This window comes from Aegilops tauschii, chromosome 6, assembly GCF_002575655.3.
Source record: "Aegilops tauschii subsp. strangulata cultivar AL8/78 chromosome 6, Aet v6.0, whole genome shotgun sequence".
Taxonomy (NCBI): Eukaryota; Viridiplantae; Streptophyta; class Magnoliopsida; order Poales; family Poaceae; genus Aegilops; species Aegilops tauschii.
Window position 1 is genome coordinate 9,189,565 of NC_053040.3, and position 131,637 is coordinate 9,321,201.

The following is a 131,637-nucleotide window of genomic DNA, read 5'->3' on the forward strand; positions in this document are numbered from 1 at the left end:
AGATGAAAATTACTAAGAAACACAATACTTGGACTATAATTATGATCAAAGCAAGAACCTGAATTATGTGCTAAGTTCTCTACTAAATGTAGTGAAATGACATAAGTAATTTCGTATGAGTAAATAATTTTCCACATCTACATAGTTGTTATGACATCAACAGAAATGAAAACTAAAACCAGAGATAGCCATCGTAGTAGCTTGCTACACTTGATGGCGAGAGATGGAGCTCCAATATCGACATAAGAACAAAATCAATTAAGATCATATAAACAAAAGATTCCCTTAATTAGATGATAGTATGAGACTTACACATAGCTAAATAACAATCCAAATTATCCATGTAGTTAAAAACGCCAACCACATGCAACCAACTAACCATATGAGGTATTCTCTTAGTGAGGTTCACACAGCGGAGATTCAGCTTGCTTCTATACAACACACATGGGAGAAACGAAATTCAGCTTGTACATATCAAGAACATTGGTTGACACACCTGTATTGTTGGTTTGCTCGCACCATTCCCCACCGGTGGTAGATCGCCGATTGTATCCTGACAGCTATGGGGTAAAATTAAAAAGGAGTCCCTCTAGCCATGTTCTTGGCATCTACATATCATTTGCCTCCTAGTAAGTATCCTGACAGCGGAGATTTGCAGCGACGACTCGATTAAGAATAGGATATGAGGTGTGGAGATCGAACAGCCGGGTCTTGTGGGCTTTTTGGCTACTTCGTCTGTTTAGAAGACGGAAGAGCAACCTTTCTTTATTATTCAACTAAAAAAGACCCTTTGATGCGGATGCAATTCTTCGGATACCACTGTACGTGCACACGCCGAGTAACTGATTTCTGGGCGTGGGACGAAGAGCCGCGTGGGGAATTCTCTGTCAGTTCGACATGTCGTATGTATGCTAGTCCGGACAAAGCTCAACCGTGAGGCCTGGCTAGAGGGCAGGGAAGGAACGTCTAATGTTGGTGTGGAGAGTACTGAATGCAAGTTGCAGGTCCCATCAAAGCTCCGGGTGTTCTTATGGCGATTGGCAGAGAGTTCCATTCCGTCGGGTGGCATCGGCGCAACATGGCTACGACACCGGCATGCAATATGTGCCGAGTACACGATTCCTGGAAGCATGCGTTACTAGACTGCCCCATGTCAAGGAGCACATGGGCGCTATCTTCTAAATCAATTTTGGACCAGCTGAGCGTCATTCAAATCGACAACGCCAAGGAGTGGATTTTTGCCATGGGGAAAGCATTAATTATCTTCAGATGATTTCGTCAGGTTAGTAACGACCCTAGCTATGGGCCATTTGGGGAGGCCGACGCAAGGCGATGTATGAAGATATTTACAAGAGCCCACAAGCCATCCATGGTTTTATTAATACCTATCCGGGAGAGCTCAAGGTTTTATCTCAGAAACATGAGTCGCTGCAGAAGGCTGAAACGAGACGTTCGAGTTGGATTGCACCTCCTGAACATCATATGAAGCTCAATGTAGATGCAGCGGTGGGAAATCGTGGCCGATATGGTGCTGTTGGAGGTATATGCAGAGGCATTGATGGAGTGTTCTTGGGTGCATCAGCCATTGTTTTCGCACGTCAGGGAGATCCATCATCAATTGAAGCCTTGGCAATCCGGGAAGGTCTGGCACTAGCCCAGGACCTGAACTTACAACAAATAAGTACATCTAGCTTCAGATTGCAAGGGAGTGGTACAGGAGGTTCACTCGGGAAGTGGATCAGTTTACGGTGCAATCATCAAGGAGATCAAGATGATGTTACCCTCTTTTATTTCTTGTAATATAATTCATGAACTTAGGAGCTCTAATGTAGAGGCTCACAATCTAGCGAAGCATGCTCTAAAGTTAGGACCGGGCTGACATGTTTGGTTAGGCCAGACGGTTGATATTCCTTTCTTTCCTGTAAACATTGTGACGGGTTAAATAAAGGCTTCACGAGATTGTCTAAAAAAACTAAAAAGGACCCTTTTCTTTATTTTGATTTTTGATTTTTTTATATACATGGCTTAAGAGACGAAAATGGCCCAAAAAATATCCATAAGGTATGGACCCTACACTTATCGGCTTTCGAAGTAGCGGCTTCAGGGCGGCAAACCCTGATCGCCTCGCAAGGCTCCCTGCAAGCCGATCGCGGAGGCTCTCGTCACTAATGGAGGCGGGGTGGAGGTCCACCCGCGTTGACCTCCATGCTGGAGCGAGCAGGCCAAAAAGTCAGCAAGCAGCGCGAACCGCGAAGCAAGTGGTGTTAGTTTATTGTGTCATAGTTTGTGCCAATTTAGTGGTTATTCTACAAATAGTATCAACGGTGCCTTCCTATAGAAATAAAAATGGCGTTCATCTATCATTAATTAGCGAATCGAGCATGTACCATCTGTAAGGGTTTTAAGTATCTACCTCCTTCAATTCAGTTCCTAGGAGGGTTAGACAGAAGAAAAATCAAGATCTTTTATTAAGCAAAAGGCAAAAGTTCTTTTCTTAAAATAAATAAATAAAGATCTTGCACGCACATTTGAGTGGGCCATTGTGCTAGTTGTTTCCTTAATACAGTACTCCCTCCGTTCCTTAATATATGCATAAAGGTTGCAAGTTTTGGTTTTGCGAAGAAGAATACATTGGTGTATTGATCAAGATAGTTCTATTGGATGTTGGTGCACCAATTGATAGAAATGAGAATATAGAGGACACGGTGTCCAAATTCTTCATGAGGAGGCAGAGAAGGAACAAGCTTCTAGGCAAGACAAGTTAGTAGATGTAACGCCCACGATGCGGCTATATCTCCCACGTGTCGAGGCACGACTTAGAGGCATAACCGCATTGTAGGTATTGTCGCAAGAAGGGTCATCTTCACACAATCCCATGTAATGAACAAGAATGGGATAACGAGAGTTGGCTTACAATCGCCACTTCACACAATACATAAATTAATTCATACATCATCCAAAATCCACACATAGACCGACTACGGTCAAATCCAAATGAAAATAAGATAACCCCAAATGCTAGATCCCCGATCGTCCCAACTGGGCTCCACTACTGATCATCAGGAAACAAAACATAGTAACGACCACGTTCCTCGTCGAACTCCCACTTGAGCTCGGTTGCGTCATCTGCACTGGTGTCGTCGGCACCTGCAACTGTTTTGGTAGAATCTATGAGTCACGAGGACTCAGCAATCTCACACCCGTGGGATCAAGACTATTTAAGCTTATAGGAAAGGATGGTGTAATGAGGTGGAGCTGCAGCAAGCACTAAGCATATATGGTGGCTAACATACGCAAAAGAGAGCGAGAAGAGAAGCAACGCAACGGTCGCGAAGCTAGAAATGATCAAGAAGTGATCCTGAAAACTACTTACGTTCATGCATAACTCAAACCGTGTTCACTTCCTGGACTCCGCCGAAAAGAGACCATCACGGCTACACACACGGTTGATGTATTTTAAATAAGTCAAGTGTCAAGTTCTCTACAACCGGACATTAACAAATTCCCATCTGCCACATAACCGCGGGCACGACTTTCGAAAGATAATACCCTGCAGGGGTGTCCCAACTTAGCCCATTATAAGCTCTCACGGTCAATGAAGGATAAACCTTCTCCCGGGAAGACCCGATCAGTCTCGGAATCCCGGTTTACAAGACATTTCGACAATGGTAAAACAAGACCAGCAAAGCCGCCTGTTGAGGATATCACTACTAGAGTTACCCACCCAGGAGGGGCCGGGTTACGTCATAATGATCATCACGTGAAGCCCAGTATCAGGCTTGGGGATGGCGGTTCAGTAATGGGCTTAAGGCCCGGAGGCGGCTTAAGGCCCGTAGTGATAAACCGCCGTTATGGCATGACTTGTAGTGTAAGGCAAGAATAGTTAAGAGTCCGAGCCGGACACTGTTATAAGCCGGCCGGGACTCTGAGAGCTGCTGGGCGTTAACCTCTCTATATAAAGGGATGACCCGGCGGCGGTTCAGGACGGGTAACATCAGATCGATAGCAAGGCATAGCTATTAAGCTCCCTGTCGTCGAAACCCTAAGGAATTCCACCTCAACTGGAGTAGGCTTTTACCTTCACCGTAAGGGGCCGAACCAGTATAATCCTCGTGTCCTTTGTCTCGTTTAACCCCTTTAAGCTTCCTAGTTGCGATGGCTCCACGACTAAGTCCTTGCAAGAGGACATCTGCCGTGACAATTCCACGACAGTTGGCGCCCACCGTGGGGCCAGCGCACGGTGGATTTGAGTTCTTGAAGGGCAGCTTCGAAGGGCTCAAGGGATACGCTGTGGGCCGGATGACCAAGAGTCGTCGCGGCAAGCTCTACATCGACGATGCAAGCTGGGGCCCCGACGCCGGCTCAATCGAGTACGGGTACCGGGTCCCCTTCGGCGGAATCCACGTTTTCATTGGCAAGATTGGCGAGCAGGGCCCTGAACGGGACCACTGCGCCGACCTCATCGAGACGGCTCAGCGTGCGAGACCCGCCCGGACTCTGCCTGCCCTGAAGCGTGCTTTCGTGGGATGCATCCATGGAGGACTCTCTGAAGGATCTGGATCTGGCGATGAGACGGCCACTCGCTCTGACGGCGAGTCGTCCACAGAGGAGACCAACTCGTTATATCAACTTCAAGATGGCAGGCTCAGGGGTTGTTCCGATGGCGACAGTATTCCGGACCCCTTTGAGCCGCCGAGCCTGGTTGGAATCTTCATGACCGGCGCACAACCTGTTCAAAACTCCGCCACTAGGGTAGGAGGCCCTGTGCACTCGCCGGCTCAGGTGCTGATGGATCTCACAGACAAGATGACGGCCCTGTTAACCGCTGCGGTCGCCCCAGCGAATCAAGCTCAACATGATGCGGAGGTGGCACAGTTAAAGCTGGATATAGCAAGAGCCAAGGAAGATCTGGGAGCGGAAGGGATCAGGATGGCTGCAGAGCGGGCGGCTCTCGACGCCCAGACTCAGCTGATTCAAGCGCAATCTTTCCGGCTCACGATGGATCAGAACACATCCAATGAGATCATGAGAAGGAGGCATCAGAAGGCTCAATCTCGACTCCCTCCGGTTTACGATCCTCGGAACCTCTTCAACATGCCTGGTGCAGGGCCCAGTAACCCGCCGGAGATCATGGCACCCGGGGCTGGAACGCCGATTCAGCCGCAAGTGATGGGGCCTCCCCGTGTGAGCACTACCCCGCCTCAGTACGTGCCAATACCACCGGGTCATTATGCCAACCCATTGGAAAACATGATCGCCGCAGCGGCACGACTGGCGGCTCTTCCAATCGAGGGCGACTCTCCAACGGCGGTCGAAACCCGCCGGGTCAGAGAACTTCTTCAGACGGCTCTGGCGCAACAGGAGGCATACTCGTATAGCCGGGACAAGATTCATTCAACCCCTCGTCCAAACCGGAGCCCAAGTTACAGCAGGCACATGGTTTCAGCGACCGGCTCAAGCAACGTCCGGCGCCGTGACTTGCCAGCTGGCCACGACCCGGCACATAATGAAGCCGTTAACGTGGTAGACCATGACAGAGCACGACAAGAGGCGGAGCAGGCGGCTCAGTTGACAGCTTACCAGCCCCTCCCGGCTTATCCGACGGCTTCTATCGACGCGGGCATACCTACGAGGACTGGAGGTGTCCCTTGTCTAGTGCCGGCTCTCCGTAATGAACGTCTGCCCAAAGATTTCAAAGCACCTAGGAAGGTACCTAATTACACGGCTGATTTACAACCCGGAGCATGGATCGAGAGCTACGAGATGGCTATGGAGTTACTGGAGGTCAGCGAAGCGGCAATGGCCAAATACTTCACCATGATGTTGGATGGGACTGCCCGCACTTGGTTGAAAGGACTGCCGCCTAACTCCATCGGGTCATGGGCCGAGCTAAAAGCCCGTTTCATCCAAAACTTCAAGGATACATGTAGGCAATCTATGTCAATTGTGGATTTGACTAACTGCTAGCAGCAAGAGGGCAAGTCTACAACCCATTGGGTTCGCCGGGTCAAGGAGATAATACATTCGTCTGATAAGATGGATGCCGGCTCTGCAGTCTTAATGTTGGAGCAAAATTGTCGTTTTGCACCCCTGAAGATGAAGCTCGGGCGGCTCAAGCGCGATTGCAATGATATGGGTACGCTGATGGCGTCTCTGGTCAAGTACGCCAACTCTGATAGTACCAAGGATCCCGCGTCAGATGATGAAAGGACAGGGAAGGGAAAACGGAATGGCAATGGCAAGGGCCCTCAGCATAACCCGGCGAACCAGGGAGGTAACAAGCGTAAGGCTGATGGCAGTGTGGAGTTTGTGGCCAACGCCAATGCGCAGGGTAACAACCACCGACGTAAGGGGAGACCACCTCCCCGAGCCGGCGGGTCAGGCCCGACGCTTGAGCAGTTGTTGAATGAGCCTTGTCCAAGGCATGGCTCGAGGGAGAAGCCGGCCACTCATCTATGGAAAGACTGCGCAATCATGAAAGCCTTCAAAAATTCCAACGCTTTTAATGGCAACAATGGGCAGGGCGGCGGCTCAGGAGCCGGCGGTTTTCATGGCCCGGGCGGCGGCTCAAATTCCAATTCTCAGAATTTTCAAGGGGGCTTTAATCAGCAATCTGGCCAGGGTAATCAGCAGCAGCAGGGGGGATACCAGACCAATCCAAAGCAGCTCAATGGTGGACAGTATCATGTGTTTACTACCAGTCTGTGCAGGCGATACCAGAAGCTTCATAAGAGGGCTGTAAATGCTGTTGAGCCGGCGGTTCCCCGTTATTTAAGATGGTCTGAGCAGCCTATTGTATGGAGTAGGGAAGATCACCCTCCCCGGGTTGATAATCCGGGTCACCTGGCCTTGATGGTGGCTCCTCAGGTTGGAGGGTACAAATTCACTAAAGTGCTCATGGACGGAGGCAGCGGCATCAACATCCTCTATTATGAGACCTTCCGTCGTATGGGATTAACTGATAAAAACCTCAGCCAGTCCAACACTGTTTTCCATGGGGTGGTGCCCGGTAAGTCGGCGTACCCAGTCGGTAAGATCGAGCTGGAAGTAGCCTTTGGAGATGAGTACAACTACAGGGCGGAAAAACTGACGTTTGAGGTGGTTAAAATAAGAAGCCCATACCATGCTCTATTTGGGCGGTCGGCTTACGCCAAGTTCATGGCGCGGCCGTGTTACGTGTATTTGCAGCTCAAGATGTCGGGTCACAATGGGACCATTACGGTTCATGGCAGCCGAAAGATAGCCTTGGAATGTGAGGAAGGTGACGCTGCTTACGCTGAATCTGTTTGTGCGACAGAGGAATTGAAGTTTTACAAGGATAATGTTGACCCGGCAGATATGACGTCTTTGAAAAAGCCAACCACGGAGCATGAGCCGGTAATGAAATTTAAGTCAGCTAATGAGACTAAACTTGTTGACTTTGTTCCGGGTGACTCATCTCAGCAGTTCAGCATCAGTGCCAATCTGGATCCGAAATAGGAAGGCGCGCTCATCGAGTTCATCCGTGAGAACAGGGACATCTTTGCATGGAAACCTTCTGACATGCCGGGTGTACCAAGAGAACTCGCTGAGCACACCCTTAATATTGATCCGAAATTTAAGCCGGTCAGGCAATTCCTCCGGCGGTTTAATGAGGAGAGGCGGAAAGCCATTGGTGAGGAGGTAGCCCGGCTCTTGGCGGCCGGGTTTATCGTTGAAGTTTTTCATCCAGAATGGTTAGCTAACCCGGTGCTCGTGCTCAAGAAGAACGGCACCTGGCGGATGTGCGTGGACTATACGGATTTAAACAAAGCTTGTCCGGCTGATCCTTTTGCTCTCCCCCGTATTGATCAAATTATTGATGCTACGGCGGGTTGTGAGCGTTTAAGTTTTTTGGATGCTTACTCTGGATACCATCAGATCAAAATGGCAGTTAAGGACCAGGAGAAGACGGCGTTCATCACTCCCTTTGGAGCCTTCTGTTATGTGTCTATGCCTTTTGGGCTCAAGAGTGTACAGGCGACTTACCAGCGTTGCGTGCAGAATTGTCTTCATAACCAGATTGGGCGCAACGTTCATGCCTATGTGGATGATGTCGTGGTTAAATCCAGAGAGAAGGAGACCTTGATAGATGATCTGAGAGAGACCTTTGATAATCTCCGGGTCTACAAGATGATGCTTAACCCGGCCAAGTGTGTTTTTGGTGTTCCCACAGGCAAGCTCTTGGGTTTTCTGGTTTCTCACAGAGGCATTGAAGCTAACCCAGAAAAGATCAAGGCAATCACCTCTCTGGCTAAGCCGGCGTGCATAAACGACGTCCAGCGTCTGGCGGGTCGCATCGCTGCTTTGAGCCGGTTTATAAGCCGGTTGGGTGAAAAGGCCATGCCACTGTACCAGATGATGAAGAAAACAAATGACTTTGTCTGGAATGATGCTGCTAATGCTGCTTTTGAGGATCTGAAAAGACAGCTAGCTGAGCCACCAGTCCTTGCTGCTCCTGTTGACAAGGAGCCTTTATTGCTGTATGTAGCTGCTAACACACGAGCCGTCAGTGTGGCTGTGGTGGTGAAGCGTAAGGAAGCGGGTAAGGAGTATCCGGTTCAGCGGACGGTTTACTACGTCAGCGAAGTAATCATTGAGTCCAAACAACGATATCCACATTGGCAGAAGCTTGTTTATGGGGTGTTCATGGCAAGCCGGAAGCTTAAGCATTATTTCCAAGGTCACCCTATCACTGTGGTTAGTTCTGCTCCCCTAGGAGATATTATCGAAAACAGAGAAGCCACAGGAAGAGTTGCTAAGTGGGCTATAGAACTTGGGCCTCATGGTCTAAAATACGTGCCACGCACTGCTATCTAATCTCAAGCATTGGTGGATTTCATCAACGATTGGACAGAGCTGCAGGTGCCTGAAGAGAAACCGGATAATACATACTGGACTATTCACTTCGACGGGTCCAGGCAATTGGAGGGCTCGGGGGCTGGAGTTGTGTTAGCTTCCCCTCGAGGTGACAAGTTTTGTTATGTGCTACGGTTGATGTTTCCCTGTACTAACAATGCAGCTGAGTACGAGGCCTTGCTCCATGGTCTTCGGATGGCTAAGGAGATGAGCTTAAGCCGGGTAAGGTGCTTTGGCGACTCAGATTTAGTGGCCCAACAAGTGTCAGGCAAGTGGGATTCCAAGGACCCCCTCATGGCGGCTTATCGCCGCGAAGTTGATGCCATTGCTGGACATTTTCAGGGTTACCAAGTAGAGCACATCGACCGCAGAAAGAACGAGGCGGCTGATGCATTAAGCCGGCTAGGCTCTCAGCGAAAGCCGGTGCCGCCTAATACTTTCTTGGACATTTTGCATAACCCTTCTGTTAAGTTGCCTACAGAGGAAGACTTGGCTGTTCCTGACCCAGAAGCACAGTTGGTGGCGGCTCTCCACGTTATCCCAGATTGGACAGTGCCATACTTGGCTTACATGACCCGGGGAGAATTGCCTGAGGATGAAACTTTGGCCAGACAAATAACCCGGCGGTCTAAATCAATGATAGTTATCAATGGCGAGCTGCATCATCGCAGTGTCACTGGAACTTTTCAGCGTTGTGTTTCCTCTGAGAAAGGTCAAGAAATTTTACGTGAGATTCACGAGGGGGATTGTGGCCATCATGCTGGCTCAAAATCCCTTGTGGCCAAGGCTTTTCGTCATGGTTTTTATTGGCTGACGGCTCATGCGGATGCAGAGGACTTGGTCACTAAATGTGACGGCTGTCAGAAGTTCTCAAGACGGGCTCACGTGCCGGCTCAAGAGTTGAGGATGATGTCGGGGATCGTAGCAGAATTTTAAAATTTCCTACGCATCACCAAGATCCATCTATGGAGTATACTAGCAACGAGGGGAAAGGAGTGCATCTACATACCCTTGTAGATCGCGAGCGGAAGCGTTCAAGTGAACGGGGTTGATGGAGTCGTACTCGCCGTAATCCAAATCACCGATGACCGAGTGCCGAACGGATGGCACCTCCGCGTTCAACACACGTACGGAGCAGCGACGTCTCCTCCTTCTTGATCCAGCAAGGGGGAAGGAGAGGTTGATGGAGATCCAGCAGCACGACGGCATGGTGGTGGATGTAGCGGGGATCCCGGCAGGGCTTCGCCAAGCGCAAGCGGGAGGGAGAGGTGTTGCAGGGGGGAGAGGGAGGCGCCAGGGGCTAGGGTACAGCAGCCCTCCCTCCCCCCTTTATATAGGCCCCCTGGGGGGGGCGGCCCTGGGATCCCATCTATGGGGGGGCGGCCAAGGGGGGGAAACTCCCCCCCCCCCCCCCAAGTCAGGTGGGGTGCCCCCCACCCCTAGGGTTTCCAACCCTAGGCGCAGGGGGAGGCCCATGGGGGGCGCACCAGCCCACTAGGGGCTGGTTCCCCTCCCACTTCAGCCCATGGGGCCCTCCGGGATAGGTGGCCCCACCCGGTGGACCCCCGGGACCCTTCCGGTGGTCCCGGTACAATACCGATAACCCCCGAAACTTTCCTGGTGGCCGAAACTGGACTTCCTATATATAATTCTTCACCTCCGGACCATTACGGAACTCCTCGTGATGTCCGGGATCTCATCCGGGACTCCGAACAACTTTCGGGCTTCCGCATACTAATATCTCTACAACCCTAGCGTCACCGAACCTTAAGTGTGTAGACCCTACGGGTTCGGGAGACATGCAGACATGACCGAGACGCCTCTCCGGTCAATAACCAACAGCGGGATCTGGATACCCATGTTGGCTCCCACATGTTCCACGATGATCTCATCAGATGAACCATGATGTCGAGGATTCAATCAATCCCGTATACAATTCCCTTTGTCAATCGGTACGTTACTTGCCCGAGATTCGATCGTCGGTATCCCAATACCTTGTTCAATCTCGTTACCGGCAAGTCTCTTTACTCGTACCGTAATGCATGATCCCGTGGCTAACTCCATAGTCACATTGAGCTCATTATGATGATGCATTACCGAGTGGGCCCAGAGATACCTCTCCGTCATACGGAGTGACAAATCCCAGTCTCGATCCGTGTCAACCCAACAGACACTTTCAGAGATACCCGTAGTGCACCTTTATAGTCACCCAGTTACGTTGTGACGTTTGGTACACCCAAAGCACTCCTACGGCATCCGGGAGTTACACGATCTCATGGTCTAAGGAAAAGATACTTGACATTGGAAAAGCTCTAGCAAACGAACTACATGATCTTTGAGCTATGCTTAGGATTGGGTCTTGTCCATCACATCATTCTCCTAATGATGTGATCCCGTTATCAATGACATCCAATGTCCATAGTCAGGAAACCATGACTATCTGTTGATCAACGAGCTAGTCAACTAGAGGCTTACTAGGGACATGTTGTGGTCTATGTATTCACACATGTATTACGATTTCCGGATAACACAATTATAGCATGAACAATAGACAATTATCATGAACGAGGAAATATAATAATAACCATTTATTATTGCCTCTAGGGCATATTTCCAACAGTCTCCCACTTGCACTAGAGTCAATAATCTAGTTACATTGTGATGAATCGAACACCCATAGAGTTCTGGTGCTAATCATGTTTTGCTCTAGGGAGAGGTTTAGTCAACGGATCTGCTACATTCAGGTCCGTATGTACTTTACAAATATCTATGTCTCCATTTTGAACACTTTCACGAATGGAGTTGAAGCGACGTTTGATATGCCTGGTCTTCCTGTGAAACCTGGGCTCCTTGTCAAGAGCAATAGCTCCAGTGTTGTCACAGAAGAGAGTCATCGGGCCCGACGCATTGGGAATCACCCCTAGGTCGGTAATGAACTCCTTCATCCAGATTGCTTCTTGCGCTGCCTCTGAGGCTGCCATGTACTCCGCTTCACATGTAGATCCTGCCACGACGCTTTGCTTGCAACTGCACCAGCTTACTGCCCCTCCCTTCAATATATACACGTATCCGGTTTGTGACTTCGAGTCATCCAGATCTATGTCGAAGCTAGCGTCGACGTAACCCTTTAGGACGAGCTCTTCGTCACCTCCATAAACGAGAAACATATCCTTAGTCCTCTTCAGGTACTTCAGGATATTCTTGACCGCTGTCCAGTGTTCCATGCCGGGATTACTTTGGTACCTTCCTACCAAACTGACGGCAAGGTTTACATCAGGTCTGGTACACAGCATGGCATACATAATAGACCCTATGGCCGAGGCATAGGGGATGACACTCATCTTTTCTCTATCTTCTGCCGTGGTCGGGCATTGAGCCGTGCTCAATTGCACACCTTGCAATACAGGCAAGAACCCCTTCTTGGACTGATCCATATTGAACTTCTTCAATATCTTGTCAAGGTACGTACTCTGTGAAAGACCAATGAGGCGTCTTGATCTATCTCTATAGATCTTGATGCCTAATATATAAGCAGCTTCTCCAAGGTCCTTCATTGAAAAACACTTATTCAAATAGGCCTTTATACTTTCCAAGAATTCTATATCATTTCCCATCAATAGTATGTCATCCACATATAATAAGAGAAATGCTACAGAGCTCCAACTCACTTTCTTGTAAACACAGGCTTCTCCATAAGTCTGTGTAAACCCAAACGCTTTGATCATCTCATCAAATCGAATGTTCCAACTCCGAGATGCTTGCACCAGCCCATAGATGGAGCGCTGGAGCTTGCATACCTCGTTAGCATTCTTAGGATCGACAAAACCTTCCGGCTGCATCATATACAATTCTTCCTTAAGAAAGCCATTAAGGAATGCCGTTTTGACGTCCATTTGCCATATCTCATAATCATAGAATGCGGCAATTGCTAACATGATTCGGACGGACTTCAGCTTCGCTACGGGTGAGAAAGTCTCATCGTAGTCAACCCCTTGAACTTGTCGATAACCCTTAGCGACAAGTCGAGCCTTATAGATGGTCACATTACCATCCGCGTCTGTCTTCTTCTTAAAGATCCATTTATTTTCTATGGCTCGCCGATCATCGGGCAAGTCAGTCAAAGTCCATACTTCGTTTTCATACATGGATCCTATCTCGGATTTCATGGCTTCTAGCCATTTGTCGGAATCCGGGCCCGCCATCGCTTCTTCATAGTTCGAAGGTTCACCGTTGTCTAACAACATGATTTCTAGGACAGGGTTGCCGTACCACTCTGGTGCGGAACGTGTCCTTGTGGACCTTCGAGGTTCAGCAGTAACTTGATCCGAAGCTTCATGATCATTATCATTAACTTCCTCCCCAGTCGGTGTAGGCACCACAGGAACATCTTCCCGCGCTGCGCTACTTTCCGGTTCGGAAGGGGTGACTATCACCTCATCAAGTTCCACTTTCCTCCCACTTATTTCTTTCGAGAGAAACTCTTTCTCCAGAAAGGACCCGTTCTTGGCAACAAAGATCTTGCCTTCAGATCTGAGGTAGAAGGTATACCCAATGGTTTCCTTAGGGTATCCTATGAAGACGCATTTTTCCGACTTGGGTTCGAGCTTTTCAGGTTGAAGTTTCTTGACATAAGCATCGCATCCCCAAACTTTTAGAAACGACAGCTTAGGTTTCTTCCCAGACCATAATTCATACGGTGTCGTCTCAACGGATTTCTACGGAGCCCTATTTAAAGTGAATGCGGCAGTCTCTAAAGCATAGCCCCAAAATGAGAGCGGTAGATTGGTAAGAGACATCATAGATCGCACCATATCCAATAGAGTGCGATTACGACGTTCGGACACACCATTTCGCTGAGGTGTTCCAGGCGGCGTGAGTTGTGAAACGATTCCACATTTCCTTAAGTGTGTGCCAAATTCGTGACTTAAATATTCCCCTCCACGATCTGATCGCAGGAACTTTATTTTCCTGTCACGTTGATTCTCAACCTCACTCTGAAATTCCTTGAACTTTTCAAAGGTTTCAGACTTGTGTTTCATTAGGTAGACATACCCATATCTACTTAAGTCATCAGTGAGAGTGAGAACATAATGATATCCTCCGCGAGCCTCAACACTCATTGGACCGCACACATCGGTATGTATGATTTCCAATAAATTGGTTGCTCGCTCCATTGTTCCGGAGAACGGAGTCTTGGTCATCTTACCCATGAGGCATGGTTCGCACGTGTCAAATGATTCGTAATCAAGAGACTCCAAAAGTCCATCTGCATGGAGCTTCTTCATGCGTTTGACACCAATGTGACCAAGGCGGCAGTGCCACAAGTATGTGGGACTATCGTTATCAACTTAACATCTTTTGGTATTCACACTATGAATATGTGTAACATCACGTTCGAGATTCATCAAGAATAAACCATTGACCAGCGGGGCATGACCATAAAACATATCTCTCATATAAATAGAACAACCATTATTCTCGGATTTAAATGAGTAGCCATCTCGAATTAAACGAGATCCAGATACAATGTTCATGCTCAAAGCTGGCACTAAATAACAATTATTGAGGTTTAAAACTAATCCCGTAGGTAAATGCAGAGGTAGCGTGCCGACGGCGATCACATCGACCTTGGAACCATTCCCGACGCGCATCGTCACCTCGTCCTTTGCCAGTCTCCGCTTATTCCACAGTTCCTGTTTTGAGTTACAAATATGAGCAACCGCACCGGTATCAAATACCCAGGAGCTACTACGAGTACTGGTAAGGTACACATCAATTACATGTATATCACATATACCTTTGGTGTTGCCGGCCTTCTTGTCCGCTAAGTATTTGGGGCAGTTCCGCTTCCAGTGACCACTTCCCTTGCAATAAAAGCACTCAGTCTCAGGCTTGGGTCCATTCTTCGACTTCTTCCCGGCAACTGGCTTACCGGGCGCGGCAACTCCCTTGCCGTCCTTCTTGAAGTTCTTCTTACCCTTGCCTTTCTTGAACTTAGTGGTTTTATTCACCATCAACACTTGATGTTCCTTTCTGATCTGCACCTCCGCTGATTTCAGCATTGAATATACCTCAGGAATGGTCTTTTCCATCTCCTGCATATTGAAGTTCATCACAAAGCTCTTGTAGCTCGGTGGAAGCGACTGAAGGATTCTGTCAATGACCGCGTCATCCGGGAGATTAACTCCCAGCTGAGACAAGCGGTTGTGTAACCCAGACATTCTGAGTATGTGCTCACTAACAGAACTATTTTCCTCCATTTTACAGCTGAAGAATTTGTCGGAGACTTCATATCTCTCAACCCGGGCATGAGCTTGGAAAACCATTTTCAGCTCTTCGAACATCTCATATGCTCCATGTTTCTCAAAACGCTTTTGGAGCCCCGGTTCTAAGCTGTAAAGCATGCCGCACTGAACGAGGGAGTAATCATTAGCACGTGATTGCCAGGCGTTCATAACGTCTTGGTTCTCTGGGATGGGTGCTTCACCTAGCGGTGCTTCTAGGACATAATCTTTCTTGGCAGCTATGAGGATGATCCTCAGGTTCCGGACCCAGTCCGTATAGTTGCTGCCATCATCTTTCAGCTTGGTTTTCTCTAGGAACGCGTTGAAGTTGAGGACAACGTGGGCCATTTGATCTACAAGACACATTGTAAAGATTTTAGACTAAATTCATTATAATTAAGTTCATCTAATCAAATTATTCAATGAACTCCCACTCAGATAGACATCCCTCTAGTCATCTAAGTGAAACATGTTCCGAGTTAACTAGGCCGTGTCCGATCATCACGTGAGACGGACTAGTCAAGATCGGTGAACATCTCCATGTTGATCGTATCTCCTATACGACTCATGCTCGACCTTTCGGTCTTCCGTGTTCCGAGGCCATGTCTGTACATGCTAGGCTCATCAAGTCAACCTAAGCGTATTGCGTGTGTTCCGAGGCCATGTCTGTACATGCTAGGCTCGTCAACACCCGTTGTATGCGAACGTTAGAATCTATCACACCCGATCATCACGTGGTGCTTCGAAACAACGAACCTTCGCAACGGTGCACAGTTAGGGGGAACACTTTCTTGAAATTATTATGGGATCATCTTACTTACTACCGTCGTTCTAAGCAAATAAGATGCAAAACATGATAAACATCACATGTAATCAAATAGTGACATGATATGGCCAATATCATTTTGCTCCTTTGATCTCCATCTTCGGGGCGCCATGATCATCTTCGTCACCGGCATGACACCATGATCTCCATCATCATGATCTCCATCATCGTGTCTTCATGAAGTTGTCACGCCAACGATTACTTCTACTTCTATGGCTAACGCGTTTAGAAATAAAGTAATTTACACGGCGTTATTCAATGACACGCAGGTCATACAAAAATAAAGACAACTCCTATGGCTCCTGCCGGTTGTCATACTCATCGACATGCAAGTTGTGATTCCTATTACAAGAATATGATCAATCTCATACATCACATATATCTCATTCATCACATCCTTTTGGCCATATCACATCACAAGGCACATGCTGCAAAAACAAGTTAGACGTCCTCTAATTGTCGTTGCAAGTTTTTACGTGGCTTCTATAGGTTTCTAGCAAGAACGTTTCTTACCTACGTAAAACCACAACGTGATATGCCAATTTCTATTTACCCTTCATAAGGACCCTTTTCATCGAATCCGTTCCGACTAAAGTGGGAGAGACAGACACCCGCTAGCCACCTTATGCAACTAGTGCATGTCAGTCGGTGGAACCTGTCTCACGTAAGCGTCCGTGTAAGGTCGATCCGGGCCGCTTCATCCCACAATACCGCCGAAACAAGATGTGGCAAGAAAAATTGACAACATCTACGCCCACAACTGCTTTGTGTTCTACTCGTGCATAGTAACTACGCATAGGCCTAGCTCATGATGCAACTGTTGGGGAACGTAGCAGAATTTTAAAATTTCCTACGCATCACCAAGATCCATCTATGGAGTATACTAGCAACGAGGGGAAAGGAGTGCATCTACATACCCTTGTAGATCGCGAGCGGAAGCGTTCAAGTGAACGGGGTTGATGGAGTCGTACTCGCCGTGATCCAAATCACCGATGACCGAGTGCCGAACGGACGACACCTCCGCGTTCAACACACGTACGGAGCAGCGACATCTCCTCCTTCTTGATCCAGCAAGGGGAAATAGAGGTTTATGGAGATCCAGCAGCACGACGGCGTGGTGGTGGATGTAGCGGGGATCCCGGCAGGGCTTCGCCAAGCGCAAGCGGGAGGGAGAGGTGTTGCATGGGGGAGAGGGAGGCGCCAGGGGCTAGGGTACAGCAGCCCTCCCTCCCCCCCTTTATATAGGCCCCCTGGGGGGGAGCGCCGGCCCTGGGATCCCATCTATGGGGGGGGCGGCCAAGGGGGGGAAACTTCCCCCCAAGTCAGGTGGGGTGCCCCCCACCCCCAGGGATTCCAACCCTAGGCGCAGGGGGAGGCCCATGGGGGGCGCACCAGCCCACTAGGGGCTGGTTCCCTCCCACTTCAGCCCATGGGGCCCTCCGGGATAGGTGGCCCCACCCGGTGGACCCCCGGGACCCTTCCGGTGGTCCCGGTACAATACCGATAACCGCCGAAACTTTCCCGGTGGCCGAAACTGGACTTCCTATATATAATTCTTCACCTCCGGACCATTCCGGAACTCCTCGTGACGTCCGGGATCTCATCCGGGACTCCGAACAACTTTCGGGCTTCCGCATACTAATATCTCTACAACCCTAGCGTCACCGAACCTTAAGTGTGTAGACCCTACGGGTTCGGGAGACATGCAGACATGACCGAGATGCCTCTCCGGTCAATAACCAACAGCGGGATCTGGATACCCATGTTGGCTCCCACATGTTCCACGATGATCTCATCAGATGAACCATGATGTCGAGGATTCAATCAATCCCGTATACAATTCCCTTTGTCAATCGGTACGTTACTTGCCTGAGATTCGATCGTCGGTATCCCAATACCTTGTTCAATCTCGTTACCGGCAAGTCTCTTTACTCGTACCGTAATGCATGATCCCGTGCCTAACTCCTTAGTCACATTGAGCTCATTATGATGATGCATTACCGAGTGGGCCCAGAGATACCTCTCCGTCATACGGAGTGACAAATCCCAGTCTCGATCCGTGTCAACCCAACAAACACTTTCAAAGATACCCGTAGTGCACCTTTATAGTCACCCAGTTACGTTGTGACGTTTGGTACACCCAAAGCACTCCTACGGCATCCGGGAGTTACACGATCTCATGGTCTAAGGAAAAGATACTTGACATTGGAAAAGCTCTAGCAAACGAACTACACGATCTTTGAGCTATGCTTAGGATTGGGTCTTGTCCATCACATCATTCTCCTAATGATGTGATCCCGTTATCAATGACATCCAATGTCCATAGTCAGGAAACCATGACTATCTGTTGATCAACGAGCTAGTCAACTAGAGGCTTACTAGGGGCACGTTGTGGTCTATGTATTCACACATGTATTACGATTTTCGGATAACACAATTATAGCATGAACAATAGACAATTATCATGAACAAGGAAATATAATAATAACTGTCGTGGAATTGTCACGGCAGATGTCCTCGAGCTAGGACTTAGTCGTGGAGCCATCGCAGCTAGGAAGCTTGAAGGGGTTAAACGGGACAAGGAACATGAGGGTTATACTGGTTCGGCCCCTTACGGTGAAGGTAAAAGCCTACGTCCAGTTGAGGTGGTATTGATTAGGGTTTCGATGACCGGGGAGCTTAACTGCTAGGCCTGGCTCTCGACGAGATCTTACTTGCCCCTAAACCGCCGCCGGGTCGTCCCTTTATATAGAGAGGCTGACGCCCAGCGGCTATCAGAGTCCCGGCCGGCTCATAAGAGTGTCCGGCTCGGACTCTCAACTATTCTTGCCTCACGCTACAAGTTCTACCATAATGACGGTTGTAACTACGGGCCTTAAGCCATCTCCGGGTCTTAAGCCCATCTTTGGCCCACCGTCTTCAAGCTTGGCGCCGGGCTTCAGGTGATGACCATTATGAGTAACCCGGCCCCTCCGGGCGGGTGACTCTAAGGTTTATATCCTCAACATTAGGCCCCAGATTGATTTGAGCCGGCTCATGTCAATCTTCAATCCTTTCGACAGAAAATCTCCGGCTTACAACTGTGTGAACGCCATCACCCGGCGTGACGTCATCTTCTGGATTCCGGGTAATCTGCCGCAACATCATCTTCCATTAAGCCCATTTTTTACTCCGCCATATCCGCAACGGATCTTATCTTTACTGCCATCCCGAAAATCGAGGCGTTTTTACGGTGAGATAACCGCGTCGTGGCCTCCTCGTTTCTCGCGCCCACTTATGAGCCTTGCCTTATAAATAGCCCGGCCCTCTGGTCACTCCTCGCCTCTATCTTCTTCCTCTCGCCACTGTGCTGCGCTCGGGCTCCACCGCCGGCGCCGCCGCGGGTCTCCGAGTCTTCCCCGCCTCTGGCCGCTGCATCAACCTGACGTGACCAGATAAACTGCGGCGACCTCCGCACCTTTCCAGCACCTGTAAGTCTTTGCTACCCCGTAGAACAGATCTGCAGTAGGGTTTCTTCCTGTTCTTCCCGTGTTCATCGCCGTTCCTCGCGAGTCCTCGGTAGATTTCATTTTCACCACTTCTCTTGATCTTAGACTGGATAGAACGGTTGCGGTAATTGTTTCACGCCCGTTTCCAATGTACATAGATCCCTTCTCATTGCATAAAGGCTCTGTTCGGACTTATGAACTTCCTCTGCGTCTGTTTTAGGTCTAGAAACTTTTCCCTTCAGGCGACCGTTTTGATCCAAATTAATTACTGCGATGTGTGAAACCTGTTTTCACCGCACTTAGGAAAAAATTGCATCTGCTGAATCATGGCGGCTTACATTTCCGGCTTAAAGAAGCTGCGCGCCGTAAAATTCTCCGGCTCAAAGAAACCACGCGCCGTGAAATCTTCCGGCTTATTTATGATGAAACTGTAGACAATTGAATTACTCTAAATACCTCCAGCGGCTTAGATAACCCGATGTACTTAGTTATATATCATTAGGCCCCTCCATAAGCCGCCACTTTAAACATTTGAACTGTAAATTTCCTCCGGCTTATATTTGAACCGGACATTTCCTGTTATCATAGGCTTCCGATTTTCACCATGCCTCCCAAAGCTCCCAAAGCACCCATCACGTGCAACTGGCTGAGGTCCAACGTCACTGAAGAAACCTTGGCGGATTTTGTGAAGACGGGCTACCTTCCCAAAAAGGATGTCATGTCCTACCGTGCCCCTGACCCGTCAGAGGAGAGACCGCAACCAAAGGATGGTGAAGTGGTAATATTTGCGGATCACATGAGCCGGGGCTTCGCACCGCCCGGCTCAAAATTCTTTAGAGACGTGCTGAGCTTCTTTGATCTGCGGCCACAAGACATAGGACCCAACTCTGTGTCAAATATATGCAACTTCCAAGTGTTCTGCAAAGTCTACCTTGGAGAAGAGCCCAGCCTTCTGCTCTTTAGAGAGCTATTCTATTTGAACCGCCAGACTGAGTGCGCCAACGGGCCGAGCCTGGAACTTGGTGGAATCTCCATCCAACGCCGGAGAGACTGCCTCTTTCCTTACGCTGAGCTGCCCAGCCATCCGAAGGACTGGAACCAGACGTGGTTTTACTGCCAGGACACGTCTCCGGCTGACGAGAGCCCTCTGCCCGGCTTTCGTGCCGTGCGTCTGGAACCAAACCACTCTCTGCCTGACAAATTAACTCAGGCGGAGCGTCAACCTCTGATCCCCACCATCAACAAGATCAAGGCTCTCCTAGGCAACGGCCTCAACGGTATTGATCTGGTCCGGGTTTGGATCTCCTGGCGGGTGATCCCCTTGAGCCGCCGCCCCGGCTTAATGTGTGACTACACGGGCCGGAAGGATGACCCCCTGCGACACAGCCGCAACGATCTTCCTGAAGATGTTGTTGAAGACATGACCAAGGCCCTCTTGAATGAGAGCTTGGCAGACTGCGGGAGGACCGGCTTAAGCCCCTTCTGCAAGACCAACCCGGCCCCTGCGGTAAGCCGCTGATCTAAACATCTTATTTCCCCTTAGATAGTTTTCATCTGAACCTTAAGAAGGCTTCATTGTATTTTTCAGGCTGATGATAAATTCTGGAAGGTCAAGTATGACCATGAGGCGGCCAAGAAGGCCAGGAAGGCTAAGAAAGCCGCCAAGAGAGCCACTCCCCGCAAGAAGGGAAGTAGGCCTACTGCTTCAGAGCTGATGCAACTAAGCGACAGCTCCGAGTCAGAGGTAACCCCTGAACCTGTAAGCTCTTGTTGTATTTCTTGTTTATTTATGTCCACTTTATCAACATTGTTCATCAACAGGATGACACCGGAGCAAGTAACCCGGTGATTGAAGAGGTAATGACACTTTCCTCCGACTCGGAGCCCTTGCCAAGGCTGAAAGTCCGAAGGGTAACCCGGAAAGTAAGATTTTCACATCCTTTAGCTTATCAAGATCCTCAATTTCTTTTGAAGCAACAGATTCATGAGAGCCGGCGGCACACCCGGACCAACAAGGATGCTGACCTCTCCTCCGGCTTACCTGAGACATCAAGGAAGCGCCGGACCGAGGTTATCTCCAACTTATATCCATTTCATCCTCTGGCGGGTGTTATACGTCAACCGCTCAACTCTTCTGACTCGAATTATCAGGAAACGTCACCTTCCTCTGGTGACTCGATGCAGTCGAATCTGCCGGCTTTCAAGACCGTACCCGGGTAATGATGATCATCCCTTGCCGTGCTTATCTTTACTCATACTTTTGTACTAACCTTTTGTCCTTTCAGTGCTCAAGCAAAGCTCAGTAAAAGAGCAAAGAAGAATAAGCCGGCGAAGGAGTCGGTCGTGACTGAACCAGAGGTTTCCGCTGAAAAGCCGCCAGCTGCCTCTGCTCCTGAAGCTGCCGCTCCCACCGACGAGCCAGCCATGAAGACTTCTGCTAATCCGGAGACCTCCAGCCCGGCTCAGCCGGCCGATGACCCGGATGTGGTAATCACTCGGACGGCGTTTGTTGAGCCGGGGAGACCCACTGCGCTGGCCAAGTGCTCCGCCAAGGAAGAGTTGCTAGAGCGCCGCCGGGCCAATCTGGACCTCACCAACTATGCTAACTTGAGCATCGGAGAGATCGTCTCTGGCTATGTCAGTCAGGTGCACAAGAGCCAGGATTTGGAGATCGACATGGTGAATCAGATACAGCAGAAGTCTGAGGTACCACTCTATTGCTTACTGCATAGTTATCTTTACCATACTCTAGCCCCCAAGTCTACCACTTATGATTGAATATGTTGTAGACTTAATTTCCGGCTTACTTCCATGAACCGGCAACTTGTAGATAAAAACTTTCGACATGCATTAGCCCCCGAGTGCCAAGTGTCTTTGCTTGGAAAGTGCTTGGGACTTTAAAGTTGTTCATACTGTAACCCGGAAATTGTGCAGACTGCTTGCAAGAAATTCGAGGCTGACATCTCAGAGCTGAAGAGCCGCCTGACGACTCAGGAAACTGAGACCCGGACGGCCAACACCAAATTTGAATCCAGCATTGCCGCTCAAGAGAAGCTGAAGAAGATGTTTGAAGCTGAAAGGAAGACTTGGGCCGAAGAGAAGGCTGCTCTGGTGAGCCGGGCCGAACAGGCGGAGAAGGCTCTGACGGAGAGAACCGCTGAACTCTCCGGCTTAAAACGCCATGTAACACACATGGTCGCCGCAATCTTCGGTAAGTCCTTCTGCAGGCCTTGAACAAGTTTACAGTTTTTATGTCTCATAACTCCCATTACTGAGAACGGCTTATCTTACTTTGTTTAAATAGGTCCCAGAAGCGCCAACCTTAATCAGAACGTGCTGACCAAGCTGAAGGCCGTGTACACCCTGGTGGAGCAACTCTACACCGGGTCACAGCGTGCTTTGGCCGTGGTGGCCCTATCTAATGAGGTTCCGACTCACCTGGCGGAAGTACTGTGCCGACTTGTCGTTCTTCCTCAGCGTGTCCAAGAGCTGCGACGGGCCTCTGCAAGAGCCGGAGCCATAGCCGCTCTGAGCCGGGCCAAGGCTTTCCTTCCAGAGCTAGACCCGGCGGACATTGCACTGGGCTACCCCAGCTTGAAGGAAGACGGCACTCCTTTCGACCAAAAGGACTTTGCTGCCTGTGTGAAGATCGTGCGCCCGGTGGCCACCCTGATTGGGAATGACACTGATCTGACAAAGTACCAGCCGGGCTACGATGCAGAGAATCAGAGGATCCCCACTCCGCGTTATGAAGCCATCAGCTTGGTCCCGCCGACTCATAAGCACACCTTCGCCCCGGAAATTAACCCGGCCGGGTTAATTGACGAGGAAGCTCAGTTTGAAGCTTTGAGCGGCATTGACTGGAAATCGTCAACCTTCCAGGTCTTGGGAACAGCCGGAGAAGCGGAGAGGGATGAACTGGAAGCGTCGACCCGGCCAACATCTTAAATCCTTTACGCGGCTTGTTAAACAATGCTTCACCCTTTTGGACTCTGAGAGTCTTGTAATAGAGTAGGACCAACATTTTAACTTTGTCGTGCCATCGCGCACGTGTTGAATGCTTAATTCCATTGAAGTTGCTTCCTTATATTTTTCCGGGTCATAATTGATCATTCATTTTCCTTAAGCTCAGATAGCTGTCTTTAACTATCCTGCATGGAAAAACAAATCACAAGTCTCTAGGCGGCTTACCGCACTGAGAATCATAGTCTCATACATATAACCCGGAATATGAATCTAAGTCACAAAAGACTGGTCCTCAATTATGTCCTTGATATAACCGTAATAACACACTTACCGGCCTTCAAGTACACTTCCGGTTTATATAACCCGGGTAATAAGGTTGGTACCTCAATTCCGGTTTACCAGTCTTGATAACGCCGACTGTGTTCGACTAGCACTGTGAATCAAAGTTAAGCCGGCGGAATAAAGACCAGAAGAACTTTGTTGTAAATCAGAAAATCAAAACTTAGGGGCTTCCGGTTCGAATACGACCAGAGACCCGTCCCAAAGGGGTTAAGCTAAGATTCGAATGCGATCATCTAGCCCCCAGTGGGTTTGGCGATGCCAATCAAGAGGGTACCGACAGCTATGTTCTCTTTGGTTCGAATACGACCCATGTTTCAACAGGAAGCCCCCAAATGACCTTAGGAGTTGTTTAACGACGCTGATTCGAATACGATCCACGTCGGTTCCCAAAGGGGGTTGAGCTATGATTCAAATATGATCAAAGAAACTCCCCAATGAGCTCGGCACTTTGCCAATCAAATGGGTATCGACAGCTATGTTCTCTTTGGTTCGAATACGACCCATGTTTGAACAGGAAGCCCCCAAGTGACTATATTGCGTACGGCTAGATTCGAATACGATCATAAGCCGGATTCACCTCCAAGTTACCATGTGATATTGTAATGGAAACAACACCTTTATCTTTGGAGGAGAAAAAAGGACAGAGGTCCTGCTTTATTGCTTATCATACTCTATACATGGCTCATAGAAATATGTACATCATGAGAGCCGGTGGCTCAAGTGTAATAAGGCCGAAGCTGAGCTATGTTCCACGGCCGACGGGTCTCTTCCTCCGACTTACGTGAATCTTTATGCTCGCGAACGTCAATAAGGTAGTATGACCCGTTGTGCAAGTTCTTGCTGACCACAAAGGGTCCTTCCCAAGGCGGGGATAGCTTGTGCGCATCTGTTTGATCTTGGATGAGCCGGAGCACCAGATCACCTTCCTGGAAGACCCGGGATTTGACCCGGCGACTGTGATAACGACGCAGGTCTTGTTGGTAAATCGCTGAGCGAGCTGCTGCCACATCACGCTGTTCGTCCAACAAGTCAAGAGCATCTTGGCGCGCCTGTTCATTATCCGCCTCAACATAAGCCGCCACTCGAGGCGAGTCATGACGGATGTCACTGGGGAGGACTGCTTCCGCTCCATAAACCATGAAGAAGGGTGTGTAACCCGTAGACCTGTTAGGAGTAGTATTGATGCTCCATAACACAGGGTAACTCCTCCACCCAACAACCCGGCGTCCGTTGCAAAGGGACCAAGAGCCGGGGCTTGATGCCTTTCAGAATCTCCTGATTAGCTCTCTCAGCTTGACCATTAGATTGAGGGTGAACCACTGATGAAACATCAAGTCGAATATGCTCTCGTTGACAAAACTCCTCCATGGCGCCCTTGGACAGATTGGTACCATTGTCAGTTATAATGCTGTGTGGAAAGCCAAAGCGAAAGATCACCTTTTTCATGAACTGAACCGCCGTGGCTGCGTCACACTTGCTAACTGGCTCTGCCTCCACCCACTTTGTGAATTTGTCAACTGCCACCAAGAGGTGGGTCTTCTTGTCCTTAGACCTTTTAAAAGGCCCAACCATATCAAGCCCCCAGACCGCAAACGGCCAAGTTATTGGTATCATCCTCAGCTCCTGAGCCGGCACATGAGCCCGTCGTGAGAATCTTTGGCAACCATCACATTTACTGACCAAGTCCTCCGCATCAGCATGAGCCGTCAGCCAATAAAAACCATGACGAAAAGCCTTGGCCACAAGGGATTTTGAGCCGGCATGATGGCCACAATCCCCTTCATGAATCTCACGCAAGATCTCTTGACCTTCCTCAGGGGAGACACAACGCTGGAACGCTCCCGTAACACTGCGGCGATGCAGCTCACCATTGATAACAACCATTGACTTAGACCGCCGGGTTATTTGCCTGGCCAAAGTTTCATCCTCAGGCAAATCTCCCCGGGTCATGTAAGCCAAGTAAGGCACCGTCCAGTCCGGGGTGATGTGGAGAGCCGCCACCAACTGTGCCTCCGGGTCAGGGACAGCCAAGTCTTCCTCTGTAGGCAACTTAACAGAAGGGTTATGCAAGACATCCAGAAAAGTATTAGGTGGCACCGGTTTTCGCTGAGAGCCCAGCCGGCTTAAAGCATCAGCCGCCTCTCGTTCTTCCTGCGATCGATGTGCTCTACTTGGTAACCCTGAAAGTGTCCAGCAATAGCATCAACCTCCCGGCGATAAGCCGCCATGAGAGGGTCTTTGGAATCCCACTTGCCTGATACTTGTTGAGCTACTAAGTCTGAGTCGCCGAAGCACCTTACCCGGCTCAAGCTCATCTCCTTAGCCATCCGAAGACCATGGAGCAAGGCCTCATACTCCGCCGCGTTGTTAGTGCAAGGAAACATCAACCGTAGCACATAATGGAACTTGTCACCTTTAGGGGAAGCCAATACAACTCCAGCCCCCGAGCCCTCCAACTGCCTGGACCCATCGAAGTGAATAGTCCAGTATGTATTATCCGACTTTTCCTCGGGCACTTGTAGTTCTGTCCAATCATTGATGAAATCCACCAAAGCTTGAGATTTAACAGCAGTGCGTGGCACGTACTTTAGACCATGAGGCCCAAGCTCTATGGCCCACTTAGCCACTCTCCCTGTAGCCTCCCTGTTTTGGATGATATCTCCAAGGGGGGCGGAACTAACCACAGTGATAGGGTGACCTTGAAAATAGTGCTTAAGCTTCCGGCTTGCCATGAACACCCCATAAACAAGCTTCTGCCAGTGTGGATACCGCTGTTTGGACTCGATGAGCACTTCGCTGACATAATAAACCGGCCGCTGAACCGGATGCTCCTTACCCTCTTCCTTGCGCTCCACCACCACAGCCACACTGACGGCCCGTGTGTTAGCAGCTACATATAGTAATAAAGGCTCTTTGTCAACCGGAGCAGCAAGGACAGGGGGCTCTGCCAACTGTCTCTTCAAATCCTCAAAAGCAGTATTAGCAGCATCATTCCAGACAAAGTTATCAGTTTTCTTCATCAACTGGTACAATGGCATGGCCTTCTCACCCAAACGGCTTATAAAACGGCTTAAAGCAGCAATACGACCCGCCAGGCGCTGAACGTCGTTTATGCACGCCGGCTTAGCCAAAGAGGTGATTGCCTTGATCTTCTCCGGGTTAGCTTCAATACCTCTGTTAGAAACCAAGAAACCCAAGAGCTTGCCTGCAGGAACACCAAAAACACACTTGGCCGGGTTAAGCATCATCTTGTAGACCCGGAGATTATCAAAGGTTTCCCTTAGATCATCTATCAAGGTTTTCTCTTCCCTGGACTTAACCACAATATCATCCACATAAGCATGAACATTGCGCCCAATATGGTTATGAAGACAGTTCTGCACGCAACGCTGATAAGTCGCCTGTGCACTCTTGAGCCCAAAGGGCATAGACACATAGCAGAAGGCTCCAAAGGGAGTGATGAACGCCGTCTTCTCCTGGTCCTTAACTACCATTTTGATCTGATGGTATCCAGAATAAGCATCCAAGAAACTTAAGCGCTCGCAACCCGCCGTAGCATCAATGATTTGATCAATACGGGGAAGAGCAAAAGGATCAGCCGGACATGCCTTGTTTAAGTCCGTGTAGTCCACACACATCCGCCAGGTGCCATTCTTCTTGAGCACGAGCACCGGGTTAGCTAACCACTCCGGGTGAAAGACTTCCACAATAAACCCGGCCGCCAAGAGCCAGGCCACCTCTTCACCAATGGCTTTCCGCCTCTCTTCATTAAACCGCCGAAGGAACTGTCTGACCGGCTTAAATTTCGGATCAACATTGAGAGTGTGCTCAGCGAGCTCTCTAGGTACACCTGGCATGTCAGAGGGCTTCCATGAAAAAATGTCCCTATTCTCACGGATGAACTCGATGAGCGCGCTTTCCTATTTTGGATCCAGATTAGCACTGATGCTAAACTGCTGAGATGAGTCACCTGGAACGAAATCAACAAGTTTAGTCTCATCCGCCGACTTAAATTTATCGCCGGTTCATGCTCCGTAGTTGGCTTTTTCAGAGAGGTCATATCTGTTGGGTCAACATTGTCCTTGTAAAACTTCAACTCCTCTGTTGCACAAACAGATTCTGCATAAGCCGCATCACCTTCCTCACACTCCAAGGCCACCTTCCGGCTGCCATGAACCGTAATGGTCCCATTGTGACCCGGCATCTTGAGCTGCAAATACACATAACACGGCCGTGCCATGAACTTGGCGTAAGCCGGCCGCCCAAATATGGCATGATACGGACTGCTTATCTTGACCACCTCAAAGATTAATTTTTCCACCCTGTAGTTGTACTCGTCTCCGAAAGCCACTTCCAACTCGATCTTACCGATTGGATAAGCCGACTTACCAGGCACCACACCATGGAAAATAGTATTGGACTGGCTGAGGTTCTTATCAATCAACCCCATACGACGGAAAGTCTCATAATAGAGGATGTTGATGCTGCTGCCTCCATCCATGAGTACCTTAGTGAATTTGTATCCTCCCACCTGAGGAGCCACCACTAGGGCCAAGTGACCCGGATTATCAACCCGAGGAGGGTGATCCTCCCTACTCCACACAATAGGCTGTTCAAACCATCTCAAATAGCGTGGAACCGCCGGCTCAACAGCATTCATAGCCCTCTTATGAAGCTTCTGATCTCGCTTACACAGACTGGTGGTAAATACATGATACTGTCCACCGTTAAGCTGCTTTGGATTGGTCTGATAACCCCCCTGCTGCTGTTGATGACCCTGGCCAGACTGCTGATTAAAGCCCCCTTGACCGTTCTGTGGATTAGAACTTGAGCCGCCCTCGGGCCATGAAAACCGCCAACGCCCGAGCCGCCGCCCGGGCCATGGTTGCCATCAAAAGCATTGGAATTCTTAAAGGATTTCATGATCGCGTAATCCTTCCATAAATGAGTAGCTGGCTTCTCCCTAGAGTCATGCCTTGGACAAGGCTCATTCAACAGCTGCTCCATCGTCGGGCCTGACCCGGCGGCTCGGGGAGGTGGCCTCTCCTTGCGCCGCTGGTTATTCCCCTGTGAGCTGGTGTTGGCCACGAACTCTAGGCTGCCGTCGGCTTTACGCTTGCCACCTCCTTGGTTCCCCGGGTTATGCTGAGGACCCTTGCCATTGCCGTTCTTCTTTCCCTTCCCTGTCCTTTCGTCATCTGAAGCGGGGTCCTTGGTACTATCAGAATCGGCGTACTTGACGAGAGCCGCCATCAGCGTACCCATATCATTGCAGTCACGTTTAAGCCACCCGAGTTTCATCTTCAAGGGCAGGAAACGACAATTTTGTTCCAACATTAAGACTGCAGAGCCGGCATCCATCTTATCAGATGAATATATTATCTCCTTGACCCGACGAACCCAATGTGTCGTAAACTCACCCTCCTGCTGTTTACAGTTAGTCAAATCCACAATTGACATAGACTGTCTACAGGTATCTTTGAAGTTTTGGATGAACCGGGCCTTCAACTCAGCCCAAGACCCGATGGAGTTTGGTGGTAGCCCCTTCAACCAAGTGCGGGCAGTCCCATCTAACATCATGGTGAAGTACTTGGCCATCGCTGCTTTACTGACCTCCAGCAATTCCATGGCCATCTCGTAACTCTCGATCCAGGCTCCGGGTTGTAAGTCAGCCGTGTAATTAGGCACCTTCCTAGGCCCTTTGAAATCCTTGGGTAGATGCTCGTTGCGGAGAGCCGGCACTAAACAAGGGACACCTCCAGTCCTCGTAGGAATACCCACATCGACGGAAGTCGTCGGATAAGCCCGGGGAGTCTGGTAAGCCGTCAACTGAGGCACCTGCTCCGTCTCCTGCCGCGCTCTATCTTGGTCTGTTGCGTGAAAGGCTCCGTTATGAGCCGGGCCGTGGCCAGGGGGCGGGTCATGGCGTCGGACATTACTTGAGCCGGTCGCTGAGACCATGTGTCGGCTATAACTCGGGCTCCGGCCCGGACGAGGGGTTGAGTGGATCCAGTCCCGGCTGTAAGAGTACGCCTCTTGCTGCGCCAGCGCTGTCTGAAGGAGTTCTCTGACCCGGCGGGTTTCAATAGCCGTTGGAGAGTCGCCGTCAATTGGGAGAGCCGCCAGCCGTGCTGCTGCGGCGACCATGTTCTCCAGCGGGTTAGCATAATGACCCGGCGGTATTGGCACATACTGAGGCGGGGCAGGGTTCACCCGGGGAAGCCCCATCACCTGTGGCTGAATAGGGGTTCCAGACCCGGGCACTATGATCCCTGGCGGGTTACTAGACCCTGCACCTGGCGTGTTGAAGAGGTTTCGAGGATCGTAAACCGGAGGGAGTCGAGATTGGGCCTTTTGATGCCTCCTTCTCATGACCTCATTGGACGCGTTCTGATCCATCGTGAGCCGGAAGGACTGCGCCTGAATCAACTGAGTCTGGGCGTCGAGAGCTGCCCTCTCCGCAGCCATCCTGATCCCTTCCGCCGCCAGATCCTCTTTAGCCTTCACTAGATCTAACTTTAACTGTGCCACCTCCGCTTCATGCTGAGCTTGATCCGCCGGGTCAACCGTGGCAGTCAACAGGGCCGTCATCTTGTCCGTGAGATCCATCAGCACCTGAGCCGGCGAGGGCAACGGGTTTCCTGACCCAGCGGTAGGGTTCTGAACAGGCTGAGCACCGGCCATGAAGATTCCAACCCGGCTCGGCGGCTCAAACGGGTCAGGAATACTGTCACCATCGGAACAACCCATGAGCCTGCCATCTTGAAGTTGATACAACGAGTTTGATTCATCTGTGGACGACTCGCCGTCAGAGCCGGCGGCCGTCTCATTACCAGATCCAGACCCTTCAGAGAGTCCTCCATGAACACATCCCACAAAAGCATGCCTCAAGGCAGGTAGAGCCCGGGCAGGTCGTGCACGCTGAGCCGTCTCGATGAGATCGGCGCAGAGATCCGGCTCAGGGCCCGGCTCACCAATCTTGCCAATGAAGACATGAATTCCGCCGAAGGGGACCCGGTACCCGTACTCAATTGAGCCGGCGTCGGGGCCCCAATGTGCATCGTCGATGTAGAGCTTGCCGCGACGACTCTTGGTCATCCGGCCCACAGCGTATCCCTTGAGCCCTTCGAAGCAGCCCTTCAAGAACTCAAATCCACCGTGCGCCGGCCCCACGGTGGGCGCCAACTGTCGTGGAATTGTCACGGCAGATGTCCTCGAGCTAGGACTTAGTCGTGGAGCCATCGCAGCTAGGAAGCTTGAAGGGGTTAAACGGGACAAGGAACACGAGGGTTATACTGGTTCGGCCCCTTACGGTGAAGGTAAAAGCCTACGTCCAGTTGAGGTGGTATTGATTAGGGTTTCGATGACCGGGGAGCTTAATTGCTAGGCCTGGCTCTCGATGAGATCTTACTTGCCCCTAAACCGCCGCCGGGTTGTCCCTTTATATAGAGAGGCTGACGCCCAGCGGCTATCAGAGTCCCGGCCGGCTCATAAGAGTGTCCGGCTCGGACTCTCAACTATTCTTGCCTCATGCTACAAGTTCTACCATAATGACGGTTGTAACTACGGGCCTTAAACCATCTCCGGGTCTTAAGCCCATATTTGGCCCACCGTCTTCAAGCTTGGCGCCGGGCTTCAGGTGATGACCATTACGAGTAACCTGGCCCCTCCGGGCGGGTGACTCTAAGGTTTATATCCTCAACAATAACCATTTATTATTGCCTCTAGGGCATATTTCCAACAGATGATTCCAATCACTTGGCCATTTGCCGTCTGGGGGCTTGATATGGTTGGGCCTTCTAAAAGGTCCAAGGATAAGAAGACCCACCTCTTGGTGGTGGTCGACAAGTTCACAAAGTGGGTTGAGGCAGAGCCAGTTAGTAAGTGTGACGCAGCCACGGCAGTTCAGTTTATGAAAAGGGTGATATTTCGCTTTGGTTTTCCACACAGCATTATAACTGATAATGGCACCAATCTGTCTAAGGGCGCCATGGAGGAATTTTGTCAACGAGAGCATATTCGGCTTGATGTTTCATCAGTGGCTCACCCTCAATCCAATGGTCAAGCTGAGAGAGCCAATCAGGAGATCTTGAAGGGCATCAAGCCCCGGATTTTGGTCCCTTTGCAACAGACGCCGGGTTGTTGGGTGGAGGAGTTACCTTCCGTGTTATGGAGCATCAATACTACTCCTAACAGGTCTACGGGTTACACACCTTTCTTCATGGTTTACGGAGCTGAGGCGGTCCTCCCAAGCGACATCCGTCATGACTCGCCTTGAGTGGCGGCTTATGTCGAGGCGGATAATGAGCAGGCGCGTCAAGAAGCTCTTGACTTGTTGGATGAACAACGTGACGTAGCAGCAGCTCGCTCGGCGATTTACCAACAAGACCTGTGCCGCTATCACAGCCGCCGGGTTAAGTCCCAGGTCTTTCAAGAAGGTGATTTGGTGCTCCGGCTCATCCAGGATCAAACAGACGCACACAAGTTATCCCCACCTTGGGAAGGGCCCTTTGTGGTCAGCAAGAACTTGCACAACGGGTCATACTACCTTATCGATGTTCGAGAGCATAAAGATTCACGTAAGTCGGAGGAGGAGACCCGCCGGCCGTGGAACATAGCTCAGCTTCGGCCTTATTACACTTGAGCCACCGGCTCTCATAATGTACATATTTCTATAGCCATGTATATATTGTGATAAATAATAAAGCAGGACCTCTGTCCTTTTTTCCTCCCAAGGTAAATGTATCATTGTTATTTTCATTGTAACATTACATGGTCACTTGGAGGTTGATCCGGCTTATGATCGTATTCGAATCTAGCCGTTAAAAACATGATCACTTGGGGGCTTCCTGTTCAAACATAGGTCGTATTCGAACCAAAGGGAACATAGCTGTCGATACCCATTTGATTGGCATATTGCCGAGCTCATTGGGGAGTTTTTCTTGATCATATTTGAATCATAGCTCAACCCCCTTTGGGAACCGACGTGGATCGTATTCGAATCAGCGTCGTTAAACAAATCTCAAGGTCATTTGGGGGCTTCCTGTTCAAACATAGGTCGTATTCGAACCAAAGAGAACATAGCTGTCGGTACCCTCTTGATGGGCAGCGCCAAAGCCACTGGGGGCTATATGATCGCATTCGAATCTTAGCTTAACCCCTTTGGGACGGTTCTCTAGTCGTATTCGAATCAGAAGCCCTTAAGTTTTTGATCTCTTGGTTTGCAACAAGTTCTTTTGATCATATCAAAAGTGTTCAAGGGTGGTTCTTATTCCACCGGCTTAACCTTGATTAATAATGTTGATAGCACACAATAAGCATTATAGGTGCTGGTGAACCGGAGTTGAGTTCTCAACCTCATTATTCGGGTTACATAAACCGAAAGTGTACTTGAAGGCTCGCAGGTATGCTGTTATGGTTATCTCCAAGATATAATTGCGAGCCAGTTTATTATGACTTTGATTCATATTCCGGGTTATATGTAAAATATATGACTCTCCATGCGATAAGCCGCCTAGGGACTTGCGATTTGTTTTCTATGCAGGACAATTAAAGACAGCTCTTTAAACTTAAGGAAAGTAGAGGATCAAAACATAACCCAGAAGAATATAAAAGGGCAGCTTAAACAGAGTTAAGCGCTGCACACATGCACGATGGCACGACAAAATTAAGTGTTCGTCCTACTCTATTATAGGACTCCCCGAGTCCAAAAGGTGAGGCATTGTTTTGAGGCATAACCATGAGCCGCCTAAGAAATTAAAGTGCCTGTTGGGTTGAAGCTTCCGGCTCATCCCTCTCCGCTCCTCCGGCTGTTTCCATGACCTGGAAGGTTGATGATTTCCAGTCAATGCCGCTCAAAGCTTGAAATTGAGCATCATCATCAATTAACCCGGCCGGGTCAACTTCAGGGGCGAAGGTATGCTTACGAGTTGGAGGAATCAGGCTGACTGCCTCATAGCGTGGTGTTGGGATTCTCTGATTCTCCGCGTCATAGCCCGGCTGATATTTGGTCAGATCTGTGTCATTGCCAATCAAAGTGACCACAGGGCGTACGCTCTTTACACAGGCGGCGAAGTCCTTCTGGTCAAAGCGGGTGCCGTCTTCCTTCAAGCTGGGATACCCAAGGGCGATGTCGGCCAGGTCTAGCTCCGGTAGAAACGCCTTGGCCCGGCTCAGAGCGGCTATGGCTCCGGCTCTTGCAGAAGCCCGTCTTAGCTCTTGGAAGCGTTGAGGAAGTACGGCAAGCCGCCTGAGTACATCTGCCAGGTGAGTGGGAACTTCATTGGACAGAGCTACAACGGCTAAAGCACGTTGTGACCCGGTGTAAAGTTGCTCCACCAAGGTGTAAACCGCCTTCAGCTTAGTCAGCACGCTCTGGTTGAGATTGGAACTCCTGGGACCTGCATTACAAAGTCAGGTGAGCTATTGGCAATTGAGATGCTTATGGGAACTAAACGATGTAAACTGATTAGAAACTTACAGAGTAACTTACCAAAGATTGCGGAGACCATCTGAGAGACATGGCGTTTTAAGCCGGATAGCTCGGCGGTTCTTTCAGTAAGAGTGGCCTCCGCTTGTTCGGCCCGACTGAGCAAAGCAGCTTTTTCATCTGCCTAGGTTTTCCTTTCTGCTTCAAACTTTTTCTTCAGTTTCTCTTGTGCAGATACACTGAGTTCAAACTTGGAGTTGGCTTTTTGGGTTTCACTTTCTTGAGTCTTCAGGCGGCTCTTCAGATCAGAGATTTCCGATTCAAATTTCTTGCAGGCGGCCTGTACAAATTCCGGGTTACAGTTAAGGTGATTATAATACAATATTAAGTCCTAAGCACTTTGCAGGCAAAGGTACTCGGCACTTGGGGGCTAATGTGTAAATTTTCTCAACTACTTGATTAAACATAAGGTAAAAGACCGGTTCACATATGCTATTTAACCCGGCCCTTGAGTGTTACCAGGTAAGCCGGTTTTCTTGCAGTAATTATTAAGCCAGTATTAAGTCTACAACATATTCCATCATAAGTAATAGACTTGGGGGCTGGCATGGTAAGGATGACTATGGAGTAAGCAAGAGAGTCGTACCTCAGATTTTTGCTGTATTTGCTTCACCATGTCAATTTCCAGGTCCCGGCTGTTGTGCACTTGACCAATATAGCCAGCGACAATATCTCCAATGCTCAGATTGGTATAGTCAGTGATGTCCAGCCTGGCTCTGCGGCATTCCAGAAGTTCCTCCTTGGCAGAGCACCTAGCCTGTGGGTCTTCCCGGTTCAACAAACTCGGTCCGTGTCGGGGATATACCCCGCGGAATGACCCAGCCGGAAGTATGACCCGGCCGGACTTGGCATTTCGCCGATGACCCGGCGGAGGACTAGCGACTCATGGGTCTGGCGGCTCATTGGTCAGACAGCTCATGAACCAGACGACTCATGGATGGCCCCGACGACGGGTCAGATAGAGGACAAGGCCCAAGGCCCAGAAGGCCGGCTCACGTTTATGATGGGCTGGCTTAAGAAGAAAGGGATGATGAATATTTCCTTTACGAGGAAGCAAGACTCGGACTTGTAATTAACTTGTAAGAGAAGATAGAGTAGTCCTAGTCCTACTAGGACTCCACATGTAACCCGCCCCTTCAACATATATAAGGAGGGGCAGGGCACCCCAAAGAGGGACAAGGAACAAGAAACAATATCTAGGGTTAGACACAAAGAGCCGGCTTACCGGCGATTCTCTCATGAGTATAATGAGACCTAGCCACAAACAGCATGTAGGGCTATTACCGGATGATGTTTCCCGGGGCCCGAAGCTGTCTAAATCCTTGTCTTGTCTTGCGTCTCTCGATTCCGCCCAACCCCTCTCAAGCTACCACATAGATGCGCTGGCCTCGCGACTAAGTCCTGACACTAAGGACATCTGCCGTGACAATTCCACGACAGTTGGCGCCCACCGTGGGGCTCGCGCACGGTGGTGATGAGTTCTTGGAGGGATCTCTTTAGGGATTGAGAAGCTCGTGTTTGAACATATGAAGGTTTGAGTTTAAGAAAATTAAGATCGCGTCAGGTGCCCCGTCAGTACTGCAAGTCGAAGGCGTGTTCGAGATCGATCAGTGCACGGATCACATCGCCGGGACGCAATCAAATCGCAAGTCACCAAAGACCTTGATTTCCGGTTGCAGCATGTTTCACCTGTGCGCCAAGTCTCGATGGTGTTTGTCGCTACTGCTAGTACTACTTTTGAGTTGTAGAGCACCACATCATTGTACAAAGGACCAACAGGAGAGAAGAGATTAACTAAACGAAGCGATCCAGCAAGACGGACAAGAATTGGTGTGTCGCCGAGTGTACCATGAGTTCCATAGCGCACTGCTTCTTCTTTCCATCAAAAACAGCAGCGTTTCAGCCTCAAAGACTGATCACACGTGCCTCAAGACATCAAGTGGAGTACTACTTGGACTCGAATATGGATCAAGTGCAAAGGAGAAAAAGGAAAGGACACGGAAGTTGCTAGCTAGCAACGATGGGCTCTCCAACCAACGCCGTACCGCCGCGCCAGGGGCTGCCGCCTCCGCTGCCGAAGCCCGGCGTCGTGGTCTCATCTTGCTGTGGGCGAGTCGCCGGCGATGACCATCCTTCGCTGATGACCGCCGCCGGGTTGAGCTGGTTCTGCCGCCACAAGTCGCCGCCACCAAGTTACCTCGCCGGCGCGTCGAGCCACCCCGGCCACGCCGCCTCGCCTTGTTTCCAAATTGCTCTGCAGATGTCTACGGATATAATCAGATCTATTCATCTCAAGAGTTTTTTGCTGGCATTTTTTATTGCGTCACTTCCAACAGTCTTTTGAGCCGCCACGAAGCGCGATTCAGATAGCAGACGCGCGATTCAAAGCCTGGGGGTTAAAAAAAGGGAAGGGGGAGTTCAACATACACGAGCGACCCGCCTCCGGATCAGATAAATGTTCACTACAAAAGTGATTTATACAGCTGGTACGGAGTGCACACTAGCAATATTCTGCACTGGCGCTCGCCCGTATTGTGCTGCTGAATGTATATGTGAGCAAATCGCCGCCCCCGCGGGTCCGGCCCCGGGCCGCCGCGGGGCACCCCCGCTGCTGTCCGAACGTCGCTGACTTCTGCCACGTTGTCGCCTGCTCCGTTGCGCATGAGCCACCGCGGCCCGGTCCTAAGCCGCCCCGGCCTCTGCTCCAAGCCATCGTCAACCCGTCGCTCTGCTTTCCTCTTTCCCGCAACCTTGAGCCGGCCTTGCCTTTTCTGTACCGCGGCATTGATGGTTTCACGGGGTACCAGGTCTGGATACTAGTATGCTGATGAAGGGTACGGTGAAGGAGATATCCTGGGCATTGAATGCATGCGTGATGGTTTAAAAGGCAATCTGTTTACAATAATGGAACGAGAGTATCAGTGGGCGAGTACCATTATTAATTTTACAGCAGATCAAGGTCAAAGGCAGTTGAAGCAAGAGGCAGTCGGCAACGTGCTAGGCAATTGTTCTTACTACATCAATACTCACTGTTACATATGGTGGTCTGCAGCTGCGCAGTGCTTACTACACCGCGCATAGTCTATTGAGATATGGATGTTACTTATGATTCATCGGTCATCCGAACTAATCAGGTGATATCCATCCAGTTTACTTTATCAGTACTTATTAATTTTTTGCAAACAACCACTCTGCCCTATAGTGTTGTTATATACAGCTGTCGCCCTCGCGTCCGGTTCACGTGTCCGCGCCAGCTTACAACGCCGTGGCCGACTCGCTGTCCGCGCCGGCTTACAAACGTCGCGGCCGACTCACCTGTCTGCACCGGTTTACCACGCCGCGGCCGGTTCACCCGTGAGCGACTTCAACTTCACCTAGCAATCGTTAATTTCATGGCGGATTATTTCCGGCCTGGCACATCAGGTGATATCCATCTAAAATATATTTTATTGGTACATATTATTTTTTATCAAAGAGCAGTTTATCTTTGTCTTGGTCTGCAATATTGTTGATGCAGGACAATTGTTCACTACATCAAAACGATGTGGTTAACTTGCTCATCCGCACTGGCTTACAACGCCACGACCGGCTCATCTGTCTGTGCCGCCTCTGATGCAACGGTCGTCTTTACCATCCGTTTCTCGCGGCCTGGTCTATATCAACATACCGGGCCACACCCGTCTGCGTGAGCTGATTATTGGGTATGAGCAAGTCACTGCTTGGGAAGTCCGGTTTTTCTTCCAACAAAATTGGAGGCAAATTATCATGTATTATCAGCCGCCGTCTGCACTGGATGGTTCAAATGGGCAGGCGCACAAGTCGCCGCCACTATAGTTTGGTTAACTTCAAAACATCCAGTTGGAAGGAACCATTGGCCGAGTTGCTGACACGGCTCATACGGGATCATTTATAACCCGCCGCAGTCACTTCAACCTTCTGTGGATTCACATCGCGCTATCAATACCAATGATATACACCTTATGCTATGATCAATATGGAGAATCTCAAAGCCAACTCCTCGAGTCGACTTGAGACTCGAGGGCTACAATGATATGACTCGGCAGCATTGGTCGGTTTCAATGCATTCAAGAACTCCGGGTCATTGGAGGGAAAAATAACCCGGTCCTGGAGGCTACCGCCATATTGGTAAAAAGTTTAAAGGCCGTCAGAAAATTTCCGGCTTAAAAAGAAGGAGTCCAGTCTAAATCCGGCTCAAGAGACTTGACATCTCCCACAAGGCATTGAAGCTCTTAATATCCGGTTTAAAATCCGGTTCAAGGTAAATTTGTCTATCACAAAACTTTGAAACTCTCAATATCTGGTTTAAGAACTTCCGGTTCAAAAAGAATTTATCTCTTGCAAAGTTCGAGTTCTCAGGGAAAATTAAAGGGACCAAAGAGTCTGTTACAAAGCACAACTCAAACATAGGTACCCTACTTTAAGGACCATTGGGAGCTGATCGTATTCGAATTTAGCTTAACCCTTTTGGTGTGACCCTGGTCGTATTCGAATCAGAGTCGTTAAATATTCTCATGATCACTAGGGGGCTTCCTGTTCAAACATAGGTCGTATTCGAACCAAAGAGAACGTAGTTGTCGATACCCTTTTGATCGGCACATTGCCGAGCTCATTGGGGAGTTTCTTGGTCATATTTGAACCATAACTCAACCCCCTTTGGGAACCGACGTGGATCGTATTCGAATCAGCGTCGTTAAACAACTCTCAAGGTCATTTGGGGGCTTCCTGTTCAAACATAGGTCGTATTCGAACCAAAGAGAACATAGCTGTCGGTACCCTCTTGATCGGCAACGCCAAAGCCACTGGGGGCTATATGATCGTATTCGAATCTTAGCTTAACCCCTTTGGGACGGTTTTCTGATCGTATTCGAATCAGAAGCCTCAAAATTTTTGAAGTCTCTTTTTGCAAATAATTTTTGGGATTTTATTTGAAAGCTCTTTTGAACACATCTAAAGTGTATATGAGTGGTTTCTATTTAAACCCGGCTTGATTTTCGATGATAAGTCGCCGGCTTATGACAATCATCATCTATGTGGAAGCATTGGCTTCTAAGGATTGGGTTATCACACTTACTGCACAGGTATCATAAGCCGGCAGTACAATTCAATATCACAGGTATGATATTGTTTATACATGATTATGTTTAAACTGGCCCTGGCTATGGACTTTAAGCCGCCGGTATGTTTTGAATTGCGCCATTGGAATCATGCGCGTATCAAAGATTGGGTTGTCACCCTTATCGTGCAGGTCATATAAACCGACAAATGCAAATTCAATATCACAAGTATGATATTATAGTTATGTTTCAAAGTTATGATTCATAACAGGTTTATCTGTGACTCCTTTTTTACACATCAGTGGTCATATGTAAGATATTATGACCCGCCCTGCGGTAAACCGCCAAGGGTTCTTGTGATCTACTTGCATGTAGGATAAGACTACATTTGCGTGGTTACCCGCCCTGGTTTTTGACGTTAAGTCGCCAGGGCATATGTTGTTTAAACTTTGCAGGATTTACAGAGCTATGACTTACATAAATGATTAAATTCAAGCCCATCATCATAGATGGAAATTGGTGTCTCAAAAGGGTTATCAATTCTTGATTTTCTCAAAGGCTATAAGCCGCCGGGTTGTACAAATTCCGGCTTACAATGGAGGCATATTAAATCGCCATCGGCCAAGAGCCGCCGGGTATTTAAACTCCGGATTGACCTATCAGCAGATGAGGTATTCAAAGTCGCTTTGGCGCAATGGCTATTATTTTATCAATGGATATGATTTATTCTACAATGGAAAGAATAGTCCCGAGTCGCTGCAGGCTTACGACCCGGCACTTGGGGGCTACATTATTCAAATTGATATTACATCAAATATGCAAGTCCCATGTCACTGCCAGCATGCACCATGGCACTTGGGGGCTAATGCAAAGTCATTTTTTGCTCAACTTATTGAAGACCCGACTCATCACATTCTAAATGAGCCGGCCCTTAGGGGCTACCAATTGCTCCTGTCGAAAATTCAAGGTACACAAGCCTTAATCCATTATATTGAAAGATCCACTATTCAGTTGGTAGAGTACAAAGCTCTTAACCTTGTGGATGTGGGTTCAAGCCCCATGGTGGAGATTACATCATATACTGTTATTATCAATGAATCATATACAAAGTCCCAGCTCGGTAATATCTTACTGACCCGGCCCTTGGGGGCTACATGTTGCTGGTCAAGTTTACATGATCATATTTACAAAGTCCCTGCTCATTATTGCATAATGACCCGGCCCTTGGGGGCTACGCTGGTTGAAGTTTATATGAGCATGAGGCAATTACAAGTCCCAGGTTGCTGCAAGCATGACAACCCGGCACTTGGGGGCTACATAATATGGAGTATTCAATTTTTACTAGTGACTGAGATGAACAATACGGATTTCTTCAAAGTGGCAGCATTTATATTGAAGCAAGTCTTAAGCCATCACTTTGTTCTACTCAAGACTTGGGGGCTACAGGTATTATATTATTATCGAAGAAATATTTTCAAATTCTTTGTTTTGAGCAAACCATATTGACCCGGCGTCACCAATCATTATGACCCTATGTCTACAACCCGGCGTCATCAATAATCATGAACCGGCGTTGGCAACAATCATGACCCGGAATTATCAGCTTTTATAACCCGACAATGGTGGTAATCATAAACCGGCAAGTTTTACATCTTCAAGCCGGCTGGATATCAGTTGAATATTTCAGAGACTAATATTTTTGTCAAGTCAGAGCATTGAAAGCCAATTCAAATGGATTCTTTATTTACAAGAGCCAATATCAACAAATGGGTTATGAAGCTGGCCTATTGACCCGGATATTCCAGGAGAAAATGTCAAGGACTCAAGGATGATCAGGTGCCGGTTTACAAGAATATTTAACCCGAAGCACAACCTATCAAATTTGTCTTGTGTTTATGTTGCAGGATCAGTTTAACATGGATAAATCCAAATTAAACTGGGGGCTAATGTCGGGGATATACCCCGCGGTATATGACCCGGCCGGAAGTATGACCCGGCCGGACTTGGCATTTCGCTGATGACCTGGCGGAGGACTAGCGACTCATGGGTCTGGCGGCTCATTGGTCAGACAGTTCATGAACCAGACGACTCATGGATGGCCCCGACGACGGGTCAGATAGAGGATAAGGCCCAAGGCCCAGAAGGCCGGCTCACGTTTATGATGGGCTGGCTTAAGAAGAAAGGGATGACGAATATTTCCTTTACGAGGAAGCAAGACCCGTACTTGTAATTAACTTGTAAGAGAAGATAGACTAGTCCTAGTCCTACTAGGACTCCACATGTAACCCGCCCCTTCAACATATATAAGGAGGGGCAGGGCACCCCAAAGAGGGACAAGGAACAAGAAACAATATCTAGGGTTAGACACAAAGAGCCGGCTTACCGGCGATTCTCTCATGAGTATAATGAGACCTAGCCACAAACAGCATGTAGGTCTATTACCGGATGATGTTTCCCGGGGCCCGAAGCTGTCTAAATCCTTGTCTTGTCTTGCGTCTCTCGATTCCGCCCAACCCCTCTCAAGCTACCACATAGATGCGCTGGCCTCGCGACTAAGTCCTGACACTAAGGACATCTGCCATGACAATTCCACGATAGTCCGGGTAATCACCACGTCCGGGTCATCTGGATGAGCCGGGCTAGGGATCTCCGGGTTATCAGAACCCTCCATAACTTGCTCGACAGATGGGGCAGTGGTGGTTTCCGGAGCTGGTGCAAACGGCGGCTCATGGGCAGAAGCATCAGGTTCAGTCAAGGCCGGCTCTTCGGCCGGCTTACTTTTCTTCGCCCTCTTGCTGGGCTTTACTTGTACACTGAAATTCAAAAGGTTAGTGCAAAAACATGAGTAAGATAAGCACAAAATAAGCTGATCATCATTACCCGGGTGCGGTTTTGAAAGTCGGCAAGCTAGATTGCATGGAGTCGCCGGAGGAAGGTGAAGTTCCCTGATAGTTTGAATCAGAAGAATTGAGTGGTTGACGAGTGACGCCCGCCAAAGGATGAAAAGGATATAAGTCGGAGATAACCTCGGTCCGGCGCTTCCTTGATGCTTCGGGTAAGCCGGAGGAGAGGTCTGCATCCTTGCTGGTCCGGGTCTGCCTCCGACTCTCATGAATCTGTCGCTTCAAAAGAAATTGAGGATCTTGATAAGCTAAAGGATGTGAAAATCTTACTTTCCGGGTTACTCTTCGGACTTTCAGTCTTGGCAAGGGCTCCGAGTCGGAGGAAAGTATAGTTACCTCTTCAATCACCGGGTTACTCGCTCCGGTATCCTCCTGCTGATAATCAGTGTCAATAAGATGGTTAAAAAAGGAGCCTAAAGAATCAAGGGCTACCTCTGACTCGGAGGTGTCTTCCAGGTGAAGCAGGTCCGAGGCGCTAGGCTTACTCCCCTTCTTGCGGGGAGCGGCTCTCCTGGCGGCTTTTTTAACCTTCCTGGCTTTCTTAGCAGTTTCATGGTCATACCTGACCTTCCAGAATTTATCATTAGCCTGAAAAATACAACAAAGGTTTCTTGAAGTTAAGACGAAAATTGTTAAAATGGAAAGTGAGGTGTTCAGGTCAATAGCTTACCGCCGGGGCCGGGTTATCCTTGCAGAAGGGGCTTAAGCCTGTCCTCCCGCAATCTGCCAGGCTCTCGTTCAGAAGCGACTTGGTCATATCGTCAATGACGTCCTCAGGTAAGTCGTCGGGGCTGTGCCGAAGAGGATCATCTTTCCGGCCCGTGTAATCACACATTAAGCCGGGGCGGCGGCTTAAAGGAATCACCCGCCAAACAATCCAGACCCGGACCAGATCAACGCCGTTTAGGCCGTTTCCCAGAAGAGCTTTGATTTTGTTGATGGTGGGAATAAGTGGTTGACGTTCAACTTGAGATAATTTGTCTGGCAGGGGGTGATTTGACTCCAGACGCAGGGCGCGAAAGCCGGGCAGAGGGTTCTCATCAGCCGGAGAAGTGTCTTGGCAGTAGAACCACATCTGGTTCCAGTCCTTCGGGTGGCTTGGCGGCTCAGCATAAGGAAAGAGACAATCTCTCCGTCGTTAGATTGAGATTCCACCGAGTTCCAAGCTAGGCCCGTTGGCACATTCATTCTGGCGGTTCGGGTAAAATAACTCCCTAAAGAGTAGCAGGCTGTGCTCTTCTCCAAGGTATACCTCACAGAGCACTTGGAAGTTACAAATGTTCGACACGGAATTGGGTCCAATGTCTTGAGGTCGTAGGTCGAAAAAGTGTAGAACATCTCTGAAGAATTTTGAGCCAGGAGGTGCAAAGCCCCGGCTCATGTGATCAGCAAATATAACAACTTCTCCGTCCTTTGGTTGAGGTATGTCTTCGGACGGGTCAGGAGCACGGTAGGACATGACTTCCTTCTTAGGCAGGTAACCCGTTTTCACGAAGTCATCTAAGGTGCTATCAGTAACGTTGGATCTCACCCAGTTGCACGTAATGGGCGCCTTGGGAGCCTTGGGCGGCATTGTGGAAAATGGAAGCCTATGACAAAAGAAAATTTCCGGTTCAAATTTAAGCCGGAGGAAGATTTCAGTTCAGTATTCAAAATGGCGGTTTATGAAGGGGCCTAATGATATATGGCTAATTGTGTCAGGTTATTTAAGCCACCGTGGATATCATGAGCAATCTAAGTTATTTAACTCTATTATGAATGATCCGGAAATTTCGCAAAGCATGGCCTCTTTTAAGCCGGCGATATGAGCCGCCATGGCTAGCAGATGCAGTTTTCTGCCTAAGTGTTGCACAAACAAGTTTCACAGATTGCAGGGATTATTTTGGATCAAACGATCGTCCAGAAAAGAAAAATTTCTAGACCTAAAAACTGATACAGAGAAGTTCATAAGATCTAAATGAGGTCTTTTTGCAAGCAAAGGGATCTGCTAGTGTTGAAAATGGGTGCGAACAAACTACCGCATGAGCTCTGTATTGTCTTTGGATCAAAGGGGACCGTATTGGAAGAACTGTGAAGGAATCGCGATGAACTATGAAGAACACAGGGAAGAAACACGGAACCCTAATGCGAATCTACTGTACGGGGTAGCAAAGACTTACTGGTGCCGATGAGCAGCGGAGGTCGCCGCCGTTTCTCTGGACCGGCTCAGGGTGATGCAGCGGCCGAGGCTGAGGAAGACGAGGGGCGCGGCGGCGGCGGCGGAGCTCGGGCTTTGGGGTGTCCGAGGAGGAAGATGATGGATCGAGAAGAGTGACGAAGGCTTATGGGCCGGGCCTATTTATAAGGGACGGCTGGTAAATGGGCGCGAGAAACGAGGAGGCTGAAGACATGATTATCTTGCCGCAGAAACGCCTCGATTCTCAGGACGGTCATTAAGATAAGATCTGTTGGGATATGACAGAATAAAAAATGAATTTAATGGAAGATGATGTCATGGCGGGTTACCAAGAATCCAGAAGATGGCGTCACGGCGGGTTATAACCTTCGCACAAACAGAAGCCGGAAGATTTTCTCTTAAAGGTATTGAAGATTGACATGAACCGGTTCAATGTTGGGGAACGTAGTAATTTCAAAAAAATTCCTACGCACACGCAAGATCATGGTGATGCATAGCAACGAGAGGGGAGAGTGTTGTCCACGTACCCTCGTAGACCGACAGCAGAAGCGTTATCACAACGCGGTTGATGTAGTCGTACGTCTTCACGATCCGACCGATCAAGTACCGAACGTACGGCACCTCCGAGTTCTACACACGTTCAGCTCGATGACGTCCCTCGAACTCCGCTCCAGCCGAGTGTTGAGGGAGAGTTTCGTCAGCACGACGGCGTGGTGACGATGATGATGTTCCACCGACGCAGGGCTTCGCCTAAGCTCCGCAACGGTATTATCGAGGTGTAATATGGTGGAGGGGGGCACCGCACACGGCTAAGAGATCTCAATGAGCAAGGGAGGAGGAGGCCGGCCCTAGGAGGGGGCGCACCAAGTGTGGAGTCCTACTAGGACTCCCTAGTCCTAGTAGGATTCCACCTCCCATAAGGAATAGGAAAAGAGGAAGGGAAAAAGAGAAGGAAGGAAGGGGGCGCCCCCCTTCCCTAGTCCAATTCGGACCAGACCAAGGGGAGGGGTGCGGCCACCCTTGAGGCCCTTTTCCTTCTTTCCCGTATGGCCCAATAAGGCCCAATACGTATTCCCGTAACTCTCCGGTACTCCGAAAAATACCCGAATCACTCGGAACCTTTCCGAAGTCCGAATATAGTCGTCCAATATATCGATCTTTATGTCTCGACCATTTCGAGACTCCTCGTCATGTCCCCGATCTCATCCGGGACTCAGTACTCCTTCGGTACATCAACATACATAAACTCATAATAAAACTGTCATCGTAAGTTTAAGCGTGCGGACCCTATGGGTTCGAGAACTATGTAGACATGACCGAGACACGTCTCCGGTCAATAATCAATAGCGGGACCTGGATGCCCATATTGGCTCCCACATATTCTACGAAGATCTTTATCGGTCAGACCGCATAACAACATACGTTGTTCCCTTTGTCACCGGTATGTTACTTGCCCGAGATTTGATCGTCGGTATCTCGATACCTAGTTCAATCTCGTTACCGGCAAGTCTCTTTACTCGTTCCATAACACATCATCTCGCAACTAACTCATTGGTCACAATGCTTGCAAGGCTTATAGTGATGTGCATTACCGAGTGGGCCCAGAGATACCTCTCCGACAATCGGAGTGACAAATCCTAATCTCGAAATACGCCAACCCAACAAGTACCTTTGGAGACACCTGTAGAGCACCTTTATAATCACCCATTTACGTTGTGACATTTGGTAGCACACAAAGTGTTCCTCCGGTAAACGGGAGTTGCATAATCTCATAGTCATAGGAACATGTATAAGTCATGAAGAAAGCAATAGCAACATACTAAACGGTCGAGTGCTAAGCTAACGGAATGGGTCAAGTTAATCACGTCATTCTCCTAATGAGGTGATCTCGTTAATCAAATGACAACTTATGTCTATGGCTAGGAAACATAACCATCTTTGATTAACGAGCTAGTCAAGTAGAGGCATACTAGTGACACTCTGTTTGTCTATATATTCACACATGTATTATGTTTCGGTTAATACAATTCTAGCATGAATAACAAACATTTATCATGATATAAGGAAATATATAATACTTTATTATTGCCTCTAGGGCATATTTCCTTCAGTCTCCCACTTGCACTAGAGTCAATAATCTAGTTCACATCGCCATGTGATTTAACATCAATAGTTCACATCACCATGTGATTAACACCCATAGTTCACATCGTCATGTGACCAACACCCAAAGTGTTTACTAGAGTCAGTAATCTAGTTCACATCGCTATGTGATTAACACCCAAAGAGTACTAAGGTGTGATCATGTTTTGCTTGTGAGATAATTTTAGTCAACGGGTCTGTCACATTCAGATCCGTAAGTATTTTGCAAATTTCTATGTCTACAATGCTCTGCATGGAGCTACTCTAGCTAATTGCTCCCACTTTCAATATGTATCTAGACCGAGACTTAGAGTCATCTAGATTAGTGTCAAAACTTGCATCGACGTAACCCTTTACGACGAGCCTTTTGTCACTTCCATAATCGAGAAACATATCCTTATTCCAGTAAGGATAATTTTGACCGCTGTCCAGTGATCTACTCCTAGATCACTATTGTACTCCCTTGCCAAAATCAGTGTAGGGTATACAATAGACCTGGTACACAGCATGGCATACTTTATAGAACCTATGGCCGAGGCATAGGGAATGACTTTCATTCTTTTTCTATCTTCTGCCGTGGTCGGGTTTTTGAGTCTTACTCAATTTCACACCTTGTAACACAGGCAAGAAACTCTTTCTTTGACTTGATCCATTTTGAACTTCTTCAAAACTTTGTCAAGGTATGTGCTTTGTGAAAGTCCAATTAAGCGTCTTGATCTATCTCTATAGACCTTGATGCCCAATATATACGCAGCTTCACCGAGGTCTTTCATTGAAAAACTCATTTCAAAACACTCCTTTATGCTTTGCAGTATAATTCTACATTATTTCCGATCAACAATATGTCATTCACATATACTTATCAGAAATGTTGTAGTGCTCCCACTCACTTTCTTGTAAATACAGGCTTCACCGCAAGTCTGTATAAAACTATATCCTTTGATCAACTTATCAAAGTGTATATTCCAACTCCGAGATGCTTGCACCAGTCCATAGATGGATCGCTGGAGCTTGCATATTTTGTTAGCACCTTTAGGATTGACAAAACCTCCTGGTTGCATCATATACAACTCTTCTTTAATAAATCCATTAAGGAATGCAATTTTGTTTATCCATTTGCCATATTTCATAAAATGCGGCAATTGCTAACATGATTCAGACAGACCTAAGCATAGATACGAGTGAGAAACTCTCATCGTAGTCAACATCTTGAACTTGTCGAAAACCTTTTGCGACAATTCTAGCTTTGTAGATAGTAACACTACTATCAGCGTCCGTCTTCCTCTTGAAGATCCATTTATTCTCAATTGCTTGCCGATCATCGGGCAAGTCAACCAAAGTCCACACTTTGTTCTCATACATGGATCTCATCTCAGATTTCATGGCCTCAAGCCATTTTGCGGAATCTGGGCTCACCATCGCTTCTTCATAGTTCGTAGGTTCGTCATGGTCAAATAACATGACCTCCAGAACAGGATTACTGTACCACTCTGGTGTGGATCTCACTCTGGTTTACCTACGAGTTTTGGTAGTAACTTGATCTGAAGTTACATGATCATCATCATTAACTTCCTCACTAATTGGTGTAGGAGTCACAGGAACAGATTTCTGTGATGAACTACTTTCCAATAAGGGAGCAGGTATAGTTACCTCATCAAGTTCTACTTTCCTCCCACTCACTTCTTTCGAGAGAAACTCCTTCTCTAGAAAATTTCTGAATTTAGCAACAAAAGTTTTGCCTTCGGATCTGTGATAGAAGGTATACCCAACAGTCTCCTTTGGGTATCCTATGAAGACAGATTTCTCCGATTTGGGTTCGAGCTTATCAGGTTGAAGTTTCTTCACATAAGCATCGCAGCCCCAAACTTTAAGAAACGACAACTTTGGTTTCTTGCCAAACCACAGTTCATAAGGCGTCGTCTCAACGGATTTTGATGGTGCCCTATTTAACGTGAATGCAGCCGTCTCTAATGCATAACCCCAAAACGATAGTGGTAAATTGGTAAGAGACATCATAGATTGCACTATATCCAATAATGTATGGTTATGACGTTCGGACACACCATTACACTGTGGTGTTCCAGGTGGCGTGAGTAGTGAAACTATTTCACTTTGTTTTAACTGAAGGTCAAACTCGTAACTCAAATATTTTACCTCTGCGATCATATCGTAGAAACTTTTATTTTCTTGTTACGATGATTCTCCACTTCACTCTGAAATTCTTTGAACTTTTCAAATGTTTCAGACTTTGTGTTTCATCAAGTAGATATACCCATATCTGCTCAAATCATCTGTGAAGGTCGGAAAATAATGATACCTGCTACGAGCCTCAATATTCATCGGACCACATACATCTGTATGTATGATTTCCAACAAATCTGTTGCTCTCTCCATAGTTCCGGAGAACGGCGTTTCAGTCATCTTGCCCATGAGGCACGGTTCGCAAGCATCAAGTGATTCATAATCAAGTGATTCCAAAATCCCATCAGTATGGAGTTTCTTCATGCGCTTTACACCAATATGACCTAAACGGCAGTACCACAAATAAGTTGCACTATCATTATTAACTTTGCATCTTTGGGCTTCAATATTATGAATATGTGTATCACTACGATCGAGATCCAACAAACCATTTTTCGTTGGTGTGTATGACCATAAAGGTTTTATTCATGTAAACAGAACAACAATTGTTCTCTAACTTAAATGAATAACCGTATTGCAATAAACATGATCAAATCATATTCATGCTCAACGCAAACACCAAATAACACTTATTTAGTTTCAACACTAATCCCGAAAGTACAGGGAGTGTGCGATGATGATCATATCAATCTTGGAACTACTTCCAACACACATCGTCACCTCGCCTTTTACTAGTCTCTGTTTATTCTGCAACTCCCGTTTTCGAGTTACTACTCTTTAGCAACTGAACCAGTATCAATTACCGAGGGGTTGCTATAAACACTAGTAAAGTACACATCAATAATCTGTATATCAAATATACCTTTGTTCACTTTTACTAGTCTCTGTTTATTCTGCAACTCCCGTTTTGAGTTACTACTCTTAGCAACTAAACCAGTATCAATTACCGAGGGGTTGCTATAAACACTAGTAAAGTACACATCAATAATCTGTATATCAAATATACCTTTGTTCACTTTGCCATCCTTCTTATCCACCAAATAGTTGGGGTAGTTCCGCTTCCAGTGACCAGTCCCTTTGCAGTAGAAGCACTTAGTCTCAGGCTTAGGACCAGACTTAGGCTTCTTCACTTGAGCAGCAACTTGCTTGACGTTCTTTTTGAAGTTCCCCTTCTTCCCTTTGCCCTTTTCTTGAAACTAGTGGTCTCATCAACCATTAACACTTGAAGTGGTCTCGTCAACCATCAACACTTGATGTTTTTCTTGATTTCTACCTTCGTCGATTTCATCACGAAGAGCTCGGGAATTACTTTCGTCATCCCTTGCATACCATAGTTCATCACGAAGTTCTACTAACTTGGTGATGGTGACGAGAGAATTCTGTCAATCACTATTTTATCTGGAAGATAAACTCCCACTTGATTCAAGCGATTGTAGTACCCAGACAATCTGAGCACATGCTCACTAGTTGAGCGATTCTCCTCCATCTTTTTGCTATAGAACTTGTTGGAGATTTCATATCTCTCAACTCGGGTATTTGCTTGAAATATTAACTTCAACTCCTGGAACATCTCATATGGTCCATGGCGTTCAAAACGTCTTTGAAGTCCCGATTCTAAGCCGTTAAGCATGGTGCACTAAACTATCAAGTAGTCATCATATTGAGCTAGCCAAACGTTCATAACGTCTGCATCTGCACCTGCAATAGGTCTGTCACCTAGCGGTGCATTAAGGACATAATTTTTCTGTGCAGCAATGAGGATAATCCTCAGATCACGGATCCAATCCGCATCTTTGCTACTAACATCTTTCAACATAATTTTTCTCTAGGAACATATCAAAAATAAACACAGGGAAGCAACAACGCGAGCTATTGATCTACAACATAATTTGCAAAATACTATCAGGACTAAGTTCATGATAAATTTAAGTTCAATTAATCATATTACTTAAGAACTCCCACTTAGATAGACATCCCTCTAATCCTCTAAGTGATCACGTGATCCATATCAACTAAACCATGTCCGATCATCACGTGAGATGGAGTAGTTTCAATGGTGAACATCACTATGTTGATCATATCTACTATATGATTCACGCTCGACCTTTCGGTCTCCGTGTTCCGAGGCCATATCTGTTATATGCTAGGCTCGTCAAGTTTAACCTGAGTATTCCGCGTGTGCAACTGTTTTGCACCCGTTGTATTTGAACGTAGAGCCTATCACACCTGATCATCACGTGGTGTCTCAGCACGAAGAACTTTTGCAACGGTGCATACTCAGGGAGAACACTTATACTTTGATAATTTAGTGAAGGATCATCTTATAATGCTACCGTCAAACAAAGCAAGATAAGATGCATAAAGGATTAACATCACATGCAATCAATATAAGTGATATGATATGGCCATAATCATCTTGTGCTTGTGATCTCCATCTCCGAAGCACCATGCTTGTGATCTCCATCTCCGAAGCACCGTCATGATCACCATCGTCACCGGCGCGACACCTTGATCTCCATCGTAGCATCGTTGTCGTCTCGCCAACTTATTGCTTTTACGACTATCGCTACCGCTTAGTGATAAAGTAAAACTATTACATGACGATTGCATCTCATACAATAAAGCGACAACCATATGGCTCCTGCCAGTTGCCGATAACTCGGTTACAAAACATGATCATCTCATACAACACATTATATCACATCATTTCTTGACCATATCACATCACAACATGCCCTGCAAAAACAAGTTAGACGTCCTCTACTTTGTTGTTGCATATTTTACGTGGCTGCTACGGGCTTAGCAAGAACCGTTCTTACCTACGCATCAAAACCACAATGATAGTTTGTCAAGTTGGTGCTGTTTTAACCTTCGCAAGGACCGGGCGTAGCCACACTCGGTTCAACTAAAGTGAGAGAGACAGACACCCGCCGGTCACCTTTAAGCAACGAGTGCTCGCAACGGTGAAACCAGTCTCGCGTAAGCGTACGCGTAATGTCGGTCCGGGCCGCTTCATCTCACAATACCGTTGAACCAAAGTATGACATGCTGGTAAGCAGTATGACTTATATCGCCCACAACTCACTTGTGTTCTACTCGTGCATAGCATCAACGCATAAAACCAGGCTCGGATGCCACTGTTGGGGAACGTAGTAATTTCAAAAAAATTCCTACGCACACGCAAGATCATGGTGATGCATAGCAATGAGAGGGGAGAGTGTTGTCCACGTACCCTCGTAGACCGACAGTGGAAGCGTTATCACAACGCGGTTGATGTAGTCGTACGTCTTCACGATCCAACCGATCAAGTACCGAACGTACGGCACCTCCGAGTTCTACACACGTTCAGCTCGATGACGTCCCTCGAACTCCGCTCCAGCCGAGTGTTGAGGGAGAGTTTCGTCAGCACGACGGCGTGGTGACGATGATGATGTTCCACCGACGCAGGGCTTTGCCTAAGCTCCGCAACGGTATTATCGAGGTGTAATATGGTGGAGGGGGGCACCGCACACGGCTAAGAGATCTCAAGGATCAATTGTTGTGTCTCTGGGGTGCCCCCTGCCCCCGTATATAAAGGAGCAAGGGAGGAGGAGGCCGGCCCTAGGAGGGGGCGCACCAAGTGTGGAGTCCTACTAGGACTCCCTAGTCCTAGTAGGATTCCACCTCCCATAAGGAATAGGAAAAGAGGAAGGGAAAAAGAGAAGGAAGGAAGGGGGCGCCCCCCTTCCCTAGTCCAATTCGGACCAGACCAAGGGGAGGGGTGCGGCCACCCTTGAGGCCCTTTTCCTTCTTTCCCGTATGGCCCAATAAGGCCCAATACGTATTCCCGTAACTCTCCGGTACTCCGAAAAATACCCGAATCACTCGGAACCTTTCCGAAGTCCGAATATAGTCGTCCAATATATCGATCTTTATGTCTCGACCATTTCAAGACTCCTCGTCATGTCCCCGATCTCATCCGGGACTCAGTACTCCTTCGGTACATCAACATACATAAACTCATAATAAAACTGTCATCGTAAGTTTAAGCGTGCGGACCCTATGGGTTCGAGAACTATGTAGACATGACCGAGACACGTCTCCGGTCAATAATCAATAGCGGGACCTGGATGCCCATATTGGCTCCCACATATTCTACGAAGATCTTTATCGGTCAGACCGCATAACAACATACGTTGTTCCCTTTGTCACCGGTATGTTACTTGCCCGAGATTTGATCGTCGGTATCTCGATACCTAGTTCAATCTCGTTACCGGCAAGTCTCTTTACTCGTTCCATAACACATCATCTCGCAACTAACTCATTGGTCACAATGCTTGCAAGGCTTATAGTGATGTGCATTACCGAGTGGGCCCAGAGATACCTCCGACAATCGGAGTGACAAATCCTAATCTCGAAATACGCCAACCCAACAAGTACCTTTGGAGACACCTGTAGAGCACCTTTATAATCACCCATTTACGTTGTGACATTTGGTAGCACACAAAGTGTTCCTCCGGTAAACGGGAGTTGCATAATCTCATAGTCATAGGAACATGTATAAGTCATGAAGAAAGCAATAGCAACATACTAAACGGTCGAGTGCTAAGCTAACGGAATGGGTCAAGTTAATCACGTCATTCTCCTAATGAGGTGATCTCGTTAATCAAATGACAACTTATGTCTATGGCTAGGAAACATAACCATCTTTGATTAACGAGCTAGTCAAGTAGAGGCATACTAGTGACACTCTGTTTGTCTATATATTCACACATGTATTATGTTTCGGTTAATACAATTCTAGCATGAATAACAAACATTTATCATGATATAAGGAAATATATAATACTTTATTATTGCCTCTAGGGCATATTTCCTTCATTCAAATCAATCTGGGGCCTAATGTTGAGGATATAACTACTAGAGTTACCCGCCCAGGAGGGGCCGGGTTACGTCATAATGATCATCACGTGAAGCCCAGTATCAGGCTTGAGGATGGCGGTTCAGTAATGGGCTTAAGTCCCGGAGGCGGCTTAAGGCCCGTAGTGATAAACCGCCGTTATGGCATGACTTGTAGTGTAAGGCAAGAATAGTTAAGAGTCCGAGCCGGACACTGTTATAAGCCGGCCGGGACCCTGAGAGCCGCTGAGCGTTAACCTCTCTATATAAAGGGACGACCCGGCGGCAGTTCAGGACGGGTAACATCAGATCGATAGCCAGGCATAGCTATTAAGCTCCCTGTCGTCGAAACCCTAAGGAATTCCACCTCAACTGGAGTAGGCTTTTACCTTCACCGTAAGGGGCCGAACCAGTATAATCCTCGTGTCCTTTGTCTCGTTTAACCCCTTTAAGCTTCCTAGTTGCGATGGCTCCACGACTAAGTCCTTGCAAGAGGACATCTGCCGTGACAATTCCACGACACCGCCCGAATGTGCCGACAAAACCCGATAGGAGCTACACATATCTCGTTCTCAGGGCACACCGGATGAGCAGTCCGTACAACTAAAACCAGGCCTCAAGTTTCCCCGAGGTGGCGCTGCAAAGGGCTCTAGTTTGGACCAGCACTCAGAGGAACACTGGCCCGAGGGCTTAAATAAAGATGACCCTCGGGCTCGCGAAAACCCGAGGGAAGAAGGCTTAGGTGGCAAATGGTAAAACCAAGGTTGGGCCTTACTGGAGGAGTTTTATTCAAGGCGAACTGTCAAGGGGGTCCCATAAATCACCCAACCGCGTAAGGAACGCAAACTCAAGGAACATAATACCGGTATGACGGAAACTAGGGCGGCAAGAGTGGAACAAAACACCAGGCATAAGGCCGAGCCTTCCACCCTTTACCAAATATATAGATGCATTAATTAAATAAAAGATATTGTGATATTCCAAAATATCCATTCCAACATGGAACCAACTTCAACTTCACCTGCAACTAGCAACGCTATAAGAAGGGCTGAGCAAAAGCGGTAACTTAGCCAAACAACGGTTTGCTAGGAAAGGATGGTTAGAGGCTTGACATGGCAATATGGGAGGCATGATATAGCAAGTGGTAGGTAGCGCATCATGGCAATAGAACGAACAACTAGCAAAGCAAAGATAGAAGTGATTTCGAGGGTGTGGTCATCTTGCCTGCAAGGTTCTCAGAGTTGTCGAAAGCTTGATCCTCGTAAGCGTACTCAACAGGTTCCTCGTTCACGAACTCGACTCCCGGCTCTACCCACAGCACAAGCAATGGAACCACAATCAATCACGGGAAATGCACAAGCAACATGATGCAAAACATGCATGATATGCGAGATATGATATGCGATGCATATGCGTGCTCCAGAAGAAAAAGGATGAACAAGGCAGTAACTTGGCAAACCAAGTATGCCACTGGAAAGATGAGATGATTTCGGTCGAAATCGATATAAAGATCACCGAAACGGATGCACGGTTTGCAAATGGCAAGCAAAACAAGAATGACACGATTCTGCGATTAACAGCAGGATAGCACTTAGAATACATCAAGTAACTATGCTAAAACACCCCAACATAGCAACAACGCATGGAAAAACAAGGCATGGCATGAATCTACTAAATGCATAGAACAAAAGTCCCTTACTGGCCATGAGCCAAAAAGGATCAGAAGATATGATGGCACCCATGTAAACATAGCAAGTTTCGTTAACAGGTTCCAGACTTAGCAGAAAACAGAGCATAGCAGTAACAGAATTATGAAGGCATCTTTGTGAGCTCGATTCACTCATCACAAAGATATGCATGACAAAACAAGCATACCTACAGCAAGATGGCATGTTCATGAAGCTAACCATGGCAAGAGAAAGTTCATAGCATGTATGGATCAACTACAACAACCTTGGCAAAATTGAATATCATGTAAACATGTTGCCAGGAACATTCTATAGCAAAAGTAGAGCAAGGTTGAGACATGCTAGGGCACTCCATAATTTTAAACAGGGGCATGGATGGACAGAGCACAAATATATCTACAAAACATCCTTACTGAACATACTCAAAATAAGCATGGATCGCACTGTAGACACATGGATACATGGCAACAAAATAACAGCAGTAGAAGACTTAGTAAAATCCAGTGTTCCTGAAAACAGAAACATCACGAAGCCTAGTTTGCATGATTGTGCTAGTCACCACATAGATCACAAAAATACATGGCATACATCTCTGTAAAGATCGCATGGCATAGATCAAAACACCTATAGAGCTCATGCACATAAGATGCACACATCAAATGCAACAAAAATAACAAAACATCAAGTTCTGATAAGTAACAGCAGTAAACATCATATAGCACTCTTGCACCAGAGATTTGGGCACCAAGATGAACTCAAACGAGCATGGCACAATGGAACAAAATGAAAAGCATCTCGTGATGAACATTTCGATATATCATGCACCCAAAACGGAGCAGTATGCAATGAGATATGATCCGATGAACAGGGCTCCGAAATGTAAACAAATAAGGACTTGAGGAAATCTCGGGCAACCTGCAGATCTAGGGTTCGGGGGGCGCGCGAACCGAGGCAGCGGAGGAGAGGAAGACGGCAGCCGGATCTCTTTGCCGGCGAGGTCGGGGGAGGCGCCGGCGACCGGAGCGGGTGCGGCGGCGAGCTCCAGGCGCGGGCGGCGGCGGTCGCGGGCACGGCGGGGCGGCGAGGCGCGCCGGCGACCGGAGGGAGCGGGCTCGGGGCGGCGGTCGGCGGCGGGAGGCGCCGGCGATGGAAGGCGGAGCGGCGGGCGGACGGGGGCGCCCTCGGGTGCGGGCGGCGGCGGACGGCGGACGGGCCCCGCGGGCCCGACTCGGGCCCCGCGGGCCGGCGGCGGACGGAGACGCGAGAGGCGGGGCGAGGCTGACGTGGCACGCCCCGGTTGGCTGCGGGCGGCGGCGCGGGTTCGTCCGGCGCAGGACGGACGCGTCCGGCGGCGGAGAGGGGAAGGGGTTAGGGTTTGATCTGCGCGAAAATTTCGGGGATCACCAATTTATAGCTAGAGGGAGCTAGGAGACTCCAAATGGAGTGCGGTTTTCGCCCACACGATCGTGATCGAACGACCGAGAGCATGGAGGTGACTTAGGTGGGTTATTGGGCTGTTTGGAGGGTTGTTTGGCTGCAACACTCAAAAGGCCGTTGCGGTTACCCGGTTAACCGTTGGAGCATCAAACGACCTCCAAATGGAACAAAACATGACAGGTGGTCTACCGGTGGTATACCAAAGCCACTTGGCAAACCTCGGTCCATTCCGAGAATGTTTAGCACCTGCTCATGAAAAGAGAGAAGAGGGGGTGCGCCGGTGCATGTGGGAGTGTCGGATTGCAAGACGGACAACGGTAAAAATGCTCGGATGCATGAGACGAACACGTATGCCAATGAGATGCACATGATGACATGATATGAGAGGCATGACATGAACAAAATGCAAAACGAAAGACAAAACCCAACCACGGAGGGAATATCATAACACATAGCCGAAAATGGCAAGAGTTGGAGTTACAAATATGGAAAGTTACATCCGGGGTGTTACAGTAGAGAAGGGCTGTCAATGAACATAAAGAGATGGAGAAAGTATTGATTGGACTTGTAGAAACAGTCAAATTGTATTTCTATTGAAGTGTGTACTTTTTCTTGTCGTCTTGTTTGGATCAATTCTCTTAGTGGGAACTGGTCAACTATGTGCCCAGAATACCGTTTAACGAAGTACTTGAGTAGTGAATCCTAAGTCGATGGCTTAGAAGTAAATCATTGTAAAAAATTTGGGAGTTAAGCTTTGAGGAGCCTTTTTTTAGGTGTAGCGGAGATGCGCATGTTGAGATGTATGTGTGCCCACATAAGAAGGATCGGGTCCTAAATGATGATATGTGGGATAGAGTTGGGGTAGCACCGATTGAAGAAACGTTTGTCCAACATTTGAGATGGTTTGGACATATTCAGTGCATGCCTCTAGAAGTTCCGGTGCATAGCGGACGGCTAACGCGTGCTGATGAGGTCAGGGTAGACCGAAGTTGACATGAAAAGAGTCCATAAAGAGATATCTGAAGGACTAAATTATCACCGGGTGCGTAGAAGCTAGTTATCCAGAACCATGAGTTGGTCGTGAGATCGTATGGGTTTGAATTCTAGCCTACCACAACTTGTTTGGAACTAAAGGCTTTGTTGTTGTTGAGAACTGGCTGGAGCGCTGCCTTTCAATTAGAAGAAAGAGGGTGTTACAAAGTTTTACACGTGGCATTTTTAGGGAGGTGAGCCGGGAACCTAAAAATAGGGGCATGAATTACTCACGAAAGAGAAAGCAACTGATGTGTGCAAGCGGATATCCGCTAAAGCTAGGCAATCTACCTCGGTAGGTCATTCTCTTTCCAATTATACACGGTGGTTCCTCTCCTTTAAGGAGGCTTTTGTCTTTTGAGGATCTAAATTTTAAGGGTTCAGATGGAGGTGCTCTTAGTGACTTGAAAAATAAATGAAAAGAGAAAGTAACTACCCATCAATCCATCCTCCTCCTACAGATTGTCAAAAATTGGTCTGTCAGTCAATAAAGAAATAGTTGAAAACAACTGATATAACCAATGAAAAAAATAGCGCCCTACAGCAAAATAGCGGCGACCTCAAAATATGCTATTAGCGTGCTATGTCGCGCTATAGCGGGCTATTAGCGAGACATTGTACACCGATATATTTAGCGAGGCAATTCTCAATACGCTATAGCGTGCTATTAGCGACGCTATAGCGCTATAGCACGCTATTTTTTCCCGTGGATATAACACATGTCTTAACTTCCCTACAGTCACACCTATTTATTTGTGTACGAGATTACAATGTTCAAGTGAGGCAACCTAAATCTACGGCCCAAAATTGTTTGATGCACCACACATAAATATCCTGCTAGGTGGAGCACATGTTAAGCTCTATCAAGCTTGCAAAGGTTTCACATTACCATCCCACCATCGATGACAAACACCTGCCAAGAGATAATTCAGAAACAAACCTATTAAGTTTCACATAACCAATTGGCACGAACACTGTCAATATTACACCAACCTGTCCGGTGATGTAGCTGGCCGCAGGATTCAGGGCCAAGAACTCAACCAACCCAGCAACTTCCAATGGCTGGACATACCTCCCTGTGAAGTTGTTGAATGAAGCATTAGTGCCGACTGGAAAAAATCACTTAGTATATATAGTGCACAAGGGCGCACATGTACATAACATAATACTATACAGTAAGTTTTTCTGAAGAATTTTTTCTTTTGCTACACTTAGGATTTATGTACAACAGTCAGAATATGAACAATGCTAGCTTTAAGCAGAGGTTGCAGCTTAAGATGCATACCCAAGGGAATAGTCGACAAGATTCTCTTCTCAAGCTCCTCTCCAAGTTCAGCGGTCATGTCTGATGCGATGAATCCAGGTGCGATTGCATTCACCTGAGTATTCAAAACTGTTCAGAAGTTGGACTACAATTTTATGAGTTACGAGCTAACAATGAAAAGCCAGAGAGACACTAGTGCAGAACCGGGCTTTAGCGCCGGTTCGTAAGGGCCTTTAGTGCCGGTTCTGCAACCGGCACTAAAGAGTGGAGACTAAAGCCCCCCCCCCCCCTCCTTTACTACTGGCACGAACCGGCGCTAAAGTGCCACCACGTGGCACGAGCCAGGCCCGGGTGCTGGTAGACCATTAGTACCGGTTAGTAGCACCAACCGGTACTAAATGTTTGGGGGTTTTGGTTTTAATTTTGATTTTTCCATTAATTTTGTGTTTTCCATTTAATTCTTTTTTGTTTGCTGGTATTTTACGATACTACATATTGTACACGTTATGCATATATATAAATAGATTTTCTCGTAGAACCGATCTATATATATATATATATATATATATAATCGAATGTCTCACAAGCACCATTAATTATTCACACATACACATGTATATATATACAATTTCTCATACATGTTGTCTTGGTGCCTTCGGAGCACGATGACAAGTGGTTCATGGGGGCGCTAGCGGGTAATAGTATTCTCCTTTGGGATCTATGACCTGGTCGAGCAAAAATCCCGCTATTTCCTCTTGAAGTGCTCGTATGCGCTCTGTTGGTAGGAGCTGGTCCCGCACCTCTTTGAACTGTTAAAAAGGAGATCAATATGCATGTGTATTACTTGTGTGACTAGATATCGACAATCATGTAAGATTTGTGAATAGTGTTTTGGCAAACGTACCCGGTCCTGTCTATCAGATCTGCTCCTTTCGGACGCCATCATGCGAATGTTCTCGCAAACGTAGTATGCATACACTTCAGTCCCCGGCACCTGCTTCAGGGCCTTTACGAGAATAGAATTTAATCAGATAATAATCAATTAAGCATGTTAATTAATTATGGTATTGAAACAAGAATTAAAGAGATGGTAGCTAGCTAGCTAGTACTACTTAATTACTTACCTTGGGTCGATACCAACATAGTTTTTGTCGCCATTTTCCTGGAGTCACCTTGATGTACTTTGCCCAAGCCCTGCCCGCGGGCAAAGAAAATTAATAAAGAAGTTATTAAAAATAGTTCATATCAGGAAATGACGAACTAAATAGGCTGAGATATAGTTAATAATGATTGAAATAATCTGTCGACTATCCCCTTCACGATGCTGTAGTCACTATCTTTTTTAAGTAGTGAGTCCAGTACTTCAACTTTTCCTTCGTCAACTTTAATGTCTAACAAGATCCAGTGAAAACTGTATGCGCATACGTTTGCATGTATAAATTAAGCGGGCATGTGTATAACACTAATCAACTATAACCCTAAACCCTATACACTTATTAACATCTAGCTAGTAAACAAAAACAGAATTTGTAGTACAAGACAGTGTGACTCACTCGAAGTTGCAAGGAAGTAGTATATCTTCATTGCTCCAGCATGCATTTCTCTACATCTTGTCTACATCATTCCAATTTTCATGTGTATTCATTAACGGTATTTGGGTCAATGAACCCAATGCCATAGCGTCCAGCTTTTTTCATTTCATACATCTTCATCCTGCATAATACCACAGAAAAGAATATATAGTGAGGATATATAATTACAGATAATTAATGATCAATCAATGAGCACTAGAGCTAGCTTGAGACTTAAATTACAGAAAGAAATCACTTATAGACAATAGCAACTGACGATAGATTTGTCGAGTGCATCTTGATTGAATAACTGAAATAGTTCTGAATACTCAACGGACAGAGCTTTCTTATTGAAGCAATGATCTTCCTTGACTTGCACCATGAGGGACTCTCGATTGGAAATCTTGGTAATTTTCATGTACCAATCATGCAATTCATACATTCTCGTTGGGAGGTTCTTGACCTCCTCGGGCTCGACCAAAGGTTGGCCCCGAACATATTTCCGTTTTATTTCCTCCTCTCTAAGCGGAGACATGGGCTCGATACCGAGGAGTTGTCCAACAGTGATCTTGAGCATTTCAGCCTGCATTATATTTAAATGGATGCTCGGGTCAATATTCATTGTGAATGGAGCAATTTCATCAAACTTTTCATAATCTTCTGACATGTCTGTCTTGTCATCCACTCCCACGATGTTTCTCTTCCCAGAAAGAACTATCTGGCGCTTTGGCTCATCGTATGATGCATTCGCTTCCTTATCTTTTCTTTTTCTCGGCTTGGTAGACATATCCTTCACATAGAAAACTTGTGCCACATCATTAGCTAGGATGAATGGTTCGTCTGCATACGCAAGATTGTTGAGATCCACTGTTGTCATTCCATACTGCGGGTCTTCCGTTACCCCGCCTCGTGCCATATTGACCCATTTGCACCGAAACAAAGGGACCTTCAAACCACGTCCATAGTCAAGTTCCCATATCTCCACTATGTAACCATAATATGTTTCCTTTCCCGTCTTGGTTGTTGCATCAAAGCGGACACCACTGTTTTGGTTGGTGCTCTTCTTATCTTGGGCGATCGTGTAAAATGTATTACCATTTATCTCGTACCCTTTGAAAGTCATTATATTCGAAGATGGTAACTGGGACAGCGAGTACAGGTCATCTTCAATAGAGGCGTCATGCATGGTACGTGTCTGCAACCAGCCGGCGAAACTTCTGGTTTGTTCACGTGTAATCCAGTCATCAGACCGCTCCGGGTGTTTGGAGCGTAGAAAATTCTTGTGTTCGTCCATATACGGAGCTACCAAGGCGGAATTCTGTAGAACTGTGTAGTGTGCTTCAGTGAGAGAATGTCCGTCCATACATATTATTTGATTCCCTTCTAGCGTGCCTTTTCCATCCAGTCTGCCCTTATGCCGCGATTCAGGGACACCAATCGGCTTAAGGTCAGGAATAAAGTCAATACAAAACTCAATGACCTCCTCATTTTCATGGCCCTGGAGATGCTTCCTTCTGGCCTAGCACGGTTATGAACATATTTCTTTAAGACTCCCATGAACCTCTCAAGGGGAACATATTGTGTAGAAATACAGGACCCAAAACGTTAATCTCTTCGCATAGGTGAACTAGGACGTGCGTCATGATGTTGAAGAAGGATGGTGGGAACACCAACTCGAAACTGACAAGACATTGCACCAAATCATTCTCTAACCTTGGTATGATTTCTGGATCGATTACCTTCTGAGAGATTGCATTGAGGAATGCACATAGCTTCACAATGGCTAATCGAACGTATCCGGTAGAAGCCCCCTCAATGCAACCGGAAGCAGTTGCGTCATAATCACGTGGCAGTCATGAGACTTTAGGTTCTGGAACTTTTTTTCTGCCATGTTTATTATTCCCTTTATATTCGACGAGAAGCCAGACGGTACCTTAATACTGAGCAGGCATTCAAAAAAGATTTCCTTCTTTTCTTTGGTAAGAGCGTAGCTGGCATGACCCTGATGTATGCCATCTTTTCCATGCATACGTTGTTGGTCCTCCCGTGCCTCAGGTGTATCTTTTGTCTTCCCATACACACCCAAGAAGCCAAGCAGGGTCACGCAAAGATTTTTCGTCACGTGCATCATGTCGATTGCAGAGCGGACCCCTAGGTCTTTCCAATAGGGCAGGTCCCAAAATATAGATTTCTTCTTCCACATGGGTACGCGTCCGTCAACGTCATTCGAAACAGGTTATCCGCCAGGACCCTTTCCAAAGACTACCTTCAAATCCTTGACTATATCATGTACATCAGCACCAGTACGGTGGCGAGGCTTCGCCCGGTGATCCGCCTCACCTTTGAAATGCTTGCCTTTCTTTCTTACGGGATGTCTGCTCGGAAGAAATCGACAATGTCCCAGGTACACATTCTTCCTACAATTGTCCAAATATATACTGTCGGTATCATCCAAACAGTGCGTGCATGCGCGGTATCCCTTGTTTGTCTGTCCTGAAAGGTTACTGAGAGCAGGCCAATCATTGATGGTCACGAACACCAAGGCCTTTAGGTCAAATTCTTCCCCCATGTGCTCATCCCACGCACGTACACCTGTTCCATTCCACAGCTGTAAGAGTTCTTCAACTAATGGCCTTAGGTACACATCAATGTCGTTGCCGGGTTGCTTAGGGCCTTGGATGAGCACTACATCATAATGAACTTCCGCTTCAAGCACAACCAAGGAGGAAGGTTATACAACCATAGAGTCACAGACCAGGTGCTATGGTTGCTGCTCTGCTCCCCAAAAGGATTAATGCCATCTACGCTTAGACCAAACCATACGTTCCTTGCGTCATCTGCAAACTCCTTCCCGTACTTTCTCTCGATTTTTCTCCACTGTGACCCGTCAGTGGGTACTCTCAACTTTCCGTCTTTCTTACGGTCTTCTCTGTGCCATCGCATCGCCTTGGCATGCTCTTTGTTTTGGAACAAAGAGGAAGAGGGGAAGAACAGAGAGGAGAGGGGAAAGGGGAAGAACAGAGCGAGCTCGGGTGGAAGAAGGGTTTATGTAGGACGACCTTTAGCACCGGTTCGTGCCACGAACCGGTACTAAAGGTGCTGGAGGGGCCCAGGACTGACAACATCCTGCCACCACTCACTTTAGTACCGGTCCGTGGCACGAACCGGTGCTAAAGGTCGGCCACGAACCGGTACTAATGAAAGCGGCCGGCTAGCCGTTGGAACCGGCACTAATGCACACATTAGTGCCGGCTCAAAAGCAAACCGGCACTAATGTGCTTGACATTTGACCATTTTTCTACTAGTGAGATCACATTGATATTCCTGCTTGCCAATTCCGTAGCAACTGCTTTTGTGAAACCAATGACCCCAGCCTTGGCAGCACTGTAATTAGCCTGCCCAGCATTGCCAGTAAGACCAACGACTGATGCTATGTTGATGACTCTTCCCTGCATTAAACATAAATAAGTAGCTTATAACCGATAACAAAAAAATTGATGAGGTGACTTCTGATTCTGAGCAGGGCTTCTTTTATGAAGAACAAACACAGTATCCTACTAAGTCTAAGAGGGACAAACTAGTTCTCTTGCTTTGGTGCACTAGCAACATGGTATGGCCTTATACAAATTTTCTTTCAGCTCTACGTGTTTCAGAAACACAATAAAGCAAAGTAAGGAGGCCACCTTTTTGTCCTTCAGCTATGAAGTTAAGTGTAATTGAATCACCTAGTAGCTATGAAGTAAGGATACAGCTATGAAGCTTGCAAAGGTGTAATTGAAGTACTCCCTTCGTCATCAAGTTAGTACAAAGTTGAGTCACTTATTTTGGGACAGAGGGAGTGTATGATTAATAGGACCAGGGGCTAACGCATACCAAAAATATTAAACTCCGATAAGTAGCGCATGGTAGCAAAAATGTTCAAACCAATTCAAAGAATGAAACAAAACAAAAACCTTCTTTTTCTTCGTCATTATTTTTGTGGCAGCCTGTAAAGAATGTGCAGGTGTAAGAAGCATAAACATTATTCAAGTACAAAATTTTCAAGAAATAAAGGGACGAGCACGTACCTTTGTACAGAGAAAAACACCAGTAAGATTTAGACCAATTACTTCTTGCCACTGGGATTCCGCCATCCACGTCAACAACGTGTCTCGCGTAATCCCTGGTTACAGAATGTTATTTCACATGCAGAAAAACAAATTAACAGTAGAGAAAGCTAAACTGGTGCAAACTAACTGTTGGTACCTGCCTGCATTATTTACCAGGATGTCAATTGTTCCCCATTTATCAAGAGCCTGGTGAAATCCATAAACTAATGATAACCAAGTTTACATAATCTGATCAATATATAGGTAGAAGGAAAACATTTTCCATTCATTAAAAAGTTGCACTTACTGCTTTCATCATAGATTCTACATCAGCTTCTTTAGAAACATCTCCTCCAAAGGTAATAGCCTGACCACCAGCTGCTTCAATCTGCAAAATAGGATTACATTGCAAATAAATCAGTGCATTTAGGCTTAGCAGAGAAAAAATGAAGAAAAAAAACAGTTTAACAAATAAAAAAAACTAGATGCCTCTCCCGAAACTAACAATGTTTTAATGGTGGTATCAGTGTATTTTTAGCTAGATGAATCAACATTAGAAAAATACAATTGATTTCTTTTAGCCTTTACGAACTATTATTGTTACCATCTACTAGTCTGAAAAAGAAATTACAATGGGCCGATGAAATTTTCCGAAACTAATACCAAATGACTATATTTCACACTGCATTGGATGATTTCTGAAACAGATCAACACAAGGGTCATGTTTACTTGATCATAAATGAGAATGAAAATTCAGCACAACTGTGTTTTTTCTTACTCAGATAAGAGGTCAGAAATAATAACAACGACTAATATGCATGTCCGACGTTGCTGAGAACTAAGGGGCAAAATTCGGCAAGTAAAATATCTAATCTATTTGCAATGGCAACCGAAACAACTAATTTAATACTCCTTATGGCAATCACCAGTTACAGTCTGTCTTCGAATATCTTGTAACTGTATGATGCAAATTAACAAACGGGTAAGCAGATATTAAAAAAAATATGTGCACATATTATGTTTTAATCAACCATCTCACCTCTTTGGAGACTGCTTCAGCCTCTTTGGAGGATCGTGCATAATTCACTAGGACCTGCAGGCAAAGTCGGCGTGAGGTCCCTGGGGTTAAATTTAGCGTTGTGCAAATGGGGAGGAGATAGCCATTTGCATATGCAAGAAGAGAGTTATAACTATACAACCACATACATATCTGGCCATCTAGGAATATCTATTGCTTTGAGTTAGAAGAAGAATGTGAGGTTGCATCTTTCAGAAATAAATGGCACTGAATCCACTCTTTCTGCACATACAGAATGACAATCTAAGACAGCAAAGTAGCTCACCTTGCATCCAGCTTTTCCAAGAGTCAATGCAATGGCTTTTCCAATCCCTCTGGAAGCACCTGTAACGACAGCAACTGGAGCTTCCGGCTTTGTAGCATCCTGCACAACTGCTTGTTCAACAGCAGCAACATGGGTGCACACGCCATCGGTTTAGTAGCGCAAAAGGTAAAAAGAACCTCCCAACAGAGAATTTAGCCCTGAATTTACACCTACATGAGTGCTTAATTAGAGAGAGAGAGAGCGAGAGAGAGAGAGAGATTTCATCTTTGTCATCTCATTAAGCCCTTGTATAGAAGTTTTCACCTCCAATCTAACAAAGTTATAACGGTGCTTAAATTGTTCAACCATCTGCTATTCTGCTTAACACTCACACTGAAGCACAAAAACAAAGTGGAGCAGTTCCTAGAAAATGCATTCATGTGGTGCATGAATCTTAGACCCCGATTGCACACAGCGCCACGTACGCTACAACGGATGGATCTTAGTTCTTAGACCCTGACGATCGAGTGGCAAAGAGTGGATAGCATAAAACTACCACAATTCGTGTTATGGTTCCAAAAAACTATCGAAAATTTGTTTATGACTGATAACTACCACTTTTGGTGTCGTCTGTTTCAAAAAACTCAAAACACCCGTTGCTAAGAAATTAAACTGATTTATGACAGGTCGGGCCCACACCTAAACGAACCGTCAGTTTGACCGCTTGTTTGACCGTTAGCTGACATATGAGGCCCACATGTCAGTCTCTTCCTCATTTCCTTCGCTCCTCTCTGCCTCCCTTCTCCTTCGACGTCTACTAGCTCAAATCCCCACCGGCAAAAGAACCCGAAGTTCACCGGAGACAGTGGCGCGGCCATAGCCGCCGGCCACACTACTGGCCACGCGCACGACCGCATCCACCCGCACAACGGCGCTCTTACGGACGGCGGCGTCTAGTAGGGCAACGGAGCGACGGCCACCTCTCCTTCCACCAGCGCCAGCCGCCCCTTCTTCCACCTCGCCGGCGTCGGCCACCGCTCCTCCGGCTCCACTACAGCCTCCTCTCCCCAGACCCTCTTCTCCTCCCTGTACCATGCAGCCCGACGCGCCGCCCTCTACGTCGTGGAGCCATGGCGCCACCGGCCAGAGGCGCTGCCCCCCATTGCCGGCGAACCCCAGCAGCCACCACTCGTGCAGGGGTCCAGACGGACGTGGGTCGCGGTCGCGGGTGGCACGGGCGGCTAACTCCGGAAGGAGGCCTCCCTGGATGCGGTCGTCCATTGCGGCGTCCAGCATTGCGACGAAGCCGTCCACCCGCACCCTGTGCGTACTGGACGACGGCGACAGAAGGGAGCTCCGCGGCGGCGCCATGGCTGCTGCCGGCGAGCTCCTCACGGCGGCTGCTGGCCGGCGAGCATGGCTGCGGGCGCACAGCCATGGGAGGGACTTGATTGCTTTTTTCAAAAGATTACAGGGACCCGATTGCGTTTTTGAAACATTTACAGGGACCCAATTGTTTTTTTTGCGAGGAAGAGACACTGACATGTGGGCTCCGCATGTCAGCTAACGGTCAAACAAGAGGTCAAACTGACGGTTCGTTTATATGCTGGTCCGACCAGTCAGAAGATGGATTAAAATGTTAACAACGGGTGTTTTGAGTTTTTTGAAACAGCCGACACCAAAAATGGTAGTTATCAGTCACAAACAAATTTTTGGTAGTTTTTTAGAACCATAACACGAATTGTGGTAGTTTTATGCTATTCACTCAGTGGCAAACCAAACCAGCAGCGCGACGGAAGCCAAAGAGAAGGGCCATGCGTTACCGGAGGAGAAACCGCCGGCGGCTGCCCAGACGGCGCAGCCGGATCGGAGCGCGGACGGGCGGGCGGTGGCCCCGCCGAAGGAGACAAACCCCCTGCGGGCCGCGGCCGAGGCGGCGCGAGGCAATTGGGCGGCGGCCGCCCGGGACGAGAAGGATGCGGCCGAGGTGGCGGCGGCCATGAGCATGAGGGAGGCGGAGGCGGAGGCGGGAAGCCAGCGGGGCCAACGTGGCGTGCGATCGAGGAGGAGGGGTTTGGGGCTTTGGAAGGTCGAGCAAAAGCCAGGGCGTCTCATGGAAAAACTGACGTTCTGTCGTTCAGGGTTAGTTTCAAAAATGCTAGACATACGAGGTCTTACAGGCAATTACGGGCTCCTTCTAATCTAAACTAACTAAACATGCCCCTCAGCCCCTGATTTTCATGTGGGTGGGCCCATGTCCCGCCTAACCTCCAATTAAAAACTGCCTAATCACCCTGTAACACTTCTCAGCCCGTAATTATTTGTTGATGTAGCAAAGCTCGGTTAGTTCTGTCGCGATCCAGCGAACGAAAAGGGAAAACGTTCGCTGGGAGAACCCCCAGGTCGAACAGATAGCCTGTCAGGCCGTTAACTGGGCCTCTCCCCCTCCCAGCGTCGTCGTCCCATAAGCCGAAAAAATGCACATTATATTTGAAATAAATTTGATGCGCACATAGTCTGCTGGGCACCTTTTTTTTTTGTGCCCACACGGTTTTTACTCGTGTGCACAAAAAATCATTTTGCAAAAAAATCACAGATTATTCATTAAAAATAATAAAAGAACATAAATTAGCCAGAAATATATAAAAATTAAAAATCCTATGCATGCAAAAAAGGTGCCCATGATGTTTGTACCTAAAATGCCATGCATGCAAAGAGGAAATTACCATGATATGCTGAAAAGCACGAGGCCGTGAGCCGTTCGCTCGAGATCGACTCGTTTTTTGGTTCGAATCAAGATTGATTCGAAAAGAAACGAGCTGAGTACGAACACTTTTTGTAGCTTGATTGAGAAATGAGCCGATCTTGAGCCGATACCGGCTTGCTCGATTTTAACTCGATAGCTCGGCATGATATGTTAAATGATCATGCCATATATTAAATGAAAATAGGATAATTTATTACCATATATGCCGTCTAGGATTTTTCTCCACTTTATTTACAAGAAACATGGAGGCTTAATTAATTATAGACTAAATTTAGCCCTTATTATGGTACATGGTTGGTCGTGTGTTAAATATTCTGTTGTTTCTGGCAAAAGTTCACATCATATTCACCTTCAGTTTTTTTTTCTTTCACTCGAGAAGACCACCGTCTGCTGCCAGTTCGTCCAACAGAAGATGAGCTCTCTCGAGTATGAAGAGATTGTTGTACCTTCAATTGGAGCAAGCCTGTTTTTTTTTCACTTTCACGTCATCTAGTTGGTACTAATATAGTTTATAAATAAACGAAGGATCTCTGAATTTTTCTACTATTATTTTTCTAGATCTGAGTTATAGTTAGACTGTTCAAGTGCAAAGTACTATTGGATAGGGAGACATGGTGGTCTTCTTTAGTAATAGAGAAACAGTACTGGAATATGATTAAGAGATCTCTGAAACGTGTATATATGAATGAACGGTACTAAAAGACTTTTGGCCAATAATTTGTTTTCCCAGTGTATATATGTCATGAATTGTTATAATATATCGATACTAGACATTCAGTTGTGCGAGAATAAGCCAAACTGCTTCTAAGAAATTTATATTATCATCATTCTGATTAGAAAAAAAATTAGTGCTTTTTTATGTCGTGTTGTGCCTTATGTAGTTGGAGTAATAGTCGTATATTTTATATTTTTTATCATCTCATTTAGCTCGAAAATAGCTCGAGATCGTTACAGCTGATCATGAGTCATGTTCTACTGCTCGACCTTAAGCTTTATTAAGTTTGAGCTCGCTCGAATTTTAATATGAGTTGAGCTGAGCCAAGTCCAACTCGCTCGAACTCGACTTGTTTGCCTAGCCATGGTTTTTTGCCATCGTATAGACACTATGGCATAGGCCGTGGGGAAAAACAAGAAATATATACACTTTGCCACAACAATTATGGAGCTGCCATGGCAAGAAACTATTTTTTTTTTGTCATGACAACTAAAAATCACAAGGATTTAGACACGCAGGTAGTAGAAAAGTGCCATTTTGCTAGCTAACAAAATGCCATGTTTTTGGGCAAATCATGTAGAAACTGCCAAGGGCAAAAATAATGGCAAAAATGCCAAGTTCTAAATTTTGCCATGTCACCTAGTAAAATTTGCCATGTCACTAATTCACAAAAGTGTAACAAGAATAGATTTGCCATGGCACATAAACTTGAAATGCCATGTCTCTAATTTAAAGAAAATACCATCCTCTAAATAATAAAATTGCCATGTTACCTAGAATAAAACTACCGTGTTATAAAAGGTAAAAATGCCATGGTCTAAAATAAGTAAAATTGCCATGGTGCCTAAAACGAAAAGTTGCATATGGCAAAAAAAAAAACTTGAGCCAAAAAATTTTTATGATGTGGTGGTGATTATCTACAGAAATGCCATTATTAACATTTGGCCAAAAGTGGACCATTCAAAACAATCATACAAAAAATGCCTTGCGAAGCAAATTCAAACAAACATACAATTTGCCATTCGAATGTTTGAACAAACATTCCTACTATTCGCTCATAGGGACAAAAAAGGATGCCATGCAATCAAAACTGAGATAATGAAATAATGACATCATGATATATGAAACAACTCTAACAATTTGCCATGGGAATAAAATGCCATGGCAAAAAAATGTAACTTCTGGCAGATTACAATTTCTTCATAGTTAGCTGAATTTTGCAAAAATGTGACAAAATATTAGGACTCCCAAGTATTAGGTTCTCATGGCAAATGTAACAAAAATATCATGGCAAAAATGACTCAAGCCAATGGCAATTTGCAAAAGGAGGACAAGTACTGTTGTACATGGCAAAAATTATCTAAAAAATGCAAAAATGGTCAATGATGCATTAGGATCTCGTTTCAAGTTTCTCACGGCAGTAAGATGTCAACAAATGTCCACTACAGTTTCAGAAGAAAAAAAAACTATACAAGGTATTGTATTTGGGAGGGGTAGAGCTGAAGTGGACGCGGTGGAGCTTGCCCACGCCGGCGGGGAGCTCGCGGATGGCAATGTAGACTCCGGGCTTGCGGACAAGTTGGACGATGGCGTTGGGGATGCAGATCCAAGTGAGGAGGCACGGGAGGTCGCCAGAGATGACGACCACGGAGGACGGAGGCAGGCAGCAGCGGCGTGCCGTAGGAGAGGGCGCGGAGCTCTTGAAAAGCAAGCAGCGGCGACAACAGGAGTTACAGAGAGGAGATGAAAGACCACGAGAAGAGGGGAAGGAAGAAGAGAACGGCGGCTCACCAGAGAACGGTCGGTGGCGGGGAGCGGTCAACGGTGGGGGCGCGGTCGGCATCATGGCCGCCGCCATGGTCGCCGGGACCCCTCTCTCTTTCCTCTCTGCACACAGACTCTCTCTAAATGTAGGGGGGCTAGGAGTTTTTTTTTCTTCGGAAAAATGAAATCTCTCACCACAACACAGCGGAATAAATAAAAATAAGGCAATTCCAAGTATAGATAAAACTAAGAATGGAATTGACTTTGAGGAAAAACTACTACGAACTACTGAGATATATCTAGCAGAACTGATGTGAGGAGAATCACCAAGTAGCTGTAGATGAAAAACATGCGAACATACAAACATATCGACTTAAGAATGGCGAGACAGAATACGAGGGATAACATGATGAACAAACATAGAGATATGTTATTCAGTTACAAAGAACTGATCACAGAATGAGAGGTATGCTGGTACAGCCGGTGGGGTGGCCGGAAATGGTGGCGGCGGGGTGACCCGAAACCCAAGCGCCCTGCCCTTTACAAAAAATTGATGTTTGTTCCAGCTTGTGCTTCTAGGAAGCTAGAAGTAGCAAAAGCTGAAGCTTTAGCCCAAACAAACAGGGGCATGGTATTCAAATCGCTTCATAATTGAGTTATGAAGTCAATCTACAGACAGCGGAAGCAAAAGATATCGTGCATAAAATTGTAAAAGTATGCAGATATGGCAGATGAATTTAATTATCTGCTCCCAGGGCAGAAACCTCTGCGGTAGCACAGGTCAGCAGTAGAATCTTGATATGCTTGTGCAGATATATTTTTACAGCGCTGAAAAACAAATCCCATCAGGTGGAAGTTAGTATCTGTCGAGCCTAGCTCTGGTTTGCATAAAGAATAGCCAGCAAATGCAACACCTCAGATCAATGACAGCATTCTTTTTTTAATTAAGAACTGAATGCGTAAGCAGCTGCTGGATTCAACTGTCGATATAACAGTATCAGCTGTGGTGTCCAAAACTTTCGGTAAACCATTCCGCAACAATGCTCTTAGAGGCACTGAGTAAAATGAAGACAGCTTTACAACACCAGAAGGTTGCCAATGCACACAAAAAAAAATGTCAGCGCACAGTTTCCTATCCCAGACAATGCAAAATAAAATAAAATGCTCGGTGCGAAAGTAAGTTATCATGCATGTATCAGGTTTAGTATAGCTGTATAAGCACTTGTGGCAGAAAGAAACTAACACTATTTAGCCTTTTAAACAAATACACAAATGTGCATTGTTCTGCATTTCACCCGACATGGTGGCATGTTAAACCAAATTCATCGGGCATGCCTCTGAATTGGCTGCAACTAACGCAATTGTGTTTCTCAACTCACTACATGGCTTCAGACTGGCAATTCCTTGAATGGCTTGTTGCCTTATTCATCTTTTCAAGTAGAATTATAAGATATATCAAATTTAGTCTGAACATTTCGTGATGCCTACAAGGAATAGCAATTGCATTAACACATTGGGCTGCTTAATTTACCATGACCTTGGAACAGTCCATGCACGTAGGGTTACATTCCTAGGGTTCAGTCAAGCCACATAGATACAATTTTTAATAAATGGTTCCATAAATTATTTGTCAAAGGAAACACCAAGGAAACATCTCAGTAACATGTCAGTATGAGGAGCAGTTCTGATTAAGTAGTTAAAGAATATTGCAGTTATTATATCTCAAATAACTTGGTTGGGGTAACAAGAGTTTGATGGCATTAGCCACATGGCACATCTTCATACATGAGGGAACTACTTACCAAGATCCATTTTTACATATGAAGAAATTAAAAAATCTCCAACGTCTGGTTCCTCGTTTCTCCATGCTGAGGATCACCAGCCTTGCAAGCTAAATAACAGCACTTGAGTTAGCATCAGGAAACAGACAAATTAGAAAACACCACGAAAAGGGAGTTCGGAAAAAATAAATGAAATGATGCACTTTGCCACTTTCTAAACTGGCAACACAGTATAATTGATGAAATGACATGTTTGCAATTGTTTGGAGCCATCTTTGCATATTTTCGTAGAGCAAACTAAACAGGGCATGAATAGAGCAAACTGCCCAAGTGGCAAATGAAAAGGGTGGTTCATCACAGGAAAAAAAAAAGAGTTTGCCTCTTAGTCTTGCCTGGCTTTCGTGCCCTGGTCAAGCAATCTGACCACCAAACGACGGCCACTGGAGGCGGCCGCCGGCAGTCAGATTTCTGATCTCCGACGCACCTCTCCACTCTCCACCCTGCCTCCCTATCCGAGTCTCCTTGAAGCCCTGAAAATTTATCTGCAATTGTTCAAACCCGATGGAGGTCAATTTTCTATAGCAGTACTCCAAAGATTGAAGAAAAAAATCGGATAGGCACCTGACATAACGAGGAGACAGAATCCACAGAAAGCATGGATTATTAAGAGTTTATCTGGTACTGCAACAAGAGCTCACAACATCAAAAGGTATACAGCCACAGCCTGACAATCACACAAAAAGGGCATAAACTTTAATGCACACTTGGTATCATATGCAAGTAGGAAAATTGTCGAATACGCAGATAGACTTAGCATTATGTTTTCCAGACAGTAACATTCTAGGTAGCTGATAATTCATGTTGTCAGTATCACATCCAGCATTAACATGTTTTAATACAAAGGGCAGCAGTAAAAGCTCAATATAGTTGTGAAGATATATTTTTATAGCACTGACAAGTAGATTAGATGCTATCTAGCGGAGCCAGCTTGCATCTGTTAATGCCTAACTCTGTTTGCATAAAGCATAGCCTGTAAACATTGTAAGCAGATTGGATAACACGCTCAACTTAGGTTAAACATTCTAACAATCTGCTGGGCTTAAATCATGATATAACAAATTAACAGCATAGATTCATTCATACCTGTTAAAGAACACACATAACCCCTGATTGGTGCAAATCAGAGGAGGCTTTAGTTTACCAGCCATAGTATTTGGAGGAGATAATAGGACGTACAAAGATAATATACTACTGCATTATTCAGTTTTGAGTCAAGTTGTGCCTCAAAATGAAAGCATCAGCCATTAGGCTAATCAGAAATATAGGAGAAAAATAAATGAAAAAACTGATACAAACTAGTAAATCATGAATTACTTTCACAGCATTTAGCATCTTCAAACAAAGATACTGCAGAAAGAATGAAGATATTCAGCTTACAAGAACTAGAGCAAGGAACCAACAAACTAAATCAAAACTGCATCATCGAAACCAACACATTGTGGCAATCAACCAAAAATAGCCTCCCCCCCCCCCCCCCCCCCCCCACACACACACACAAAAAAAAGGTGGGGTACAGAAATTTTCATCGAAGGGAATTTATGTGAGTTCATTTGAAATTAGATTAGCTCATATCATCTCCGTGGCCAAACTGAGGATCTTCCTTCATGGAAAGATATCAAGAGTGCATGCATACTCACTGATATTGCAGAATGAACTGATATTGCAGAAACTTTCAATATGTGTGTCGATATGGCGCAAGGAAGAACAAGTTCATAACCATGCCATGCTTTCTTCTCTAATGAACGATGACATGGAGATACCAGGAGTCATGTCTCTAATAATTAGCTTCATGAAGCATTAGCAACTAACAAACAAGCAGTGACAGACATACTATATCAGACAGCCAACATTTAGTTAGGCAAGAACACTGAAACAAAGCTTACAAGCTTACTGCATAAAGTGGAATATGTGGTACAGTAAGCATCAAAATTTCAATATTGTGTTCTCAGTTCATGCAAATACGAATCTAGCCGGCACTTCCCCTCCGCAAGCGGTTGCATAGTCTTCAGCGAGGTATGGTGCAGCTTCCTTGTAAGGGCACATGTACCTCTGCGCGAAAACATTCTCATTCACCTTGACAACTGTATAATAGCTCGGATCACCCTTGAGCAATCCATTTTCCTTGAGAAACTTTAAAACGTAGTACCGGGGCCTGAGCCGGCGCTCCAGGCTAAGACAGATAATTACAGGCCGATGAGCAATGAATGCTGGTTCCAAGCCCACCTCAGAGATCAGGAACTCTGACTTGCTCTGCAGCATGTGGTGAGACTTGGTCAGCAGCATCGGATACTTGGACACAGCAACGCCGACCTCAGCATCTGACCACCCAAACGTCTTCTTCAAGTAATCCAATTTGGCGGTGACCTTCTGTTCGCCGACAAATGCGACAGCATGCAGCGCGTGCCTGAACATCCCGGACCGACGGGGTATGCCGAGGCCTTCGGCGCACAGCACCAACGCCTGGATGCGCTCCGAGCCGGAGGTGAGCAGGCATGGGAGAGTGACGCACAGCTTGGCAATGTCGCAGTCAGCTAGCCCGGACTCCCGCAGGAAGGTGACGTTGGGCTTGACCACCCTCTCCAGGTCGGACGAGACGAGGCAGGAGCCATACCTCAGCACCCCGAGGAGGTTCTCGTAGGACCCGACGAGAGGCAGGTAGTAGTGCAGCTTGGAGACGATGGATCTGCAGCGGAATTTGTCGGGGGCGAGCGAGACGAGGCGGGTGACCTCGGAAGGCGACAGGCCGAGGCCGGCGAGCCCCGCGGCGACGGGGGACAGGGTTCTCCCCACGTCGGCGCAGAGGAACTTGGGGTCCTTGGCGACGAGGGCGGCGGCGTCGGCGCCGGAGAGGCCGAGGCCGGCGAGGAAGGCCAGGACGGCGTCGGGGTTGGAGGGGAACTTGACGTGGGAGAGCTTGGCGGAGGCCTTGAGGGCCTGCGGTCGGGTGAGGCCGCAGGTGGAGACGAGGTACTCCTCCACGGCGAACCCGGTGCTGGGGGCGACGGCGGGGGCCGGCGCCGTGGTGGAGATGAGGCGGTGGAGAGGAGAGACGGGGAAGACGGAAGGATACGGGAGGAGCTTGGCGAGCACGCTGCGCCGGAGGCGGAGCATGGCGGCGTCGGCGAGGCGGCGCCGCCGGCGAGGGAATGGTGCGAGACGGAGGGGAGAGTGGTGAGGGTTTGCGTCGGTGTGGCGTCTGGTCCACCCTTGATGGGCTGGGCTGGACTGAGTTGGACTATAGAGAATTAGAGACCCATTTAGATCAGCTCAAGTTGATAAAAAAACAATTTAGATCAGCCCAAATGCCCTAAAAAATAACCACCCAACAAAAATAAGGTTCTCTAAAAAAACCCAAGAAAAATAAAGTGGCTAGTTATTATTATCAGATCAAAAGTGACTGATTTAGATGATATTGTGTCTCAAAAGAACTTTGGATGATATTTCTCCCAAAAATATATGTGTTTTTATTTATATTTTTCTTCCTCGTTGTGATTTCAAGAACATAAACATGTGTGCCCTAATCACATGCCGCGAGGGAGGGAGATTGAGTGGCCAATAATTGAAAGAAATGTGATCACATTGAAATGCAAATACAAATGTGAGCGCCGGGATATAAACTAGTTTGTTGAGTGAAGCAATGTTGGAGCAACATTGTGTATCGATTCTTTTCTTCGCACAAGTTAAGGCATCTCTAGCCAACCCCTTAAAAGGTTTAACTCCTCAAAATATTCTTTTTTAGCCTACCTCCTATCAAGTTAATTCCTCAAAATTTTGAGGAGTTACCTTTCAAAAACTTAACAACTCTCTCACTTTTAAGGGGCCACGACAAGTTCTCAGCAATAATCTTCCCCATTCACAATGCCTTCTCCTTCCGCTTTTGCCGCCACATGTCGCCACTTGTAGGGCATGAGCAACTAGTAAATAGATCCAATATCCAAAGTGTGTGCACAAATGAGGAAAGCAATATCGGAGGACCATAGCGGTCTTCTTCACCAAAATCTTGCCCAACATTCTTTCAGTTTTTTTCTTTCTCGCATCTGCACACACAACATTCAGCGAAATGTTGGACAAATGAATTCTAGAAATAAGAATGGGAGAATCATCTACTCTTTACACTTGGTTAAGTGGTTTTCATCACAGGTCTTCGGTGTATTAGAGACTAAATGTGCACTTTATACTAAGGTAAAACAATTTTAAGCATTTAACTTTTGGTGCACTCACATGAAAATATACCCATTTAAGTGGATTCATTGGACAGCTATGCACATCGTCATTTCATCATGAGTTTACAAAAATAAAGAGAAGAAAGTAATAGTATGATATCCGAAAGATCTTGATCCTGAAATAACAATAGAAATTTCTTGCACATTTTCTCCTTTCTTTGAGAAATAAAATGCATGTCAGATTGTTATAGGACAGAAAATAAAATTCAAAAAAGTTAGAGAAGTAGGAGCTTCCCTGAATAAAATCCATGCTGTCGTCAGGCCATACTTGTCAGTTGTCACTGAAGCTTCAGGGTATCATTAACTAACAGAGCCTTCAGAATCATGCATAGTATATCAAATTCATGGCCGTCATGTTTCATCTTGTCCGCCGGAAAAAGACAAAAGCACCATCTATCCAGTTTCACATCAAGAACAAACAAATATGCACCATCCTCAAACAAATTGGTTCTTAAATTGAGGTGCATAGCATGTCTAGTCTACTATTCCGTTTATGTTTGAAATTCTGCAAGATTCTATACAACATGGCCTCCCATCTGCCTTTTTTCTTTTCCTTTACCGACTTGCCAGATAGAAATTGCAAATAAGGATAGTGCATAAAACCACTTGACTATCCTATGCTCAGGGATAAAGATGTCCTCATTATCTATACAGATAGTGCTAATATGGAATAAAATTAGCTTAAAGATATGGCTGAATTAACATTGTAATGATGTCATAAGCCTTTCTAGGGTTACCATAATATAAATTCCTTTACTGTATGAGACGACATCTGCTTTTCAACACTATACCATACAACTATCGATTTGCTTCTACGGTAAGAATACCAGGGCATTTGAAATATCTGTTACGTCGTAGTGATATACAAGTAAACTGTCAAGAAAAATGCCACTAGCCTACTACTCAACTATTCAGTTCTGAGATCAAATGCCCCTGGAAAAGTATCAGCTAGTAGGCCATCCAAAAATACATGAGACAAATAAACAAATCAACTTGATACAAACTAATGAAATCTCAGAAGAACTAGATCAAAACTGCATCCTCAATAGTGATCAGCACATTGTGGCCAACAGGCCAACAACAAATCCAAAAATGTTTCCCGCGGAAAAAGAAGTTCAAAATTTTCATGGCTATTTCAGAACATAAAGACAGTGTGCAGAAATACTACTCACATCAAAGCATTAGTAGGATGCCGTGATCTCACACTCTCCTAGTTCCAATATATGTGTCAATAACATGAGGAATGAACGGCTTGATGCAGAGAGTGAAACTTCTGTTGTGTCATACCCGGTTATGAAATTTTCATACAGGCCTTGCTTCATGTAAATCTGAATCTAGCCGGCACTTCCCCTTTGCACGCTGCTGCATAGTCTTCAGCGAGTTGTGGTGCAGCTTCCTTGTAGGGGCATATGAACTTCTCCATGAATACCTCCTCTGGCAGCACGACTGCACAATAGTAGTCTCGGTCATGATCTAGCAATCCATTTTCCTTAAGAAACTTCAAAGTGTAGTACCGGGGCCTTAGTCGGCCCTCCAGGCTGTAAGTGGGCAATGTCGGCCGATAAGCAATGTATGCCGGTTCCAACCCCACCTCAGAGATCAGGAACTCCGACTTCCTCTGCAGCAGGTCCTTGGACAACGCCAGCACCATCGGGGCCTTACAAAGAGCAATGCCCACCTCAGCATCGGACCATCTGAAAGTGTCCTTCAAGTACTCCACTTTGGCGGTGATATCCTTCTCGCGGAGAAACGCAAGGGCATTCAGCATGCGCCAGAACATCCTGGAGCCACGGGGCACACCTAGGCCTTCAGCGCGCGCCGCCATCGCCCGGACGCGCTCCACATTGGAGGTGAGCATCCTCGGCTGAGCGACACACAGCTTGGCAATATCACAAGCACCTATCCTGCACTCCCTCAGGAACGCGGCGTTGGGCTTCACCACCCTCTCGAGGTTGGACGAGAGAATGTAGGGGCTGCGGTCGAGCACCCGGAGGAGTTTCCCGGAGGAGCCGAAGAGGGCCAGGTAGTAGTGCAGCCTGTAGATGATGGCTCTACAGCGGAACTTTTCGCCGGCGACCGAGACGAGGTGCGCGATCTCAGGACGCGAGAGGCCGAGGCCGGTGAGCCCGTCGACGACGGGTGCCAGGGTCTTCTCCACTTTAGCGCAGAGTAGCAGCGGGTCCTTGGCGACGACGGAGGCGACGTCGGCGGCGGAGAGGCCGAGGGCGGCGAGGAAGGCGAGCACGGCGTCGGGCTTGGCGGGGGACTTGAGGTGGGAGAGCTTGGGGGAGGCCTTGACGGCCTGTGTTCGCGTGAGGCCGCAAGTGGCGACGAGGTACTCCTCCACGGCGAATCCGATGTTTGGGGAAACGGCGGGCGCGGCCGCGGAGATGAGGCGGCGGAGATGGGGTACGGGAGAGGTGGCTGGAGAAGAGAGGAGCTGGGTGAGGACGCAGCCACGTAGCCGGAGCATGGCGGCGGCGGACGGCGGCGGCGGCGGCGGCGAGGGGATACGTGGAGCGGTGGTGCGAGCGAGAACGAGGGAGTGGTGAAGATGACCTGCGTGGTCTGGTATTTGACCAAGTGGGCCCCGTGCGTCAGTCTCATGTTGACTGCCGATTGTCTATCTTATACTCCTCCTGTCTTTTTTTTTCCTCCGCGTATTAGATTTTTGTCAACCCAAACATTCTAAAGTTTGACCAAATCTACATTAGAAAATATTAATATCTACAATACCATTTATATACACACACACACACTATGAAACTACATTTCGTAACCAATTTAACAATATTTTTTGGCATTGTGAATGTTGATTTTTTTCTGTATGTTTGATCAAAATAGAGATATTTTGACTGTGGACAAAACTTATATGCAGACTAAAAAAGACCGAAGAGGATACAAAAAATTCTTCTTTCAGAAAATTTACTATACAGTAAAAATATTCATTTACATAGATAAAAAACACTCATCTAGAGTATAATTATATACAATAAATAAACGTATTATATCACCCACAAAAAAAGAATAAACATATTATATGCCAATGAAATATTCGTGTATACTAAAGACACTATTGAGACAATTTAAGAAAAATGCAGTCGTCAACAGTTGGATACTTCGACGTATGCCACTGCCACGGTGACATTTTTTGAATCAAATTACTTTTCTAATTTATAGTGGTATTTTTTGAATACACGAAGTAGATATTAGCACATACAGAGTGAACCAAAAAGAATTGGACTGTTTTTTCTTTTCTTTTGCGATTACAAGAGGTTGCCCTTGATCACCTGAAGCTTCAAGCATAACTCCACAAGTCGAAAGATGTTGCATTGGTATCCTTTAGGACAAACCCGTGTGTAAATACGAGCGCCATGATGACGATTTGATAATTTGATTTGAACTCCGTGAGTGGGATAACTCCCAACAATCCAGCACCCATCCTCCTCCTCGAATACGTCTCATTCCGCTTGCATAATCCATGAGCAACGGGTCCGGGGATCGAACATAAGTCGGTGAATCACAAGGTGTTCAATCGGTATAATTCCGGATATCACAAACCCCACACCATAGTTTCACAATTTGGGTCAAGCAACAAAGAACGCATACACGAAATTGTATCAAACCACACCTACCAAGATCAACAAAAACAAAAAACTTGCTGAGCACAAATAGCTATCAACTCACAAGGGGGCAATGAGCTCTTTTATGCGCTTAGTTTAACCGGGGCAAAAGAATTGAATCATCTCCAAAGAATAATACAGTAGTACAATATACCATGGTATGGGAACAAGTACAGACAAGTATAACAACAACAACAACAACAACAACAACAACAACACTTTCTACGACGTGATCAGGCCTTCCTTTCTTACACTACTAGAATAACAGACAGATTATCTCTATCTTCTATTCTCATCAAAACCAAAAAAGAATGAGGGGGTTGAACTGGTTCGCGCCTTCGAACAATGAATCAGGGGTAGAGGCGGATTATCTGTACAATGGCATCCAGATGTTGCTTTTCATCACACGCAACGAAAAAAAGGATGCCCGGCTCTGTTCTCCTGCGCTCTAGTAAACATAATAACAACCAACATATAGCTACTAAATACTCAAAAAACCAAGACTGTACTTATGTAGTACGCGCCTGGCGCACCTCGGTTTCGGTGCGGTTTCCCCCAAGGTTTCATTCAAAATTGGAGGGGATGTCTGTCCATCTCTGTCCTGGCAATCATCACTTGATTCGCTGTGAACAGCTCCTTTCACCTTTTAACTTAGTTGGGGTTTGCTGGAAGAACCGCGGTTAACCAAGGTTGTGTGGGCTGAATCATGGCTGACACGGCGATCATGCTGAGCCGTCACCTCACTTTTCAGAGCTCAACCTCGTGAAGATCCTCTGTCAAGCCGGTAAACTGCACAGACGAGTTGCTGTTTGAACGACTGTGCGAGGGGGGTCTGCCAGGCATTTGTGGCGAGGGCACAGTCGGTCCGTCAGGTGACCTAGCCCCTGCCGTGGAACTGAATTGGTCAGAGTATGTTCCACTCCATGATGCTGCTCGTGATCTTGATGCGAATGAGCTGCTGTTACTTCCCGGGGACATCCAGGGTGCCTGGTTCGGTGTAGCAATGTTGTCCATGCTCGGGTACCGCTGAATGGTAGATGACATTGGTGATGAAAATTGTGCTGCTGGTGGGGGTGATGAAAATGATGTTTCCGCTGGCGGTGAGGATGAGCGCTCATCCCGTTGGAAGGTTTCGCCACGTGTCTCCACTGATTGGCTAGGCATCTGCTCTGCAGCGACAGCAGCCGCAGTGGGCACAAAGAACCTAGCACCGGTAGGTGGTGTCACAGACGGAGCAGCTGGCCTGTTATAAGACTGGGCTGCTCCAGTTGCACCAGCCTTATTGAATGTGTCCACATATCTAAAATGAACAAAATACTAAAGTTTTATCTTGTTGACAGAAAAATTAGAGAAAATGAACTGAAAGCAAATGTCCCCAGTGCTGAAATACCTGGACCGGACACCCGTTCGTCCACGAGCAGAAAACTGGTTCTGGCTGGGTGGAATTGGCGGCATCCCCAAACCATGATCTGCATGTTTTGGAGATCTTCGTTCTGCCACTCCATTAGGAGTATGCATTCCACTAGTAGGGCCATTTAAGTTATAGTCTGGCATTCCATTCTGGTATGAGGATTTTGTTGGAGGTGGAGCGAGAGGAGGCTCCTCGGCAGGAATCTCAGCACCTTCCTCTACCCATCGCTTCAACTTTTCATCATAGTAAAACTTGTTCTGTTGCCCTAATTTTGCCTTCGGAACAACAGGATTTCAGCATCAGCATTGCTATGTAGATAAGAAAACTGAACAATGATGGAGATACTGCAATTTCATAACTCACCTGGCGGGATTTTGAAACAAATCCCATTGTCTTTTGCAGTGTGGAGCTGATCCAACCAAATCTTGAACCTGATGCACTGCTCTGTGTATTATCCGATCGTGCACCCTAATAGATTTATTCAATATGGAGTGAGAAGGGAGAAATGAAACATCTTCCTTGCAGAACATCCATTGATAAAAAAGCTGCTACATCTCTCTTCCTCTATAAAAAAAGTTATATACCTGTTTTGGTGTTTTGCCGAAGTCTGGTTCAGAAACACTTCTGTTGTGTGCAATCTTCCTGCCAGCGCCACCACTATTCTCTGCCATTTCAGTAATAGAATGCACTGAAGGGGATGCAGTTAATGATGACATCGTCATTAATGATTGACTATTTACAAATTTTGCAGCTGCAGGTGCTGAATAGGTTTCCTTATCACCAACAGAGCCCTGTGGCACTGGTGGAAGTGTTGCGGATGGTGTGCCCATCATGCGGGATATAGATTTATCAAGCGAGGTAAATAACTTTCCAACTAGTTTCGCAGGGGCTAAATTCGTTCCATACCCACCCTAAAAAAGGTAAAGCAAGTGGGTTAGTGATTAACGAAGGAGGTGCACACCTCAGCTACTATGCAGAACAGGATTTGGAATCCAGTAGAACAGCATACACAAATATTATAATTATGTAAGGTTGTACCTGCTGGTGAGTGCGTATCCTGTCCTCCAGGGAGGAAAATAATTGTTTCCATGCTTCCAGTTCTGGAGCACGGCCGGAAGCTTTCAGCACCTTCATAGAAGCTTGGCAGTACCTTGAAGAGGTGATCTAATTCGGTCACACTGTGCAAGGACAGATTCTAGGGAAAACACTCAAGTCATTGTCTAATCATGCAAAACACAAGGCAATAACCTACCTCAAGGAATCAGCGAGCCTTCCCACTTCCGCAAGCATGTACGCATATATTAGCTTATATGGCTGGAAGGGTAGCAGGATATACTGAGAATTACCAAGCACCTTTGTATATTCATAAACCTCTGTCCTCTGTAGTTGCATTTCAAATATATTAGTCCAGAGGAGTGAATGGCCAAAAAAAAAACAAGTAATAGACTATGCAAGATCATGCATATGTATCCACATAATGATTGTTTAGAACACACTGTGGACTAAAGCCTCTTCTTCAATATACAACACAAGAAAGTTTTGAAGTAAACTTGCACTGAGCTTGATTTTTTTGCAAGTAATAAGGAAGTTGTAGCAGACCTGAATGGCTTCAGGGCTGGCAAATGTTCGAGGACATTTCAAATGGTCTGCACCAATGAGACATAACCGAGCACTTTCAGAGTATGGGTCAATGTTTAGTTCAGCGACTAAGTAGCATGAATGAGCAGCTGCAACCTGTATCAAGTAGCTCCATAAGGTACTTGATCACAAAAAGGAAGGAACACATATATCTCCGAATATGTGTCATACAAACCTCATTTTTCTCTTTCCAAAGGCAATCTCCAAGATGGGTAATAACTAGGTCATCACCTTTTGTCCTGTTTGCAGTTATAATAGCCAAATTCTCTTCCCAGTCATCCAACATACCATTAGGATTAGGCTGTCCCACAGAAACACGACGTTATGAAGTCAGTCACAAGTTAAGCAGAAATTCAGAAGTTAGAAACTGGACTAACTGATACATGCAATGATAGTAAAAGGGCAATCATTTTTGTAAGCAACATTTAGAACCCGTGACACTAGTAATCAATAATATCACGCTTCCATTTCAGTGCAGTAACCAATAAATAAGAAGCACCAGCTCTAAGAAAACAAAATGACAAATAGCCATACATACACCAACAGAATGGCTTACTACAACTACTTAGTCTCTTTCACAGCATTAAAGTGGGATCAGAGAGTCAAGCCATCGCAAAAATTATACTCTTGATTTCCTCAGTGGATAAAAATTCTGAAACAGATCATTCCTAAGATAATGAGCAAATATCTGAACAGGAAGAATATATTATGTTACATAACAACATGAGAAAGACAGTGCCTATATGATAATCATTAACTGTTGAAAATAACAATGCATCTCGCAAGTGAAGAAATCATAACTAAGTAATTACCTGCATAGGTTGTTGGGATGCACCTAGTGTATCATAGTTGATGTTGCTGTTGTTCTCTACATTAAAAACATCTGCAGGTTGACCAGCAATGAGAAGGCACAATGTTCGCAAAGGTGACCCAGAAATAAAGTGGCACTGAGCCATTTTCTTCACAGTATCCACGTAGAACTGCATCACCAATCAAATGAAGGAGAAAAAAACTAATTTAGGTAACTGGAAACCAGACAGCTAAAGCAAGAAACTGTTACAGACGAAAGAAAGAAGTTTAATCAAGTTAAACTAACATTATCGCCAAGTTGTAAAGCAAGTATGACTGCAGGCCCCCACAGTTGACCTTCCTGAGCATGCAGAAGAGCCTCTTTTCTTCTGCCAGATACTAGAAGAGCTTGTACCTCTTGCGCAACAGCCTACAAGCAGAGTAGTTGCCTCAACTGGGGGATATTTGGTTAAATATGGCATGACACAGGATATAAGAAGTACCTGCATCTGAATTTCAGAGGGGATATTTTGCATGAAAGGAACATTCGACCCAAAATCTCCCATATGATCGCTACTTCTCTTGCAAGATGAAAAGAGCTTGGTTACTGCCATCTCTGGACCGTTTGTATCCTATAACCAGGAATTTAAACAAGAATCAGATGTGTAAAGGTTACAGAAATAGTCAAATTATCCTTTATGTTACTCAACAATGAAATTTTGCTAGGTTCCACCTAATATATTGCTAAGACGAGTTAGACATTCACATAATTCTAGACCAATAATACCAATCTATAATTTGAGATGCTACTTGATGAAAATTAACTCAATAATGGTCTTAATCTTGAAAGGAACCATTTTAGTTGTCACCTAAATAAGGACCATGAAACAGGTTGGAACCAGTTGCCTTAGCAGTAGCCAGTAGGTAGAGTTCAACAAAGTGGAAAATGTAAAATCACAACCTACAATATGGCCAGGCAATAATACCAAACAGAATTATAAAAAAAAACAAGTCTGCTGCATCTAGCATAAACATTCAGAAATGTTAATCCTACCAATCGTATTAGTTTACTTGCACTATGTGGCATTATCACAAGGTTGATTAACTAGAACATGCATTATGGGGATCCTCCTTCTGATGAAAGTTCCAAATGAATAAAAATATAGTAAAGGGGAGCAGGCGCACAATAGAATGGTAACAGAAGTAACAGTAGAACTATAACTGCAACAGAGTAAAGCATGAAAGGAAGAAAGAAAGAAGTACCTCTTGTGATGGATCAGACCCAAAAGGTGCACGTAGTTTCCCATAGTGCTGACATAGTATCTTCAGCAATGAAATAAGCAACTTGCGAGGATCACCTTTCTGGTATTCATTGGTGGAAGACGCATACCATGTAATCATCTCATCGAGCCATTTATTTACATCCTTTGATGCAGCACTTCCACCAACAAGAGGACCAGGAACAGGTTGACGGCATAGAACATGGAAGTAACTAAGTGCACTGCCATCAGTGATCCTCGAAGCATCGACATTATCCGCGACAACCTCTGATAAATTAAGAACAGACACCGTTCCACTAGAAATCCCCTTAATTTGCCAAATATGATACTTTTAGTTACTTCACAATAAAATTTCTAATTTCTCTTGGTTATCAAAATATATTGCATGGAAGATATGAGCATACCTGATTTCCACTGTTAAAGTTTGTGGCCATTGAGCTTGTTTCTTTCATAACCATAAGCTTTCCTCCAAACCCAAAAGCAACCAGAGCATGAGGTGGGCGTCCAGCCGATGACATCTCTTCACGCAGAGAGTAACCAAATTGCATGTGCGAAGCATTTGCACCACTAAATTGTTGCTGAGGGAAGTTCATGGAGTTCTCAGTACCGAGATAGCTGTTAGACAAGTGTGCTTGGGTGTTTGCATGAGCTTGTTTCTGGCTGTTGTGCATACTCCCTGTTGGAACAAAGCCTTGTGTATTTACAAAACCATTGGCATCACCATAACCCTGGTTTGTAGAAGTTCCAAATCCCATGTAACTAGACTGGTGATCCGTAGAAGGTTGGGATCCCATGTAACCAGCATGTTGACCTGTAGAAGGTTGGGATCCCATGTAGCCAGCCTGGTGACCTGAGGAAGGCTCAAATGTCTTCGTATGGTGGCCCGTAGAAGTGCCAGATCCCTTGTAACCAGCCTGGTGGACCGTGGAAGGAGTGAATCCCTTGTAACCAGGCTGGAAACCAGTAAAAGGCGTAGAACCCTTGTTCTCACCAATGTGGTGAGCAGCGGTAGGTTCAAATGCCTTGTAACTGCCCTGGTTACCCGCGGACGACTGGAGCACCTTTGGACTGGTCTGGTAAACCGTTGAAGGTTCGAACCCATTGTAACCGGCTTGTTGGCTACCAATCGTGCTGTAGTCATTCTGAAGGTTGCCATAATGACTTGTTGAAGTTTCGGCTGTGTTAAAAGGAACCTGATGATTTGTGGAGGGGCTGATGGATTCGGCATGTGCGTGCTGATCGGCACCATAGAAACTACCTGCCAAGCTATTCGTGGCACTTTCAGGTTGAATACTGTTAGCAAATGCATCCGGCTGCCACTGGCTCTGCTGGCCGTAGGTATGTTGGGCCACCTGATTGTTGACAGCAGGAACCTCTGCTTGGTTGACATTGTAATTTATCCCACCAGAAGGCGCAACAACACCATGGTTTGCGCCGACCTGAACAGGACTAGCTGCGCTGGCCTGCATGACGGCCTGCTGGTACGCCTCGAGCGATAGCCACTCCTGCTTGTCGGTATCAAAGTACCACCCTGGGTACTCCGCGTAGAACAGCATGTTTGCCGGGTACTCCGAAACAGGCCCCTGTCCCCAGCCTGATGCACTCCCCGCGACGGAGCTCTCCTCTGCGATCGTCTCCAGCCCGGCCTGCGCTGAGTTCTGCAGGTAGGAAGCGCCAAATTGCTGCTGCGCATTGTCACCGGCAGTGTGGACAGTTTCAGCCTGGTACCACTGCTGCGTCGCCTCATCGAACTTCCACCCGGGGTAAATGCTCTCCAGGTACCTGGGATCCATGGAGTCGACAGCAGCACCGGTGCCGCCGAGCTGCTGCGTGGCCGTGCTCTGATCCGAGCTTACCCCGACAAAGCCTTGATCCTGATCTAAGCTCTGTCTCCCGCCGAAGAAGCCATGATCCACGCCCCCACCGACAGTGGAGCTCCCCGAGGTCTGGTCCGCGGCCGCGGTGCCGAGGAACGCCTCCTCCTGGGCGGCACCCGTCCCCAGATCGCCGAAGGGGTCGAGCCCGGCGTCGTCGCCGTCGGCCCGGAAGGCGGCCCACTGGACCTGCTTGACCGTGGTGTGGACGGCGGCGCCCCTCCCCGAGCCCGGCGACCCGCCCTCCGGAGCCGCCCCGGCCACAGGGCGCGGCGCCGCGACCTGCCCCAACGCCCCCGCCGACGGCCCGGGCTCGCCGCTGTCGGCGAGGCCGAGGCCGGAGGCGCCCCGTGCCAGCTCCTCCTCCGAGGCACCCACCACGGCGGGCGCGGGCGCTGGGGCGGGGCCGGCCTCGTCGTCGTCGTCGTCGTCGACGAGCCTGTCGAAGAAGTCGGCGTCGGTGAGGTCGTCGGCCATCTCCTCCGGCCCCTCCGCCCGCCTCCCGCCCAGCGGCGATCGGCGCGAGATCTCGCGGGTGGGGGCGCGGATCTAGGGTCCGTCCCGGCGCGGAATGGCCCCGCCGGCCGCCGCGGATCGGGCCGAGATCCGCTCGCCCGCCCGCCCGTCCGTCCCCGGCGCGACAAGGAGGGAGGCGGTTGCGCTGGCTGGCTGGCTCAGGAGGACGGCAGCCGACGTCGCGTCATCCCACCGCGCCACCAGTTCCCATTTCCTCCTCCTTTTTTTCTCTCTCCTGGCCCGAGCTTCCTTTTCTTTTGTTTCACCTTTTCCCGGCTGTTTCCCTCTCGTTCACTCTTTGCTGCTCCCTTGCATGGATTTTTTCTTCTGTTTTGGTAAAGAGGAAGGGGAATACTTCCCATCAGCAGTCTGTGCTGTGCAGCTGCACACATTGGTGGAGATGCCCGTTTATACATCTCATACACTCCTCCTTTGGTGTGTGATGATATATTCAGTGTTGTAGTTATTGATATATGTATGCATATGCCTCGAGGTTAATTAATGCCCGCATACCAAAATAATATCCATTTTTGTTAATGATGAAGGGATGCCACGCGTCGGCCGGCTATGGTGAGGAGAAGACCAGCCGCCTCCCGAGCCGCTAGATTCACACTCTACAAGCCAGACGTCCGTCCGACCGGCTGCTCACCGTGATCCCACGTGCGAATGTAGCCCATGTTGCGGCCGGGGGAAACATCTGACCCGTTTTCCAATTCGAGCCATGCTGCCAGTGGCGGAGCTAGGTAGAAATTGCTTGGTGGGAGGGGGGAGGTTAAAACATGAGTGTTTGAGGATATAAAATGCTAAAGAAATATCTCATCTAAGTCCTCCCCCAAAAAAATCTTCACGGTTTGGAACAAAGTCCAAAGTTGTACATAGCTCCGCCACTGCATGTTGCAATCACGGCTTTGTCCAGGTGGAATGACGTAGAACCTTGCAACGAGGGAGCGGTATCGGCGACGCCACCCCCTTGCAGCAGAGCACCGACGGTAAAATCTTTGCAGATCCAATGAAGCGTCGCTGATCGTTTGTAGCACCAGCACCGGCGGTAAATCCTTTGCAGCTCCAGGCAAAAGCCCCGACAACCACCCACCCCACCCCCTGTAGCATGTTTGTTGTTGACCATTTGCAAAACGCTCTTATATTTCTTTATGGAGGGAGTATGTGATTATCAAAATTGAAACACTTGGAAAGAAGATGGTATCATAAAAAAACAATATAGTCATTTGCTTGTGTTTTCTTCTTCTTGGAATTTTATCGCATGAGTGCACGTCTCCTTTTTTTTGGAGAAGGGGTCACATGATCCCGAGAGACAAAAAGGGGGGTTTTCGCTTCTTTTTCTATTTTTTAGACCCGGCAAAAAACATACGAGACGTCTTAAAAACATTGAGAACGTCATTCGGGTCAAAAAAAAAAACATTGAGAACGTCATTGCACACACTTCTAATATACGTATATTGCACATATTCTAATGTATGTACAGCATGAGTCTCAAAAATATGTACACCATGAGTCTGCAAGGAAAAGGAAAACAATTAGGCACAACATGTTTGGATATTAGTTTCTACATTGACATACAACCCGTTGTATGAAAAGATTACGCATTTCCCCCCAGTATATGAAATGGCACAGTAGGGGGAGGGGGTTGGTGTTTAAAAAAAACAACAGTTTTTTTGCGGAACAAAAAAAATCTAACAAATTGTGTGGCATAATTAGGATTTTTCTTTTGTGCCAAAAAGAAATTGAAAGCAGCCTGGCCATTTCTTTATCAGAAAGTGAAATTGAAAACAGCCTGGTGATATTATTCTTATTTTTTTTCCTTCTGAAATTCCTAGAGAGGACCCCGTTTTAAATTGCAACCACAGGCACCACCAACCGCTCAACCAAAAGACACATGCTGGAGTACGGTGTGTTAGCAGCACACATGCCTAGCTAAGCTAGAGCTGTCTGGCTACCACCAGCATCCACATCAGCATAATTAAGTTGCTACTACCACATCGCTTCTAGAAGAGACCATGTCTTACTTACAAACATATTTTCTGGAGTAGCAGATAAATAAATTGGAGTAGCAAAAAAATTAAAATCAAACGGCTTAAGTCTTCGGATTCACATCACAGTGTGTGTGTTGAGTTGACCTGTCATGAGAAAGATGGTGTGTTTAATAACGCACATAACAAGCAAACGATTGGGTCAGGGTTACTCCTCACCTCTGACTTTTATTTGCAGTTTGTCAACCAATATGGTAGCTGAAAAGGGCAGCAGCAGCAGCAGTTTTCACTCCAAACAGCAAAGAGATTGCAAGGGACATGACCACTTAGCGAGAAAGACAAATCTTATGGACAACACAACAGAGTAAGCAGCATATGAACAGCTGCTGAGCCTGGCATCAATACACCATTTTCTCTGGAGCATACATTGCTAAGCGACAAGCCAAAGACCTACTGCGAACGACGACAAGGTAAGTGCACACAACAATGATGACAGGGTAAGTCTAAGTGCACAAAACAGAGGCTAAAACACAGGCCGGAACGCCTGTGTCATCCAATGGTTCAAATACGCCTGCGGTTATCAACCCGTGGTTTCTTGGATGCAGCGGCAGCAGCATCGGAAGTATCGCCGCCGGACTGTATCTGGTAATTTTGAAAATGGAAATTTTAGGTCATCCATGTGGCTGTTGCACGGAAAATGGTGGGTGGAATGGATATTCTTACCTTATCAAGCTTCTGCCTCACTAGATTTACAGTTGCATTCATCGACTCGGACGGGAAATAGTCCTAACAATTAAATAGCATCAAAACGCATTATACTAAAGGCAAGAATAAAAGATAAACCGTGATTAGGAAAAAGGGATTTGTTGGAAACTCCTAAAGATTGATGCCTGCACTCACGATAACAAGGTGGTAGAGATTTTGCCCTGCTCGGGTACTTTGTGTATGAGCTAGTTCACTAATGTTGGCTTTTCTGGTATTGAAGTTTCTTCCTAAGTTTTCTGCAAATAAAGTTGCCTATAGGATAATCTGGTCTGCTTACTAAATGCCCCAATTTTCTCAATGAACAACTACTTAGTTTTCAACCCAAACATTGTCCTACTAATACTACATACCTTATTAGAGGGCACATGGCTGAAACGAGCATCTTCGATATGAGTAGCATGCATTGTCTTCGCGTATTCTCTGAAGATAATAAGAGGAAATTTTAATGGTAAAGTCAGCATGGTGCTCGTCTTTTTCTCGGAAAACAGTCAGATTGTTTTGCTCTGTGCATTTAGGTAAGCAGCGTAATTCTGCATACAAAAAATCTTCAAAAGACACAGAATCTTGGAATGTACTGTCAAGTCAGAATATCCACATTGATGCACAGAAGCTCAGGGCATATGTCTGGCCTCAAACAGCGAGCTATTCCATTAGATCATCGACCTGGCAAAATTGCTGGCAACCAGATGACTTACAAAGTCCAAACACAAAGATTGGCATAAGAAGTAAATGCCTGTATGATCTAATAAAACTTCTTAACTAGTTTGTACTTTTCTCTGGTCATCCATATTTAGCTGCGCGAACCATAACACGGCCATCCATAATAAAATTCAATGATCGGAGTAAATCATGCTAGCAATATAAATTCTGAAGGGGCAACACGATTTCATACGATGAGTAAATTATGGCCAATTTTTTATTATCAGTTTTACAGCACAAAACCAAATGAAGAATGCAAATATTAACCTCTTGTTGGAGTTCATATGATGGTGTGGGTTCCCACTAGATGATCCCTGACCCAGTGAATATTGAGATAGCCCTTCAGGTCTGCTTCCAGCAGGTGCTGAAAAATGCAAGAAATATCTAAATCCAACTAGTCAAGTACCAAGGAAAACATACTAGCAATGCTGATAGTCCTTGATATATCTTACGATTGCATTCTGCCATCCCAATAATACATTCTACGATGCAGATATACTTAAAAAGGAAAATGAAACCATACATCTTATTCGTGTGAGGACTTCATTTCTCCTGACTTCCAGTTTCTCCTTGGTATCCAGAAGACTTTCAAACTGAGGTGCATATGAAACCTGCAGCCGGTTGCCCATAAATACAGACTCATCCAACTTCCTCTTTGCAAACCTGCAACATGACAGAACCATTACCACACTTAAAAACAAAAATTAATCGAAAGAAGGCACCAAACAAGTACGTAGTTGGTGCAACTATTGACTCCAGATTTGCTGCCCAAGTGTCGAGGACAGGACCACAAGACCTGAACTAAATCATGCCTGCAAAGACGGTCCAGGAAATAATACAGTTCTTCCTTCCATTCACGACTTGGCAACCCCAAGTAAAAGCACACATACTGGCATCGAAGTATACGACATTAACGGATTTTGCATCTGGAAAGCCTACCCAAGTCATCCTTCCTCAATCGCTTCCATTAATAGTGCTGAATAAAAAGCCTCAAATATTTTCCCCTCAATTACAGAAGCACAAAACACTGATTGTCCAGTAGATCAGCAAGCTACACACGTCCTTCAGTCTCATATTCATAGATATGACTGCCGAATCAGATACATAATGGCAGAAAACAGAAGAGAATCTTATCGACCGGACCAAACGAACCTTATGGTTCTTAAAAAGAGCATCTAAACCATGCCCGACAAACGCGAGACTACCGCGGCAAACCATGTCCACAAATCGATCACCGACTCTCTTCACCACAGAGGGAGCAAAAAAATCCTATACTTGAACGAGGTAGATATATGCATGTATCGGTCACCTCGCGTTGCTGACCTGCGCGAACTTGATGAAGTAGACGTCGGTGTACTCCTCGCAGTCCTCGGCGTCCATGGGCTTGCACCTGAACCCAAACCCAAACAAACACACACACACAGAGAACAAAATAAATGGTGAGCACTGAACATTAGCAGGGAGAAGAAGAAGCGGATTCAGGTCACTGCTGCTGGCTCACTCTTCCAGGGGGCCGTACGCCGCGAACACGGAGCCGAGCTCGTCGCCGCATCCGAGGGCCGGCACGTTCCGGACGACGAGGTACCTGCGGCCGAATCGGGGTTCGGGAGAAGACGGGGGGAGGGGTTAGCGGCGGTGACGCGGAGGAGGAGGAGCAGGAGTTGTTGGGATAGGGTTGAGGGGGTGGGAAGACGGCGGTTACTTGGACTCGTCGCAGACCGTGTAGACGCGCACGGCCGCCGGCTCGTCGCGGTCGCGCGGCATCTCGCCGGGCGTCCGTCGAGTAGGGGGGCGGTTCTTCGGGCGCGCGGCGGCCGGATCTGGGAGAGAGGGAGAGCTGAGGCTCGTTGCGACGCCGGACTGCCGATGCGCGACCACGGCCGTCACCGTCGCCGTCGCCGCCGCCGCCGCCGGTTCCCGCCTGGGCTCGGGTCTGGGCCGGGCGGGGTCACGGGCCCGAGCAAGAGTTCACAAAGAAGGGTAGTTCCCCTAAAAAAAAAAGAGGGGTAGAAAGGTCTTCGGCCTTTTCTGATTAATTAATACAGCATGAGCAGGCCTAAGAGGGTGCTTGAATCCAAGGAACTTATTTTAGTCTGATCAAAAATAGTCTCTTTAAAAGGCTAAAGTTCTAAGCACCCCTGACTAAAGAGGGGCTAAAACTAGTCTTGAGACTAAAAATTTTTAGTCAGGCGTACCCTACTAAATATGGATTAGTCTTCTCTCTCTTCATTTAACTCCTCTCCTTTAACACATGCTAGTTCTGGATTGGAGGGTTTGAAGGATAATAAATGCTCATTAACTTGATTTTAGTCTCTTTAGTATTTGGATCCAAGCATGGGTGAGACGTACTTTTAGTCATGAGACTAAAACGTACTCCCTCCGTTCCTAAATACTTGTCTTTCTAGGCATTTCAACAAGTGACTACATACGGAGCAAACTGAGTGAATCTACACTCTAAAATATGTCTACATACATCCGTATGTGGTAGTCATTTGAAATGTCTAGAAAGACAAATATTTAGGAATGGAGGGAGTATCAAATTTGCATTGGATATGATGGTTTAGTTCACAAAATTGCAAAAGGTGATCAATTCATCCACAAACTTGAAATGCATGGGATGATTTAGTCCACAGTAAATCAGGAGCCGGCAAATGGCGCCTCGCTGGCAGTTTCGTTGCAGCCACTTGGCCCAGAGTTTTTGCAAACACCCCCTCCATGTTTATGAAAATCACACCCGCGGTACATGCCCAGGCTGCCCCTTGGTTATTTAATGATACGGCCCTTAGCTATTGTTCTCCATGCATGCAACTAGTTATTACAAAGGTAAATTGGCAGCTAAGTACTTTAATCTAGGAAAATATGGAATTTTTTAGAACTTGGCACACAAGTATATGTGATCTAGTAACTGTGTTTTTTCTAGCTGGCAACTGAATACATGTATTCTGACAACCAAACTTTCTGGAAGTTGGCAAGCAAGTACTTTAATAATCTGCCATCTAAGTGTGTTTAACTTTCTAACAAGTACTTACATAATCAGGCAATCAAGTGTATTTCGGCAACTAAGTACTATATAATCTGGGGACTAAGCATGTTTAATTTTGGCAATTCATGATATACACGCATGTGCATATTCTAGAAAAAATGTGTAACTTTGGCAACTAAGTACCAGATAATATGGTGATTAGGCATGTTTACTTTTGACAACTAAGTACTTGTTATCATATATTCCAGTAGTTAAAGCTTGTTTTTGTGCGGGTTAGTAATTAAGCATGGTAAAATCTGACAACTAAGCACTGGTAATCAGTCAACAAGTATTTTATAATTTGACAACTAACCAATTTCAAACTTGATATATCGTGACACCATATATCTTCTACCAAAAAGTTAACAGCATAAGAGCATCTACAGTCGGGCGCCCCAAATCCATCTCATACGCCCGGGCAGCCCACCGGTCTCGAAATTTTGACCCAGACGAGCGTCTTAAACGGGCCTCAAACGTCCGGATTGACCGGCACCCCTCATATCCCGCCTAAATATAGGCAGATATGGGCGCGCCCGCCCCGTCAGACCCGGCCCATGCTGGCCCACCTGACTCCACATATATTTCTCCCCATCCGCTCGCCGGACATGGGCACAGTGGAACCGAGCGAGCTCCGCTTAGATTAGGTTTCATGTTGCATGTATTTTTTTATAATATGTATTTCAGGTTTCTAGTTTGAGGTGTCTGGTTCTATAATCAAATATTTAGGACGTGATCGGTCACTGTCCGCGGACGCGCCCGGTCGCGTCCACGGGCGTTTGAGGGGTTGGGTTTGAGATGCCCGGCTGTAGATGCTCTAAGCCATATTGTGATTTGTGAATAGTGGCTGCCTACCCCTGGCTAGCTAGCAGTGCTTGTAGGTAATCTTTCCCGCAAATAAGAAATACTTGTAACTAATTTTTTCTGAATAAGGATGCATCGCTGCTCTCCCCTTTTAGGCTTTTTGACCATGCCTTGCATGCATGCATGCTGCGCTTCCGGTCCGCTTGTTTATTTTTTCGCAGAAAATTTGGTTGCACGGGCATCTCTGCATGGGAAAGAAGCGGGTTTGATGAGCCGCCGCAGGGCAAGACCAGCATGCGGCGCCGCTGTGTAACAAGGGGCAGCCCAGGCATGTACCGTAGGTGTGATTTCCATAAATGTGGAGGTTTTTTTTCACAAAAACGCCAGACCAGACGGCTGTGCCACGAAACTGCCAGCGAGGCGCCATTTGTCCGCTCCTGATTTGCTGTGGACTAAATCATCCCATGCATTTCAAGTTTATGGATGAGTTGATCACCTTTTGTAACTTTGTGAACTAAACCATCACATCCAATGCAAGTTTGTGGGTCTCTAGTGCTCTTGCCTCATAATTGGGGTATTATATACTTCCTTTGTTTCAAAATATTTAAAATTCTAGGTTTGTCCTAAGTCAAACTTGCTCAAGTTTAGGAAAAAATCATGTACAAAACTAAATGAGTTTCATTGGACGTGTGACAAAATATATTTTCATTATTTATTTTATATTCTACTCCCTCCATTCCTAAATATAAGTGGTTTTAGAGGTTTCAATATGCGAAATTAAATCATGAACTGACCTGCTCTCGAATTTTTTTCACTCAATTGACCCTTTCAAGTGGCGCCCGACAGCTAGGCGCGCGCACCCTACTGTGCAGTGCCTCTTCCTTAGGCGTCGCATCTCCTGCCAGCGTGGCAGCCCGAGGCCAGGCGCGGCCCCACACACAGCTGTGCAGCGCCTAAGCGCTAGGCGCCACACTTGTAATGTGCAGCGCCTAGCCCTTAGGTGCTGCACTGTGACTTAAAGCGCATCGGCCCAGCCCGACCAGGCAGTTCTTCCTCCTCTCCGCTCTCTGGACAGAGAGCAGCGGCGGCGCCCCCATCGAATCCCCCCCACATCCCTCTCAGATCTGAATATTTGATCCGTGGATTCGATCTCCAATCCATCCTACTAGGTAAACTCCTCCGTTCCCTTTCTTTTCCTCTGTAAATTTGTTGCCATTTTAGAGATTTGTCCAAGATTTGATGGAACCCTTGATTTGCTTGATTTAGGATGTGTAGTCATAGTGGTAGTACCGTAGTGTTGCTGATTAGTTCACAATATATGGTTCTTGTTAGTGAAACCCTAGATTGTTTAGTTTTTTTAGATATATATTAGATGCCTATTTTTATAGATAACTATGAGATGTTGAGTTTTGTAGACATATATGAGATGTTTGTTTAGATATATATTAGATGTTGAGTTTATTTGAAATATTAGATGTTGAGTTTATTTGAACACATATGACATATTCATTGTGTGAGAAGGAGATGTTGAGATTCTTGTAGTTGAACACATATTAGATGTTTAGTGTATACCGATATTTGAGATGAAGATGAACTCATATATGTTTATTGTTTGAACTTTGTAAGGATGGTTGGCTTCTCGACGATGTCTACGACACGAAACACCGGGCCTACATGATGCGCGAGAAGGAGATGGTAATAATGAGTAATCTAAATATTTTGCAAATATGCCTTTAGTTGAAATTGACATGCCCTAAGATTTGTCATTACTTGTTTTTTGCAGAAGCTTGAACCTCTGAAGATTCGGTATCACGGGGTCTCTGGTCCTACCATGCCCTACGATGAGCGGTACACGCCCTACATCCAGCAGGCAGGACTCCTCCCGTGGATTCAGTTGGTCAGCCGGTCCACGCCTAACCTCAACGCTCCACTGGTGTCCTCTCTTGCTGATCGGTGGAGGCCGGAGACGCATAGTTTCCATCTTTGGACTGGGGAGATGACCGTGACGCTCGAGGATGTCGCCTTGATCACCGGGCTTCCTATCGATGGGAGGCCTCTCTGTATGAGCACCGATTCTGATGGATGGCGTGAGCAGATGATTGCTCTTATCGGTATGGCTCCTACCGAGGCTGAGGCTGATGTAGAGGAGGGAGAAGAGAAGAAGAAGAGGGAAAGGAAAGCAGCCGGAGCTGCTTTCACGTGGATTCAAAATAACTTTGCGACGTGCCCTGCGGATGCCACTGCTGATGTGATCCAGACACATGCTCGTGTCTATATGTGGTATGTTGTCTCGGGGACTTTGTTTCCTGACTGCACGGGCAAGAACGCTCCATGGATGTGGCTGAAGGCGTTGACCATCTTCGATAGCGGATGGAGCTGGGGTTCAGCGACTCTTGCCTACTTGTACCGACAGGCAGTTGGTCTGTTTTGTTATCAAGTCATTTCTTCATTAGCAATGCAAGCTTGCTGTTAAGTTAACATTGTTTTTCTTTCATATGCAGCTGGATGATGCGTGTTGCAGGATCACAGATAGTGCAGGCATTGGTGGTAATATGCTTCTACTTTCTGTATGGAGCTGGGAGTGTCTGCCTGTTGGACGCCCGAAGAGCGTCAAGTTTAATCCTTGGGATGAAAATGGCGAGTTACGTCGCCCAACTTGGGCTTACAAGTGGGATGTGGTATCCGAGATGACGAACGATGTCAATCTCATGTACCAAAAGTACATTGCCGAGTTGGACACGATCACGCCTGAGCAGGTAATGAGGTCATTACTTCAGTCATTTCTCACGCTTGCCTGAAAAATAGTCATCAATTTTGCATGGTTGCCCTATTTCATAGGTGGTATGGCAGCCATATGGCGCCGATGACAGAGTTGGGTACACCGAGGAGTTTGCCATCAAGGAGGAGAAGCCCGCGCCTCGCCGCCCCGCGCAGACCACGCCGCCGCCGCCACCAAGCAGGGGAGCCCCGCCGCGAGGGCCGGCCGTCCCGCGCCGCCCAGGAGCCTCGCGAGGAGGGAGGGAGCCCCGCCGCCGCCGCCGCCGACGCACGCGCGGGCTTTGCCCGGCGGCGGCGTCCCCTGAAGTAAGGCGAGAAAGGGGGGCGGCAGCGGCGATCTAGGGTTTCGCCCGGGCCGCTTGCGGGAGCAACACGGGGGACGGGGCCTCACGCAGGACTTACTCACCAGCATAGAGATGCGTTTCTCTTTAAAATGGGGGAGAATTTCACTTCCCCGGCCTCTGCAACAACTAAGGATGCATACGGCCATTTTAGTATGAGTACCAAGATAAACATGGTCCTCAAAATTTTTTAAATGAGTATTAAGATATTTTCTGATGAGTGGTTCCACCACACACCAAACTTGATTCTCAATAAATGCGGGAAAACCCTTATGCATCACCTGTCAATTCTAGGAATTGAACTCGGGTGGTTAGGCTGCACAACCGCATGCCCAACCACTAAGCCAAGGCTCCTTCATCAGAGCGATCAGCTTATTGGCAGAAAGAAATTACCCTGCATTTTGCTCCGCATCACGCTCATGTTTACTGTGCACCTGCCGTTGTGCTCTTTCAGTAGCATCGTGACTCTATTTCATTTTTTTGAGAGAAATGACTCTATTTCATATAAGGATACCTATTCAGGAGCGGTGCAGCATGGTCTAGGACGGAGGCCCATCCCGGCCTGTGCGGTGGGTACAGGATGGGTGGTCTTGCCTTCCACCGTTCGTCTAATGGCACAGCGCTAAGATGGTGGGCCCAGCCCCGTTTTATTGCAACTTCTAATCCTAACAATGTGCAGGACGCGTACCAGGCTAATACATCCTCCTGCTCAGATCCCAAAATAAACGAGCGAACAGAGATACCGAGAGCGTGCGAGGACGAGCACGCCTCTGAATTTCCGGCAATAATATCAGCAAATTTCTGCGAAACTCATCCCCTAAAGAACAAGCCGTTTCTAACAAGATGAAATGAAAATATGTGAAAAGTAAAGAAAAAAGTGAAGAAATGGCAAACGATATGCACTTTAGCATTTATTTGCCTTTGTTATCAATCAATGGTTACATTTTGGGGTTGAACATTAGCCTACTTTTGAGGCAAATAGATGACATGAGTATTATTTAGTTAGTTGACAAACAAGACAAGAGTATATTGCAGAACTATAAATTTTAACATAAAAATGTGAAGCACACCATCATGCCTCTAAAAATAAACTAACAGTGTGATTGCACAAACAACATGACAAATGATCTATCCGACTATCAGAAAAGAGTATAATTAATTTGTCTTAAACTTTATCGGGTAAAATAAACCAAGGTCCTTTATTTGGTAGATACAATTACTTACTCTTTTAACTCATCAATGCTTAAATTGGCACCCTTAATGCAAGGTAATTTTGATCACTTTGGTCCAAGTTTCACCATATTGCAACTAACTTGTCATCGTGGCACATGCATTGAGCATGCGATGGTGAGGATGACAATGACATGCTTGCTCGACCATAGGGTCAGGCAGTGGGGCGGCCAACCCGGGCTATCAAGCTGCAGGGGCGTGAACTCACATAATACACATGCATATTAATTTGTTTATACATGTTCGTGTTATTTTCCATCAAAACAATATGTTAGAGATGTTAATAACGTGCGTTATAGCTATCCAAAAAACAAGCAAGACTAGTAAGTCAGTACTTAGAACTCCACGCCTCCTGCCTCTCTCTCTCTCTCTCTCTCTCTCTCTCTCTCTCTCTCTCTCTCTCTCTCTCCTTTTTGACATTTTCCAAAAAACATGAAAGATCACAAATACATACAGCATTTGCATTACTAGCATATAAAGTACTCAAACATGCCGACACCTAAATGCCTTTTTTCTCATTTCAAAATGTTTCGAAAATGCATTGTACACATGTGGTAGTATTATGTAGATTAGAAACTTTTAGAGAAATATTATCACTTATTCTCTTAGCGGAAGTATCCCCAAGCACCATTCATTGTTTCTCCAACCAATTTGAATTTCCAATATCTCCTTCTCCAATAACTATGTGAACACTATGAATGCTCCTCCATAATCATTTGGATTTCTTATCATGATTTTTGTCTTGAGCTACAATCAACCAACTGACATAGAGGTAAAACCTTGTGCATAATTCTCTAATAGGTGTTTTGTGTACAATCATATAATTTGATTGAATATTATCGTGGCTATTAAAAGAAAGAAAAATAAGTTACTTTCTTGCCCTAGGGGCTACCATATGTGAAGGCTGTCCCTCATAACAAAGCACCTTTCTGTGGGCCAACTACGTCTGAACTTTTTGTCGAAAGCCATTTGACTATTATTTTTGTAGATCTCTTTGGAGATCCCATCTGTGATCTAGGACCAACCACACGGATTTGTAAGAAGAGAGATGGGGATCACACACGATTGCATCATTGGCGTACCGTAAGGCAATGATCTATTGTATATTGACGATGGAACTGCACATCCCTTCCAATATGGTGAGAATTAGGTACGAGTTATTTACTAATTATTACCTAATGATTTTTTGTTGATATGTAATCGTATATTGTGAATATTACAATTACTTAGCCCGTTTCTACTCTTTGATGCCAACATAGTTGTGGCAACAAATGGAAAAGGTTTCAAAAAATGTGGCCCATCTAAAGAAACTCTACTAGAGTGTGGATTTGAATTGATACGATCAAAATGTATATGATGGAGCGAGTACATCGAGGGTGGGGGCGGACACAACAATATGGACAATAGTGAATGGACATGTGCTTCTTATGGGCGTATTGGATGGGATGAAAGCACCATTACATGGTAGTTGTGCCACATGTGTTTCTATTTAAGTGGGAGAAGGCTAATATATTTGGACCATAATTCACAAAGAATCTGATGTGTGTATCTGAAGTTGAGCAAGGAGTAGAGCTCAGCTGCTGCTAGATTCCAATCAACATACTCTAGGTACATGCTTTATAAAAACTTTGTACTTAGTTGGAGTTGTTTTTAGTGTCGTTGAAACCCATATACATTCTAGGACTTAGAAGCATCGGGATTTGTGATTGTATTGGCCAAAATTGTTTGTGCACTAAGCAACATGACCTTGATTGTCAGATGGAGACAAAATATTCTTCAAGGGTTGCCCATGGTGCTAACACACTTGATCGACTAGCACTAACTATCTTCACCTTGTGCCAACTCTGATTTTCTACACCATCCTATCTTGATTTTGGTAAGACGTATTTGCATGTAGCCAATGAAAAATTCAAAATTATATGTTATTCAGATTGACATTTGTGTTGGAAGTGTGAGAGCATAGGTGGAAAATATTCTCTTAGAGAAATACATGGTAGAGAATTTCCCCACAACTTGTCACATTAAGTTAGAGGCTTAAAACTTTTCATCCAAAAGACAACAACAATATGAGCATATCGTATGCTGAGATAATACAGAGATGAACATCAAGCTATACATTAAACACGAATGCACATGAGTAAAAGAGAAAACACATCGTTGAAAGTTACCCCAACATCAAAATTAGGTTGTCAAACTATTTTGAGACCTCCCCAAGAAGCCCAGCTTGCCAAATTTTGCAATATCTTACAGTGATAAACCATTGGATTAGGACAAGAGTGAATGCAAATGCCAATTAAAGAGTGTTGATTTAACCCTGTGCACGTTTAGTTTATACAAATGTACCGACCTGCCAAATTAAATGACTCTGGTACATTTGAAACTTTTAAATGGGTAGGCAATTCAACAAAAAGTGCAAATCTAATATAACCCGTTTAAAACAATAGTAGATCTTGCCAATCATAAGAAAAAGAAGAAAAAGAAAAGCACTATCCCTCCATATGTGCAAAATATATTGATTGTACTATTCAACTGATACTACGTCAAAATTGCACACAAAGAACTTAACTATAACTCTTTAGATTGCCAACATTTGATAAGCATACGAACCGCATGATAGGTGTAGTGATGTTTTGTTTCCCAACAAATTAATGCCATTATTATGTAATCGAGATTTTGAGGCTCTTATGAGTGAGGTAGCACCAAATTGCCATATAAGCGATGGCCATGAGGAAAAACCACATACACGAAAATAGTACATGAGTCCGAAATTTACACCCCCAAAAAGCCTAATTCATATGTAGTAATAACATTCCAGTGTGATCTCATGTAATATTCCAAAGAAGATTCTCATGTTAAAAAATGTGTGTTGTAAGTAATTGCATCGAAGTAAATGATACTCGATAAAACACGACAGATCTTGTGCTACAGGGATTCAACTGAATGAATTAGAGAGGAGAAACACAAGATAGTGCACTGCCAGTTATAAGGCATGGCTGAGAGGAGTACGATGCGGGAAGTGAGCTCCCGGTTGCTAGCTCGTACTGCAGCCTAATGAAGTGGTCAAACTTAATCATGGAGTTCCACCTCCGAAGAATGCGTTGGAGCAACAATGGCGGTGAGCTTGGCCATCTCATTAATTTCCTGTGAAGTGGCGCTAGACCGACTGTGCAAGAATGGAGCGATGCCTTTGGCAAGGACAACCTTGGCTACTAAATGGATGACTCAGATGTGTATGTATATGGAATCATTGTGTTCACATGCTACTATGTGTTGTTTTCTCTCCTGCTGCTTGCAACTAACCTGTATCATCAATCTACAATTCAAGCACTGATAAGTTGTTCCAAGTTCCAATGAAGTACTAGTTGTCCTGCAACATCATCTAATTCTTCCTCGAGCGCATGTACCCTCTTTCCCAACGTCTCCTATTCCCTAATGCTTTTAGGAGGTGTTTGGTTGGGGCTCCGTTAACGTAAATGGTAACGTAATGAGGTTACCCCGCATTTGCGGCTGTAATGGGACTGTCGCTGGTTTGTTTGGTTCACTCACTCAGGTAACGGTAACCAAGAGATGAGAAAAGAAAACTGCGATTAGGGTCGCCCCTACGTGATTCTCCTGCTCCACGACCAAGACCTGAGGACGTTGCACGCGTGGTTTGAGGACAGATTTGCTGCGGCGGCCGGCGGCACAACGGCAATGGAGACGGCCGTGGTGGTACGGCGGCAACGGAGGCGGCCGCAGTAGTGGACGGCAGCCATGGCGGTACGGCTGCAGCGGACGCGACCGCGGCGGTGGACGACAGCCCTGGTGGTACGGCGACAACGGCGGCCATGGTGGCTCGTGCGAGGCAGACGCAAAAGATGTTGAGGAAGAAGAGGAAACAGACGTGGGCGAGAAAGGTGGATTGGGGATGGGATCGCTTAACGGCCAGGGGTGGGCGTAATCGTTTCTGTATAGCGCGGTAACCGATTACGCGGTTTGGGATTCCAGCCCGACTCAGACCAAACACACATAACGGTAATGGATATCGCTGTAATCAGGTCCCGGCCAAAAACTGACGAAACAAACACCTCCTTAGCTTCACATCCTTCACCTCTGCCCTGTTTCATTTCTCTAGTCTACTACCTCACTCTTTTATATGGTGTGGTATGCATGCATATGCCCATCCATGCGGTGCCAGGTTGGTTAGTGAGTTTGTACATTTTTTGCGATTTGATTCCATTTATTTGGTAAAGTAGTACATGTTCCTATGTCAAAGTGACCTTTGGTGATTCCCAGCATAACACCGGTTGTTTGAAAAAACCTGCAAATTCATCCATGAAACAGTAAAAGACACATGGTGCATTTTTTTACAATCGATTGCAGAAGTTTGTGATACCATATAATTGAATTTTCTTTCCAGAGAAAAATAGTTTATTAAATATTGGCAGGAGTACAATCAAAGTTCATCGTTGGATCGATAGTTTTTTTCATGGCAAGCTAGGCTGGCTTCGAGCTCACTACGCTATGTTATAGCAGCTGCATTCACCATGCTGGCAAGAATCCGGCAAGTCGAACTACCAGCGTAGCGATCCCTCTGTATCTCTAGTACTCGCACACATTGTTAAAACTGGAGTTCGTTCAGCAGTAGCCAGCACTCCCGGCCAAGCTCCAGAACACAACGGACCTTAGTCATGGAGTTCCACCTCCGACATACGCACTCGATCAGCAGCCCCAGGGTGCGCCGAGTGTCAGGGGAGGCCAAGAGGTCAACTGCGGTGGTGAGCTAGACTAATTCCTCGAGGCCCCGTGAAGCAGCGCTAGGTCGATTGAACAAGAATGGAGCGATGCCCTTGGCAAGGACAAGGTCGACTGAGAAATGGGCGGCTCCGATGTGTGTATCTATTGACTCATTGTGTTGTCATGCTACTATGTGTTGTTTGCTCTCGTGCTACTCACAGTTGTACTGTATCAACGTGTTCTACAAGCATGGGTGCATTTTCTCTTGGGCATTCTACTTTCAATCCTGCTAGATCATCGTGTTTCACATCGAGCACAGGTGCCCTCTTTCCCAGCGCCTCCTATTCCCTAATGCTTTTAGCTCCACATGCTTCTGCTATCCCACGTCTCATCTCTACTAGATCGGCAGCGCGCCTTGGCGCGAGGGTGCCGTGCCGGTTTCAACGATGTGCCCATGCATGTAATGGTGAAGTTAATAAAAAGCCAGGCTTCTCATATGTATTCAATCAGGATAAAAAAAAGAAACATTCAAGTGTAATCGGAGCAAGACATCATCAATGGATACCAAAAGTACAGTACAACACATCTCCATAGCCACCAGAACGAAAGTACAACACATTTGAAGAATGGAATGTTCATATACAGGGTAAATTAAAGGATGCAATGTTCATACACGGTAGATATTGTCGTTGGAGGACTGAACACCAGTAATGGGCATGCGCGGTGGACAGGTCCGGTCGTCTTGAACAGCAGTGTCAGAGAGAACGATGACACTCATTGTGTTCTCATTGAGCCCGAGTCTCAGATGGCCTTGTGAAGCCCAAGATGCTCTAACACGAGATCAAGCATCATTCTAACTGGGATCCTTACAATGCTTGTCTCGGCCTGTGTCATAGGAAATTTCAGAATGGTTATATAATTTTCCAGAGTACTAAAGTTGACAGCAGTTGGTTTTATACCATGAAAACAAAGGTCTGGGTAACTAAAGGACAACAATCTTTGTTGTGCAAGAGTTTTATTAGATTCTTACTGTCCTGTTCGACAATTGAGACATAGTAATTGAAAAAAAATCAAATGCTACCATGAATCATAAGATAAACCAGCAGAAAATCTAAAGCCTAATCATCGGACAAAGTCACACACACGAGCAGATCGCTTCAAGTATTGTACAAAGAACAATGGCCTAGGAAACCAATCCACAATCCAGCGAGTTTGCTACAAAGAAAATCCTAAGGACAACCTGTACACACTCATACGCAAGCGTCAATTCTGGTGTTTCCAACTTTAATGATAGGCTAATCGAAACGAGAGGCCAAGCAGTCCTGGATAATCATTTTGAAAAGTCTAATTGGACAATGTTAAGTGCAAGAGAGGCAAGGTGACTAATTCAACAATGCGCCAGGAACGGCCAGAAAAAGACGATTGCACCCACACGTCCACTGTAGTTCATGTAGTCCTTGTTTGATTTGCATCAGGCAGACCAATGTTACCAAGAATGGCATTAACCATAGACTTTGGGCTGACCATCTCTTCAGTTAATGAGTCACCAAACGATTCGATAGGTATAATATATTTGGAAACAGAATGTGTCAGGCCAGGCTCAAAAACAAGAATGACACGATAAGTAAGAAAACAACGGTGGCACAAGTTAATATGTGAATAGGTGGCCTTTAGATCGTTTAATAGATTCATTATGTGAGTATTCATAGTAACTAAAAATCAATACCACAACTAAATTATAATCAATAGATTTGGAGTATTCTCTCTGAAAAGGGCAACATTTTTATACACAACCCGAATAATAGTAAGATCACTCACGTGAACCCTAGATCGATACTACTGAAGTACAGAATTTATAAGCGACCGACAACTCGTGTTTACCTTGTTCATTGGTGGCACCGTGGACTGCGTTTTCCATGTTCCTGTCGCCGGCGTGGTGGACAGGAGTTCCCTCCATGCACTGATTGGTATTGAGTAGTCAGTTGCTTTCAGATCACAAAGAACTACATCAAACAAAGATGAATTTAGCTAAAGGATGCATGTCCTGCATACAATAAAATTGTATATTAGACAATGCTAAGAGCTAGAAATATTGATTGGTGCAAGTTTGAAGAGAACAAATCTAAATTACATCATACTTGAACCTTAGCAAAGCAAATGGTCAAATAATATATGTATGAGTGGTAGAAGAACAGCAATGGCCCAAAGCAGATACGCGAAACAACAATCAGGATCAAGGAAGTCCAAGGCAAGCCCTCTAAAAAGAATCTGCTCCACACAAGAAGAAACCAAAGACATTTTTACAGTAACGTAGCCAGTCCTGCCAAATAGTACATGAATTAAAGAAGGAAACGAGCTTACCCAGTAGGAGCATGACTGGCATGACCACCGGCAGTAGAGGCGAATGACAGAATCGTCCGTGGAAGGAAAAATCGAGCACGACAAGTAACCTGCAGTGCAAACCATGCGTCAAATATAAAGCTACAACCTAATTTTCCGCCACACACCAATATGAGTCTCAATCTAAAAAAGTAGATCAAACCAGGCCAAGACACTAATATGAATCTCAATATAAGGGTACAATGAGCACTGAAGATTTTTCAGCATGTACCATACATCTAGAATAACATGAGTAGCCCTCTGCAATTTATTACTGATGCCCATGCGTATGGTACATATATTTACTAAGTATATAATTAGCAAAGGAGAGAGAGAGAGAGAGAGAGAGAGAGAGAGAGAGAGAGGCGAATCTTACTAACGAGGGGCGCGGCGGGGAGTGGTGGCTAGGTTCCGCCGGCATCCAGCAGGCTGCCGATGTCGTTGATGATCCGGTCGGCGTCGTCGATTAAGAGGGTGGCGACCTCGGCGACGAAGCCCGACGCGCTGCCGCCATCCTCCTGCAGCGACTGTAGCTGCCGGAACTGGTCGTCCACCATACCCTAGGAACAACAGATCGGCCACGCCGGAGGCAACGGGTCAGGTCGAAACGGCGACGACGACGACAACCCCCTACTGGATGCTCCAGCGTGATGTCACACTTTGACATAGGGTATAGTACACATGTATGCAAAATCTCTAGCATCTAGACTGTATCTTTAGTACACATGTATGCAAAATCTCTAGCATCTAGACTGTATCTTAGTACATTCTCTGATGGTGTAAACTTTACATATGAAGATAATTAACTTATCTAGACCCCAGGACAGAGGAAATCATTTCAATCGATCTTAATAATACCTTGGTATGCTTTATATTTTTCCTGGGACTAATTATGTATGTGGTGATGACACAATCCTAGTGGGATAACATCACCCATTCCTTGTTCAAAGCAACATCACAATAAACCAATCTGTGTCACAAATCAAAGGTGGGGACTGGAGAACGAGCTATGTCCAACAGGAAGCAACACCAACAGCTCACAATATAAATAAAAAGTGTCATCAGTAAAGTACTCCCTCCGTCCCAAAATTATTGTCTTAGATTTGTCTAGATACGGATGTATCTAATACTAAAATGTGACTTGATACATCCGTATTTAGACAAATATAAGACAAGAATTTTAGGACGGAGGGAGTAGTTGACAATAAACTATAAGCTCTAATCATAGAACTATTCTTGCAGGTCAAAACAACTGAAGCATGATTTACCAATCTACAAACATAGGCACATAAATAAAATTGTTTGATTCTTGCCTTCACATATATAATATAAACAGAGACACATAATGAGGACTCCTAATAAAAAATGCCGTTTCAGAAATATAATGAATAATGGACATATACTGAAATGGCTAATACTGAGATGAAGAAAGAAACAGAAACCTTTCTACGAGATAAGTGATATAGTGGACATCTATTTATTGGTGCATCAAATCACTACTAAAAAGGGAAAATGTTGTCTATGTCATTGCTCAACACATGTTGCTACCTGCTGGGTGGGAGAAGTAGTGGACGAAATGCAGACCCAAAGAAAGGCACCATCTTGATCCCTTTGAACGCAGAACACCAGAAGCAACAACGACCTGGACGCACACGGGGGGGGGGGGCGTCCGGCGGAGACCTGCGAGCATAGATTAGGCGAGAACCTTTCAGCCATGTAATGCAAGTATTAATTATGCATTTCAGAAATTATTGAGTTAACCTTTCAGCTACAGCTACCACCATAACTCAGATTTGACCGAGCAAAAAGGCTCTCCATATGAATCAGTTTCTAAAACACAAAATAAATAGCACATTAATGAGTTGGTTAAGCCATGGCGCCCCATGCAGCATTTATCTTATTGTGCAAGGTGTGCTTCCAGAGTGGAACTAAGAAAATAATGGACATTGCATATTCATGGTGATAGTCAGACAAAACATTTCCTAGCCCCACATAGATCCTAGCCAGCATCAAGTCAAGTAACTATTCATTTAACAGAAATGAGAGATGAAGAGAGTATTTTCACCTCGTGCTTGGCCATTAATGTGGTTATGGTGATTAAGGGCTGCTGCAGTACAAGGAAAGATAAGAGGAGGAGAGGGGGACGGACCTCCCTGGACATGCATATCGCCCCACCTCCCTTGCCCTTCTTCTTCAGGTCCTTCTGCTCCTTGCTCATCCATCCCCTTCTTCTCCTTTTCTCTGCAGCACATGGACAGGGGAAGCACCAAATTGATGCCCCCCAAAACACAAATCGGTCCAAATCACAAGTATTATACAAGGTAAAAAAATGATTTTTCGGTAAGGAACAGAAGAGGGTAGATAGAGGGAGAGGGCCGAGGATACCGTGGCTGCCGCTATGTTGTGTTGGGGAAGAAGCACACCTCCTCTACCGCTAAGTGGTGGTGGAGAAGCTGCTCCTAATATAAAGCTATTCCTGCAACCTGTAATAACACACTCAAGTTAATGGGATAAGCACACAAATTATTTTCAGTGTAAACAAAACTGATTTCCCTTAAAAGATAAACCAAGTGTAGTACTTGAAGTAACTGTAAGCAAATATCATTACTGCGCTTTTGAACCCGCAGCTACCAAAAAAGACAGATCATAATGCCCGTTAAGCTACGAACAATTTTGAGCCACTAACTGAAAATGTTCAGGTTCTAAAAATGTCCGGTTTCTGAAAATGTCCAGGTTTAGACTTGTAGCTGTACTTTACAATTTAGGACAACATGGATCTGATCAACAATAGAAAAATAGAACAACAGAAAAACAGGACAACACAGAGCTCTACAAACTGAAAATTATACAGGCTGGCTCATACAGTAAAATTATGGAGCTGGATCCGATCTCCAATTTTGACAGTAAAATTCAGCACATATGATATTCCTGAACCCCATATACCTAAGTTGCACACAGAAAAAAAGAACAGCTTCTAACAGAATTTTTTTGCATCTAAGTATACCTCATGGATTGTCCTAAATACTCCCTGTCAATGATTATGCTACTAACTGATTGGCAACTATTTCTTTTGCTGCACAGTTCAAAAAAAAAAAAAGGCAGTACAAGCAGATCTTCAGTACTCCAATTTATTTCAGTTTTGACAGCTTATTTTCAATTTCAAAATGGAAAATACTCACAAGAGTACCTTGTATGAATAAACCTACAGATCAACATGTGTATCAACTTTTTTGGCAATAATTTTGTTGATCAACAAGGTCTGAAGAACGTGTATTGTACTGTTCCTAATTTTATTCACACATGATAAGTCCAGGTCATAAAACTTCCCTATTGTTCCTTACTGCTCCACAATCAACAGGATTGTACACATGGACAATTAACCAATGCGTCAACCAATCTGGGCCAGTACAACCAAGGCGAAGCTCCTGCTGCTCTCAAACTGCACGCTACTGCTATAAGCTTCGATGATTTCAGGTCAAGGCAGTGTAGATTAAATATATATCGTTAGTATAACATTTTTCACTGCTGCTAACATGCAATACATTAGCTCATCTGAAAAAAAAGTCAAACTACGAGTTACCAATATTTGCCCCTGCAAGCATTACCACAGGCACCTATCAGGCAAAATCCCATCAGATGTGAACTCGAACACGCAGTGGGAAAATCACGCGGCAACTACTACTCATCCAGAAACAGTCGCCGTTGCATACATCCTCACGACACCCAATCTACCACAGCAACCACTCGTCCGACACAAGAGTCAGGAAAACAGAAATTGAACGGACAGAGGATGCAACAAGGGAGGTCGTGGTGAAGGAAGAGGGAGGAGGAAGGAGCGGTGGGGCTACCTGCCTATGGACCCGTCGGCGGCGCTGCTCCGTGCGGCGGGACCGGCCGCGGCAGGGAGGGAGGGAGGGAGGTGCTGCTGCCGGCCAGCCCCATGGCCAGCGGGAAGTGGAGCCGCGTGTGGGGGCGAGGAAGGAGACGGAGAGGAGCCGCCGGAGTCCACCGGAGCCGCGCCGTCGACGAAGGCGATGCCCAGCCCGAAACCCAAGCCACGGCTGAGGGTTGCGAGCGAGCGCGAGAGACCGTGCGCCGCGGATCTGGCCGGATGGGAGGAAGAGGCGGAGCACCTGCCGTGTGCACGGGAGGCAAGCGCCACGGCGGAGGCGTGGCTGCACCACGAGCAGGCGCGACGGGTGCGCGGGCGAGCGGCGACGGCGGTGGCGGGGCAGGGATCCAGGGAGGGGGGCGCGGGAGGGAGAGAGAGAGGTAGCGAATCAGAACGAGGAGATCGAACCCTAGCACCGATTGGGGAGGAGGCAGCGAATCAGAGAAGGGCACGTGTTGACCTAAGATGTGAAATGACAAAAATACCCTCGTGGAGGCACCAAAATATCGGCGGTGGCACGAGATCTTTACAGTGGGGGTGAAACTATTCATTGTAGCAGTGTTTTCACTTCGATCCAACGACCCATATCTTCCCAGAGCGAGATCCGATGGCCGAAAACGCATCAAACAAGAGATCTGACGGCCAGAAATCGCTGAGCTCTGAGAACGCTCATGTTCTCCCAACTAACATAGTTCTGGATATGCTACTACCTCATTTGTCCATGTGGTATGGTATATATAAATATGCCCACCCATTCGGTGTCAGGTTGGTTGGTGAGTCTGTACCGTTTTTTCTGCATCAAATTGATGGCATTACTTGGTAAATTAATTAGTATATGTTCCGGTGTCAAAGTGACTTTTGACGATTCCCATATGTGGTTTGATATATAGTCTCGCGTAAGAGTATCTACAGCCAAACTTGGCAAATCCAGTCCCTCAAACGCCCTCGGACGCGACCGGGCGCGTCCGCGGACAGTCACCGGTCACTTCTCAAATTTGCTACTCTGCATTCGAGTGTCTCATAGTTCATCCCCTAGATCCATACAAACCAACCTACGTACTATGATACCCTAGCTACTATTCGTCGTCGGAGATGTCCACGATGTCGGTGCTGATCGCCGGGTGGATGGGCGCATAGAAGGGCTCCGCCCCCCCCCCCCCTCCTCGTTGACCTTATCCATATAGGCGAGCATCTCCTCCTCCTCGATGGCTTGCTATGCCTCCATCTCTTGCCGACGACAGCGTCTGGCCTTCACATCTGACTCCGAGCGGAGGGAATCGAGGATGGCCTGCTGCTCCGCCTGCAGATCCACGTCCCCACATCCTCCTCCGGCTCCTCCTCCTCGTCAACCTCCTCCTCCTCAACCTCCTCCTCCTCCTCCTCCATCAACTCCTCCTCCGGATCCATTGCATTCGGAGGTAGCCTCGCGGCGATCCGGGCTTCGCGCATTGCGCTCCGGTGTTAGATATAGGTAGCTCCGTACCCAGCGGCGTGGGGGCATGACTACTAGTGGTGGCGGACGGGGAGTGGAAAGTGGCGACGGTGACGGACAGGGGAGGAAAATATGGAGGTGCCGGTCAGCCCGGACTTTTGAGGCCCATTTGAGGAGCACGTCTAAGTTACATTTTTTGTGTCCGGTCAGTGACCGGGCCGTCCACCTGGGTGTTTGAGGCGGGTTTGGGGTGCCCGATCGTAGATGCTCTAACACTGGATGTTTGAAAAAAAGCGAATTTACCCGTGAATCAGTAAAACCCATGGTGTATCTTCCTTTTTTTTACAATCGATCGAAGAAGTTTGCGAAAACATAGAATTGATTGTTTCCCGGGGAAAAGAAAATTTGTTAAATATGGAGAAGGGGTACAATTAAAGTTCAACATTGTATCGATAGGTTTTTTTGGGTGCTGGTGGACCGACCAAAATTTCGGCTGGTCGCCACCCGATTCGCAAGCCCCTGACCGCCCGATTAGCCAACTAGCCCATGCGCATATCGTCTCGTCTCCAGCACCACGAGATTGAGTTGTCTCCAGGGCTACCCCCACCGGCCGCTGACCTCTCAGCCGGTCGCACCTCACCGCCCTCGCCCGCAGATTGTAGTTGGTCGCCTCCGTCGTCGTCGGCAAAAACTCTTCCCACTGCCTCCCTTCCCGTCGCCGCTTCTAGCATGGACGGCCATGTCAACACGAGGTGCTGGATCGCGAACGAACGATCGAAGGGCGCGTGGCAGGCGGAACGGTTTGGTCGGCCGGCCGCTGTAAAGCATTACCCTCTTTTTTGCTGTATGCAACGCATGGAGAAGGCTTGGTCCCGCCGGCCGCCGCGCACTTGCATGGGTGATGATCCATGAGTGCGGCACTGGCTTAGGAGGTGGAGATCGTAGACCCAAGCTCGGTGAACAGATTTGGCGGCGGTGGTGTTAGGATATATGCTTCTACTGATTATTATTTTTTGAGCAAAGACAGCCAGGCTTTATTGATTTATGCCAACGTTTACATGTATTACAAAAGCATCATGCACAAAATTACATGCACAAAATTAGTTTCTTATGAGCTTCGTAATTAGTTGCTCGAAATTCATGCACAAAATTACATGAAATAGAAGATCTTTCTCTTTGTTTTCTTTCCCTAATGATCCCTCCAAAGGCACCTCCAGCACCATACTGGATTGCATTTACCACTGCCTTGCAGTCAGATGCAATATGAAGATGCCACAAGCCGAGGTCTACCGCAAGTGATAAAGCTTCTCTGCATGCTATTGCTTCTAATGTAGCCGCATCAACCATGCCTTGGATCACAAGCACTGAAGAGCCCAGGTAGGAACCGTCTCTGTCTCGACAAATGGCCGCCGCGGTACCTCTGTTATGATCTATGATACACCCACATCAACATTCAACTTAACAATACCCATCGAAGAAGTGACCAATCTGTTCCTTTGAACAACCGAAGATGAAGCCGGTTGTTGTGTAGTTTCTAATCTGATCTAACTCAGCGATGAACCTCATAATAAAAAAAGTGAGTGGATAGAGGGCTTTGCCGGATACCCTCATGAATAAGTTTCCTTTTTTGCTGTCCAAATCGCCCACAATGTCACTGTCAACCTTGTGATCTCATCATATACGCCAAAACCTATTTGGCGCTTTAAGCATCAGTTATAGCCCATTTGGCAACTGATGCACACCCCTTCCCTTGCATATATTTTAATGGGCCTGATCAACTAAGACGAGCGGGATGCTCCCTTCGGGCCCGGTATTGTGAACCTTCCAGAAGCTTTCCTCGACCCTTTTTCTTTTTTTCTTGGTTTTTTTTGCACCGGTTTTTGTTATTTTTTTCTTAATTCATAAACTTTCCAATTCGTGAACATTTTCTTAAATTCGCTAACATTTTTCCAGATTTTTTGACTTTTCCCCTCAAGTGCATGAACTTTTATAAAATTCACGAACATTTTTCTAGATATTTTGAACTTCTGTCCCTCAAGTTCATGAACTTTTTCAAGTTTTTGTGAACTTTTTTCCTCAAATTCGTAAATGTTTTTTGAACTCGCGAACTATTTTCAAATTCATAAACTTTTCGAAATCTATGAACTCTTGCAAGCGTGTAATTTTTTTTCAAAAGGTCAGCAGTCAATGTCAGGTCAACGGGTTAGGTCCAAGGTCAACACATCTAGTCAATGGCAACCTGGAGTAAGAAGAAGACTAGAGGCTTTGGTGCTTTTTGGACACACAAGTTTTGGAGCCTGCTCTGGTTATCTAGTTCCAATTCTAGATCTAGTTGATCCTAGTTGATTAGTTAGAGATTGATTAGATCATCTAATCCTCGTAATTAGAAGCTCAGTGTGGTTCTAGTCTCCCTCCTCTAATTCTAGGCGAAGATTAGCTCTGGACGGCGAAGCGCTGCTGGGTCGTGAAGGCCGGACGCTTGCAACTCGTAGAGAGGTCGTGCTTTCGGTCTTCCTTAGAGCAACTGTTCATGGGCGGTTTGCGGAATCGTTCATCTGCGATTCGAGGGACTCCAAGTATGATATACACCGACTCGTCTACTTCCGCTGCTAGTTGGATTCGGTAACGATCATGATCCAAACTATTTATGCATCTTCGTATTGTTCTTTGGTGATCGTAGGACGATTTTCTTTATACTACATTTCCCAACAAGTCGCTGCCTGGGTTGTTCACTGCTCGCCGGAGTTTGATCCGTCCACCGGGATGCAACCGAGCCATCAGAGATTCGATGTAGGCGGAGGCGAGCATGTACCAGGCGATGTGCGCCATTGGATCGAAGCAGGGGGAGGCATGTCTCAAAAAAGTACATTGTTACTGATGATCAAGCTTCTGTGATGTTGCGAGGCGAAGTATGTTGCGGTGAAGTGGCTGATGCCCTGACGTCTTACCTTAAATCCATTTCACACCACATGAGAGGACTTCACAATATGACGGGAGCAACCTGCATCTTTGGAATGTACTAAACTAATTTGATCACAAATAATTACGTACTGCTCCTGTGACAGTGACAGGGTTGCAGACGTGGGGCCCATAGCCGGCGACCGGCGTGGCTTAGGATGAGAGGAGGCCATGAAGAGCTCACCACCCTGTATGGTATAGCAGTCGTGTATCCGCAACACCAGCTTCTGGTCGTTCAAGCAAGAATCCAGCGAGGCGCACTGCAAGTCGTAACGGACGCATGCCAGAGAGGACTACACGGGCAAGAGAGCTCGTAGACTCAGAGTGCAGCCTGATGAAGAAGTGGCGCACCATCTTCGTAGACCCAAGGGTGCGGAATGGCAGCCGACCTGTGAGGACGTGGACGCAGTGGTGATGTCTTTGGAAGTGGCATAGCCCATGGTGGTAAAAAGATCACTGCCAAAGGCGTAGCACGCCATTGATAAGGACATGCTGACCCCAGCATGCCGTGGCCGGCGTGCAGGTGTAGCAGAGCATGCTCCGTGTATACTCTGTTCGCATGATCGCATCGTGCAGCAAGACCAGCTCGCGAGCTATATATGATGCCCATTGTCAAAGCGTGTCTTGCTCTCCTCAACGCTCTCGACTTGTTGCCCGACGAGCTCCAGCCCTTAGTCCCCGGCAACCACGACCTCGACCACGCACTGACGCACACACACATGATGGTGATTCGTGACGCTGGAGAATAAGATGCTCGAGCGGCGACAATGACGCGACCCGAGACAGAAAGAGCGCCGTATGGCTCCTGGACCCGTGATCGCGGTGGCTGATGCGGCGCTGCTTGAGGGCCGTCAGTGCGATGATCACGACCCTACTGTGCTGTCAGTCTCGACCAGCACGATGCTGCAGCCTACATGCGCTCTCCTCAATGTGTTCCCCAGCGGCAACCATGGGTGCATGACGGAGCTCGTCATGGGGCAGCTGGCCGGACTGTGCGCACGAGTACTAGTCAAGGCGTGCTAGCTCAAGATTGCATCGAAGTCGTGCTACTTGCACTTATTCGGGATCATCCTGTTCTTCATTGAGCACGCTTGCCATTTTTCCTGACGTCTCCTATTCCCTAACGTTTTCAGCTTCACATCTCCCTGTCTCATCTCTCGAGGCTGCTACCATCTTTGTCTTGGATGGAGTGGTATATATCCATATGCCAATCCGCACGGTGCCAGGTTGGTTGGTTGGTGGGTATGTAGTCCTTTTTCACATCGATTTGATGCCATCGCTTGGCAAAGAGTGCATGTACCCTACGTCAAAGTGGTTTCATATATTGTCTTGTGTGCCACCGGTGGTTCAAATGTGAATCCATCCTTCAACTAGCGGGGTGACCCGCGCAATTGCGCGGCTAGATATTCTAAATATTGTTAAGCATGTATTTTGTATTTGAATAGATGCGTCTCTAACCATAATATATGGATGTGTTTAAAAATAATCACCCATTACTAAAAAAGGCATTGTCTTTACTTGAGAAATCATGCATTGTTTTGTTGCCCCGGTAGCCAAGTTAGAAAGTGACATTACACATTCCCTTCTTAGTCTGACACTTTTATCTTGTATTGTCCATATAAGTAATTCAACACCAAAGAAGGAACATTTCGACATGATTCTTCTTTACATATTTATCTGATATTTTAATTGTGATGTATTTAGTGTGAACATTGATGGCTCATATTTTAACCATGTCTCCTCTTCATAATTTATAGGAGTTTTTTCTCATACACTTTACTTCTTCAGATTTTATATATAACACCGAGTTGTATTCTATAAATACAACTAATAACTTTTATATAATGGCATTCCTAAGATTTTTTATTTGGATTTCATAAAAAAACAAAGCTACAGCAATCTTTTGTTTATTATTCAATTCATTTCAAGGGAAACCATCGCATTTATGGGTTAATTTTATAACTTCTTTTATACATGTTGACTGAAATTTTATAATTATCTCGACTACAAAACTCTGAGCACCATTCTTCATCTGAATATGCTTCCGTGAATTATATTTATAGTGCTGTAGAAAAGTCCCGTGACAGATATAAGAAATTACATCTTGATCAAACTAAATATTTGCAAATATATATATTCGGAACCAACTGTAAAATCAATTGATAGCAACCATCTTTTCCAATCAAATCTGTCTTTTTTTTGTGCAGGAAAAATCTAGGTTAAAAGGTGCCACATAGCTATGTGTTTTTAAAACTAAATATTATAAGCTTTTTTATAGAGTTTGGAAGGATATGAGGGCATATTCATCGGCCGATTCTTTTTATTTGCGAAATTCATCGGCTGTTTCTTAAGTGCCACTGAAACGCTAATTGCATGCAAGATTTGATGAATTGGGCTGCCGACATCCGAATGATACCATTCTATGTAAAAACAATATTAAGATAATATGCAAACATGTAACAGCATTTATTATGGCTGAACAGTGGAATAAAAAAAATTGAGTTCTTTCTGCTGTATAATATAGGTATAGAGCCAATTGATACAATAATTTTGTCAACTGATTCCTACCGTACTGCTTCTTGCTCTACGGCTTGGTATAATTGATTCGTTAATTTGTTCAATAAATTGAATCCTACCGCATAGTGTTTCTTGAATCTTGATTTACGTCTTTGTATATAGCCAATTGAATCGTTACCTTTCGTAGACCGTAGTGCTCCTTGCTGTACGGCGGACCTGGCGAAACTGTGCGATTAATTATAACAAAGAAAAAACACCAGTTGGTATATTGCCCAAGCGAGAACAGGAAGGAGGAGCCAGCTTTAACTGTCGGAACTGATCGAGGACTTGGAGGCAGTGATGACCATGCCGCCAATGGAATCCATCCCGACCTCACCATAGATGCTGAGGTGCCGGTAAAACACATGAATCTGGTCACATGACAACCACGCGCACCATGAGACAACAAATTAATAACGTGTGTCCTTGCCAAAATAATCACTGTTTCATTCTTTCATCTCTGCGGATGCTTGCCGAAAATCATATATCAGAGAGCTAATTAATAATGTGTGTCCGTGTGTGTCCTTGCCAAAAAATTCACAGATGACCAACTTGTATATCCAGGTTGATTGATTCTTTAACTGTATGGAAGATTTCCCGGAGGATTGGATGGAACTTCTTCGTGCCCTCCCTGTACCCAACAGTTCATGGATATTTTCTTCCGACATGCCAGTCTCCATCGGCAGAAGAACCGCCTCCGTGCCTCTGCACATCTCGCATTACTCCCCAGCCGGGTTCTCCAGGGGACAGTGAGTTGGCGACGTCTCGTCTTTGCATTGGATTGTCCTTCAGAAGCTTTAACTTTTTCCCCCTATTTGCATCTTCCATGCTTACTCTGCCTGGCTGCCAGTTGACATCATTGTTGCTAATGTCTGTGGCATTGAGTCCATCTACAAATGTTCGGATGACACATGCATGGTTGACACTGCGCCCAGAGAGGCCGCCTCGTTCCGTCACCTCAAATAAAGCTGCACCAATCTCGAAAACGCCGAGGAGCTACTGCTGGTTGTCGAGGCTTGTGCCATAAGGAGAGACAGTAGGAGAAAGAAAGCTGCAGTAGCACATCCGGTGGTACCTGCGATAGAACCACGACGGAGTTCAAAACCGAGATCGGTTCTAGGTTTTTTCTTAGGGGGAGTTGTTCTAGGTTCGTTGGCTAAGGTGATCTGACGGTGTAGATGCTACCAATCCAAAATTGGCTAAAATAAAAGTGTTCTTACGCTAGGAGTCCTGGTCCCTGTACAATTACTGTGATGCATTATCGGGCAAGGCAGCCTACGTCAGATCTCCTATACTTTTTTTTACTCCAAAACAAAAGTATTCTTATGCTAGGAGTCCTAGTCCCTGTACAATTCCTGATGTGCATTATCGGGCAAGGAAGCATACGTGAGATTTAATGTTTTTTCTAGGGTATGTGAGATTTATGGTAAGCTGTCTAGATAATCTTAACCATTGAAATATCTTGGTTTTAAATTGATAAATCTTGGCCTTACGTTTTCTATCATTTTAATAATATAATTGATTGATTGATGAATAGAATTTGTTTGGCGCATCTGTTTTACTATCGACCGCATGCTGGCATGCAGCAGTTCGTGGTAGCTCCAATCTGATAACAAGAATTGACTAGCTGATCCACATTTTTTGATGCTTTTAAGAGAAGAATGCTGCATTTCTAAGATATCTAGGTTGGCCGTGGCCTATAGCTTACGAGCATGTTGAATGTCAATTAGTTCCTGAATCAGCAGTGGTTAAGATATGAGTAAATCACATAAAAAAAGTATACGCACTCGTGAGGAAATTACATCTATCACAACACTTCTACCTTTTTTATCGTTGCTCCTACTACTTCAGAATCTTGATTTGAATGATGGAAGAGACCACAAATCAGTGATATTCTACAGTTTCACCATGATTTTTCTTCATTTGCATAAATTAATTAAATATGTAACATCGATGATGTCAATCATATGGGCGAACTAAGAGCATCTTGAACCGATCCCTCATAATCAGTTAGAGGAGTAAATTTTCAAAAAAAAAAAGAAATCTCATCTAACGTGCACCTAACATATCTCCTAAAAGGGTTAGAGGATCGGAGGCCACCCGACCCCTTAATGTACTCGGCCGCGCATCGAGAGAGTAAAAATTCTCCACTCCCACCACTCCATCTTACCCATTCTGCCGTTGGCGCGCCCCCACTTCTACTTCCCCGCCGCCCTGCCAGCCCAAAATGGCCGGATCCAACCACTACATCTAGTTTTGTATACCCGTGGGAAAAGCTAACAGGGGCACCGTGGTGAAATCGTGCTGTCGTTTTTTTTTTTGAGGCAAATGAAATCGTGTTGTTGGCAGAATGAAAGTGTGCACTCCAGACTGTGCGTGGCTGGCCGCAACCTGTGGGCTGTGGATGGCCGGCTGCGCCAGAGGTGGTACGGAAGATGTCCCGTATGGCAAAGCAATCTGAGCAAAGCAATTTATCCCAAATCTCCTTTCCTTCTTCTCCAGCTCGTCACAGTTGCATGCTGCAACATCTTGTGTACCGCAATATGATGCGGGATGTATGCATTTAATCTCTTCTCTATAGCGTCCATACAAGCATCGGCCACACCGCGTCTTATCTATATGGTCTGATACGAGGCAATCCTCAGACGTGTCGACTGCCATTGATACGATTTGAATCTCACGGCCATAGATTTTTTTAATGCAAAATAACAACAACAAAATCCCCTCGGCAAGGAGCACTTTTAAAGTACCCCGAAGTAAATATGATCCGTCCATTTGTTCTAATCTGATGGCCCGGCGTAATGGGTACTCCAGCGGAAGTGGCAGGGAGTACTATCATCAAAAGGCAGAGAGTACCTTGAGTACAAGGGTAATATGTAATCTGTAGGATAATTAACGGTTTGAGTGCGCACTGTTGTATCCCTGATTTGGAAACCCTAATTTCATGACCTGATTCGGCTGGCCATGGGGATGGACGGGTCTCGCCGACGAGCCGGCAACAAAGGCGGTGTCAAATTAAACGAGATCACTCTATCTCCCGGACACTGACAGAAGTCGTGGCGTTGGTGCTGGGGGGGGGGGGGACCATGTGACGGAGATGGTGTTTCCAAGGATCCGTGTCTGCGTTGTATCCTCTGCTACAAGTGCACGATCTGCCACAAATGGTGCCTCCATCACCATCCATCGTTTTGATAGGAGGCTGCAAAGGCGGTGGCCTGTGTGGCCGTGTGCAGTCGACGGTGGCTTCATGTGCCCCCGATCGGGGATGGTGGCGGCAAGCACCGTGCACTCAATTAGGAGATGTGCGCTCGATGAGGACGGAGTTACTAATAACAAAAGCCAAATTACTTCAAACCAATATTAGCAAGAGAAAATGAGCAAACTACCCCCTTTGAACCAATGGTTAGATATGACGGGTACTCCATCTAAGGGGAAAGGAGTACCAGGGTACCGTATAAAACCTCATCCCTAATCACTCGCCCCCGCCTGCATATCCCTCTCGCTATCTCCGCTCGCCGTCCACAACAGTGCGTCGTCCTCGCCGTCCTGCCTGCCTCTCACCTCGCCTTGCAGCACCGACGCATCGTCCATGCTTGACCGTCTCACAGCTATTTCATTTGGTCCACGTCGGCCACATCATCTCGGGACTGGACTAGACGTGCCTCTCTGGGTGGTGCACATTTGTTGATATTTAGGGCGGTGTCCTGTGGATGGAGGTGCCACCTTCACTGCATGGTGAGGGTAGTCATGTCAAGTTCTCAATGGGTAGATGCTAGTTTCATTCTAACATTGTTTAGGTCTGATCCATATACTAACATCCATGCTTCCTTTGACCCTTGGTTATGCTTCTATTGTGCGGAAGTCTGATGTATACAAGGCCGGCCATGCTTCTTTGCTTCTCATATATATGTCTATCATGGACATTGATCTACTTTACATCTGCATTGTGCGACCTCTCTTGCTTTTGCATACACTCCACCTGATTCAATAGTTCCATGTCATTAGGCTTGTGGCTGCTTGGTGGAACACAAGGGAATTTAGTGCTGGTAATATATATTTGTTTTTCAGTATATGAAGCATGTAGGAAGCTTATTGGCAAATAGAGTGAAGCAAATCTGTAGTCCCCAAGAAACATTTGATGGGAACAGTGTGCCATTGGCACTTAAATGAAACACATATTAAGACTGTTGGAAATATGTTACACGAACGGATGAAGCAAAGAAAGAACGAAAGAAGAACAATAGCATACAAGTAGAACTTTCCTTAAATTAACTGGGCAACTCTCTTCTTCTTAATTAATCGATGAGGCAAAACTTTTGCCTCCGTTTCGAGAAAAAGAAAAACATATGAGCAGAACCAAATTCCTATATAGATACAAAAAATAGTTAACCATAACGGAAGCAGACTGTACAGCTGACGGGTCCAATTTTTATTGTGACCGGGAACAAATATTCCATCACACTCAACACATGTATCTATCGCATGGAAGCAAATTCTCTAACTGAGCTATGTTGGAAAAATAATTAATTATAGGGATAACATTTTGTATTAATTTTATGCATATTATAGTTCCCCGCAGAAAAATGCTGAAGCATATTTTAGTTGCACCAGATGCAAATTCTCGAATTGATTGAAACATGGTTTCAATGTGTTAAAAACATGTGTTACACTTGCAGAAATTTTGGTATGCATTGGAAGCAAGCAAATTCCCCGTTCAGCTGCCATGGAAGATACATAATTTTATCCGACACAAAACAAATTTTGGTTAAGTCAGAACCTTTTTTAGCTTGAAGCAAATTATAAACTGACGGAAGCGCATTTTCATTAGGGTGGAAGCACATTCAATATGCGTGGGATTTTAGTTGCTGGTTACAAGCTTGACTATTAATAATATGGCAAAATTATGTAACCAGCAGATTTTTTTTTGAGGGGTAAATGTAGCCAGCAACTGATTGTACTCTTAACCATGCTCTAAATGCGGTCTGGCCGCTGCCCCCGTCCCACTTGCAGTGACCCAACACCAGAGATGCCCTGGTTAATTCAATGATTGTTTTTCTCGGCTGGCTGCAATGACCTGTCAGCACTGGCCGGCGGTCTAGTGCCCCGCAGCGTCTAGCGCATACACCTCGCACCGCAGAAGATGCTCACTTAGCAGTAGGAGCTTGTGCTTCTAGATGCTCGGGGCATAGCTGACTGAATTAATTTTTCAGTAATACTAGTCAAGGGGTGCTAGCTCAAGATTGCACCAAAGTCATGCTACTTGTATTTTTCTTGGATCATTGTGTTCTTGGTCGAGCACCGGTGCCATCTTTCCTGACATCTCCTATTCCATAGTGTTTTTTAGTTTCACATCTCCCCGTCTCATCACTCGTGGCTGCTACCATCTTTGTCTTGGATGGAGTGGTATATATCCATATGCCAATCCGCACGGTGCCAGGTTGGTTGGTTGGTGGGTATGTAGTCCTTTTTCACATCGATTTGATGCCATCGCTTGGCAAAGAGTGCATGTACCCTACGTCAGAGTGTTTTTTTACGCTTCATGAATGGTTTCATATATTGTCTTGTGTGCCACCGGTGGTTCAAATGCGAATCCATCCTTCAATGAATAGAATTTGTTTGGTGCATCTGTTTCACTATCGATTGCATGCAGCAGTTCACGGTAGCTCCATTCTGATAACATTGAATTGAGTAATTGATCTTACAGTTTTTTATGCTTTTAAGAGACTCTTGTGTACTCCCAACACGATGCGGGATGTATGCGGCGTTTGCGGGTTCCCGCATCAACCCACCAGAAACGTTGTTTAAGAACCAACCCACCAGAAACTAAGGGTTAACACGTCTTATCTACAGTCTGATATGAGGCCGTTGATACGATTTGAATCTCACGGTCATAGATTTGCTTTGAACGCAAAAAGGCAACAAAATCCCCTCGGCAGAGAGCTAACCAACCGCACTCTCCGCGCATAACCCCCTCCATAATCACTCGCCCTCGCCCGCATATCCTTCTTCCCATCTCCCCTCGCCGTCAACGGCAGCACGTTATCCTCGCCGTCCTGCCTCCCTCTCACCCTACCTGTCTCCTCGTTATTGTAGCACTGACGCACCGTCCATGCTTGACCTTCTCACAACAATTGTGTTTGGTCCACGTCGGCCACATCATCTCGGGATTGGACTAGACGTGCCTCTCTGGGTGGTGCACATTTGTTGATATTTAGGGCGGTGCCCTGAAGAGGTGCCACCTTCACTGCATGGTGTGGGTAATCATGTCAAAGTCTCAACGGATTGATGCTAGTTTCGTTCTCATATTGTTTAGATATGATCCATATACTAACATCCATGCTGCCTTTGACTCTTGATTATGCTTTTGTTGTAGGGAAGTCAGATCTATACAAGGCCGGCCGTGCTTCTTTGCTGCTCACATATGTCTATTCTAGACATTGATCTACCTTGCATATGCATGCGCGACCCCTCTTGCTTTTGTTGATGGCAACAGTGTGCCATCGGCACTTGCATGAAACAAATATTCAGACTGTTGGAAACATGTTACATGAATGGATGAAGCAAAGAAAGAACAAAAGAAGCACAATAACATACGAGCAAACCCAAATTTCCATATAGATACAAAAAAATTAACCATAATGCTAGCAAACTGTAGAGTTGACAGGTCCAATTTTTATTGTGTCGAGAAACAAATATTCTGTTACACTCAACACATGTATTTATCTCATGGAAGCAAATTCTCTAATCGAGCTATGATGAAAAAAGGTAGTAATTATAATGGATAACATTTTGTATTAGGTCTATGCATATTTTAGTTCCCGCGGGAAAAAGCAAAAGCATATTTTTGTTGCACCAGAAGAAAATACGCGAATTGATTGAAACATGGTTTCCTTGTGTTGAAAATGTGTGTTACACTTGCAGAAAATTTGTTATGCATCGGAAGCAAGAAAATTCCTCGTTCAAGCTGCGATGAAAGATAAATAATTTTATCCGACACAAAACAACTTTTGGTTAAGTCAGAACAATTTTTAGATTGAAACAATTTGATTAACTGACTGAAGCACATTTTCATTATGGTGGAAGAAAATTTAATATAGGTAGGTATACAATAAAGTTCATTGATGTACCGATAGTTTTTTTTACCATGGAAATCTAGGCAGGCTTGGAGCTCACTACTGCTATGTTATAGCTGCTGCATTCACCACACTGTCCTCACATCATTCAGGCAAGAATCTGGCAAGTCGAACTACGAGCGTAGCCATCGCTCTATAGTACTCGCACACATTGTTAAAACTGGAGTTCGTTCAGGAGTAGCCACGTCCATGCCAACCTCGTCGGCAACACTCCTGGCCAAGCTCCAGAACACAATGGACCTTAGTCATGGAGTTCCACCTCGACATACACACATGAGAGCAGCCCAAGAGTGTATTGAGTGTCAGGGGAGGCCGAGAGGTCAACCACGGTGGTGAGCTAGGCCGATTCCTAGAGGCCCCATGAAGTGGCCCTAGGCCGATTGAACAAGAATGGGGCGATGCCCTTGGCAAGGACAATGTCGACTAAGAAATGGGTGGCTCCGATGTGTGTATGTATTGACTCATTTAACCCTATGTGAGTTTAGTGATAAACAGATGTACCGACCTGCCAAATTAAGTGACTGTGGTACATTTGAAACTTTTGAATGGCTAGGAAATTCAACAAAAAGTGCAAAACTTTCAAAAGCAACATAACACTTTTGCTGATCAGAAGAAGAAGAAAAAGAAAAGCACCATCCCTCCACACATGCAAATCTATTGATACTACTATTCAAGTGTCACTACCTCAAAATTGCACACAAAGAACTTAACTATACCTCTCTAGATTGCCAACATTTGATAAACATACCAAATTCGAGATTTTAGGGCTCTTATGAGTGAGGTAATAGCAAATTGCATATACGCGATGTCCATGGGAAAAACCACATACACCCAATTAGTACATGAGTCCAAAATTTACACACCCCAAAAACCTAAATCATATGTAGTAATGACGACATAGTAACATTCCAGTATAAACCCATGTTTTTTTTGGAAAAGGAGGTTAAAACCTCCTGCCTCTGTATCAATCGATGCATACAACTCCCATGTGATATTCCAAAGAAGATTCTCATCTAAAAAAATGTGAGTTGTAAGTAAGTTGCTCGAAGAAAATGATACTCGATAAAAGACGACAAATCTGGTGCTACATGGATTCAACTGAACGAATTAGAGAGAAGAAACACAAGATAGTGCACTGTTAGTTATAAGGCATGGCCGAGAGGAGCATGACGCGGGAAGGGATCTCCTGGTTGCTAGCTCGTAGTGTAGCCTGATGAAGTGGTCAGTCCCAATCATGATGCTCCACCTCTAACGGACACGCTAGAGCAACCCAAGGGTGGGTGTCAAGGGAGGATGAAAGCTCAACTAGGACGGTGAGCTTAGCCAGCGCATCAAGGTCCCGTGAAGTGGCGCTAGACCGATTGTGCAAGAATGGAGCAATGCCTTTGGCAAGGACAACGGTGGCCCCTAAATGGATTACTCAGATATGTATGTATGGAATCATTGTGTTCACATGCAACTATGTGTTGTTTGCTTTCCTGCAGCTTGCAATTAATCTGTATCATCAGTCTATAATACAAGCACTGAGTTGTTCCAAGTTTGAGCAAAGTACTTCTTGTCCTGCAACATCATCTAGTTCTCTCCCGAGCGCATCTACACTCTTTCCCAACGTCTCCTATTCCCTAATACTTTTAGCTTCACATCCTTAACATCTTCCCCGTTTCATCTCCCTGGGCTACTACCTCACTTTTTGTATGGTGTGGTATGTATGCAAATGCCCACCCACACGGTGCCAGGTTGGTAGGTGAGTCTGTACTATTTCTTGCGATTTTGATGTCGTTTACTTGGTAAACTAGTGCATGTTCCTATTTCAAAGTGACCTTTGGCGATTCCCGGCATAACACCGGTTGTTTGAAAAAACATGCAAATTCATCCGTGAATCAGTAAAAGACATATGGTCCATTTTTTTACAATCGATCGCAGAAGTTTGTGATACCATATAATTGAATTTATTTTCTAGAGAAAAAGAGTTTATTAAATATTGGCAGGAGTACAATCAAAGTTCATCGCTGTATCGATCGGTTTTTTCATGGCAAGCTAGGCAGGCTTCGAGCTCACTACCGCTACGTTATAGCAGCTGCATTCAGCACGCTGGCTTCACATCGTTCAGGCAAGAATCCGGCAAGTCAAACTACCAGCGTAGCGATCCCTCTGTATCTCTAGTACTCACACACATTGTTAAAACTGGAGTTCGTTCAGCAGTGGCCAGCACTCCCGGCCAAGCTCCAGAACACAACGGAGCTTAGTCATGGAGTTCCACCTCGGACATACGCACTTGATCAGCAGCCCCAGGGTGTGCTGAGTGTCAGGGGAGGCCAAGAGGTCAACTACGGTGGTGAGCTAGACTAATTCCTCGAGGCCCCGTGAAGCGGCGCTAGGTCTATTGAACAAGAATGGAGCGACGCCCTTGGCAAGGACAACATCGACTGAGAAATAGGTGGCTCCGATGTGTGTATCTATTGACTCATTGTGTTGTCATGCTACTATGTGTTGTTTGCTCTCGTGCTACTCACAGTTGTACCGTATCAACGTGTTCTACAAGCATGGGTGCATTTTCTCTTTGGTATTCTACTTGCAATCCTGCTAGATCATCGTGTTTCACATTGAGCACAGGTGCCCTCTTTCCCAGCGCCTCCTATTCCCTAATGATTTTAGCTCCACATGCTTCTGCTATTCCTCGTCTCATCTCTATATGCCACTACCTCATTTGTCCATGTGGTGTGGTATATATGCATATGCCCACCCATTCGGTGTCAGGTTGGTTGGCGAGTCTACACTTTTTTTCGCATCGAATTGACGGCATTACTTGGCAAATTAGTACATGTTCCTATGTCAGTGACTTTTGACAATTCCCGGATGTTAGTTCGATATATAGTCTCGCGCAACACTGGATGTTTGGGAACAATCGATCGAAGAAGTTTGCGATAACACAGAACTGATTCTTTTCCGGGGAAAAGAGAATTTGTTAAATATGGATAAGGGGTACAATTAAAGTTCATCGTTCTAGCGATAGGTTTTTCTGGGCGCGCGCTAGGCGCTGGTCGACCGGCCCAAATTTCGGCTGGTGGCCGCCTAATTCGCACGCCCCTAATCGCCCGATTAGCCAGCTAGCCCATGCATGTTGTTTTCGTCTCCAACACCACGAGAACAAGTCATCTCCCTGGTCGCCCTCGCTGGCCACTGACCTTGCAGAAGGTCGTACCTCACCGCTCTCGCCCGCAGTTCGCAATTGGCCGCCTCCGCCGTCAGCCACAATTCTTCCATCTGCCTCCCTTCCCGCTGCGCCGTGCTGACCATGGAGGATGCAAAAAAAAGCCATCGCAACTTGCTAATTATGATCAAAGGCGTTGGGAGTTTCCCAAAGAGGAAGAGTGAAGTAGTATAGTAGCAGAAAGTATTTTCCTCAGTTAACAACAAAGGTTTATCGAACTAATACGAGATCCACGCAAACGACCTTTAGCAGTAACTACACACACAAGAGAAAATACTTACACCTAACGTGGACAAGAGGGTTGTCAATCTCTTTGTACTCGTTAATTACAAGGATCAAATCTGATAGTGCGAGATATATAAATTGCAAAACTAAATAAATTGCAGCAAGGAAATTAGAGTTTTAGCAATTTGATTTAGATGGACCCGGGGGTAATAGTTTTCACTAGGTGCATCTCTCTCAAGAACATAGAAAATGGTGGGTACCCAAATTACCGTTGCACAATTGAAAGAAAAGTGCATATATAGTTATGATGTTATTCATGGCATGGTCAGTATATAGGCATTACGTCCGTGACAAGTAGACCGTTAAACTTACTAATGCCCACTACTATTACTCCACTTTGAGAGTGCTTCTAGGTTTGGCTCTCTACGTATTAAGTTCATGACAAACAAAGTAATGCATGAAGTATGATGACATAATATAGACATAATAAGATTAACCAGTATGGCCAAACCCCGTCATTTAACCCTTAGTAACAACAATACAAATACGTACCTCGCTACTACTCCTGTCATAGGGTGAGGATATCGCAAATTGAACCTACCACAAAGCACTTCTCCCGCTGAAGATTAATCAATCTAGTTGGCCAAACTAAATAGATAGATCGGAGAGAAATACAAAGTTATAACAATCACACATAATAAAATTCATAAATAACTCAATTACTTCTAATGAATAATCTGATCATAAACACACAATTCATCGGATCCCAATAAACGCACAATAAGAGATTACATTGAATCGATCTCCGAAGAGAACAGTGTATTGAAGACCAGAGAGAGAGAGAGGGAGGGAGAGAGAGCTATCTAGCTACTGCTATGGACCCACAAAGGATGCCGGGGTAACGACCCTGGGGACGTGATGTATGTTGCTGGCCAGTTCATATCAGCGTGGACTGGCAGCGGCTAGATTTGTACTGCGACATGGACGCACCCCCCCCCCCCCCCCCCCCCCCCCCCAATGGCTATTGTGGCGTGGCTTATGGAAGATCAATCATCAAGTTTGTGACTGAAGCACTGCTTCATGTCCAGGGTGACAACTTTTGTTCTAGCTTTTATATATTGGGCTCATCAGCATCACACTTACATCGTTATCTTGTTGAAGGTGTCTTTTAATGGTTGTTTGCTAGCCTTCGGTGGTTGGTCTCGGCTTGCAGGATGGAAATACATGCCCTAATAAGTTGGGACCGGACGGACAACGACGGCGCAAGGACGAGTATTCCTTCTCGAATGTGTTGTCGCGGAAGAAGTAGACTTCGTCATAGGTGTTGCATTCATATCTTATAAAGGTTCTTCCGTCCGTTGCCTATGTTTTGTATTCCCCTTGTTGATGTTTTTTGTCAACTTAAAAAAATGGTTGTGTGCATCACAATGATGTAGAGCCTGGCGATTTCAACCTCCCTTTCAAAAAATAAAAACAGATCACATTGTTTTTTCAGGACGGACCCCATATTCACGCGCCACCTGCTCTAGCCCCAGCCTTGCTCTTGCAAACCAGCTACAGCACACATAGCTGCCCTCTGCCATTGTCGTGTCCTCCCGTAGTGTGGTCACCAACGTCCAAACGCAGGCAGTGCCACTAACGGGTCAGCCCGGGCACTAGCTTAGACTAGTCCCCTATTAAGGTTAACCCTCTGTCCATATAGCCCTATGATCTGTGGGACCTCTACTTAATCCATCAGTTAAAATATAGCGAAGACACTGCCATGTAGGCCCCGCTTCTAGTTTGATAGAATCTTAGTTAACCAGGTAAACATCGGCACATGGATCCACTTGGCATACGTCGTCGTTAGGTCCTTGTGTGTGTCAAAATTTTTTTGGGATGTTTTGAGTTTAGAAATAATTTTAAAATTCCAAAAAGAACATTTAAACCTTGAACAATCATAAGAAATTGCTATGAATTCAGAGTTGTGCAAATTGTATAAAAAATGTTTAAAAAATATCGCATATATGTGTATTTCATTTACATTCATGTGAAAACCAATACTTTAAACCTGATTCAGGTAAATAAATTAAATTGGCCTTTTAATAATTATTCGAGTTGTTGGAAATGCTATAATTAGTGCATTTGAAATACTCCCTCCATTCCCTTATACAAGGCCACTATCAAAAATACATTTTGCATCAATACAAGGCCACCAACAGTAATCGAGGCAAAAATTAATAATGTTTCCTCGTACTAGCAACTTTTTAATACTTACATGCATGTAGTCATAATGACACTCAGCCACTTCCTTCTCATTCATTCGTTGCATGCTTGTGATGTATTAATGATCCCGATTAACGAAAAGAAAAGTTGACTTGTAAAGGAGTCATTAAATTTTATCTTGGTACCTGTAATATGAGTTTGTGGCCTTATATAAGGGAATGGAGGGAGTAATTCAATTAGCTTCTGTTATGTTGCATTAGATCAATTTCAAATAACACTATAGCATGCCATGGATCTCATATCATGATCACTTTGGTGTCTTGATTGTAGTGGTAAATGGCTTGTCTAACGCTTTCCTGGTGTTTGTGCTTCTTCTCGATAGGACCCAAAGTTGATGTGAACAATGAGAAAGATCTAAGCAGTATGAGCCGTTGATGAAAGATAAGGAAAATCACTTGATCATATGGGCGTCGATGACGTCTATGCCAATAGATAGAATGGATCCTGCCAATGTTGCCTTCGTCCATACCGGAACGGCGGGAATGACACCTCATTTCAACTTGCCAGGTGCCCCCCTTCCATTGGTGGCTCATCCCTCCATCTTTTGCATTAGTATTGTATGTTCCCATCAATATTAAGGATTCCTATGCAAATATTACATTCGAAACAACGGGTGCCTCTACAAACTTTAAATTTAACTCCTAGATTATTCCATAAGTCCTTCTCATGCTTAAATAAGCTCAAAAGCCTATTACCGTGGAATGGTAATATTTATGGTGATAACGGGCCGGCCTGATGGAGGTCCCAAGTAGCAGAGAATAGATCAGGTAATGGACCAGTAATTCAACTTGACCTGATACTTAACGGGTGAGAC

At 46.1% G+C, this 131,637-nt stretch overlaps 7 protein-coding genes and 2 long non-coding RNA genes across 24 annotated transcripts; 1 reads left to right on the top strand and 8 right to left on the bottom strand.

Moving 5' to 3' along the window:
- Positions 1–58,625: 58,625 nt before the first annotated feature.
- On the bottom strand, positions 58,626–67,992 carry LOC109737090 (3-oxoacyl-[acyl-carrier-protein] reductase 4-like). Its single transcript, XM_040391588.1, has 11 exons — positions 67,817–67,992; positions 66,013–66,157; positions 65,709–65,762; positions 64,976–65,056; positions 64,830–64,875; positions 64,648–64,742; positions 64,534–64,566; positions 63,895–64,029; positions 59,031–59,124; positions 58,739–58,821; positions 58,626–58,658 (listed from the first exon to the last, which is right to left on the bottom strand). Exons 1-11 carry the CDS (start codon positions 67,990–67,992, stop codon positions 58,626–58,628), a joined length of 975 nt encoding a protein of 324 aa, XP_040247522.1.
- A 4,998-nt stretch (positions 67,993–72,990) lies between these two features.
- Positions 72,991–73,921, bottom strand: LOC141025467 (uncharacterized). The gene is made up of 3 exons (XR_012186945.1): positions 73,640–73,921; positions 73,411–73,560; positions 72,991–73,128 (listed from the first exon to the last, which is right to left on the bottom strand). It is a non-coding gene; the product is annotated as an uncharacterized lncRNA (long non-coding RNA).
- A 992-nt stretch (positions 73,922–74,913) lies between these two features.
- Positions 74,914–77,572, bottom strand: LOC109737089 (uncharacterized). Its single transcript, XM_020296311.4, has one exon. It carries the CDS (start codon positions 76,187–76,189, stop codon positions 75,029–75,031), a length of 1,161 nt encoding a protein of 386 aa, XP_020151900.1. The 5' UTR covers positions 76,190–77,572; the 3' UTR covers positions 74,914–75,028.
- Positions 77,573–78,268: 696 nt separating this feature from the next.
- LOC109737088 (uncharacterized) lies at positions 78,269–79,849 on the bottom strand. Its single transcript, XM_020296310.4, has one exon. The coding sequence runs from the start codon at positions 79,772–79,774 to the stop codon at positions 78,620–78,622; it is 1,155 nt and encodes a 384-aa protein (XP_020151899.1). The 5' UTR covers positions 79,775–79,849; the 3' UTR covers positions 78,269–78,619.
- Positions 79,850–81,019: 1,170 nt separating this feature from the next.
- LOC109737087 (protein transport protein SEC16A homolog) lies at positions 81,020–88,668 on the bottom strand. The gene is made up of 13 exons (XM_020296309.4): positions 86,447–88,668; positions 86,026–86,349; positions 85,266–85,394; positions 85,070–85,192; positions 84,786–84,953; positions 84,149–84,274; positions 83,935–84,069; positions 83,588–83,715; positions 83,374–83,485; positions 82,920–83,246; positions 82,699–82,803; positions 82,315–82,610; positions 81,020–82,224 (listed from the first exon to the last, which is right to left on the bottom strand). The coding sequence occupies exons 1-13, from the start codon at positions 88,391–88,393 to the stop codon at positions 81,672–81,674; spliced, it is 4,473 nt and encodes a 1,490-aa protein (XP_020151898.1). The 5' UTR covers positions 88,394–88,668; the 3' UTR covers positions 81,020–81,671.
- Positions 88,669–90,746: 2,078 nt separating this feature from the next.
- Positions 90,747–93,892, bottom strand: LOC109737086 (uncharacterized). Its single transcript, XM_020296307.4, has 8 exons — positions 93,587–93,892; positions 93,386–93,469; positions 93,194–93,274; positions 92,408–92,547; positions 92,152–92,248; positions 91,536–91,605; positions 91,144–91,206; positions 90,747–91,062 (listed from the first exon to the last, which is right to left on the bottom strand). Exons 1-8 carry the CDS (start codon positions 93,646–93,648, stop codon positions 90,982–90,984), a joined length of 678 nt encoding a protein of 225 aa, XP_020151896.1. The 5' UTR covers positions 93,649–93,892; the 3' UTR covers positions 90,747–90,981.
- Positions 93,893–96,001: 2,109 nt separating this feature from the next.
- On the top strand, positions 96,002–98,505 carry LOC109737099 (protein MAINTENANCE OF MERISTEMS-like). The gene is made up of 5 exons (XM_073501582.1): positions 96,002–96,016; positions 97,334–97,402; positions 97,491–97,604; positions 97,836–98,120; positions 98,209–98,505. Exons 1-5 carry the CDS (start codon positions 96,002–96,004, stop codon positions 98,503–98,505), a joined length of 780 nt encoding a protein of 259 aa, XP_073357683.1.
- A 6,768-nt stretch (positions 98,506–105,273) lies between these two features.
- On the bottom strand, positions 105,274–111,460 carry LOC109737085 (uncharacterized). 16 transcript variants are annotated; one of them, XR_012186958.1, is made up of 10 exons: positions 111,000–111,402; positions 109,537–109,634; positions 109,301–109,392; positions 108,913–108,981; positions 108,700–108,831; positions 107,528–107,711; positions 107,134–107,222; positions 106,917–107,040; positions 106,654–106,816; positions 105,315–105,657 (listed from the first exon to the last, which is right to left on the bottom strand). XR_012186958.1 is itself a non-coding variant. In XM_073500781.1 (7 exons), the coding sequence occupies exons 4-7, from the start codon at positions 107,570–107,572 to the stop codon at positions 105,574–105,576; spliced, it is 297 nt and encodes a 98-aa protein (XP_073356882.1). In that variant the 5' UTR covers positions 107,573–107,711; positions 108,700–108,831; positions 109,301–109,634; positions 111,000–111,460; the 3' UTR covers positions 105,315–105,573. The 16 variants fall into 16 exon arrangements, 1 of the variants encoding a protein (XP_073356882.1); XR_012186960.1 differs by lacking the exon at positions 106,917–107,040 and having other exon boundaries at positions 111,004–111,460; XR_012186959.1 differs by lacking the exon at positions 108,913–108,981 and having other exon boundaries at positions 106,654–106,775; positions 111,000–111,457.
- Positions 105,900–106,304, bottom strand: LOC141025468 (uncharacterized). The gene is made up of 2 exons (XR_012186961.1): positions 106,205–106,304; positions 105,900–106,094 (listed from the first exon to the last, which is right to left on the bottom strand). It is a non-coding gene; the product is annotated as an uncharacterized lncRNA (long non-coding RNA).
- Positions 111,461–131,637: the final 20,177 nt, after the last annotated feature.

Coding starts and splice junctions, on each gene's coding strand:
- LOC109737088 (XM_020296310.4), bottom strand. CDS start 79,774: ATGCTCCGGCTACGTGGCTGCGTCCTCACCCAGCTCCTCTCTTCTCCA.
- LOC109737086 (XM_020296307.4), bottom strand. CDS start 93,648: ATGCCGCGCGACCGCGACGAGCCGGCGGCCGTGCGCGTCTACACGGTC. Junction 91,606..92,151: donor CATATGAACTCCAACAAGAG/GTTAATATTTGC, acceptor TATTATCTTCAG/AGAATACGCGAAGACAATGC. Junction 91,063..91,143: donor TGAGGCAGAAGCTTGATAAG/GTAAGAATATCC, acceptor CAAAATTACCAG/ATACAGTCCGGCGGCGATAC.
- LOC109737089 (XM_020296311.4), bottom strand. CDS start 76,189: ATGCTCCGCCTCCGGCGCAGCGTGCTCGCCAAGCTCCTCCCGTATCCT.
- LOC109737087 (XM_020296309.4), bottom strand. CDS start 88,393: ATGGCCGACGACCTCACCGACGCCGACTTCTTCGACAGGCTCGTCGAC. Junction 85,395..86,025: donor GGTCTGATCCATCACAAGAG/GTACTTCTTTCT, acceptor TCCTGGTTATAG/GATACAAACGGTCCAGAGAT. Junction 84,275..84,785: donor CATCCCAACAACCTATGCAG/GTAATTACTTAG, acceptor TCTGTGGGACAG/CCTAATCCTAATGGTATGTT.
- LOC109737085 (XM_073500781.1), bottom strand. CDS start 107,572: ATGCCGGCGGAACCTAGCCACCACTCCCCGCCGCGCCCCTCGTTA. Junction 107,223..107,527: donor CCCCGCCGCGCCCCTCGTTA/GTAAGATTCGCC, acceptor TTTGCACTGCAG/GTTACTTGTCGTGCTCGATT. Junction 105,658..106,653: donor CGGTGCCACCAATGAACAAG/GTAAACACGAGT, acceptor CCTATGACACAG/GCCGAGACAAGCATTGTAAG.
- LOC109737090 (XM_040391588.1), bottom strand. CDS start 67,992: ATGGCCGCCGCCACCTCGGCCGCATCCTTCTCGTCCCGGGCGGCCGCC. Junction 64,743..64,829: donor CATCCTGGTAAATAATGCAG/GCAGGTACCAAC, acceptor TTCTGTAACCAG/GGATTACGCGAGACACGTTG. Junction 58,659..58,738: donor CCAGCTACATCACCGGACAG/GTTGGTGTAATA, acceptor ATCTCTTGGCAG/GTGTTTGTCATCGATGGTGG.
- LOC109737099 (XM_073501582.1), top strand. Junction 97,403..97,490: donor TGATGCGCGAGAAGGAGATG/GTAATAATGAGT, acceptor TGTTTTTTGCAG/AAGCTTGAACCTCTGAAGAT. Junction 97,605..97,835: donor TCCTCCCGTGGATTCAGTTG/GTCAGCCGGTCC, acceptor GCTCCTACCGAG/GCTGAGGCTGATGTAGAGGA.